This window comes from Pseudorca crassidens, chromosome 1 (genome assembly GCF_039906515.1).
Source record: "Pseudorca crassidens isolate mPseCra1 chromosome 1, mPseCra1.hap1, whole genome shotgun sequence".
NCBI lineage: Eukaryota > Metazoa > Chordata > Mammalia > Artiodactyla > Delphinidae > Pseudorca > Pseudorca crassidens.
Genome location: NC_090296.1, coordinates 76578366 through 76714376, shown reverse-complemented (window position 1 = coordinate 76714376; position 136011 = coordinate 76578366). Strand labels below are relative to the sequence as shown.

Genomic DNA, 136011 nt, shown 5'->3' with positions numbered 1-136011 from the left:
TATCATGCTCCTGCATTTTTGGCAACCTGATGAGTATGAAATAGGACAACATTGTCATGTAGGCAAAAAAAAAGATGCTATTTGCATCTTTAGATCCTTGGTTCCTAGTACAATGCCTGACACTAGTGGGTTTCTTTTTATTTTATTTTATTTATTTATTTATGGCTGTGTTGGGTCTTCGTTCCTGCGCGCAGGCTTTCTCTTGTGGCGAGCGGGGGCTACTCTTCGCAGCAGTGGGTGGGTTTCTCATTGTGGTGGCTTCTTTTGTTGCAGAGCACGGCTTCTAGGTGTGCGGGCTTCAGTAGTTGTGGCACGCGGACTCAGTACTTGTGGCTTGTGGGCTTAGTTACTCTGTGGCATGTGGGATCTTACCAGACCAGGGCTTGAACACAGTTCCCCTGCATTGGCAGGCAGATTCTTAACCATTGCATCACCAGGGAAGTCCCAGACACTCGTGGGTTTCTTTTTATTTTTTTTTTTAATCTTTTATTTATTTATTTATTTATGGCTGCGTTGGGTCTTTGTTGCTGCATGTGAGCTTTCTCTAGTTGGGGCGAGCCCCTACTCCTCTTCGTTGCGGTGCATGGGCTTCTCATTGCGGTGGCTTCTCTTGTTGCAGAGCATGGGCTCTAGGGCACACGGGCTTCAGTAGTTGTGGCACAAGAGCTCAGTAGTTCTGGCTCTCGGGCTCTAGAGTAAGGCAGTTGATGAAAGTTGACTACAGTCTGTGGATTAGATAACTGTATAGTTTCAATGCAAATTTCCTGATTTTGATAAGTATACTTATTTTAAACCCTTGTAAAAAGAATGTTCTTAGGAAATGCATAGTGAAGTATTTAGGAAAAAGGGCAACATGTCCATAACTTACTCTCACACATTCAGAAAAAAATTTATGTATCTGTACATAAATATGTGACTAATAAAGCAAATAGGAAAAATGTTAATGTTTAGAGAATATAGACAAATGATATACAGGAATTCTTTGTATCATTTTTGAAACTGTTCTGTATATCTGAAATTATTTCAAAATGAAAAGTTTAAAAATACTTTCAGGGGTTTCCTTGGTGGTGCAGTGGTTGGGAGTCCTCCTGCCAATGCAGGGGACGCGGGTTCGGGCCCCGGTCCGGGAGGATCCCACGTGCCACGGAGCAGCTGAGCCCGTGCACCACGGCTGCTGAGCCTGCGCTCTAGAGCCCATGAGCCACAACTGCTGAGCCCGCGTGCCTGGAGCCCGTGCTCCGCAGCGGGAGAGGCCACCGCGGTGAGAAATGCGCGCACCGCAACGAAGACCCAAGACAGACAATAAATAAATAAATTAAAAAAAAAAATTCAGCACGGTCATTTACTACTTGTGCAAATTACCTATCGTTGCAGACAATCAGTTGCCTCATTTACTAAGAAGATATTTTACCTACTCACGTTCATTTATAGAATCTACCAAACTCTACTGTGTCGGGCACCCTGCGAATCACCAGCCACAGAAAGATGAAAAAGACCGGATCACTGGTAGCTTTCAGCTGAGTGGGAAAAACAACCAAGAAAACTGGAATGTTTAACGAAGAGTGACTAGTGTTCGTTCTCAGGGTGGTTTCAAGACCTGAATGACCTAATATAGATTTAAACATACATATAAAAGGGGCTTAATGAAACTCCTGGTACCTCATCCAAGTAGTTCCATCCCCCCTTTGGATGATTACAAGCTTCAAGGAAAGTACTTTTAGTTCTCTAAAAAAGACATCCTCAGATAGCCCCCTTTCTAGCCAGCTCCCAACTTCCTGTCTTTCCCCCTGGGACGGTGATGGCAGCCCTGGTGTCTCTCTGTGTTCAAATTTCCTCTTCTTATAAGGACACCAGTCAGACTGCAATAGGGCCCACCTAAGGCCTCATTTTAACTTAATCACTTCTTTAAAGGCCTTAGCTTCAAATACATTCTGACTTACATCTTACATTTCTGAGAAGTTAAAGTTTGAACATATAAATTTTGGGAGAACACAATTCAGCTTATAACAGTGATTATAAAGAGAAGTTTCATAAGAGCCCCCAGGCCCTAAGCGATGGTGGGAGGCATCCCTACATTTAGGTCTTTAACTGTAGTTTGGCAACTTTTCCGAGGAGAGGATACAATAAGAATAAGAGCTGTTCCCTGCTCTTATGACAACGTTATTTGGGGCCTACCAGTGGTTGTGGGGATTTCACAGACAGCAGCTTGTAAGGAAAGGTACTGAGGAAAGAACTGATGTTTTTTTATATCTCCCATTGTCCTCGTTGACTGAAGGAATTGCGAGAGTACATGGAGGCTGGAAAAGCAGTAAGTACTGGGCGTCACACTACTGAGCTTAAGTGAAATAGCAAGGCTTGCCATAGAGGGGGCCCACACCATTCCCAAAAGCCCAAGAGAAGAAGGTGGAATGCTGGGAATGCAGAGCTACATTTCCTGTGAGAAAAAAACCAAAAAGAAAAACAGATTTTCCTCCTACTCCTAAGTGACCTGATTAGTTATAACCTTCCAGGTAGTCAACAGAACCATCTATGCCAACCCTTCTGATCTTGTTTTCTCATCCCTTTCTACCTCTAAGTCTCATCCATACTTACTTCCTGACACCGTATTTGTAATCCCTCTGTCTTACTTCTATACTCCTGTGCCTTCTTCATTGCCTGTTCTGTCCCAACCTCAAGGCTCCCACCTGCGCAGGGTCTGACTGAGAACAGATCCTGTTGGTGGTTCCAGGACTTAGAAGCATATCATAGGTCTCTCCACCAATACAGAGCTTCCTCTGCGGAAAAGAGAGGGCAGAGGGAGGAAGGTTTAGGGTTTTGAAATTAGGGGGCTTTTGTTTTTGTTTGTTGTTGCACGTGGATTTTCAATCACAATTTGTTGAAAAGCTTATCCTTTCTTCCTAGAATTGCTTTGCACTTTTGTCAAAAATCATTTGACAGTATTTGCGTGGGTATGCTCTGGGCTCTCTATGCAGCTCCGTTGATCTATGTGTCTATTCTTCCACCAATGCACACAAAAATATGTACACAGATGTTTAAAGCAGCTACCTTCATAATCACCCGGAATGGAAACAATGCAAACGTCCTTCAACAGGTGAATGGATAAATAAACCATGGAACATCCACGCACTAAAATGCTACTCAACAATAAAAAGGAACGAACCACTGATCCACACAACTTGAATAAATTTCATAGGCATTATAGTGAGTAAAAGAAGCCAGTCTTGGAAGGTTACGTACTGTGCAATCCTATTTGTATGATATTTTGAAAAGACAAAACTATAGTGACAGAGACTAGATCAGTGGTTGGCAGGTGTTGGGGTGAGGGGAGTGTATGACTATAAAGAGATAGCACAAGGGGATTTGGGGGGTGGTGGAACTGTTCTGTGTCCTGGTAGTGTGCAATTCATTTACACAAGTTAAAAATTCATAGACTTGTATACCAAAAAGATCAATTTTCCCACATGATATTTTTTAAAAAAGAAAAAAATAAAAACAGAAAAAGAAGGAAAATGTGAAGCAAGGCATAAAAGCACACACTCTGGGAGTCAGCAGGCCTGTTTTTCATCATTCCATACTTGGCTTCATGCCTCAGTTTCTCTTTTTAAAAAATATTTATTTATTTATTTTATTATTTATTTTGGTTCCACCGGGTCTTAGTTGCAGCATGCAGGCTTTTAGTTGCGGCATGTGGGGTCTAGTTCCCTGACCAGGGATCAAACCCCGGTCCCCTGCATTGGAAGCATAGACTCTTACCCACTGGACCACCAGGGAAGTCCCTCTTTGTTTTTAAGGTGAAAGTTTTAGAGCCAGATTACAAAAGACCTTCCCTGCCCTGATGTTCCTTAATTCCACAGATCTACAAACATGATCACATTCATATTAGGCGTGGGCACACACACTCATGGTCCCATGCAAACAGATTTTGTCTCTATGTTACAACAGCCCAAGCTCTCCTTATCCCAGAGCCTTTCCCTTAAATAATTGTCTGGCAGTATTTATGGGAGAGGAAGGGGGAGCTTGAGGGGGGTGGCGAAGAGAAGCTGCCGAACATGTTGGCCTGAAGCAGGGCCAGCTCCCAGCCTCTATGAGGAATGTTTCCAAGAAACTCAGGAAATTCCTGGTCCCACTCCCGCATTCTCTTGTTGTTGCCTTGATCTCGCCGCCACATGACTCTCTCCCGTCTGTGGATCTGAGCCAAGCTAAAAACCTCCATGGGCTCTCAGGTCCCAGGAAGCCTAACAACGCCTAGCAGAGGCTAGCTGCCAGCCTTGACTCTCAGAGGCTGCCTAAAGTTGCCTGAGAGGAAACTCTGCCCTAGAAGCATGTTTGAAGTCCACTGGGATGACCTAGACCTCTGAACATGGCTTTGCACTGAGAAGAGCTCTGAACCAAACCAGATCTCAATGATGTGACTCTTCTAGAGATGCCTACCCACAAAGAGCCAGAAACTGCATGCCAGGGCTCAGCACTCACTGCTAGACATGGATGTTCAGCTAGAAAGTCCTAAGCGCTTCCCTGGTGGTCCAGTGGTTAAGACTCCCCACTTCCACTGGAGGGGGCACGGGTTCAATCCCTGGTCGGGGAACTAACTGACACACACACACACACACACACACACACACACACACACACACACACACAAAAGATAGGGAGTAGAAGGCCCTAAGCGTAAGGGGACTTTGAGATAACCAAACCCAAGCTTGGGTTTTACAGATTAGACAACTGTGGCCCAGAGAGGGCTACAGAGTGCCTTAGGGGCACAGCACAGGGAGATGATAGTAGGGCAAGGACTACATTAGGTGCCCTGGCCCAATTATCCATCCAGCTGCAGACTGAGGGAAGGTGGAAAAGGAAGGAAACTGACCCTGAATACAGGCCCTGCTCAGACTTGTAGCGAGAAGAAACCAGAGGATGACATACAGTAGTGATGAACTTTAAAGTACAGTCACCACACTGGCTAGTAAAACAGGCCTACTGAGACTCTGTCCATCCAGATGAACAACTCCTTCTCTATTGTTAAGTAAGAAGACAATAAGGGAATGGGAAGGGAGATAAGCGTCGGAGGGAGGAAGCTGAGATGAAACCATCCCACCTACACTTGCTGCAAGCCACAAAGAAACCTAAAGTATATGGGAATTTACTGAATGATTTGCAGAGGTGTTTGAGATTAGTCCCCTAGAAAGTGGCTCCTGGGAGACAGTTTTGAGACGCTTCCAGGTATGCCGCGGTTTAGTCTTCAGGAGGTAACACTTTCATTCTGAAACTTCTCTGCAGGACCTCCATCATGCATCATGAATCATGCACATGGAGGGCCGCCCCACATTCGTGATCAATTTCCCAAACCAATATTGAGGCGCCTTCTGCCACGGGCAGGTAGATTCAAAGCCCTTTAGTGCTCCCACTTACTCTGTGAGGGCTGAATCAGTCTCAGGAGGCAAGAGTGGCGATTGGGAGCAGCCTTTCATTTTCCAGTTAGACAGAAAGTACAAAGTGCAAATGAGGCAGCACTTGGAAAGAAAGAACCTGACGTGATGGCCCTTTACTCTGTTCATTGAAGGTATGGGTGACCGATCTGTTTCAGGCTGGAAGACTATTGGCTGCTGGAATTGAAGGGGAATTTACCAGAGAGAGACAGGAGAAAATCAGCATGTCAGAAGAGGCAGAAGACACTCTGATTTTGTCGGTACAGGTAAAATTGCAGGAGTAAGGTGGACGCTAGGATGCATTTACCTGTCCACCGAGAATGCAGAATTCCTGAAGCTTGTTTGGTTTGAAGACTCTTCTGAAAATTAACATTATCCTTCTTAGAAGAATCACTGGATATGGTCATTTCTGTCTTTAAGCAGGTACCCATCTTCACATGTTAGCACCTCAATTTTAAGATGAATCTGCCTGGGTCAGTCTCCTAGAAGAGGTTAATACTCCTTTATTTGTGGGATAGCAATAGTCGCCCCACAGAACAGAGACCTCTGATTTGTCTCCCGACGACTGATGTTTCTCTCCTTGACTCTGCCTGATGGCTCTAGGACAAGACTTGATCTTCCCCTGCCCAGAGTCCTCCTATTCAGGGCACTCTCTGCCCCACCTCACCCCCGTTTCCCTGGTTGTGCAGGTCTGCACCCGGACCATCCGCTAGCACCTATCACTTTATTCCCCGGGTGGTCCCATGGCCAGGAAGGTGCATGGAACCAGTAGCCAGAGCTGGTGATTGTGCAGAATAGATGCAGCAAAGCTCCAAGTGAGTGTTCAAAAAAGATCTCCTAAAGTGTTCTCTTAGCACTAGCAGGAGGGAAAATGAGGAGCTTTGGGTTTGGAAACAAGAGTGAGATGAACTTAAGAAAAATTCTATCTAAAGAAAACAGAACTAGAAACTTAAAGTTTCCCTTTATTCCCTCCTCCATCCTCACTGTTTGTAAGGAGTGAGATCCCCACTACCAACAAAATAGCTGGCCACCCCTCTGACCCAAAGGCCTTCTTCCTCTTACAGAGGCCCCAGAGCTAAGCACTCACTTTACCTAAAAAACACACAACCACTTCCAACATTTATAAAGGTAGTACACAAAGACAATGACAGAACTGGTCAAACTGGTTGGCAGTAGGACCTTTCTCTAGTTCTATGACCTTGTCTAGAGCTTGATGCAGGTGTAAACAGGGGGTCATATGAAATGATTAAGTGATGACAGAAGCCATGTTTAGGCTTTTCAATGGATGTACGAAAGGGTTGCCAAGGAGTGAGCAGACTCATAGGCCAAGTGCCCCGGGAACCTGTGAGAGCCCCCAGCAAGCGGAGGCCGAGAAAGCCGTGACTCCACAGCACTCGGTGAAGGAGGGAGACTGGGGAGTTTCCTTCTTGAGGAAACTCCAATAGCAGAGAGAGCAATGACAGGGAAGCCAGGAGACCCAAGGTCTAGTCTCAGTCGGACACTAACGAGCCGTGAGCAGGTGGCTTAACCTTTCCGAGATTCAGGTTGCCCCTCTGTAAAAGGCGGGGGTTACATTAGGTCAGGGATGGCCAGTGGGTGGCACACACACCCTCACCTCTCTCGAGCCTTCGGTAGAGGCCACTGTTCCATCACTTCACCGTTTAGGTATTTTTCTACAGCATTCTAGGCAGGCACTTCCAATTAGAGTTGGTCCACAAGCTGAAATCTACTCATCCTCCCCCCACTTGACGATCGCTGAAGTCCTTCCTAGCTCCTGAATGGAGGGTTCCAACTTTGTAAGGAAGAGAGAGCCAGCTTTCTGATTTAGCAATAGCTCCCTCAAGAAAAGGAAGATGGAAATTTAGGGTCATAATTTCATACACTTCTCCTCCCCGCCTGAGGCCGAGCAGGGTCTTCCCAGGGTCACGCTGTCCTTCCTTCTGTGCCAGAGATTTTTGTATCTGAGTTTCACCCTCTGTCAGCTCGCCCAGCATGACACTGTCCCAGACCGTAGCTCCTTTTTATCTAAAAGAGCCCACACTTTAAAACTGTATTGGGCATCAAGGAACCTACAAAGAGAGGACTTATCTCAGGTCAGTGAAAATCAAAAGTCAGAAGAGGTGGCATCTGAGGATTCCATTCGCCACTCACCAAAGCTAACCAGACTCACGGTTCTCTCCCCTGTCAGGAGAGCGAGCACACAAACAGCGCCTGGATGGGGACAGCATCAGGAATTCAAGTGGTTGCAACTGTGTTTTATTGAAAGAAGCAGTGAAGTTGTCAACATAGGCCCCATCTCACAACCCACTCCTCACCCCCCAAGCCACGCAGGGGCCAGCCTCAGGCCAGGGGAGCGTGTGTGTGTGTGTGTGTGTGTGTGTGTGTGTGTGTGCGGGGGTAGATGAGAGCCCTAACTAACTTGAGTTCTTGCCTGCAGGGCAAGGAAGCGAGAGGGGGAGAGGTGATGAGGTGGGGCATCTCTGGCTTCAGGTAGATACCTACACAGAACCGTCAAAGTGGACTGGCACGTATGGGTCCCCCTCACAGGCCACGATGATGTGTTTCTCCTTCTGGCTGGTCTTGTAGGCACAGTTGGGGTACTTGGAGCTGCCCGTCTCGCGGCACTCTGTGATGTACATGGTGGAGTTGCTCTCATAGCAGTTGGTCTTCCCATTCTTGCAGTGGATGTTTTTCTGGAAGCAGACGGCCTTGACATCTTCCAGGGACTCGTGCACAAAGGTGTTCACCGGCTTGCACCGTCCCTGGGTCATTTTTCGGCGCATCATCATTTGGTTGCAGTAGTTGGAGTTGTTGCCTGGGGAGCTGCCGGAGTCCATGTGCTGCCGCTGGAACTTCATGGCCGGCGATTCCTTGCCCAGGGAAGGCTGGACCCACCCCAGCACCAGCAGCACCAGGACCAGCCATGGCAGCAGGACCAGGGACTTCCAAGCCATGGTGGTCTCACTGCCCTGGAGGAGCCTCCTCTGGAAAAGGGGGAGAGGAGGAATAACATCGCCTTAGAAAGAGAACCCCAGCTCCCACCTGTAGCCTCCCTGGCTTACGGTCTCCAGGTCAACCAGAAAGATGTCCCTCTCCCTGCGAGCTTTTCCAAGTAACAAGACAATCACATATACTCTTCTCCACAAACATTTGATTCCCACTCCCTACAGAGAGGCCGTCCTCCCCTCTGGGTGGTGACCCTAGAAATGACCTAAAATCCTAGCAGCCCTGTCTTTGAATACAGAAATATTTTTGATACGAAATACCTTTGAAACATAAAACACCTCCGTACCGAGCGCTCACACGACTCATTAGAAGATGCTTTTGAATAAACCATTAAATAAATAATCCAAATTTTGAATAAGCCAAATTGTATCCCTGAGATAACCACCGAGTATTCATCCAGGATCACGGTGGACAGAGCCCTGTTGTCCTACGACACAAGGGAAACTCGGCCCCAGTGTTTTACACTGCCACCATAAAGGGATGCCATTGTGTTCCAAAGAGAGATGCTCTCCTCCCCCAACCTGGGGGCTGCTCCTTCTCCAGCCCCATGGGCTCTCTGCAGCCTACGTTATCCATTCCTGACCCCAGCTCTGCCCCCTGCCCACATCTGCCTGGTCCGATTCTCAGGCTAGCCTCACCCACCCTGGCTCCCCACTCTCCAACCCTCAAGCAGAAACAGCTCCTGTGTGCCTCTTGGGCTGCTTACCTGAGTCTCTAGCTTGGTCTCTGAGAGAGAAAAGGCAGTTTCTGCAATCACTCTATCCCTGGGGTGTGGACTTTATACAGATTAAAAGGAGGCTTGGCTTCCAGGAAAAGACCGGTGGGAGGAGCATCTTGGTCTCAGTCCCCAGGAAAACAAGGTCATATGAGGAAGGGGTGGGGAATTGCCCAGGCCACCCTTTTTTCAGGGCTGCTGGGGAGAGCGAGCCTTTGCCTATAAGAACCTTTCTTTCTATAAGCAGCAGAGAAAGCCACTATAGCACTGTTGCTCGAACCCCAACCAAGTCCTTCTTGTCTCTTTGCAAGCCGTTTTCACCAAATAGCCCTTGGAGGTTAGCAAAAGGCACATAACATGTGATCACGGGAAGGGGAGGGAAAGGGAGGTCCTCTCTTGCCCTGGGAGCCCTGGAGCTGCTTTGGCCAGAATTCCACATCTCCCACCAGCTCCTCTGCTGGGGGAGCAGGGAGAAGTGGCCAGCTGCCCCAGCTGGAAGGCTTCCCAGATCTGGAGAAGAAGGGGGAGAGTACCTGAACACGGAGGAGTAGAAAGCAGCTTCATTCGGTGTGACCTCACCCAGTTGTGGCCACTTCAACACTCCTGGGCTGTTGAAGCAGGGTGTGTGGCCATTCTTATCTATAGTGACCTCTCATCCCATAGGCCAGAGTGGAGGAGAGGAACTAGGGATGAGCCAAAATGCAAAATCCCCTTTAGAGAAGAAATAGAGAACATCATATTTCTTAGCAGTAAAATTTCATCCTAGAAAGAGACGTGGCATTTGCTGGAAGACAATTTTATTTTTATTTATTTATTTATTTATTTTTTGCGGTATGCGGACCTCTCACTGTTGTGGCCTCTCCCGTTGCGGAGCACAGGCTCCGGACGCGCAGGCTCAGCAGCCATGGCTCATGGGCCCAGCCGCTCCGCGGCACGTGGGATCCTCCCGGACCGGGGCACGAACCCGTGTCCTCTGCATCGGCAGGCGGACTCTCAACCACTGCGCCACCAGGGAAGCCCTTTATTTATTTTTAAAGTATAGTTGATTTGCAGTATTGTGTTAGTTTTAGGTGTACAGCAAATTGATTCAGCCAGATAAAACGGAGGACAATTTTAATCCCTTTGGAGTGAGAATTATCAAAATATCTCTCCATGCTCTAGGTTTACACTACCTTAGTCCAAATTCTGGTTTAGCACCTTAAGCCCTGGGCAAGTTTCCTCATCTCTAAAATGGGGATGATAATAACATGTTCCTTTTAGATTTGCTATTAAGACAAAATAAGGTAAGATGCAGAGGGTTTAAAACAGTGCTTAAGAAGCCAATGATGGTTCATGTTGGGAGGAGGGTTAAGACCTCCCACAAGGAGTCTGTTTAAACAATACTGGGTGATCTCCGATTTGCTTTCCACAGGAGGTGGAGTCAAGTAACTGCCTGGCAAAACTTTTGTTTTGCTAAAATCCAGAGCTGAAAATAGCAGGCAGTTTCAAAGCCCTGGGGAGTAAAAGGGAAGGGGGGAGAGAGAGGAGAGGAAACTTGAGGGAAGAACAGAATTCTTTAAGGGGAGATTTTTAAATTGTTTCGCCACATGAAATCCAAGAAATTTTTGGTAAAGTCAGCATTATTTTCTAGTGTGTATAAATTTGGAAGTGGAAGTGGTGTCAAGGAGGACGTGGTGAGACATGAGCTTTTAGTCTCATGCTTTTGTAGTTTACCTACCACCCAGGTTTTCTTTGCTTCTTAGTCTTTGGATCATACTCATACCATCTTGAGTGGTGTTGGAAGGAAAACTTTTCCTCTACTCATTTATGTTCTGCTCTGGAGGCCTGTGAATTAACTGACAAAAGACAGATTAACAGAAGAATTGACCAAGTTTATTCATCTGCATATGGAGGAGCACAAAAGAAGTAGTTCCCTGAACAGCTAGGGATAAAGGTTTATACATCAACTTAATGGGGGCGGGGAGGGGAGCAAATAGGGACTCTTAAGGAAATAAATGGGTTTTTTTTTTAAAGGAAAGATAAATGAGCTTTTGGGGGAATAAATGGGACGTAAAATAATTTGTGATAATGTTTGTCTTTGCAAGTGTGAGTAGTGTGTCTCCATCCTGGCTGCAAAACTCCCCTAAGGGGATTTATAGCAGCTTTACTCTCTGAAGACTCTGCCTTTATTCAGATGAGGGAAGCTCCAAAAAAGCTTCTTTCTGCATCTGTTGGGTTTCAAATATCTTCAGTTTAAAACAACCTTCATATTAACTCTGCAGATCTGAGACGGTACCCACAATAACAAATTTAGAATTTGTTCATTTATTCATTCAACAGTGGGAATACAGAAATAAGTTACAGGGTCTGCCCTAAAGGTACCTGATAGGATAGTTTGTATTCATCAGGTGAGTCCCACCAAGGTGTTGGGCATGGCTGCACGAAAACAGTCATTCATTTGGCACCTTTCCCGTGCCAGAAGAATTTCAGGGAGTTGGTTCAACAAGAAAATTTCAGAGTCACAGTTCAAATATGAATAAGTTTTCTGTAACCCAAATAAGTTTCTTCAATAGCCTACCCCAGAGCATCCCAAACTATAAGAAGTCATTTTTATTTGCGATACGCGGGCGTCTCACTGTTGTGGCCTCTCCCGTTGTGGAGCACAGGCTCCGGACGCGCAGGCTCAGCGGCCATGGCTCACGGGCCCAGCCGCTCCGCGGCATGTGGGATCTTCCCGGACCGGAGCACCTGCATCGGCAGGTGGACTCTCAACCACTGCACCACCAGGGAAGCCCTATAAGAAGTCATTTTGCCTGTTTGTGCATGGCAATCTGGACAAACCCTTGGGGTTGTTTTTGTTTGTTTCTTTCTTTGGGCTGTGCCGTGTGGCTTGGGGGATCCCAGTTCCCCAAGCTCACACCTGGGCCCCTCCTCCCACGCTCCCCCTGCAGTGAAAGCGTCAAGTCCTAACAACTGAACTGCCAGGGAATTCCCAGCCTTGAGGTTTTAATTCAACTTCATGGAAACAATCAAAAACCCATCCTTGCTATAGCCTTACCCTTGGCCTTCTTGCCTTAGGGCAAGAGCTACAGTTGCAAAAGTTGATGCTTCTGCTAAATTAGTTCTAGGCTCCCTGTGATTCATGGTTCCTCATGCAGTGAGACATTACCACTGACTGAGAACACACAACACTTTCCAGCCAGTCCACTAACTCCTTGTAAGATTCTATTACTCTCTCCATCTCACATACTGTTCACCACAGAAGCACCCTGAATCCTTCCGTTCTCCTGCTGCTACCAGAAGAAGGGGAGCCCCATGATCATCTTACGTTGGCAGGGAACTTTCTGTATCTCACTCATTTATTATAGACTCCAGTTGACACTCCTATTCAGTGCTCTCACTGACCTAATTTTATTTGTTGATGAATCATACCTCAAAACTGAAACTGGAGGTTATCAAGTAGGATATAGTATCACTAACTAAACTCTTCAAAATAGAGCTTGTCAACTAGCCAAAGACCAGCGAGTAAACATACAGACAGCAGGTATGCTTTTGGAGTAGTATGTGATTTGGGGATGCTTTAGAAACAAGCATCAAAATGGACAAGTCGTCAAGGAAATTTTAGATGCATTCCTACTTCTTAGAGAGTGGTTATTCTAAAGATTGAGGCCCACATTAAAAGAGACGATATGGAAGGTAAAGGATTGCTCTAGCAGATCATTATGCCAAAGAAACTGCTTTAACCAAGATTATGATTTTATCTAAGCCCTCAAAGAATAAATCTCTGGAAGGATTCAACAAGGTCCTTATAAAATATCAAAATTTAGCCCCTGATTTTTGAAAAAGAAGAATGAAAAAATTCTGGTTGTACTCTTCACTTAAATAATCCCTGATGCTCTCAAGACAGCTGCTTGGTGACTTTCATAGCTAGAGAGGAGAAGTCAATACCTGGCTTCAAAGCTTCAAAGGACAGGCTGACTCTTGTTAAGAGGTTAATGCAGCTGGTGACTTTAATTTGAAGCCAGTGCTCATTCCCATTCTGAAAATCTTAGGGCCCTTAAGAATTATGCTAAATCTACTCTGCCTGTGCTCTATAAATGGAGCAACAAATCCTGCCTGTGCTCTATAAATGGAGCAACAAACAAATCAGCTTACAACATGGTTTACTAAATATTTTAAGTCCACTGTTGAGATCAACTTCTCAGAAAAGAAGATTCCTTTCAAACTATTACTGGTCTTTGACAATGTACCTGGTCACCCAAGAGCTCTGATGGAGATGTACAATGAGACTCATGTTGATTTCGTGCCTGCTAACACAACATCCATTCTGCAGCCTATGGATCAAGGAGTAATTTTTAATTTCAAGTCTCATTATTCAAGAATTACATTTTGTAAGCCTATAACTGCCATAGATAGTGATTCCTCTGATGGATCTGGGCAAAGTAAATTGAAAACCTTCTGGAAATGAGCCACCATTCTAGGTGCCATTAAGAACAGTTATAATTCATGGAAAGAGGTCAAAATATCAAATTAATAGGAGTTTGGAAGTTGATTCCAATCTTCATGGATGACTTTAAGGGAATCAAGACTTCAGTGGAGGGAGTCACTGCAGATGTGGTGGAAATAGCAAAAGAACTGAGGCAGGAGATAGATGGGCCCTGGCTAAGCAGCTGAAATATGTCCCCTGTGGTCAGATACTCCAAGATAAATATAATGGCAGGAACAAGGAGCAGCTGAGTCCTGCCCAGATAAGAGATGAAGAGACCACATATTTCTCATTCTTGAGGTCCAGGAGACCTTCCCAACTACACATGTGCAGAAAGGCTCCTCAGGGGCCAAAAAGGAAGGGGGCACCACCCCATAATAGGTGGTATCAACCTTCCCACAGTCCTCTTCGCTGGAATCCACCTTGGCTAAGAGATGCGTGCACACACAGGGGAGACTCTGAGTTATAACAAATACAGACTCAGAGTCAGGCAAAGCAAGATGATTGGCCAGAGGGAACCTGGAAGAAATGCCCCATATAAGTGATTCAAGCTACCACTGGGGCGCGACTCTCTCTCTGAGCCCGCCCCTGTGTGTCTATTCACAAGTAATTTCTTTTTCCCCTTCTAATAAACACTTTACTTGTTTCACTACTTTCTGTCTCTTTGTTGAAATTCATTTCTACAAAGCAGACAAGCCAGGGCCTTGTCACTAGCCACTGACCCTTGTCGTCTAATGGTTAGGATTCAGTGCTCTCACTGCTGTGGCCTGGCTTCCATCTCTGGTGAGGGAACTGAGATCTTGCTTCAAGCTGCTGCCGGGCTGAGGCCACCTGAGAGCAGAACCAGAATTAGAAGCAGAGCCTGAAGATGTAACTTAATTGTTGCAGTCTCATGAGAAATTTTTAACAAATGAGGAGTTACTTCTGATGGGTGAGCAAAGGAAGTGGTTTCTTGAGATGGAATCTACTCCTGGTGAGGGTACTGTGAAGATTATTGAAATGACAACAAAGGATTTAGACTATGACATCAACTTAGTTGATAAAGTAGCAGTTTGAGAGGATTGACTCCAATTTTGAAAGAAGTTCTACTGTGGGTAAAGTGCTATCAAACAGCATTGCATGCTAGAGAAATTGTTCATAAAAGGACAAGTTAACTGATGCAGCAAACTTCACTGTTGTCTTATTTTAACGAACTGCCACAGCCATCCCAGCGTTCAGCAACCACCACCCTAATCAGCTATCAACATCAAGGCAAGACCCTCCACCAGCAGGAAGATTATGACTTGCTAAAGGTTCAAATGATGGTTAGCATCTTTTAGCAATGAAGTATTTTTATTAATGTATATACATTTTTTTAGAAATAGTGCTTCACACACTTAGTAGACTACAGTATAGTGTAAACATAACTCTTACGTGCACTGGGAAACAGAAAAAATTCATAGGACTGGGTTTATTGCGATGTTCACTTTATTGCAGTAATCTGGAACCAAAGCCATAATATCTTCAAGATATGCCTGTGTACATTTTTTGTTTGTTTGCTTCATCTACTTTTAAAATGTGGTTTTAGAATAAGAGTTTGCTAAACATTTTTTCTCTTAAATATAGCCAGTTCAAAGCATCCATCATCTGGCCATCAGTGAGTAGGATCTTATATTCATCTCAAATAGCGATTCAAACCAATAAGCCTTTCCATGGCTTACCAAAGACATGAGTCATCTCAAAAAAGAGTATGCAGCCTTCACAAGATCCAGAAAGTTCACACCTAGCATTGGTCTAAGAAAGTTAAAGCCTTCATTGCTATACGCGGTGAAAATGGTGTCTCCAGTTTCCCAGGAGAGCGTGGGATGCCTCCAGTTACAGACTCGCTGATCTGTGACACCAGGTAGGTGCTACTGGAATGGAATTTTTTTTTGCGGTACGCGGGCCTCTCACTGTTGTGGCCTCTTCCGTTGTGGAGCACAGGCTCCGGACGCGCAGGCTCAGCGGCCATGGCTCATGGGCCCAGCCACTCCGCGGCACGTGGGATCTTCCCAGACCGGGGCACGAACCCGTGTCCCCTTCATCGGCAAGCGGACGCTCAACCACTGTGCCACCAGGGAAGCCCGGAATGGAATTTTTTGAACACTGAAAAAGCAACAAAAATTGAGATGACAAAGGCCCCTTAGGAACTGAGACTCCTTCTGACAAATTCCCCTGAGAGCTAGCTGGTTATTAGACTGGCCACCAAGTTGCACCTGGGTAAGTGCACCCTCTGGATAGCGGAGACCAAAGTGAATATTCTCGTTGGTTACAAAGCCAAGCTATCAGGATATAGAACAAGACAAAAGGAAAAACCTCATCTTGTCTTTACATAGGGGACCCACAGCAAAGTTTGCCCAAACAGATGCCATTCTGGTGAGAACAATTAACTCACCAGTCTGTGAGGCCAGCTTGAACAGCAGGCTTATAGGGTCTACGCCTGTGTTCTGCCCCATGGGTTTTCCTCCTTATGACAAATGACAAAGACAAAGAAATACAGTGACCATCTCTGAGAGGAAAAGGAGCAATACCAGAGTCACTAAGTCCAGGAAACTAATTCTGAAAATACTTTTTCCTTCTAATTTAAATTTAGAAAGAGAGAAAAGGGACCCTCACAACTTTCCCTTCCACTGAATCCTGCCGGCAGATATCCAGGAGGCTGATGTGGTAAGAAAGCTCACCTTCTGCTAGCCTATCAGATGTCCCAGGATCTCTCAGCTGCAGCAGCCTTGGGGGAAAGAGGGGTCCAGGCAGCCTCATGCTAACTATGCCAACTGTTAGGGATGTCAGGGATGGGGACATCCTTAACAGGAGGGGGAAAAAACAAATTTAATTCGTATATACAGAGGTCTCACAGAAGTGGGACCTAAGAAGTATCCAAGGCAGGTAGCTTTTATACTTTTTAGACAAAGAAACAATAAATTGCTGAGGAATTGACAGAGCAAAGAAACTTAGTCTTGGGTGCTTAATCGGCGAAGAATCTAAACAGAGTTTGGGGTTGGGGTAGTAAATTAGTAAAGAAATAACAAGGTTAGTCTATACAACCTTCCTGGCCCAGATTTCCCAATCTCTGGTGATAAGGGTGTCTCTTTCTACCTCCTAGTACAGAGAGGGTACCTTTCACATGGGAGATTTATTTACTGCTTTCAGGGAGACAAAGGGGGAGGATCAGAGCGTCCTTTTTGCACTGGCTGTTTCTTAAGTAAATTTAATTCAAAATAATCAATATGCCACTTCAGCCTATTTTGCACCGGCCTGCCCTGAGCCCTAACAGGGTCACCTATTATGAGTCAATGACACAATTCTGGAAAAATTGTAAAGGTGGGACATGGCCATGAACCAAAGCCTCAAGAGCCTCTTGGATACCTTTAGACACTTACCTAGCTTCCACCCTTCATGGAATTTAAATATGTTTTAGTTATTGTATATCAATTTTCAGGATGAGTTGTAGCATTTCTTTGCCAAAGAGCTACAGCCTTTACAGTCACTAGAAAGCTGCTGATTTAGTGTCTTCCACCTGGGGCATCCCAACTTTTATATCAAGTGATTGAGGCACAAGCTTTATGGTAGCCATTATAAAAGAACTCCCTATAGCGTTACTTCTTACTCAAAAACTGCAGGCAATTAGAGCAAACAAACAAATAACAGAAAAACAAACAAACAAACCCTCAGAAAAACAAAGGAAAGCTGTCCTTTCCACTCACAATCCTCTGGAAATGCTGAAAGGACTAATAGCATCCTTAAATTAAAATTAGCAATATTGTTGGATGGACCTAGAGATTGTCATACTGAGTGAAATAAGTCAGACAGCAAAAGACAAATATCATATGATATCGCTTATATGTGGAATCTAAAAAAGGGTACAGGGACTTCCCTGGTGGTCCAGTGGTTAAGAATCCACCTTCCAATGCAGGGAATGCGGGTTTGATCCATGGTCGGGGAACTAAGATCCCACATGCCACGGGGCAACTAAGCCCTAGGGCCACCCACGTGGCTCAACTAGAGAGCCTGCGTGCGTCAAACTACAGAGCCCATGCTCTCTGCAGCCTGCGTGCCTCAACTAGAGAGAAGCCCGCGCGGCGCAACGAAAGATCCCCCATGTCGCAACAAGACACGATGCAGCCAAAAAAAAAAAAAGAGAAAAACTTATTTATAAAACAGTAACAGACTTAGAAAACAAACATGGTTATCAGGGAGTAAGGTGGGTGACGGATAAATTGGAAGATTGGGATGACATATACACACTACTCTATATAAAATAGATAACTAATAAGGACCTACTGTATAACACAGGGAACCCTACTCAATATTCTGTAATGGCCTATATGGGAAAAGAATCTAAAAAAGAGTGGATATGTATAACTGATTCACTTTGCTGTACACCTGAAACTAACACAACATTGTAAATCAGCTCTACTCCAATAAAAATTTTTTTAAAATAAATAAATAAGGGGCTTCCCTGGTGGCGCAGTGGTTGGGGGTCCGCCTGCCGATGCAGGGGACACGGGTTCATGCCCCGGTCTGGGAAGATCCCACATGCCGCGGAGCGGCTGGGCCCGTGAGCCATGGCCGCTGAGTCTGCGCGTCCGGAGCCTGTGCTCCGCAACAGGAGAGGCCACAACAGTGAGAGGCCCGCGTACTGCAAAAAATAAATAAATAAATAAAAATAAATAAATAAAATCAGCAATATTGGGAATTCCCTGGCCGTCCAGGGGTTAGGATTCAGCGCTTTCACTGAGGTGGAGCTTGTTCAATCCCTGATTGGGGAACTGAGATCCCGCAAGTGGTGTGATGCAGCCAAAAAAAAAATGAGCAATATTTTCGGAAACGCTTGAGCTCTCTTGTCACAGCTGCTCCCACCCACTATCCTATGGCTCTACAGGCTACTCTCTCAGGAATACATAAGTTATCCCCCTGTGAATTGATAACTGGAAGGCATGTGCATTTGGAATTTCACCTCCAATTCTAGACTCGTCCCGACCACACACAGACAAAACAAAATACTGCGAGGGACTCATGTGCTATACCCAGCCCTATCACCAACAGGTTAAAGCCATCCCCGCACAACATCTTTCTAAACAATTTCTTCATTATTGTCAACCAGGGGATTTTAACTATTGGAAGAGACATCAGAGAAAACCTGTTCTTGAACCTCATTGGAAGGGACCTTATCAAAATACTGTTAACAACAAATACAGCAGTAAAACTCCAGGAAATCAATCATTGGGTTCATAGTTTACAACTGAAGAAGCAATTCAGAATTCTATGTAATTGGAAGGCTATTTCAATACAAGATCTCAAACTGAGGATTCTCAGAGATCCTTCAGAAACTGCTGATCTTCAGAAGCAGAGAGCTAGCCTAAGACCTGTGGAACAAGCAGATGATCACAGAGAGTGGACTGCTTCTATCCAAGATGTTGGACCAAAACTCCTATCCATTTCTTGTTTGTTTTTTTAATCTGCTTGCTTATAATTCTTCTTCTTCTTATTGTCTATAGACCTCTTGGTGTCATCCACCCATAATGAACCTTTTTCTTGTTTCTTCCCTCCTTATTACAGTTGTTAGGTCAGAACATACTCATTCTAAAAAGGTAAATATGTGACGTGATGCATGTTAATTCTATGGAAGGAATTCTTTCACAATGCCTGCATATATCAAATTGTCATGTTGTAAACTTTAAATATCTTACAATTTTATTTGTCAATTATACCTCAATGAAGTTAAAAAGAAAATATCCATTCTAACGCCATTTTTAGATTATCGCAAATCTTAGCCACTGTTCCCACTGACTGCTGGATATACCAACCATCACCAGACCCCCATGATAAAACCCTCTGGGCAATTCTGATTTCATCAAATGAGACCGCAGGCAATCACAGCCAATGGCATTTCTACCTGTACCTACATGGAAAATTGACTCCAAAGAAGTCAACCGATGATTTTGCTAGTGTCCCTCTCTCCCAGGGGAAAAAAAAAATTTATGAAAATCTATTGTTCAGACCCTAGATAATTCTAAATTTGAACTCAGCAATCTTTGTAAGGTGATGAGCCAAATTCTTAGCACCTGAAAGAGACTAGTAGAGATCCAAACACGTAAGACCTTGGTTCCAACCTCATGTCATAAACAACTCTTTTTTCATTGGATCTCTGTCTGTCTCTCCTGGATACTACTTCCTTTGTGATCAGGATACCTGGTCTTGTTTGCCTCAGACGAATACGTCAGGAACATTAGGAATAGTATTCCGAGACTTGTCTGTAATTGACCCTAATTCCATAAATCACCAAGGCTGGAATTCCAACTTAGATATGAAGTCCAGATGAGGCCATTCTGGATTATTTAGGTGCACTGCTTGGAAGAATTACTGGCTCAATTTTTATTTGACTAATCAGAGCAGTGTTCCCATCAGTGGGAATCATACAAACTGAAAAGACTTTAAGAAACCTGTTACTGGGGGGAAGGATAAATTAGGAGGTTGGCATTAACGTATACACACTACCATAAATAAAATAGATAATCAACCAGTACCTACTGCATAGCATTGGGAACTATACTCAATACTCTGTAATAACCTATATGGGAAAAGAATCTGAAAAAGAATAGATATATGCATATGCATTAATGGAATCACTTTGCTGTACACCTGAAACTAACACAGCATTGTAAACCAACTATACTTTAATATAAAATAATATAAAATAAAAATTAAAAAAAAAGAAACCTATTACTAACTCTGGCAGAAGTTGTTAATGATACCACCTCTGCCCTAGATGGAATACAGATGAGTCTCAACTCAACAGCATGAGTAGTGATGGACAATCATATTGCTTTAGATTTCTTGTTGACTAGTCACAGTTCTGCCTGTGCCAGTGCTAATGCTTCTTGTTGTACTTGTCAATGAAATAGGCAAGTTTAACAGGCTATCCATTGCCTTAAAGGAGAAGCTATTTGGATGTCTAAGGTTGAGCTTCATGGCCTATGGGATTTGTTCTCTGGGCTGGGTTGGGCAACTGCCCTTCGTGGTTGCAAAGCACCTCAGAGAGGCTATTGCTCTCGTTTTAGTGATAGTGGGCATTATGCTGGTCTGTTTCAGAGTCTTAAATGCTTCTATGCAGCCTCTCTCTCATCAGATGATCACCATGATGATACAATAGAAACGTCAAGAAGATCTTGCAATACAGTTGACTATGAAGATAACTGAACCGGTTTTGAGCAATGAAGATCTGGAATTCTAGCTTTCCTTAAGTGGGTCAACCTTTTGGAAGTGAGAGAATGAACAAGAAGAGGGACTGAGACACCAAATAGACAAATAGACAACAGCCAGACTATATATAAAGATAAACTTCTGACCCCAAATCTGCAGCAATAAATCCAGGAAGCCAACCCACTATACATAGCAAACCAGTCCAGGAAGCCAAAAAACAACCCCAATAGCAAAACAGGTTGGCTGTTTGCCCAAAACAGCTGTGACTTGATTAATAACTGAAAGCTTCCCTAATTTTTGTCCCCACTTCCCCAAATTAGGACCAACTGGAGAAAGCCAGATATGCGCCTCTAGCTGTAGATTGTCCTGCTTCTAGTTAGGCCACCTCCAGCTCCATGCCAACAGCCTCCAATTAGGGCACATCTGAAAACTGCCCTTTTTTCCACCATAAATCTTTCCCACTTCCCTGCTTTTGAGTCTTTGCCAAACACAACTGATAGTGGTTGACTTCCTTCTATAGTAAACTCTGAATAAATAGACTCTTCTTGTTCCCATTTGAGTGGTTTTGTTCATTTCCACATGATCTTTAAAAGAGCAAGGAAGGGGGTATGTAGAGGGTCCTCAGGGAAGGAGGGTCCACAGGGAAGGTTCAGAAAATCTCAAGGATGTTTTGCCATTAGTCTGGCTCCAAAAGCTCAGCACAGCCCCCCAAATACACACACACACACACACACACACACACACAAATATTCCAGAGTTCCTTGTCAAACTCAGCAAGTAACAAAGCAGAGAAAAATTAGAAGGAAAAAGTTGGAAAAGTGGAGGCAGGCAAAGAGGTGACCAGTGATTGGAAGGGGAGGGCAATGAGCAGAAAGGATGGAGGAAATACACAAAGAGACATCTGAAGCCAGTGCAGCCCTTGCACTGGCTCCGCCCTGGTTCCCTGCAACCCAGCTGCCCACAGAGGGGAAATAGGGTCACCGCCAAGATGACATCCTTCAACTCATCTTTTTCCATCCAGAAATCCCACATGTGACTCTAAACCTAAGATGTAAGATTTTTTTTTTAACATCTTTATTGTAGTATAATTGCTTACAGTGTCGTGTTAGTTTCTGGTGTATAACAAAGTAAATCAGCGATACGTATAGACATATCCCCATATCCCGTCCCTCTTGAGTCTCTCTCCCACCCTCCCTATCCCACCCCTCTAGGTGGTCACAAAGCGCTGAGCTGATCTCCCTGTGCTATGCAGCTGCTTCCCACTAGCTATCTATTTTACATTTGGTAGTGTATATATGTCCATGCCACTCTCTCACTTCGTCCCAACTTACCCTTCCCCCTCCCTGCGTCCTCAAGTCCATTCTCTAAGTCTGTGTCTTTATTCCTGTCCTGCCCCTAGTCTAAGATTCGTTTTTAATGACTGATTATATGGAAAATGGAAAGGACAGTGGTGGAGGCTGAGTTAATGACCAGCACTTCTCCCACCTCTAGCTCTTCCTGTCTTGTAGAGAGCTCCATCCTGGCTGCAGGGACCTCTTTCCCGACTCTCTGCATTTAGGTCACTCCCTGTCTAACAATGACTTACCACACGTCTTAGAGCAGAACCGGGCAAGAAACTGCAGGGAGGGAGGCAGAATCAGGGATCTCCATCTTCAGGTCCCTTCGTCTGGGGACTCTTCCTCTCCCATCCTTCCCTTTGGCTTCAGACACTGAAAGTGTTTGGACATAAACACTTAAGAGCTGATTCTCAAACAATCATGCCTGAGGAAGTATGCTGGGTCTGAGAATATTTGGGGGCACATGAGAGGCAGCGAGGCAACTTCGACAAAGCTGTGTTCTGTCTCCAGGTCTCAGCCTCCCTTTCTGAGCTTCCTCCCCTGCTCATCTCCTCCACACATCTGTGCAGAAGCTCCTTGCTTCTTCTCTTCTTTCATCTACCTCCTTAAGAATCCAAAATCATTTAGAACCCAGTTAAATTGAATATATACTTTAAGCCTTATTTCCAAACATAGAATAAAATTTTTATCTTCTTATCAAAGAACTTCATATGACGAGGGTGGATATAGACGCATTTTTTTGGAATAGGGGAATGCAGTACCTGACACCCCGAAATCTCACCCAAGAGACTGTGATAAGCCCGAGTGTGAAGGGGAATGGTGTGTGGAGAGGACATCCAGTTGCAGGCAAGTGAGAAACATGGGGATGGTGTCCTGAGCTCCGGAAGGTATGAATGCGACTGACATACCCAAGCCCTTAAGATCCTGAGCTTGTCCTCCTAGAGAAGGGACTGTGCAGTGTCAGGTTTCATAAGACTCTTTGCAACATCCCCCTGCTCTTCCTGTCCCCAAGCATGCCTGAGCTATCCAGGTCCCCAGCCTGCATTCTCGTGAGGGGTGGTGGGAGGACCAACTTGAATGTTCAAGGCAGGCTCCCAAGACTACATCGCATCGTGAAGATGCATCAGTGACTGGCTTGATCGGCGGCCGGGGTGGGGGTGGGGGGGTGTAGGGCGGGGTGGGGGGGGTAGTGAAGGGAAGTGCGTGTTTGCCCCCTTCACAGAATGCTTGGAAATTAACCTCTGAAATCCCCTTAAATTCAAAGGCAGCCCAGGAAGGTTAGAACTATACTGCACCTGCGGGCTCCAGGCCCCAGGGAGCCTCCTTATAGACTGTGTGGCAAAGCCCACACACACCTCCCGCACTCTTTTCTCAGGTGGGGCGTCTGCCCCACTCCCAGGTTATGCAGTTTTCCTGGCTCCTTTTCAGGAGTGAGGCTCTGGACTCTGTACTGTCTGGAACCAACTCCACGGAGACAGAGGTTACTGTGGATGGCAGTAATTTGGGAGTCCCTTAGGAGTCCAACAGCGTGGCCCCTCAAGCCTGTCACAAAGCTATGCATTTATCAGCCTTAATTGAGAAACCCATCGTACAGTCTTCTCCCAATTTCCACCTCCTGCCCGTGTTGCGGAAATCTCGGCTTCTCTGTGCACCGATGCCGAACAGAAATCTGCTCACGGGCAGGCGGCCCCGCAGGGCCCCTTGGCTTGATCGGAAGCTCGGGAATCCCTTTCCACGCCAGCCTCCTTCAGGAAAGCGGAGGGTCGGAGGATATCTGAGTCTAGATCGCCACCGACTCCCTGCCACAGGGCTGAGCCCGATCACACCCGGCCCGCCGACTCGGCCGCGGAACTCCGAGCCTGCGGTGGAGAACGGGGGAGAGGCTGACCTAGCAGCTGCAGAGGCTTCTTTTGCCTTGAGGACATCTCTTGACCGCGCCGGCCTGGACTTCCACTCCGAGAAAACACTAAATATTGGAGGATCAGAAAGAGGGCATACGGAAGTCGCGACGCACCCGTCAGCACGTACGGTGAGTCTCCCGGAGTGCACTCTCTGACCTTTGACCGTCCCCGTATGGGAACTTCGGTTCCAATCTGGGGATTTCCCTACAAAGGGAAAATTCTGATGTGGAATTCTCCCTGCAAAGGGAGATTCTGACGTAAGGCGCCGCTTTGGGGCAACGGTGCAGGTCGAGTGGGACTCGGAAGTCACGTTTGGGCGGGTCTCCGCCATATGTTTCTCGTTTTCCTTTTTGAGCATCCCTTTGCTGTTTCCGTTTACGGTTTATGTTTTATGTGTGACTTCCAGCTGATGAGGTGCAGGTTTATGTTTTGACTTGAGCACGCTAACATTTAACGTCTGTTACCAACTGCTCAAGCCAAAATGGGAAGCGCTTCCTCTAAGGTTCCACCCCTACCTGGGAACGCTTAGGGAAAATTTTAAAAGACTGGTCGACCTATAGCTATGATCCAAAGACAAAAAAAAAAAAAAAAAAAAAAAAGGCCTGAAATGGGTCTCCTACAAGTAGATCTTTATTGCCAAAGGATGGGGAAAATGGACGTGGTTCCCTAATGTTCAGGATTTTATGCCCCTTTTATTATAATCCAGCTCTAGGTGGCTCCATAATCAAAAGTCTAAGGAATCAGGGACTTCCCTGGTGGCGCAGTGGTTAAGAATCTGCCTGCCAATGCAGGGGACCCGGGCTGGTCCGGGAAGATCCCACATGCCACGGAGCAACTAAGCCCTTGCGCCAAAACTACTGAGCCTGCGCTCTAGAGCCCATGAGCCACAACTACTGAGCCTGTGAGCCACAACTACTGAAGCCTGCGTGCCTAGAGCCCGTGCTCCTCAACAAGATAAACCACCACAATGAGAAGTCTGTGCACCACAACAAAGAGTAGCCCCTGCTCGCCACAACTAGAGAAAGCCTGCGCGCATCAACAAAGACCCAACACAGCCAAATAAATAAATTAATTAATTAATTTAAAAAAGCCTAAGGAATCAGAAAGACAAACAAAAAGCCCCACAAAAACAAAAAACTCTCCTGACATTCTTTTTTTTTAATAAATTTATTTAACATCTTTACTGGAGTATAACTGCTTTACAACGTTGTGTTAGTTTCTGCTGTATAACAAAGTGAATCAGCTATATGTATACATATATCCCCATATCTCCTCCCTCTTGCGTCTCCCTCCCAACCTCCCTATCCCACCCCTCTAGGTGGACACAAAGCACCGAGCTGATCTCCCTGTGCTATGCAGCTACTTCCCACTAGCTATTTTACATTTGGTACTGTATATATGTCAGTGTTACTCTCTCACTTCATCCCAGCTTACCCTTCCCCCTCCCCGTGTCCTCAAGTCCATTCTCTATGTCTGCGTCTTTATTCCTGTCCTGCCCCTAGGTTCATCAGAACCATTTTTTCTTTTTTTTTTTAGGTTCCATATATATGTGTTAGTTTGTTTTTCTCTTTCTGACTTACTTCACTCTGTATGACAGACTCTAGGTCCATCCACCTCACTACAAATAACTCAGTTTCGTTTCTTTTTATGGCTGAGTGATATTCCATTGTATATATGTGCCACATCTTCTTTATCCATTCATCTGTCAATGGACACTTAGGTTGCTTCAGTGTCCTGGCTATTGTAAATAGTGCTGCAATGAACATTGTTGTACATGACTCTTTTTGAATTACATTTTTCTCAGGGTATATGCCCAGTAGTGTGACTGCTGTGTCATATGTTAGTTCTATTTTTAGTTCTTTAAGGAACCTCCATACTGTTCTCCATAGTGGCTGTATCAATTTACATTCCCACCAACAATGCAAGAGAGTTCCCTTTTCTCCACACTCTCTCCAGCATTTATTGTTTGTAGATATTTTGATGATGGCCATTCTGAGCGGTGTGAAGTGATACCTCACTGTAGGTTTGATTTGCATTTCTCTAATAATTAGTGATGTTAAGCATCATTTCATGTGTTTGTTGGCAGTCTGTATATCTTCTTTGGAGAAATGTGTATTTAGGTCTTCTGCCCATGTTTGTATTGGGTTGTTTGTTTTTTTGATATTGAGCTGCATGAGCTGCTTGTATACTTTGGAGATTAATCCTTTGTCACTTGCTTCGTTTGCAAATATTTTCTCCCATTCTGAGGGTTGACTTTTTGTCTTCTTTATGGTTTCCTTTGCTGTGCAAAAGCTTTTAAGTTTCATTAGGTCCCATTTGTTTATTTTTGTTTTCATTTCCATTTCTCCAGGAGGTGGATCAAAAAGGATCTTGCTGTGATTTACGTCAAAGAGTGTTCTTCCTATGTTTTCCTCTAAGAGTTTGATAGTGTCTGGCCTTACCTTTAGGTCTTTAATCCATTTTGAGCTTATTTTTGTGTATGGTGTTAGGAAGTGTTCTAATTTCATTCTTTTACATGTAGCTGTCCAGTTTCCCCAGCACCACTTACTGAAGAGGCTGTCTTTTCTCCATTGTATATTGTTGCCTCCTTTATCAAAAATAAGGTGACCATATGTGCATGGGTTTATCTCTGGGCTTTCTATCCTGTTCCATTGATCTATGTTTCTGTTTTTCTGCCATTACCATACTGTCTTGATTACTTTAGATTTGTAGTATAGTCTGAAGTCAGGGAGCCTGATACCTCCAGCTCTGTTTTTCTTTCTCAAGATTGCTTTGGCTATTCGGGGTCTTTTGTGTTTCCATACAAATTGTGAAATTTTTTGTTCTAGTTCTGTGAAAAATGCCATTGGTAGTTTGATAGGGATTGTATTTAATCTGTAGATTGCTTTGGGTAGTAGAGTCATTTTCACAATGTTGATTCTTCCAATCCAGGAACATGGTATATCTCTCCGTCTGTTTGTATCATCTTTAATTTCTTTCATCAGCCTCTTATAGTTTTCTTCATGCAGGTCTTTTGTCTCCTTAGGTAGATTTATTCCTAGATATTTTATTCTTTTTGTTGCAATGTAATGGGAGTGTTTCCTTAATTTCTCTTTCAGATTTTTCATCATTAGTGTATAGGAATGCAAGAGATTTCTGTGCATTAATTTTGTATCCTAAAAAAAATTGTATCCTGCTACTCTACCAAATTTATTGATTAGCTCTAGTAGTTTTCTGGTGGCATTCTTAGGATTTTCTATGTATATTCTAATGTCATCTGCAAACAGTGACAGTTTTACTTCTTTTCTTTTTTTTTCAGTACGTGGGCCTCTCACTGTTGTGGCCTCTCCTGTTGCAGAGCACAGGCTCCGGACGCACAGGCTCAGCGGCCATGGCTAATGGGCCCAGCCGCTCCGCGGCATGTGGGACCTTCCCGGACCAGGGCACGAACCCATGTCCCCTGCATCGGCAGGCGGACTCACAACCACTGCGCCACCAGGGAAGCCCTACTTCTTCTTTTCTGATTTGGATTCCTTTTATTTTTTTTCTTCTTTGATTGCTGTGGCTAAAACTTCCAGAACTATGTTGAATAATAGTGGTAAGAGTGGGCAACCTTCCCTTGTTCCTTACCTTAGAGGAAATGGTTTCAGTTTTTCACCATTGAGAACAATGTGGGCTGTGGATTTGTCATATATGGCCTTTATTATGTTGAGGTAAGTTTCCTCTATGCCTACTTTCTGGAGAGTTTTTATCATAAATCAGTGTTGAATTTTGTCAAGAGCTTTTTCTGCATCTATTGAGATTATCACATGGTTTTTATCCTTCAGTTTATTAATATGGTGTATCACATTGATTGATTTGCATATATTGAAAAAACCTTGCATTCCTGGGATAAACCCCACTTGATCACAGTGTATGATCCTTTTAATGTTCTGTTGGATTGTGTTTGCTAGTATTTTGTGGAGGATTTTGGATCTATGTTCATCAGTGATATTGGCTTGTAGTTTTCTTTTTGTGTGACATCTTTGTCTGGTTTTGGTATCAGGGTGATGGTGGCCTCATAGAATGAGTTTGGGAGTGTTCCTCCCTCTGCTATATTTTGGAAGCATTTGAGAAGGATAGGTGTTAGCTGTTCTCTAAATGTTTGATAGAATTCACCTGTGAAACCATCTGCTCCTGGGCTTTTGTTTGTTGGAAGATTTTTAATCACAGTTTCAATTTCAGTGCTTGTGATTGGTCTGTTTATATTTTCTATTTCTTCCTGGTTCAGTCTCCAAAGGTTGTGCTTTTCTAAGAATTTGTCCATTTCTTCCAGGTTGTCCATTTTATTCGCATATAGTTGCTTGTAGTAATCTCTCATGATCCTTTGTATTTCTGCAGTGTCAGTTGTTACTTCTCCTTTTTCATTTCTAATTCTGTTGATTTGAGTCTTCTCCATTTTTTGCTTGATGAGTCTGGCTAATGGTTTATCAATTTTGTTTATCTTCTCAAAGAACCAGCTTTTAGTTTTATTGATCTTTGCTATGGTTTCCATCATTTCTTTTTCATTTATTTCTGATCTGATCTTTATGATTTCTTTCCTTCTGCTAACTTTGGGTTTTGTTCTTCTTTCTCTAATTGCTTTACATGTAAGGTTAGGTTGTTTATTTGAGATGTTTCTTATTTCTTGAGGTAGGATTGTATTGTTGTAAACTTCCCTCTTAGAACTGCTTTTGCTGCTTCCCATAGGTTTTGCATTGTTGTGTTTTCATTGTCATTTGTTTACAGGTATTTTTTTATTTCCTCTTTGATTTCTTCAGTGACCTCTTGGTTATTTAGTAGTGTATTGTTTAGCCTCCATGTGCTTGTATTTTTTCCAGTTTTTTTTCCTAAAATTGATATCTAGTCTCATAATGTTCTCGTCGGAAAAGATACTTGATACGATCTCAATTTTCTTAAATTTACCAAGGCTTGATTTGTGACCCAAGATATGATCTATCCTGGAGTATGTTCCATAGGAACTTGAGAAGAAAGTGTACCTGTTGTTCTTGGATGGAAGGTCCTATAGATATCAATTAAGTCCATCTTGTCTAATGTGTCATTTAAAGCTTGTGTTTCCTTATTTATTTTCATTTTTGATGATCTGTCCATTGGTGAAAGTGGGGTGTTAAAGTCACCTACTATTACTGTGTTACTGTCAATTTCTCTTTTATGGCTGTTAGCATTGCTTTATGTATTGTGGTGCTCCTACGTTGGGTGCATAAATATTTACAATTGTTATAACTTCTTTTTGGATTGATCCCTTGATCATTATGTAGTGTCCTTCTTTGTCTCTTGTAATGGTCTTTATTTTATTTATTTATTTATTTATTTATTTATTTATATATTTTTTGTGGTACGCGGGCCTCTCACTTCTGCGGCCTCTCCCGTTGCAGAGCACAGGCTCAGGACTCGCAGGCTCAGCAGCCATGGCTCACAGGCCCAGCCACTCCGCAGCACGTGGGATCTTCCCAGACCGGGGCATGAACCCGTGTCCCCTGCATCGGCAGGCGGACCCTCAACCACTGCACCACCAGGGAAGTCCATGGTCTTTATTTTAAAGTCTATTTTGTCTGATGTGAGAATTGCTACTCCAGCTTTCTTTTGATTTCCATTTGCATGGAATGTCTTTTTCCATCCCCTCACTTCCAGTCTGTATGTGTCCCTAGGTCTGAAGTGGGTCTCTTGTAGACAGCATGTATATGGGTCTTGTTTTTGTATCCATTCAGCCAGTCTATGTCTTTTGGTTGGAGCATTTAACCCATTTACATTTAAGGTAATTATCAATATGTATGTTCCTATTACCATTTTCTTAATTGCTCTGGGTTTGTTTTTGTAGGTTTTCCTTCTCTTGTGTTTCCTGCCTAGAGAAGTTCCTTTAGCATTTGTTGTAAAGCTGGTTTGGTGGAGCTGAATTCTCTTAACTTTTGCTTGTCTGTAAAGGTTTTAATTTTTCCATCGAATCTGAATGAGATTGTTGTAGGTTTTAGGTTTTTCCCTTTCATCACTTTAAATATGTCCTGCCACTCCCTTCTGGCTTGTAGAGTTTCTGCTGAACGATCAGCTGTTAACCTTATGGGGATTCCCTTGTATGTTATTTGTTGCTTTTCCCTTGCTGCTTTTAATATGTTTTCTTTGTATTTAATTTTTGATAGTTTGATTAATATGTGTCTTGGCTTGTTTCTCCTTGGATTTATACTGTATGGGACTCTCTGCGCTTCCTGGACTTGATTGGCTATTTCCTTTCCCATGTTAGGTAAGTTTTCAACTATAATCTCTTCAAATATTTTCTCAGACCCTTTTCTTTTCTCTTCTTCTTCTGGGACACGTATAATTTGAATGTTGGTGTGTTTAATGTTGTCCCAGAGGTCTTCGAGACTGTCCTCAATTATTTTCATTTTTTTTTTTATTCTGCTATTATATCTTCCAGGTCACTTATCCATTCTTCTGCCTCAGTTATTCTGCTATTGATTCCTTCTATAGAATTTTTTTATTTCATTTATTGTGTTGTTCATCATTGTTTGTCTGCTCTTTAGTTCTTCTAGGTCCTTGTTAAACATTTTTGTATTTTCTCCATTCTATCTCCAAGATTTTGGATCATCTTTATTATCATTACTCTGAATTCTTTTTCAGGTAGACTGCCTACTTCCTCCTCACTTGTTTGGTCTGGTGGGTTTTTACATTGCTCCTTCATCTGCTGTATATCTCTCTGTCTTCTCATTTTGCTTATCTTACTGTGCTTGGGGTCTCCTTTTTGCAGGCTTCAGGTTCATAGTTCCCATTGTTTTTGGTGTCTGCCCCCAGTGGGTGAGGTTGGTTCAGTGGCTTGTGTATGCTTCCTGGTGGAGGGGACCTGGTGTCTGTGTTCTGGTGGCTGGAGCTAGATCTTGTCTTTCTGGTGGGCAGGGTCACATCCGGTGGTGTGTTTTGGGGTATCTGTGAACTTAGTATGATTTTGGGCAGCCTCTCTGCTAATGGATGGGGTTGTGTTCCTGTCTTGCTAGTTGTTTGGCATGGGGCGTCCAGCACTGGAACTTGCTGGCCTTTGGGTGGAGCTGGATCTCAGTGTTGAGATGGAGATCTCTGGGAGAGCTCTCGCAGACTGAGATTACGTGGGGCTGGGAGGTCTCTGGTGGACCAATGTCCTGAACTCCATGCTCCCACCTCAGAGGCTCAGGCCTGACACCAGGCTGGAGCACCAAGACCCTGTCAGCCACACAGAATTATCAAGATATTGGACACTGGCAAGTGAAACCACAAGAGAAGAGGCCCACGCTATGCCTGGTCCTACTGAGCAATTTTCAGACTTCAGCTCATTCTGGCAACAGGGCGACTGGGTTGGTGAACCGAGGCAGGATGGGGTCTGTGAGGTGGGCAGCGCTCAGCTGGTGTGCGGTCTGAGGGGCCTGGTCGAAGCCCTTGGGGAAGGCCGCCAGCGGCCGGACTCTCGCCTCCTGCGGCTGTGGTCTCTTTGGGGTCTCCCTCCTGGTGTCAAGTCGCTCTCACTCCTGCTTTGGCAGCCGTGCCTTTACCCTGAGCTTCTTCGTGAGGCTAGCGCTCCCTGAGGTGATGCGCGAAAAGTGTGGGCCTTGCTGAAGCACGAGAAATTGGGGCCTCTCCTGACATTCTAAATGATCCTCTTCTATCTTCTCCCAGCTTTTAGAGTTGGGGGGTGGTGGTGCTGGACCGAGCTAACCCCACCCCTGCAAGTTCCCTTACTCTTTCAGATTCTTCTGATCAAACTAAGACCCCACCTCCCCAGAGAGACAGTCCCTGCTGGGACAACATTTTGTCAGCCAGTCTGCCCCTGTTATCAGAGCCAATTTGAGCACTACCTGGTTTAAATTTTAGCTATGAAACCATGACCACAAAAAGAGAAAGATGATTTTTAACAGTATGGCCACAATATTCTTTAGACTCTGGAGAAATTTGGTTAAAATAAAACTTTTCTTAAAATTGCAAAACCAGTTCTTTTTGCATGTGCAGTTAGAAAAACCTTGCTTGTTAAAATACTTTTCTTCAAAATTCTGACCCTGAGAGAGAAAAATATGCCTAGGACAAAGCTTGAAGTTAACTCTTATCATGTCCTTGAGCTACAGACACAGTCCACTTTGCCTGAGACTTCAGCCTTGGGTTAATTAGTAGAATTTCAAGCCAAGAGAGAAAAAAAGAAAAAAGAGGAAAAGAGACATTTAAATCCCAAGTAGAGACTATGAGATGTCTGTCTGTCTGGATATATGTGTATGTCTCAGTATGTGTTTTTGTCTTTGGATAATATTGTTGAGGTTAATTTGTAAATGAACTCTATTTAATTGGCTTAAATGAAAAGTAAGCACTTACAATCAAACGATTCTAAATGCAAGAAAAATTAAATAAATTTCAGGTTCATGTGGACTGGGAAATATTCAGTACTAAATTAATACTTGGTATTAATGTTTAAGTTTGTTGATCTAATTAATATAGACATGTCTTTAGAGCCATCAACATTAAGTATAATGCTTTTATTGTGCCTAGGTTTAATATAAACGAAATAAGATCTTATTATACCTGTTACAAATTTGTCAGCAATGAAAATAACTCGATATGAAGAAATTTTAAGAAAAAAAAATTGCAAGTGAGATAAGAGTTTTGGGTGAACTTTAGGAATAATTATATTTTAGGAATATTTGCTTAAGAATGATCTCTCCAAATATTCGACAACTTGAAAAGTTAGACTGTGCTAAATTAAGTTAAAGGATGGAAGTTTATTAAATAACTAGGCCATTTCCAAATAAAATAAGGTACTGAAACATTAATTACTGAACATTGGCTTCCTTTTACAGAGAAACAAAAGGTTTAGAACTATTAAAAAATGTGTTGGTGACACACTGAGATATTTTCTATAAGAAAGCATGTTCTTCAAAAGTTATTATTTGGATGTATGTTTACCAATCTACAGAGTGCTGATATAAAGGACAGTTCATGGTTGCTTAAGGAAAGTAGGACGTGTGTTTTTAGTAAAGAAGGTATGAGGAATGGAAATGCATTTTATTAAGAGAAAAGGAAGTAAGTCTGACTTAACAGGTGGCAGTTTCTGAATGGGAAAATAAAGTGATGGATACAGAAAGTGACAAAAAAGGTTTGTGGAAAGTGGACCCTGAGAAATGAGTTTTATACATGGTACAAGTTTCCTTAAGATGTTGAACTGCCTTGGATGACAGATTTTAAGCTTCTTTACCTTTTAAGTGATCAGTTCGATATTTGCCTTTAAAATCTTTTATTGTTACTTTGGCTAAGGGAATAACTATTATTTCACAGAGACATATGATCTTATCTGACTGAGTGTTCTAAACTCTTTTGATTTTTTTGATAAAACTTCCCAAATCAAAACTGTAATGAAGTTTCTCTGACCTCTAGCTAACTTTGGGGTGCTTCAAAGGGCCCCTGAAATATCCCAAAGAGAGATATTACACTAATTAAGTTCATTTCATATGTTAAAAGTACGTGGGAAGTATTGTCAAACGTGTAACAAATCTTCTTAGGTTATATTATATGGTGATTGTTACTAATATAGATATTCTAGAAATTGTATAGAGTTTCAAAAAAATTCTATGTCCTGGTAAAATGTTATCAGTCATAATTCTAGTTATTATCTTAAGTGTCATATGTTACAACAGTAACCAAGTTACCTTGTTAATTACATTGTAATCAGATTTTAAACTTCCTTAAATCTTTTGTCGTTATAGATATGGTTTCACTCTGATGCCTTTGCAAAAATGCTTCCTCTTCAAGAAGTTTTATAAAAAGGACTTTTAGATAAATACAAGTTTTTGACTTTCAGACCATAATGCTAAACTGGATATAAAGAAGCTCTTCTCGGGACTTCCCTGGTGGCGCAGTGGTTAAGAATCTGCTCTGCCAAGGCAGGGGACATGGGTTCGAGCCCTGGTCTGGGGAGATCCCACAACTAAACCTGTGCACCACGGCTACTGAGCCTGTGCTGTAGAGCCTGTGAGCCACACTACTGAGCCCACATACTACAACTACTGAAGCCCGTGTGCTTTGAGCCTGTGCTCCGAAACAAGAGAAGCAACCACATTGAGAAGCCCGTGCACCACAATGAAGACTAGCCCCTGCTTGTTGCAACTAGAGAAAGCCTGCAAGCAACGATGAAGACCCAACACAGCCCCAACGCAGCCAATAAATAAATAAATAAATTTATTAAAAAAAGAAAAAAGCAGCTCTTCTCCTCAAGCTACTTATGGTTTACAACAATTTGGTAATTTACATCTATGGGTAAAATTAAAACATTTATCTTTTCTCTCTATCTGCTTGCTCCAGAGACTGGAAACTCTTGGGTCCCCAGAAGCTTTAACAGATAAATTAGGAAGGCTACCTCAGTAACAGGTACAGAAATCTCAAGGTATTTTCGGGAACTTGAAAAGGGAGGAATTCACCTAGATCTGGTATGTGAAATCTGTGACAAGCCCTTGGTGTGACTTTCCTGAGAGGTCTTTTAAAAGTTCAGTCTGAGGGCTTCCCTGGTGGTGCAGTGGTTGAGAGTCCGCCTGCCGATGCAGGGGACACAGGTTCGTGCCCTGGTCCGGGAAGATCCCACATGCCGCGGAGCGGCTGGGCCCGTGAGCCTTGGCCGCTGAGCCTGCGCGTCCGGAGCCTGTGCTCCGCAGCGGGAGAGGCCACAACAGTGAAAGGCCCGCGTACAGCAACAACAACAACAAAAAAAGTTCAGTCTGAGACTCCTTAAAAAAAGTTTCAGCAAGCAAAAAGCCTATATAATCAATTATAGTTATATAAATTATCAGGGCAAGTTTATTGAGACCAGATTGAAATTTGGTTCTCTCTCTCTGTTAAGAGAACAAAGTTTTCTTGGAATGCTGCTTTAATAACAGACTATGTATATTTCCTTACCTTTAAGTGATTTTCATTTGCTTTTAAAATCTTTTGTTACTTTGGTAAAGTATTATTTCACAAAGATCTATAAAGATTATTGCACACATAGATCAAGTTCATTCTGCTTCTACAAAAATTAACCCCTCATTGTCAGACTTTTGCCATCTTGATGTCCTTAAAACATAACAACAGTCTACTCCTAAATCAGGGAATTGAAAATGGGTGAACAATCGCTGTCAATCAGACAGGGTTATGGGAAATCCAAGACAGCTGCTTGGCTTTTTCCGGTTCCCTGACAAACCTCATTTTTTATTTGATGGGATAAAGCCTTCCCTGGCTGCAGGGTTAATGCCCTCACAATAAAGAAAAAAAATTATGTTTTACTGAATATTAAATTCTAGTTTTGTTAATTAAGGTCTGTGTTTACCAAGACTCACTTCCCAGATAGTTCCTTGCTATTATCTTATATTGCTAAAAAGTTTAATTGAATTATTAAAGGACGCTCTAAGTTTGTTTCTAAAGCTTATCTCAGTAATCTGTCTTTGGATGGAGATCAGATGCCCCACGACCTACAACCAGGGGATTATACGTACTGGAAAAGACATAATTTAAAGGACTATCTCCAAACTGGATGGAAGGACCCTTATCAGGTATTCTTAACTGGCTCATACACAGTAAAATTAATGAGAATTAACTCTTGGATTAATTTCCACTCACAAAGGGCCCCTGCACTGGACTGGCCTATAGAGAGGACAGCTGACCTCAAAAGCACCTTAAAACAATGCTCAAACAGAAGAGAAACTACATTCACACCAAGATGAGAAAAAGACAACATCAGAAATAGCTTACCCAAGATCCTGGACCTGACTCATATTCTCATTTAGAATGTTTTCTTGACCTCTTGGACCTTTGCATATGAATCAGATGTTTTTCTATCATAGGCACGATCCTATGCTAGTTTTAAAAATCAGTCCAGTCGTTGGGTTTGTGGCCAATTACCTATGTCTAGTACTTCTGGGTTACCTGAGTGGATTTCTCCAGTCCAAGGCTCTAATTGGTTGACTCTTAGGAAATTTATCTTAAAAGGAAAATTATAGTCATGTTCAGGCCACTATTGGTATTACTAAATGAGATCCCCTCACCTGACCGATTAATAATACCTGCTCTGACCCTGACCATAAATATGAATTTTCCTCTATTACTCAAAGTTCAATCAGAGCAACAAGCAAAATTTCAGCCAAGGAATAAAACCTCCCACAATTATGGGATGGATTTATGTAATTAACACCAGTCTATGGGAATTTAACATGAAAGGTTCCTCTATGCTGGGAACAATTAAATCATACTAATCAGTCTAGTAACACTAGGAAACTGGGCTAAGCATCTTATGGACAGTGCCAATATATAGTTTCCCTGAAGAATAGGGACTGGTACAGAACAGACTAAGTCAGATGACCTGGGATATACTGGGCTACACCTAATGGAAGATCTTGGCTTATTTCTTACTTACGATTTTATTAATACTGACAGCTATGCTATTTGTATTTTGCCTATTTCAAAAAAATGATTGTTTCTTACATTACCAAATGTGTGACTGAACCTCTGATAAAATGATGATATATAGTTCCACATGAGATCAATGATTGCAATAGTCTAACTCTAGGTGTGAGAAGCGGCAACACGAGAGAATATTGTCCTGGACCATACAAGATTAGGAAGACAGGTGGTCCAGAGACTTCTGGATACTAGTAAAGGCCTAGTCCAGCAACAGCACATGGAGTAGCTTATCAGCAAAATCTTTGCCAGACCTGGGAATGAGCATTCCTAGCTCCGTGGGACAAAATGGTCGTGAAATGCCCCAAACCATGGTTGAAATTATGACCATAAAGGGGCCCTGCTGACTGAAAACTGACACTTGCCATCTACTTCTACAAGGATTAAACCATGAGCTGCTGTAGCTATTGACTTTCAACACCCCCTACAAGGAGTTCAGGGTGGAGATCTTAAATGCCGCACTCTGTGCTCTGGGAAAAACTGACAGGACAGGCCTTCAAATAGTTAAATACTTTCAGGAGAAGATTTTATGAGCCCCAATTCTTGCATCTTCTCATACCTAGAGAAACACTAACATAATTAACAGTGACACTGTGGTGTGATTTTAGGCAAGTCTTTTTATTGCTAAGAACTTGAGTTTTCTGAGCTGTGTTAGATTTGGGATGCCACCAGCCATTCTCAAAACAATGTCTGCTGGCAGCTGGTACCTGCAACCTTACTTCTTAAAGGTCTCCTCTTGTAACTATTACACTTTTAGATGATAACATTGCTTTAGATCATATGTTAACAAAAAGAGAAAACACATATGTAGTGACCAACAGCTCCTGTTATCTATATGTTAATACCACATCAAAGGTTAAAACCTACTTTGATGAAACTAGATAACCAGCTACCTGGCTACAAGTCTCCCCAAAGCGCCAGGCCTAGACTGAGTTTCAGGCTTATTCTCCTAAAAGGAAATGAGATCTGTTTTTTCTATTAACATTTAGGTTGTCACTCCTCCAAATACTTCTAACAGAGTCTGTTACACCTACATCAATCACACTGGGCTAATAGAAGAGGACATAAAATTATATATATGACCAAATGGCTCGATTCCTTTAGACAGGGTAACCCAAGCACTGACTCTGTCTGGACCAGGATCAACTACTACCAAACGCAACATGGCTCTTAATCCTGCTTGGGCTCCCGGCTACAATAATTCTTTTTTTTCCGGTATGCGGGCCTCTCACTGTTGTGGCCTCTCCCGTTGCGGAGCACAGGCTCTGGACGCGCAGGCTCAGCGGCCATGGCTCATGGGCCCAGCCGCTCTGCGGCATGTGGGATCTTCCCGGACCGGGGCATGAACCCGTGTCCCCTGCATCGGCAGGCGGACTCTCAACCACTGCACCACCAGGGAAGCCCTACAATAATTCTTTTAATAATCTTTGGCCTCTGTTTTTTTAAACTACTTGTTAAATTCTGTCTCTACCGGATTACAATAGGTTCACATCAAGACAATGATGATGCAAAGATTCCAGCCATTTCTCAGAACGGATCCTGCCAAAACAACAGAAGTCACCCACCCTGGGGCCCTTAATAAGACAGGATGAGAGCTCCATGACCCCAACTAGGTTGGGTCTACGAGCCCCTTGCCAGCCTGAAGAAGCTATAGAGGACACACCGTCATCCCTCATCCTCCCAACAAAGACTTCTTGGGGTTCATGTCTCTTGTGGGCCGGGGTGGGTGGGATTTAAAATAGGAGATAGATGGGCCCCTGGGCCGGACAGCTGGTATTTGTCAAGTGGAGCAAAACTGAAGTTTTGTCCTTAGCCAGACAAGAACGACACCTGTTTCCCTTCCTCCCTTGATATGGAGGGAATGACTAGCAGTGGGGAATTAGTTTGCAGCAAAAATAGAAATGAAGTTTTCCCTCTCCTGAGAACAAGGAAAACAAAGGGAGCAGGCTAGAGAAGAAACATAAACTGGCCTGAAAGAGTTAATCACTCCTAGGTTTTTTTTTTGTTTTGTTTTTTAACTGTTACTAATCTGTAGTGTCTGTAACTAGATTTGTACTTCACAAAGCTAACCTATTACTCTTCAACACTATGTGAATTACATCCTGCACTCCCTTGTAGCAAATCACCCTTTGTAGCATTTGCATTTCAGAAGAAAAAGTCGCAGGCCAATAACCCAGAGACAAAAGGACCCAATTACCAGGCTGCCTGATGCCAGCTGTGACTGTTTTGAGATAATGCAGGAAGAAGAAGAATGTAAGACCTTCACTATTTTGATCCTTATCATATACCCTGCGGGTCCCACATATAAGATCCTCTCTGATTCCCGAAGGAGGGGGGGGCACTGGTCTTGAGGCGCTAGCCTGCTGTGTCTTCCCTTCTGCCTGGCAGAAGAATAAAGCCATCTCTCTCTTCCTCCAAAATCTCTGTCTCCGTATTTCTGTTCGGCATCGGTGCACAGAGAAGCCGAGATCTCGGCAACACCCACACCACAACACTTCACCTCACGTGACAAATCAACTACAAAAGGGCAAAAAGCAGTTCAAGGCTGTGCAGGTTCCTGTTGATTATCCCCATTTTATAACACTTTCCATTTCTCCTTCTGTCCATCCCACCCACATACACCCAACGGCACACACTGGGAAAGAAAGGGGCTCCAACATCTGAGCACAGGCTGACCTTTCCCAGAGGGTGGCTCTGACCTGCGTGTGAGCCCGCCACGTGCAGTCGTCTGGACTCCAGAACACACAGAGACAGGCCCCAGTCTCCCACCTCCACCTCCCAGCCTTCCCACACTATCACAGTGTTCCTCAGCCCCAAGGACAGAGCGCCTTCTCCATATGTCCTTTCCCACCCTGATTACCAGCCCTGGGTCTTCTTAAATGGAGGCCAGATATTGCCCAGGGTGTCTGAGGAAAGACAGAGACTTGGGTGTCTGGGGTTCCTGATTGGAGAAGACCTAATTACCTAATGACCCTTCAGCCTGGCTTGGTCAGTGGTCTCTTGGTTTGAACCATTTTAGGAGAGTCCCCGCACCCCCTGCTTCCCTTCTAGAGCAAGCCCCAGTGCCCTCATCCCTCACATAAGGGATAGCCCACTTGTGCCAGCTCTTCTGATGGCTTATCACTGTGGTGTTAATTGTTGACCAGGGCTCTTGTGTGAAAGAAAACAGCTGAAAAGAGAGGAGGGCAGGGCACCCGAGGGATGTGGGAACCTCAAAACCGCAGCCTCCACCAGAGCTACATACCTTTTCTTCTGAGAAGAGCTAAGCAACGAAATCAAGGACTATGTTTAAGATCCAAGTGCTGAGAATTCTCTCCAACAGAAGCAGCCTCTAGAGTTGTAACATAAACCAGACCCTGAGAAGAGCTCCAGTAGAGATGAGGGTGGAGTTATTTGGAAGCAACAAGAGGAAAGGGGTGGAGTGAGGGGGAATCAGGGAAGATTTCAGAGCAGAGATTACCTTAGGGAAGACTTTTAAGGATACAGAGTTTTGTTTTGTTTTGTTTTCCCCATTAGGGGGAGGGGAAAAGTAATTCAGACAGAAAAAAAGGCCAGAAAGTGACGTTAGACACATACGGAGGAGTACTGTGTGTTTAGAGACTAGCAAGTTTCTCCACGTGGCCGGGAGGAGGCAGGGGATGGCACAGAAATAAAATTTAGACCAGGGGAGGAGTATTTTTTTTATGATAAAATCAAAGTTTAATGTCTTTTTCTTTTTAATTTAATTTTATTTTTTTATACGGCAGGTTCTTATTAGTTATCCATTTTATACATATTAATGTATACATGTCAATCCCAATCTCCCAATTCATCCCCACCCCGCTCAGCTTTCCATCCTTGGTGTCCATACGTTTGTTCTCTACATCTGTGTCTCTATTTCTGCCCTGCAAACCGGTTCATCTGTACCATTTTTCTAGGTTCCACATATATGCGTTAGTATACGACATTTGTTTTCAGGGGAGAAGTATCTTGAATGCCATGCAGAACACTTCAATTTGTAAAAGATACAGTTCCCTTGAACTCAAGGAGAGACCAGACACAAGCAATGCAAGGGACCTTCCTCCAGGCATCCCATTATACACCCAAGGAGACTGAGGGCCCTAGTGGACCCAAGGTCAGAGATCTGCGTCTTGGCAGCAGAAGCAGAAACCAGTGTCAGGTCCCCAACTTCCAGGGCAGCGTTCTCACTAAACTGGGCTGGCTGGTGTGCCGTGGGGCAGGGAACCCGCCCTCGGGATGGACACCCAAAGGGCTGTAATTTCTCATTGTGAAATAATCCCCTTCTTCTAGCCTTGGATTTCCCCCTTCTAGCTCTTCCTGTTGCACCCTGTGGTGGGAGAAGACAGCGGTAGCTTTGCTGCTCCCCCCACCTATGGAGTTAGGGGCCTGGGGACTCATACTGGGGTACAATAAGGGGCACTTCCATTGGAGCAGCTGGAGTAAGGGGACAGGAGGCAGGGGAGCCTGTTTAGGAGGAAGAGACCCCCCCAGGAAAACAGCTACTCCAAACAGTCCCCCTCCCTTTCTTTAAGAGGCATCACAAGCTGGTTCCACCAAGGAAGCAAGGTCTTGAGAAAAGTCATTTGCTTAGAAATTTCTTGGGTCACACATCTTCCGTCTCCTGCTTTCCTCCTGGTATTAATCATCTGGACGGTTACAACCAGCACAATGGTGCTTCTTTACCCACAGGCGGGGGATGTTAAAGATTCAGACCACGTGGATCGGGAAGTTGATTCCGGAATATCAAGTGAAAAGAGTCAGCTTTATCGAGTTTAGGGGAAAAGTCTCACATCTACTTAAGTGGAGTCTTTTATGGGGTCACTAAGTTCAGCCTCTTGACCTGCTGGCTGACCTGCTTTGAGCTTTGAATTAAACAGTCCTGATGCCTTCCCTCATTGCGATCTGATCCGGCCTGAGTTCCCACTCCCTGAATATGGGTTTCATTTCTCCAGAAAGGCTAATCCTTAATCCCTCTCTGCTTTCCTGGTTCTGCCCCAAACTCAACTTTTTTATTTTTTCTTTGTAAGTCATTTTATCTCTCATAAAGAAACTAGCAAAGCAGACCTCAGCAGGGCTATGGTTATTTTCTATGAGCAGGAGAGGGTATCCCACACTCAGTACACACGTGTGTGAGGAAAAGTGTGGGTGCCAGACAGTCCATCCACCTCCACCAGCTGGGTCAGCGGACTTCTGTCACTGTACTGTGCAGTGACTGTGGCCAAGTCATGTGATCTCTCTGGGCCTTAGTATTGTTTTCTGAGAAATGAAAGAGTGAAGAAAGATGATCTCTAAGATCACCCTGAGTTAAAACATTGTTTTGTTTCTTTAAAAGTACTTTCTTCTTCTAAAGATCTTCCGCTCAATATTTTCCAGGAAGAAAGGCAATATAAGATCTCAATAGCAGATCTATTTTCTTAAGACTTTTATGTTTTTCACAGAGCCGAAGTTGCTTTTTTGGATCTATTCACCAATTGCCTTTGGTCTAACTGACGAGCAACTCATTCACACACCTTAGTCCAGAAACACAGATACACAGAAAGGGAGAAGAAAGTTCTCACCTATACCCGCCATCCTCCCCCAACTGAGTCCCTGTCAAAGACCAGCAAGAAACGGGGTTTGAATATTTTCACACAATACACAAATTCCTATATTCCTATGAAAAAATTAAATGTCTTCAGTATACTCACAGATAAGGGGAGTTCAGAGAAAGTATTGTCCTGTGTTTGTCAATTCCCAAATGTCTTCAGTTCAAAATAATCCTCATGCCATTGTAACACATTCTAGAACTCTTTAGGGCTTTATTAAATACATAATTATTTTAAGAAAAATCAGATCCAGGTTTGTCATTTAGGAGATGAGAGTTCCAAACGTGGAAGACAAGAAACTAGAAAGAACCTTGTGGTGTTGGATTGAAACTTGAGGGAACAGTGTCTAGTCGTGGTTTTCGATATTGATATAAAATGGAGATGTGGGGCTTCCCTGGTGGCGCAGTGGTTGAGAGTCCGCCTGCCAATGCAGGGGACACGGGTTCATGCCCCGGTCCGGGAAGATCCCACATGCCGCGGAGAAGCTGGGCCCGTAAGCCATGGACGCTGAGCCTGCATGTCCGGAGCCTGTGCTCCGCAACGAGAGAAGCCACAACAGTGAGAGGCCTGCGTACCGCAAAAAAAAAAAAAAAAATGGAGATGTAAATCTGTGTGTGTGAATTTACATTCATCTAGTTCCTCGATCTGTTCACTCAAAGAGCCTGAGAATAGCAACACCCCAACAGTGACAAGCACAGATAGATTTTAGCCAGAACATGGCTTTTAAATATCATGTACTACTCTTAAAAAGAACCTTGGAGAAATGGCTCCTTGAAGAACTGGCTGATCCCAGGGCTACGACGGGGAGCATAGGAGATGATACTAGAATATCTTGTGCCAGAAAGCAAGGAAGTACCCAAAGAATGATAGGGGCATGTCAAAAGGCCACAGAAGCCACTTTAAGGGTCTCCCAATGGCCAAATCTGTGACAATGTGAGCATGAAGATAAACAATGAAAATAACAGATTATATAACCTACTAAAAAATGAGAAACCATGAGGCTACACTGATACAATAAATAAATGAATAAACTGAAAGTTTGATGAGGAACAGGATATTGACACAGTTTCAAAGTACAATCTCCCCCAATATTTATTAATCACAAAGGAGAAAACAGTAACTATACCAGAGAAGCCTGGCAGACACTACCTTAATAAATGATCAAAGTGAACAACATAAGTTAAGAGGGCAATAGTCTAAATGTCACGTGCCACCTAATAAGGTACAACAAGAAGAAAACAGCACCACTTCCCTGATATTCCTATCAAAGATGCACGAAACTTGAATTTAATCATGAGGAAACACCAGGCAAACCCAAATAGAGAGGTATGCTACAAAGTAACTGTCAAAAGTCATGAAAGTCAAGAAAATGCTGAGGAATTATTCCGAGTTGAAGAAAAAGAGACATGACAACTAAAAGCGGAAGGTGGTAATCATGTACCGATATTCATTTCCTGATTTGGGTGGCCATTGATGATCATGATTAAGTAGGAGAATGTCCTTGCTTGTACGAAATACACAGTGGTGTATTTGGCAAGGGTGGGAGGGTGGCAGAAGTGATGGGCATCATGTCTTCAATTTGATTTCTGTCTCAATTGGTTCAAGAAAAAGAAAGCTCTTGTAACTACTTGCAACTTTTATGTAAATTTGAAAATTGTTTTCAAAATTTTAAAAATAATAATAAAAGAGATGTCACAGTGGGAAAGTCCAGACAGAGGACTTCTAAATCTAAGAGGACCTGAGTCAAAATTTCTAATGCAAGCATTCTGCATCTAAATGGGAAACAAACAAATATAGGGATGTTGAGTTATTGTTACCGAAAGCTTGGCCTCTCTCTACACTGGTGCCGAATCGAATCTCGGAGACAGAGTTTTGGATGAAGTAGAGAAGGATAGCTTTATCACTTTGCCAGGCAAAGGGGGACACAGTGGGCTCCTGTCCTTGAAAACTATGTGTCCCAACCCGGGAGGATTGGAGGAGAAGTTTTACAGCAACTGTTCAAGGGTGGGGTCTCTGACAAGGTCAGGGATGAGCAGGGCCTGCGTTCCCTTCATCTTGTCTCAGGTGGTCGGTCCCCTAATCTGGATGAGCTCCTCTGGTCCTTTAATCTGGCCTCAGGTGGTTTCTTGGCTGCCGTTCCCTTGATTAGCAACTGTTCGAATCTGCCCTTTGGAACTCAGGGAAGGTCCTGGAGGCTGGAGTCTTGCCTACAAGAAACAGGGGACGAAAACGGCCTCCGTGCTCAGGAGCCCCACAGGGCATCGCTTGGTTTCATTATGCTTCTGTTTACCTCATTGACCTCTCTTATGATAGATGTTCACTATAATTAACTTATTTGACAATTATTTATCAAGCATCTACTATGCACTAGTCCTTTTTTTTTTTTTTTTTTTTTGCGGTACGTGGACCTCTCACTGTTGCGGCCTCTCCCACTGCGGAGCACAGGCTCCGGACGCGCAGGCTCAGTGGCCATGGCTCACGGGTCCAGCCGCTCCGCAGCATGTGGGATCCTCCCGGACCAGGGCATGAACCCGTGTCCCCTGCATCGGCAGGCGGACTCTCAACCACTGTGCCACCAAGGAAGCCCCACTAGTTCTTATTAACATGCAGATAGATGAGACACAGTACCTGCCCTCAAGGGACTTAGAGTTCTATAGGAGCTACCAAACTATTTTAAAAAAAGTTTTAAATGTGCAAGGAACAAAAAGAAAGGAATAGGAATTGTTCCAAGGAAGGCTCCACAGAGTAGTTGACACTTAAATTGAGACTTGAAATGGGTGTAGCTGTTCACAGGTGGACAGGTCCCAATATGGTACACAGTTGAGAGAGGGTAGATGACCCGGGAAAGGCATAACCTCCAGGTCTGTGCCCCTGGCCTTTTGCATGAGTGCCACGAGCCTCAGGCTATACGATCCCTACGGCTGAAATGCACATGAACGGAAGGAGCAGATGGGTGACCTCAGGAGGCTGAAGTCGTTGCTGGAGAGGAGAGGAGCTACAGTGGGACAGGGGCAGTTTTGGGGATTGCCACAGACAGAGAAATGAGAAGGAAGCCTTGATATTAATCAGGAACATGTAGAGGTCTGCGAGATTGATGGGGTTTAACGAACCCATCCTGAGAACAAGCCGTCAGGCACTTGGGCAGCCTGTACACAACGGCCATGCACTCAGAGAGGAGGGGCTGGGTGCTTTCTGCAGGGACAAGTTGATTAGACCGCGATAAATGATACCAATAAAGGAGGAAATTAGGCCACTGAGAAAGAAGGGGGACATCAGACAGAAGTTCTTTATTCTGTCAGTGATCTTTCATCACCATGAACGCATGGGATAATTGGTTAATTTAGAGATTCATCCATCTCTTCCTCTTTTTTGGCAAAAGGAAACTATACGTAGAGAACTAATGAAGGGAGAGTCAACATTTATCCCTAGTAATCCAGTAGAGCAGCTCACAGCCCTTCCCTGCAGCTCTATAATAGTGACTCTGAATCTCTGTGTTTGCGTTTTGAATGCATTTAGTTCTTCTCTATTCTTTTTTATTGGCTGCGCCGCATGGCTTGTGAGACCTTAGCTCCCCAACCAGGAATCGACCCCGCACACCCTCGGCAATGAAAGCACAGCATCCTAACCACTGCGACTGCCAGGGAGTTCCCTCTATTCTTACTACTTATGATAAATGAACATGTGTTCAGAATTTGTCATTACTTAACACAGTTTGTTGCGTGGCTGCTGATGTCAGAACTGTTAGCATGTCTCCTCCAGGGAGAGCATCATTCAACTTCTCTTTGTCTAGTGATGAGGCTCATTACATCCCTCTTTCCTCTGCAGGAGGACCTCAGAACCTCAGAGACACCCTCCTCACTTAAAGGTTCACTGTGGAGAGAGAGTTGGTCACCTGAGATTTTGCTGCTCCTGCCCCTGCTTGGGTTGGATCTTGCATAACTCCTTGTGGTGAGCTGATCCACATTTCATTCCAGGGATGGTCTGCAGTCACTGATGTCTCTTTCTTTAAGAAATTGGGGGTTTCTCTTTATCATTTTCCTGAGGCCATACCAATTCTAGGACAGGAAATCTATTCCCTGGAGAATCCCCTGTTGACCCTGCGGCTGACTCTTCTATTATGTATGTCTTCTCTTTCTATCTCTTCATCAGCATCTCACACACACTCACTTCACCTCAGCCACACCGGGCTCTGTAGGCACCTAAAAGATGCCAAGCCTTTGCCTGCCTCTGGACTTCTGCACTTTCTGTTCTTTCTGCCTGAAATGTTCTTTTCTATGACATCAGGTTTCAGTTTAAATTTCCCTTCATCAGTGATTCTTTCCTGACCACCCTGTCTAGAGTCCTTGTCTTTGTTCCTTCAGGTTGCTACAACAAACTTCCAAAGACTTCCAAACTTACAAACAACAGAAATTCATTTCTCACCGTTCTGAAGGTTGGGAAGTCCGAGATCAAGGCACCAGCACATTTGGTGTCTGGTGAGAGCCACTTCCTGGTTCATAGATGGCTCTCTTTGTCCTCACATAGTAGAAAGGGCCAGGGAGCTCTCTGAAAGCTCTTTTATTTATTTATTTCTAATTATTAGTTAATTAGTTAATTAATATTTTGGCTGCGTTGGGTCTTTGTTGCTGCACGCAGGCTTTCTCTAGTTGCGGTGAGCAGGGGCTACTCTTCGTTGCGGTGCGCAGGCTTCTCATTGCAGTGGCTTCTCTTGTTGCAGAGCACGGGCTCTAGGCACATGGGCTTCAGTAGTTGTGGCACGCAGGCTCAGTAGTTGTGGCACATGGGCTTAGTTGCTCCGTGGCATGTGGGAATCTTCCCGGACCAGGGCTCGAACCCGTTTCCCCTGCATTGGCAGGCGGATTCTTAACCACTGTGCCATCAGGGAAGTCCCTGTAATTGGGTATTGTTAGCGGATCTTCACACATATTTGTGTTTTTGCTTAATAGACTTTCAGACTATTAGAGAATGTTAATCCAGGAGATCCTGATTTTTATTCGAGTTTCTAGACCTCTTTTTTAGAGAAATGTAGGAGCATCTGACTTCATGATCGTGCACAATTAGTGAGAGCAAAGAGATGCATCCTAAGGGTGCTCACTTTCCAAATGATTCCCAATTTTCATAGAAATATTCCATAATTTTATATAATTAGCTTACTTTCCAACTGTTAACAAAGATCTGTAGCAGAGTAACGTCTAATTTTTGTCAACAGAGTAGCTCTCAGGAGCATTGCCACTCGGTAGAAACTTCCCCATTCCCACTTCTTTGAGACTGAGGAAAACATGCTCAGTCATCATACAAACCAGCCCTTTTTCTCAGTTCACCTTCACCTGCTCCCCGTAACACACACACACACACACACACACACACACACACACACACACACACACTAAAGACCTCCTTTAATTTAGACCAGGAGAAAAAGCTGATGGTCCCAATGCATGGACCCCTCTATCTTTGCAGAAACTCTAACATTGGGATTCAAGGTGAATCTAATGTTACAACCTTCAGGATATAATAATAACTTCCTGTTCTCCCTATTCTGGTTCCTGGGGTGGGAAGAGCACAGAAATTTTCTAGTTAGAAAATTAAAGAATATACGCAAACAGGATATTTTGCTGAGACACGAATTTTTCTTTCTTTTTCTGTATGTTCCTCATTCCCCTAGTTCCAAGTAGGAGCCACACCCTTTGTATTTCCTTGGTTCAGGGATATCCGCAGAGTGGAAGGCAGGAAGTGTTTAAAGCCAAACTTAAGCTTATTGGGGTTTTTTTGCTTTTTTTTTAAGCTTGCTGTTTTTTGAGAAGCCTGACTTCAGTGAAAAGAAACAGTCTCTTAGAAAGTATGGGGACGTTGAGATTGGAGAGAGGCTTTGACATCAAAGTTGGAGGAGAGGAATGATCACATAGGGAAGGCAGCTTGGGTGAACCTAGGAAGGCTGACACCAGGCACAGGTGATCCTGACCTCCTTGAAAATCCCCATGTCCTCAAACAGAAGCAGCTCAGGTACTGTTTCTGGGTGCCCTCTGGCCAGAGGAAGGGGAGCCACAAACGGGTCCTGCTGGAAGAACAGCAACGTGGCTCAGGCCACCCCAGTGCTGGCCAGTTTTCATACTCAGGGCTAGAGAAGGAGGGATAGGCAGGAGTCTGGCATGTCCACCTCACTGAGTGCTGGCAGAGGGGGCTCTCCCCTCTGTTATTGCATTTTCTTTTTCGAGACGAGATCAAGGCCTAGTGTGCAAAACATTCTCATCCAAGATGCAAATTCAAGTGTGGTTTCTTTTCTTTTTGTTTCATGCCCATCTCCCTAACCGCAGGCTATATCTCAACTCATTTTGCTAGAGGTTCTGCTCTGCATTTCTTCCTTACTCTTTGATTTTATCTCTTTTTTTTTTTTTTAAATTCTTTATTTATTTGGCTGTGTTGGATCTTAGTTGCGGCATGTGGGTTCTCTTAGTTGTGGCCCACAGGCTCTAGAAAGCAGGCTTAGTAGTTCCAGCACACAGGTTTAGTTGACCCGAGGCATGTGGGATCTTAGTTCCCAGACCAGGGATCGAACACACGTCCCCTGCATTGGAAGGCAGATTCTTAACCACTGTGCCACCAGGGAAGTCCCAAGGAAAGAAATTTTAAACCAAGAATTTTACTTTTAATTTGGAGGCAGTTTGACTCTTTGACATTTATTAGAAGGGTAAATAAATTACGTGATCAGAGATTCTGCTTCAGAAAATAAACATACTACTTCATGGAGAACAAAACCCAGTATTTTAGAGTTATAACTCAAAACTTCCAAAGCTATTTCCATGCACTATTCCCAGGAGTTTCACATACTGTCATGTAATTACAGTTTCCAATGTCCTTCATTTCTGTGTAGGTTTCTATTTCCATTTGGTGTCATTTTTCCTCTGTCTTAAGGACTTCTTTCAGGCAATGAATTCTTTTAGCTCTGTATGTCTGAAAAAGTCTTGTTTAATACGTCTAATAAAACGACAGCTCTCATAAGTTTTATCAATTTTAAAAGGTATAAATAGAATGTCAGATAGAAATAAGATGTAAAAAGAGATGCTGTAAATATTAACAAAAGAATATGAACAACTTTGTGCCAATATATTTAAGCACTTTAGATGAAATGGATAAATTCCTAGGGGGAAAAAAAACTTGCCAAAATGATCTCAAGAAGAACTAGGGATATCACTTACATGTGGAATCCAAAAAAATAATATGAATGAATGTATATGCAAAATAGAAACAGACTCACAGATATAGAAAAAAATTTGTGGTTACTAAAGGTGAAAGGGAAGGGAGTAAGGACAAATTAGGGGTATGGGATTAACAGATACCAACTACTATGTATAAAATAGGTAAGCAATAGCACAGGGAATGATAGCCATTATCTTGTAATAACCTATAATGGAGTATAATCTGCAAAACTACTGAATCACTATGCTGTACACCTGAAAGTAATATAATATTGTAAATCGACTATACTTCAATTAAAAAAAAAGAACTAGAAAACTCAGCATCTCTATAACCATTAAAGAAATTGAAATAGAAGTTAAAAATAGTCTCAGAAAATATCAGGGCCAGACAGCCTTACAGATGAGTTCTGTAAATAATAAAAGAACATATAATTCCAATTACAGAAAATAAAGAGGGAATATTCCTCAACTCATTTATGAAGGCTAACATAGAATCTGGATACCAAAATCAAACAAGATATTTCCAAAAACAAATTTCAGACCAATTTCATTCATGAACATAAATGCAAAAAACAAAAACAAAAAAAGACAAAAAACCCCTTAAATATTAGCAAGCTAAATTCAGTGATTAAAAACAGAAAATTTAGCATAACCAAAATGAGTTTATCCCAAAGTTGGTTTAATATTCTAAAATCAATTAATGCAATTCACTGATTCAGAGAGAAATACTATATGATTTTATCATTAGATGAAGACAAATCTTCAATAAAATTCACAGTCCATTCAAGAGTGGAAACTAGGAGTAGAAGGGAAGGAAACTTTCCCAACCTGAAAGTGAAAGTCTACAGATCTCCACAGCACCAACAGGATCTACCACAATGGCCCTTTAACATTTTACTGAAAACATTTTTATAGCAAGCATTAAGTGTGGAAGGTCACAAACGACTGTAACACAACTACAGCTCCTGGCTTCAGAGGAGAAGATGAAAATAAGAGTATCAAGTTCTGTCACCATTATTCCAGGAGGGTAAAATCCCCAGTTTACTCCATGAGCACCAGCCAATCAGTCCATGGATGGCTGCCCTAGAGTCAGGTGCCCTCTTGGATTCAAAGCCCCGTCACCATTTTGATGGAGTCTCAGAAAACATGGTCATTTATGGCTGCTCCTTCTTGTGGGTAGAAAAACTTCCTTCAGAGGAGGATTGTATATATATATGTATATATATATATTATTTTTTTTTAAACACGCACACACATATATATGTATATATATATATGTATATATATAATGGATTCCAAGAAAGAAATAGGCTCTTTTTTTTCCAGTGCAGCCAAACTGCAAAGCTTATAACATAAGTAGGTGCTCTGTACAGATCTTATTTCCTCTATACCTGCGGTGCTAGAATGTAAATCTGTAGGCAAGTTAAATACTAAAGAGTACGAGAGCGTGAAAGTTATGGTAAACTCAGAAATCTGTTTTTTTGAAAGTTAGGCTGTATTTACGCTGGCTGAATTTTCTGTTTAATCACCTGTTATCCTCCATTCCCGTGTCGGTAACCAAGAAACTTCCCACCCATCTCTCCCTGTCTTGAGAGGAACCCGGAAAGCAGCTCTGGTCTCTGTTTGGCCCGGGGGGGCGCTCAGGTGGCGCAGCGGCCCCTGCGGGCCAGTTGAGGCGGCGCCGGCGAGAGACGCCGAAGGGACCGTGTGGCGTGGTAGTCGCCCGGCTCCGTGGCACCTCTCCTCCAGGTAGCGGCTCTTTCCCGTGCTGTGTCCCCCCGCATCAGGGGTCTGTTTCTATAAAGGAAGCGGGTTTCCCTCACGGGAGTCGTCCCAAATCCCCTCCGCAGGAGCCCACTGGGGAGAAGGGAGCCGAAGGTCCCGCAGGAGGACCCTGCGAGGCGGGCCACTCGGGGCTGAACAGGGCCAGCGCCATCGGGAGTTCTTATTAGAGCAGCTCGTGGGCAAATCAGCCCAGCCAGCACGGCTTGTGTAGCCGCTCCGGGGGAGCAAGGCTTTTCCAGAGGTAGATTCCCTTTGCGAGGTAGCAGGGCTTTCTCCCCAACTCCCCAGCCCCATCTTGTCCTACACCCCAAAAACCGACTCCATGGCAGGAGTGTGGGGTGGCGTGTGGAGTTAGGGTCGGGGAGAAGCTGTGAGAGAGATGCTCGTGACTGGGAACAATGAGGGATCCAGATGCAAGAGAAGAAGCGTTTCCAGGGAAGACTTCGGCAGGGCTTCAAAGATCTGGAGGTGTAGGGTGCAAGTCACTCGGCTTCCCACGTCGGGGCTGGGAGAAGACTAGCCGTCCAGGTGAACAGGGGCCCCCTCCTCACAGCCCACGCGGATGGGCCTGGTGGAGTCCTTCTTATGGCAGTGGCAGTGCGGGGGCCGGGTCCCTGCTTTGGCAAAGCAGTCAGTGACGCTGACATTGTGAGTACCGTTGTGGCAGCTTTGCAAGGAGCGGCTGCTGGTACAGGGCACAGATGGAGCTCTGCAGAAATCTGCTCTGGTGGCCAAATCCTCGTGAATGAAGGGGTTGATCTGCTTGCATCCGCCCCTCCGGATCAGCCACCGTCGCCTCATCATCACGTCACAGTATCGGTGGTGTCCTCCAGGGACTCATGACCTGGGGTTGTCTGTACGCCGTCTTGAGAAGGGCAGGCCTGGAGTGAAGACACTTGGCCCCAGGAGGAGGAGGAGAAGAAGGGTCCACATCAGATTCATGTTCCCTGTGAAAGCAGGTCGAGGAAGAATGGGGTCAGGGAGCAGGCTGTGGTCCCTTGCCCGCAAGATACCTATTGTATTTCTAAGAACTCTCGGCCCAAACACTTCTTGTCCCCACTGGCCCCTATCTACACTTCTTGTACTCACAGCAACTACTGTTCTCACATTCTCCTTCCACCTCACACCCCTTCTTTTCGGGTAAGAAGTGGGAAGAGAAGAGAAGGACTTGGGAAGAAAGGAGGTGCCTACCACCCACTCACCCCTTTACAGGCCTGACATACAAAGGTATTTTCAAACTCCGAAGTGATTTTTGCTCCTCACTTGAGTAGTTAAACGAAAAAAGTGTTTGCATCTATCAGCCACCTGATTCCACAGCCTATGAATGAAGCAGGTGTCCCTGCCAAACCTTTTCTACAGTGGGTGAGCTCACTACAAATCTATATGCCTTGCATCTTAGAAAATATTTCCACGTCCTTAAATACCTATGCCTGTTTTAAATGCTGTTAGAAAGAAAATGGAAGCATTTCAGTTCTAAGGGAGTAGACTTCATGTTTCTCCCACAGATTCCTCTGCCTCAGAATAAACATTCCTAGCTCCTCAGGGCTTCCCTGATGGCGCAGTGGTTAAGACACTGTGCTCCCAATGCAGGGGGCCCAGGTTTGATCCCTGGTCAGGGAACTAGATCCCATATGCCACAATTAAGGAACCTGCATGCTGCAGTAAGACCCAGCATCTTACTTATAAATAAATAAGTACTCTGAAAAAAATTCTTGGCTCTTCTATGTATAGGGCCTGTCGTCATGAAACTTCCCAACTAGTGCCCAGGGAGTCTGAGTAAAGACTGAGTGTATATTCTGACTCTTTTACTGAATAACTGGGAGTCCCAGGGCAGGGTTTTTGCAGAGCAGATGACATCCACAGAGATACATATGTCCCTTTCAGTGGTGGATACTCCTAGCAGAAATGGAACCTCCGTTGCCTTCCCTCCTTCCTCTAATCCTATAGGAATTACATTGTGGATATTTTCTTCCCAGACCTTAAGGGGCAGGCCATATGGAAAACTCTCAGGTCTGTCAATGATCTTAAACAGATTGCCTAGTAGGACTAATTTCATGTTTACTATTTCACACCCACAGTCTTTACCAGCATCACACAGAGTACCTATGACATCACCACACATATGAAGAAAAAAACCTGCAGTTTGGTGACTGTCAGTAGCTTGCTATTGTTGGAGGCGGGCAAATCACCTCATCCTTATACTCTAAAGTGAAGGTTATAGACTAAAGATCTTTTTCACCTCAATCATTCTCTTTCACTCCCTAACTAAGCATTACTTGTGTGTATGAGTCCATGTGTGATTTTCTGTGTGTACATATTGTTTTGGACATGTTCAGGTAAGCAGCAATATTTTGTTTGCAAGTTGGGTTTCCATCTGAGAACTGTTAATCCAATTAAATCTAATTTTTCTTTTAAAAAGTTGTTGATGAATCTAGGCAAAAAAAAAAATCAATCACTTTTATGTAAAGGTTATATTCTTTCTGTCTTCACAATTTAAATTGTGAATGTTCTTATTATGGGAGAAGCTGCCTGAGACTTGGGTCTGCATTTCAGTAAGGGAAGGGAAGAAATCAGTACATATGCCTTTCCAGAGCTCCAAAATCAGTTATGTTAGGGGCCCTGTTAATGAAGGTGGCAGCAGGGGCACATACAGTCAATCAACAAGTTGTAATAGAAGTAGATTTCATAGGTCTTATCTTGATAGGTCTCCCTGGCAGATAGGCCTCAAAAGCCTTTTGTCTGATTAGGCAACAGAGCAAAAGCTGACTGACAGCGGGCAGGAAACTAAGTTGAGATCTAATAACTAGATCTCAATATCCTTTATAATTGGCCAAGAAAAGAGGAACTGCCTTTTTTGGAACTTCACTCTGCTTAGCTCTTCTTGTTTAATTCACACAGTAGTTCTAACAAGTGTATGTGTCATTATTTATAGGTTTCACAATTTCGTGTGTTCATGGCCCTGCATAACTGGCCATTGGGCTTAAAGTATCCGACCCTTTGGCCAAGTGGTACATATAGGGTCTCACTTCTCAGAATTAGTAGAGCTCGGATTCAAATCAAGGTCCTTTATCTGACCTTAACTTTTTGAAGAGGGTATGTGGCAGGCCGCAGGACAAGCAAAGATTTAGAAATGTATTCAACATGAAAAAAACTTCTCTTTCTATTGAGGGAAAAGTTATCTTTATAGTGAGAGACTAACCTAGTCGTCTGAAAACAACCAAGAGGAAAAAGCACATTACCTAAAATTATTAGTTGTGATTAGTGGCAGTTACTGAATGATATGTAGTTTAGCCAACAAAAATTTCTATGAAGAGATTTAGTGTAAGGTAAATATGCATAGAGGAAAGCTATGTACGAACCGATCAGGAAAAGCATAGAAGGTGTGCTCCGAATACAATTTTAAAGGTGGAGCATGGTTGCAGATTGGGCGTGACATTGGGGGAGTCTCTTCTCAGGACGCTTGTGATAAGCGTGACGGGCAGTATCTGAGTGAACAGACAGGATGTGATCAGTAGGTAGGAGTAGAGTGCGTGAAAACCCCTGAACTATTGCCACCTTCAACAGAGGAGGGAACTACTCAGCTCTAGTTGATCCCTTGTGGTAATGGAGACAGTGCACCGACAACATCTCCCGATTTTTAAAGATAAGACAGGAATGCAAATTTTTATGTGAACTCTCCCAATTTGAAGTGTTAATATTCCAAAACCCAATGTTAAAAGTAAAACTATATGCTGATCAAGAACAGGTTTTTGAGCCAGATGCACTCCCTGTGACTGCAGTGTATGATTTTTAGTTCATATTATAGACACTTGAGTACAGATCCTTCTACCCAGTGTGGCTGTCGGTATCACAGAAGGGCTAAACTACACCTAATTCATTTTTACATCCTCATCTCTCTTGAAAATGCTTTCCACAAAATATACGTGAAAAAAAAAAGACAACTTACTTCATGGTAAAAGATATTAATGCCTTTTAGGCAGAACAGGATTTCAGGCAGAATCCTATTAGCACTGCACTGAGTCCTATCCAGGTCACCATTATGTCCATGTTTACATAACGACATCAGTGGTAAAATAATTGCATTTCCACATGACAGAAATATAAAAAGGTAGTTTAAAAAAATGTGGATTAATTTTCTTGGAGGGTTGTACAGTACCATTTGAGGACCTAATCCAGTTTTCTTTTTCTTAATTTTATTTATTTGTTTGTTTATTGGCTGCATCAGGTCTTCGTTGCTGTACGCGGGCTTTCTCTAGTTGCAGCGAGAGGGCGCCACTGCGCCATCAGGGAAGCCCCAGTTTTCTAACTGAGAGGTTAGACCAGGGATTTAATATCTCTTATCTGGAGGCCTTTCCTACCTTGATACACTTTCCCTGTCTGTACAATGTGCCACACCATCTTCTTAGCCTAGAATGCTCATTTATTCCCTAAAGTCCCTAAACTCTGCTTATCCTTTATGGGCCAGCTCAAATGGACATTTCTTTTGGAAGCCTTTCTTATCCCATGAGGCCAAGTAAGACCCTTCATCCTCAGCGCCCCCATAAAACCATCTTCACACAGTGTTATTACCTCTATCACATTGTAATCAAATTATAGGCCTACAGTTATTTTCCTCTGCTTCTCTGAGAACCAAGAGTATGTTTCATGCATCAAGTTACATACTATGACTTCCATAATTTCAGGAATACAGTGTCCTATCCACTGATGCTCATTTTACAAATTAAATTGTTTTTTCCTGTTAACATCAAGAAATGAAATGTAAAAAAAAAAAGAAATGAAATGTACTAGTAAGATAAATGACAACTCTAGGACAGACTGTTTTGTAGAAAATAGCGCAGATTGAAAAGAACACAGGAATTCAAGCTCTAGCTTGGAATCCCTTACATGACACCAAATGTTCATTCTCTGGCAGATTTTACAGACTTTCTTCAGGGTGTTTTTAGGTCATGCTATTTCACAGGAAGTGAAGGCAAAAACCGGGCCAGGGTAAAAACAAGAGAAAGTGAATTCAATGCATAGGAAGCAGGAAAAAAAAAAAAAAAAGACAACAGCAATTACAAAAAAAATCATAGATTCGTCACAAACTAATTACTGATAGGATTTTGAGCAGTGAGAAATTCAGAGCTCAAGTTTCCAGCACAGGGAAGTGAGGAGATAAAGAACATTTGGGTGAGAAGGAACCAGGGTGATTACTAAAATGAAAGGGGGGCCTGGGTTCCTCTGGTGCAAACAAGCCTCCTGGCTTTGTTCTATTTGTTCTGAGTACCGGGCCTGCCTTCATGTACTTCAGTCTTTCAATGTGTTGCCCCCAAGTTGAGTTATAAAATCTATAGGCCATTCTGGGACTTCCCTAATGGCGCAGTGGTTAAGAATCCGCCTGCCAACGCAGGGGACACAGGTTCGAGCCCAGGTCCGGGAAGATCCCACTTGCTGCAGAGCAACTAAGCTCATGTGCCACAACTACTGAGCCTGAGCTCTAGAGCCCGTGAGCCACAACTCTTGAGCTCTTGTGCCACAACTACTGAAGCCCACGTGCCTAGAGCACATGCTCCACAACAAAAGAAGCCACCGCAATGAGAAGCCCGTGCACCGCAACGAAGAGTAGCCCCTGCTCGCTGCAACTAGAGAAAGCCCGCACGCAGCAACAATGACCCAACGCAGCCAAATAAATAAATAAAAATTAAAAATCTATGGCCATTCTGCAGCCAGTGATATTTTTCATTTAGGAAATCCAGACCCAGTGGCAGAGCTCTGTCCTGCACAGGATGCCTGGAATTAGATTTGTTACAACAGAAGCAGCAGTGGTTCATCCCTGGGTATGCACTGATCAGCAAATGATAAAACAAAGGGCTCATTGCATAAGTGGACCATGTCCTAATCTGTGCGTTTCTTCATGTCCTAGATTCAGAACCCTCCTTGTTCTGCTAGCCCCACCCACAGGGGCTGCTCTATATCTCCAGACCCAAGAACTGGGGGGATACCAGCTGCCCCTGAGCGCCAGGCCCACCAGCTGGATCTGTTCTCACAGGAGCCACAGCAGAGATACTGGGTAAGACAATGAGCCCCAGAGCTGGAACAGGAGAGACAGCAATGAAGCAGCAACTGGGGGAGCGGTGAGCTGAAGTTAGTGCCCAGGACACATGACAGACTTTGGGGAGCGGAGGGGAAAGGAGCTAGAACCACAGTGACAGCAGGGGGCCTGCAGGGTGAGTGAGGAGGGAGTGGGTTATTTGTGGGCCGGGATACAGAAGATACCCTTCTTTTCACAGGAAACATGGTTCCAAGACAGCAGAATGCCCAGCTTCCTCTTTTTTTGCTGCTGGGGCTCTTGGGAGTGGTGATCTCACTCCACGCCCAATTAACCCCGGCTCAGAGGTTTCAGATTAAGCACCTAAATATGGCCCACCGTCGATGCGATGATGCAATGCGGGTGGTTAACCGTTACAGAAGGCCATGCAGGACTCAAAATACTTTTCTCCACACAACGTTTGCTGATGTAGCTAGTGTTTGTGACACCACAAATGTAACCTGCCACGGTAGACGACGCGAGAGGAATTGTCATAGAAGCCCACGTCCAGTGCCTGTAACCTACTGCAACCTCACAAGAAATGCACACGATTATAGGAACTGCCGTTATGGACAGACAGAGGATACGAGGATCTACATCATTGCGTGTGGAAACAGATTACCACAGGACGATGCCACGTACCCCGTGGTTCCAGTTCACTTGGATGACATCATCTAAACTCTGGGCCAAAACTTTGGGCCATGCTCATTTGCCAAGCGCCACAGTCCTGTCCCACCATCCACCCCAGAGATCAGCATCAGTCCTCATCTCACCAGCCTCCAGGTCCCTTTAAGCTTTGCTCAGCTGAAGCTCCTTGTGCACGCACAGTAAACTTTGCAGAATTACCTACAAGGCTCCATGTGTCTGTTTGTGCTCTTCTGTCATGTAGTTACATTCTCGTCCTAGAGGCTTTTCCCCTTCTTCTAATCTGAGATTTGTGGGAAATAGATGTGAGGATAAGAGGCCCCTTGTGTCATGAAGTTGTGCAGACTTTTCCTTCTCTCTGCTTTAGGCCAGGAAGCTGCGGCTTCCACTCACAGCGGCCTATTTCATTACCAGGAGGCAAAGAGCCCCCAGTAAGTAGAAACAAATGTATTTGATTCTGATTTAAGAACCATGCATTTTATGATAGAAGAGAACGATACGGTGTAAAAACAAAAAGAAAGGGGAAAATGCCGTAATTGTGATAAGACCAAAAGAAAGAAGCAAATTTTAGCCGCATAGATTTGTTTTTAAATAAGCATATCAAATCTTCAGATATTAATGGTTATCCTAGGGGTGGATCCAGAGTTTGAGTCTAATGTGGAATGAGACAAATTGTTCAGGTAGTATATGGACAGATTCCAGTACTACCTGGAGAAGAGGTGAAACTCTTTCCTGGCGATTTCTGTGTCCTGGAGAAGGGAGCAGCTGGTCATCTGGTAGCAGAAGGTAAGGAAGGAGACATGGAATTGGGATCTCTCCCGAGGATGAATCAGTGGCTTGTTCACATTCAGGTCAGGAAGGGGCACAGGTTCCAGGATTACAGAAATGTAGACAGACAGAAAAGGGGGCGGATAATGAAAGCCCCTACTCTGCCTCCATCACAAGGCTGCACTCAGGAATCAGTGAGGAACAGGAAGGGAAAGCTCTTTGTAAACTGTGGTCAGATGCAGCATTCAAGTGATTGTTCGGGGGACAGGTCGGGTCTTTTGCAGCACCTGACTCAGAACAGAAGGCAGGTAGCATGTCATTAAATCTGTACCTCTGTCCCTGAGTCTGGGATTCCTGACCTCCTATTTTTCAGCTCCTCTTCCAGGCCCAGATACATGGCAATTTCCATTCCTCCCCCCCTCCATATGGTCAGTCATTCTTGCTCTTGGTAGTACTATATACGGCGTCTGCACTTGAGCATCTTCTCTGGAGAAGCCACTGGAGGATTTGTTCTTCCAGGCAGGTCTGTTGACTCAAGCTATTGCATGGAGATACTAGGTTTGGAAAATTCCAGGGCTCAACAGAATCCACCGACTTTATTTTTTTTATTATTATTTTTTTTAAGCCAAGGGTTTTTATTTATTTATTTATTTTTAAGATGTTGGGGGTAGGAGTTTATTAATTAATTTATTTATTTTTGCTGTGTTGGGTCTTCGTTTCTGCGCGAGGGCCTTCTCCAGTTGCGGCAAGCGGGGGCCACTCTTCATCGCGGTGTGCGGGCCTCTCACTATCACGGCCTCTCTTGTTGTGGAGCACAGGCTCCAGACGCGCAGGCTCAGTAGTTGTGGCTCACGGGCCTAGTTGCTCCGCGGCATGTGGGATCTTCCCAGACCAGGGCTCGAACCCGTGTCCCCTGCATTAGCAGGCAGACTCTCAACCACTGCACCACCAGGGAAGCCCCGAATCCACTGACTTGAGATTAATACAGAGTGGCATGAAATGAGCTTACCCTTCCAACAGGCTTGGAGTAACAGAAGGAGAAGGTGGGATACCGCAAGGCTGGAGTCACATTTGCCATGATGCAGTGAACCTTCCTTGTCTCAGCAGATCACATGTCACTTCCCAGCCATGGACACAGCATCTCTAACACCGTATGGTAGAGGGATTAGCCAACTCAGCTGCCCCATCTCTCTCTGCCTTGTGTCGTCATCCCCTCTCCCACCATTCGTTCATGCATTCATTCGTCATTCATTAATGCAGTAGTTAACCCATGTGCAGATGTGCTCTAGGCAGATTTCTGAGGTCGTGAGGGTGCAGTGTAAACAAAGACACATTTCTGCCCTAGGGTGCCTATTCTACTGGGAAGAAAATGCAAAATTATTTTTCCAGGTGATAAGTGTCAGGGGGAAAACTGCACTGAGGGAAACAATGTACAGTCATCTCTCAGTAGCTTCAGGGGATTGGTTCCAGGAGACTCCGCAGATATCAAAATCCACAGATGCTCAAGTCCCTTATATAAAAGGGGCTCATACCGTTGGCCCTCCACATCCGTGGGTTTCACATCCACACAGAGGGCCATCTGTAGTGGGTCTCGATGAGTCCATAGAAGTGAATCTGAAGTGTGGTTGGTAGGGGCCCAATGAAGGAATGAATTCCGAACAATATGAGAAGCAGCTGGTCATGCAGAAACTAAGGGGATAGTCTTCCCGAGAGAGACAGAGACAGAGAGAGAACATTCAAAGGGCCCGACATGAATGTAGATCAGTCATGTTACAAAAATGAAAGTTAGTCTAGCAGGACAAGAGCATTTTAACCATGAGCATTAATGATAGAGGTTATTGAGGCTCAGAGGCTTCATACCTATGGAGATGAAAATAAAGAGTAAATTTCCTATGGGCTACAAATGGAGCATGTTAGATAATAATGTGACCTGAAGATCACTCTGGCAGCTGTGCAGGGACTGTGGGGACAGTCAGGAACTCGTGGTATCCAGGCCAAATCCCAGAGGCATGGGATAAGGTAATAGCAATAGGGCAGAAGAAAAAGTGCAGGTTTAGGATTATGTTTCCAAGTTCGAATCATCAGGCTTTAGTGAAGGATTGGAAGCGGAGGGAGAGGGGAACAGAAGAGACTTCCTCATGTCAGTAAAATGCACCTTCATCCTCTCACTCAGTAGCACCATGCTGTTCCCCCTCCCTGAGGCCATGCTTCCCCACTCTCTTCCTGCTTTTCCTCTGTTCCTCATCTTCCTCAGTCCCTGTGCTGAAGATTGGGCTGGGGTCAGAGGGAGCTGGTGGCCCTGAAGCTTAGATGTAGCTTTTCCCTCCTGGGAGGCAGGAGGATTCAAAGCAGAGCAAGGAGGATTCTGTGCTCTGTGACGACAAAGCCGTGGCTTGGCGCCCACCACCCTCTGTGATAGACACTCAAGATCTGGCTGCACTGAACCTGAGGCCAGCACTACAGTGGCCACTATTAGAGAAGTTAATTGTTCACGTCAGCATGTTCCAAGGACACGTTCCTTGGAGTCCACTTCTCTTCCCTAAGCCTCCATTTCTAACTTTGTAAAATGCTCGTAATAGTACCAAATCTCAAGGAAGTCTTGGAGGAGTGAAAGCAGTTAGTGGTTGTAACACACTTTGTAAGGTACAGCATGAAGTGAAAGGGCCGTTCACATTGTTATTGTTTCTACTTCATGTTTTAACATCAGGAGCAGATCCCTCTGTGTGGGTACGAAGCACGTTGCCTCAAGTGACCCTCAGATCAGGGAGAGAAGGCCCCAGGGTCAGGTCAGGAGGTGTGAGAGGAGAGCAATCTGATCTAAAGCTCCTGATTTCTTTTTGCCTAGGTTGAGATTTTAGGCACTGTTTCCATTTGAATCACATAAAGGAGTGAGACTGTGACCACATGGATGGACTTAGAGGGTATCATCCTTGGTGAGATAAGTCAGACAGAGAAAGACAAATGCTGTATGATTTCACTTATATGTGGAACCTACAAAACAAAACAAATGAACAAGAATAACAAAATAGAAACAGAGTCATTGGTACAGATAACAAACAGGTGCTTGCCAGAGGGAAGCAGGATAAGGGAATGAAAGAAATAGGTGAGGGAAATTAAGATGTAAAAACTTCCAGTTATGAAACAAATGAGTCACAGGTATACATGTACAGTGTGGGGGAATATAGTCAATAATTATGTAATATCTTTGGTAACAGATGACAACCAGATGTCATGGTGTTCATTTTGAAAGGTATAGAAATACTGAATCACTCTGCTATGTACCAGGAACTAACATAGTATTGTAGGTCAATTATACTTCAAAAACAAACAAACAAACAAAACAAACTCATAGAAAAAGAGATCAGATTTGTGGTTACCAGAGGTGGGGGATGAGAGGGAGGGGGAATTGGATAAAGAGAGTCAAACTTCCAGTTATAAGATAAATAAGCACTAGGGATGTGATGTACAACATTTTAAATGCAATCAACACTGCTGTATGTTATATATGAAAATTGTTAAGAGAATAAATCCTAAGAGTTCTCATCACAAGGAAAAAATTATTTCCCAATTCTTTAGTTTTGTATCTATATGAGATGATGAAGGTTCACTAAATTTATGGTGCTAATTACTTCATTATGTTTGTAAGTCAAATCGTTATGCTGTACACCTTAAACTTATACAGTGCTGTATGTCAATTATATCTCAGTAAAACTGGAAGAAAAAAAAAAGAGAGTGAGGCAATGAGTAGGGAAGGGAGCACAGAAATTCTGTTCCCATCCCCAAGTCAAATTATCTATGAAAAATAGCCTTTTTTTGAAACTAAAACTTTACTTACGTTATTAAATTTGCTTCCTAAAATGCACAGAGAAATGTGACACAGTTAACTGTTATTCATGTCTCAAGTCTGAGTTATAATAATAACATAAGAACAATGCCTAGGTAGCTCCCATCAGGAAACTTGCATAAGCCTCTTAGATAGCCTCATTCACCAGAGGGCAGACAGCAGAAGCAAGAAGAGCTACAATCCTGCAGCCTATGGAACAAAAACCACATTCACAAAAAGATAGGCAAGATGAAGAGGCAGGGGGCTATGTACCAGATGAAGGAACAAGATAAAACCCCAGAAAAACAACTAAATGAAGTGGAGATAGGCAAACTTCCAGAAAAACAATTCAGAAAAACAATAGTGAAGATGACCCAGGACCTCGGAAAAAGAATGGAGGCAGGGCTTCCCTGGTGGCGCAGTGGTTAAGAATCTGCCTGCCAATGCAAGGGACACGGGTTCAAGCCCTGGTCCGGGAAGATCCCACACGCCGCGGAGCAACTAAGCCCGTGTGCCACAGCTACTGAGCCTGCGCTCTAGAGCCTGCAAGCCACAACTACTGAGCCCATGCACCACAACTACTGAAGCCTGCGTGCCTAGAGCCTGTGCTCCCAACAAGAGAAGCCACGACAATGAGGAGCCCATGCACCGCAACGAAGAGTAGCCCCTGCTCACAACTAGAGAAAGCCCGCACACAGCAAGGAAGACCCAACGCAGACAAAAATAAAAACAAATAAATAAATAAATAAATTTATTTAAAAAAAAAAAGAATGGAGGCAAAGATCGAGACGATACAAGAAATGTTTAACAAAGACCTAGGAGAATTAAAGAACAAACAAACAGAGATGAACAATACAATAACTGAAATGAAAACTACACTAGAAGGAATCAATAGCAGAATAACTGAGGCAGAAGAATGGATAAGTGACCTGAAGACAGAATGATGGAATTCACTGCTGTGGAACAGAATAAAGAAAAAAGAATGAAAAGAAATGAAGACAGCCTAAGAGACCTCTGGGACAACAATAAACGCAAAAACATTCACATTCTAGGGGTCCCAGAAGGAGAAGAGAGAAGGACCCGAGAAAATATTTGAAGAGATTATAGTCGAAAACTTCCCTAACATGGCAAAGGAAATAGCCACCCAAGTCCAGGAAGAGCAACGAGTCCCATACAGGATAAACCCAAGGAAAAACACGCCGAGACACATAGTAATCAAACTGGCAAAAATTAAAGACAAAGAAAAATTATTGAAAACAGCAAGGGAAAAATGACAAATTACATACAAGGGAACTCCCATAAGGTTAACAGCGGATTTCTTAGCAGAAACTCTACAAGCCAGAAGGGAGTGGCATGATATACTTAAAGTGATGAAAGGGAAGAACCTACAACCAAGATTACTCTACGTGGCAAGGATCTCTTTCAGATTTACAAACAAACAAAAGCTAAGAGAATTCAGCACCACCAAACCAGCTCTATAACAAATGCTAAAGGAACTTCTCTAAGTGGGAAACAGAAGAGAAGAAAAGGACCTACGAAAACAAGCCCAAAACAATTAAGAAAATGGTCATAGGAACATACATATTGATAATTACCTTAAACGTGAATGGATTAAATGCTCCAACCAAAAGACACAGGCTTGCTGAATGGATACAAAAACAAGACCCATATATATGCTGTCTACAAGAGACCCACATCAGACCTAGGGACACATACAGACTGAAAGTGAGGGGATGGAAAGAGATATTCCATGCAAATGGAAATCAAAAGAAAGCTGGAGTAGCAATACTCATATCAGATAAAATAGACTTTAAGATAAAGAATGTTACAAGAGACAAGGAAGGACACTACATAATGATCAAGGGATCAACCCGAGAAGAATATATAACAATTATAAATATATATGCACCCAACATAGGAGAACCTCAATACATAAGGCAACTGCTAACAGCTATAAAAGAGGAAATCGACAGTAACACAATAATAGTGGAGGACTTTAACACCTCACTTACACCGATGGACAGATCATCCAAAATGAAAATAAATAAGGAAAAACAAGCTTTAAATGACACAATAGACCAGATAGATTTCATTGATATTTATAGGACATTCCATCCAAAAACAACAGATTACACTTTCTTCTCAAGTACACATGGAACATTCTCCAGGATAGATCACATCTTGGGTCACAAATCAAGCTTCAGTAAATTTAAGAAAATTGAAATCATGTCAAGCATCTTTTCTGACCATAACACTATGAGATTAGAAATGAATTACAGGGAAAAAACGTTAAAAAAACCACAGACGCATGGAGGCTAAACAATATGTTACTAAATAACCAAGAGATCACTGAAGAAATCAAAGAGGAAATAAAAAAATACCTAGAGACAAATGAATGAAAACACGACGATCCAAAACCTGTGGGATGCAGCAAAAGCAGTTCTAAGAGGGAAGTTTATAGCTATACAAGCCTACCTCAAGTATCAAGAAAAATCTCAAATAAACAACCTAACCTTACACGTAAAGGAACTAGAGAAAGAAGAACAAACAAAACCCAAAGTTAGCAGAAGGAAGGAAATCATAAAGATCAGAGAAGAAATAAAGGAAATAGAAATAAAGGAAACAATAGCAAAGATCAATAAAACTAAAAGCTGGTTCCTTGAGAAGATAAACAAAAATGATAAACCATTAGCCAGACTCATCAAGAAAAAGAGGGAGAGGACTCAAATCAATAAAATTAGAAATGAAAAAGGAGAAGTTACAACAGACACCACAGAAATACAAACCATCCTAAGAGACTACTACAAGCAACTCTAGGCCAATAAAATGGACAACTTGAAAGAAATGGACAAATTCTTAGAAAGGTATAACCTTCCAAGACTGAACCAGGAAGAAATAGAAAATATGAACAGACCAATCACAAGTAATGAAACTGAAACTGTGAATAAAAATCTTCCAACAAACAAATTCCAGGACCAGATGGCTTCACAGGTGAATTCTATCAGATGGCTTCACAGGTGAATTCTTCTCAAACATTTAGAGAAGAGCTAACACCCATTCTTCTGAAGCTCTTCCAAAAAATTGCGGAGGAAGGAACACTCCCAAACTCATTCTATGAGGCCACCATCACCCTGATACCAAAAGCAGACAAAGATACTACAAAAAAAGAAAATTACAGACCAATATCACTGATGAATATAGATGCAAAAATTCTCAAGAAAATACTAGCAAACAGAATCCAACAACACATTAAAAGGATCATACACCATGATCAAGTGGGATTTATCCCAGGGATGCAAGAATTCTTCAATATACGCAAACCAGTCAATGTGATGCACCATGTTAACAAATTGAAGAATAAAAACCATATGATCATCTCAATAGGCGCAGAAAACTTTTGACAAAATTCAACACACTTTTATGATAAAAACTCTCCAGAAAGTGAGCATAGAGGGAACCTACCTCAACATAATAAAGGCCATATATGACAAACCCACAGCAAACATCATTCTCAACACTGAAAAACTGAAAGCATTTCCTCTAAGATCAGGAAGAAGACAAGGTTGTCCACTCTCACCACTATTATTCAACATAGTTTTGGAATTCCTAGCCACTGCAATCAGAGAAGAAAAAGAAATAAAAGGAATACAAATTGGAAAAGAAGAAGTAAAACTGTCACTGTTTGCAGATGACATGATATTATACATAGAGAATCCTAAATATGCCACCAGAAAACTACTAGAGCGATTCAATGAATTTGGTAAAGTTGCAGGATACAAAATTAATGCACAGAAATCTCTTGAATTCCTATACACTAATGATGAAAAATCTGAAAGAGAAATTAAGGAAACATTCCCATTTACCACTGCAACAAAAAGAATAAAATACCTAGGAATAAACCTACCTATGGAGACAAAAGACCTGCATGCAGAAAACTATAAGACACTGATGAAAGAAATTAAAGATGATACCAACAGATGGAGAGATATACCGTGTTCTTGGATTGGAAGAATCAACGTTGTGAAGATGACTATACTACCCAAAGCAAACTACAGATTGAATGCAATCCCTATCAAACTACCGATGGCATTTTTTATGGACCTAGAACAAAAAAATCTTAAAATTTGTATGGAGACACAAAAGACCCCGAATAGCCAAAGCAGTCTTGAGGGAGAAAAACGGAGCTGGAGGAAGCAGACTCCCTGACTTCAGACTATACTATAAAGCTACAGTAATCAAGAGAATATGGTACTGGCACAAAAACAGAAACATAGATCAATGGAACAGGATAGAAAGCCCAGAGATAAACACACGCACCTATGGTCAACTAATCTATGACAAAAGAGGCAAGGATATACAATGGAGAAAAGACAGTCTCTTCAATAAGTGGTGCTGGGAAAACTGGACAGCTACATGTAAAAGAATGAAATTAGAACACTCCCTAACACCATACACAAAAATAAACTCAAAATGGATTAGAGACCTAAATGTAAGACCAGACACTATAAAACCCTTAGAGGAAAACACAGGAAGAACACTCTTTGACATAAATCACAGCAAGATCTTTTTTGATCCACCTCCTAGAGTAATGGCAATAAAGACAAAAATAAACAAATGGGACCTAATGAAACGTCAAAGCTTTTGCACAGCAGAGGAAACCATAAACAAGATGAAAAGACAACCCTCAGAATGGGAGAAAATATTTGCAAACGAAGCAAGTGACAAAGGATTAATCTCCAAAATATATAAACAGCTCATGCAGCTCAATATTAAAAAAACAAACAACCCAATCCTAAAATGGGCAGAAGACCTAAATAGACATTTCTCCAAAGAAGACATACAGATGGCCAAGAAGCACATGAAAAGATCCTCCACATCACTAATTATTAGAGAAATGCAAATCAAAACTACAATGAGGTATCACCTCACACCAGTAAGCATGGGCATCATCAGAAAATCTACAAACAACAATTGCTGGAGAGGGTGTGGTGAAAAGGGAACCCTCTTGCACTGTTGGTGGGAATGTAAATTGATACGGCAACTATGGAGAACAGTATGGAGGTTCCTTAAAAAACTAAACATAGAATTACCATATGATCCAGCAATCCCACTACTGGGCATATACCTAGAGGAAACCATATTTCAAAAAGACACATGCACCCCAATGTTCATTGCAGCACTATTTACAATAGCCAGGTCATGGAGGCAGCCTAAATGCCCAATGACAGACGAATGGATAAAGAAGATGTGCATATATACAATGGAATATTACTCAGCCGTAAAAAGGAACGAAATTGGGTCATTTGTTGAGACGTGGATGGATCTAGAGACTGTCATACAGAATGAAGTAAGTCAGAAAGAGAAAAACATTGTATATTAACGCATATATGTGGAATCTAGCAAAATGGTACAGATGAACCAGCTTGCAGGGCAGGAAATAGAGACACAGATGTAGAGAACAAATGTATGGACACCAAGCGGGGAAAGCGGCGGGGGGGTGGGGGTGGGGGTGGGATGAATTGGGCGATTGGGATTGGCATGTATACACTGAAGTGTATAAAATTGATGACTAATAAGAACCTGCTGTATAAAAAAGATAAATAAAATAAAATTTAAAAATTAAAAAAAAAGAACAATGCCTACTTCAAAATTCTCAGTATTTCAAAGGTATATTGGATTCAGAATTGGTGACATGAGAGACATTAGTGAATGGGTGTAGCAGGGTGATTTCAATGGACAACAGGAACACCGAGTAGATCAAATCGTTCACACATTCTCACTGAGTTAGAAAATACGACCCATGGCGCACCATCTGGACATTACCAAATCTGGCAAAAGACATCAGGACCCACCTATATCAGGCCAGTGCACTTCTGAACTTACCAGAAATTCAGTCTCACCTGTGAGGTGAAATTTGTCTGGAGGGGAGTCAAGAACCTAGGACACAGCTAATAATGAGAAACAACAAATTCTTCATTTGCTCTCTTACAAAATGCGAGAGCCATTTGCCACAATCCTTTCATCATGAGCAGTTATCTAAAAAACAAAGAGATTCAAAACCAAGTGGAGGATTAAATTAATTCATTTATTCATCTATTTGAATATCCTCTACACTTTCCCGTGGATTTTGACCGGCTTGTGACCCACAGGGTCTTCCACAGCTCTGATAGTTTCAGGAGCTCCTCCAGCCACAACGGTGTGCCGAATCCCCTTCCTTCCACAAGTACTTGGCCTTGCTGATGATGTCCTAACAATCTGCAAGAACAGTTAAACTGTCCTGAGAAATAACGGGCTGTTATGGCTTAATGTGCAGCTTATCAGAACTCAGATGATGAAAAGAGAACCAAAGTTTCTCTCTCTTTCTCCATTTCCATCTCTCCTAGATCTTGGTGCACATTTCAGGCAAATTTCTCTCACATTTTTGTAAGGTAACTGCAACAACTCCAAACCATATACCCTCTCAGGAATAAGTTCAGCAGAGGATGGCCCTGTCTTCATACGCCAACATTCCCATCAAACATATCTGATTGTGTTAAGGGTTGATCTCAGAATCAACAACTGTGACCTAAGAAATGAGAGATGCATGCACTGATCAGGTCAAGTATGGTTCGAGGAACCTGGTGCTCCCACAAACCCTTTCACAGTATCTATTAGGTTCTTACCTTTCAAACCACATATCTATGTGAGGCCAGGTTCTCTTTACATAGTTTAGCAAAACAACATAGCACAATGGATGAATGCAAAAGCAGATGTGAGAATCCAGCTGTCAATATAGAGTCAGCCATTAAAGAAAATGTGAAACAACGGCATTCTTCTTATTACTGTTTTTTGTTTTAGAAAATAAGTTTTTTGAAAAATATATAATATATATCAACATTTAATGATTCAATATTGTTATTAGGTGATTTTTGAATTAATTACTAAGCATTCTAAAATTTCTTGGTTCAAATTTCTAACACGGTAAATATAAATAGGTATAATCAACATAAACAAAAGTTCTTTGCTGTTCTCAACTTTTAGAGTGTAAAGTGATACTGAGAGCAAAAACTCTTAGTCTTGCTGCTACGGAATATTGGGCAGAGGTCGGGGTGTGTGGTCGAGGTGAGGTTGTCCCATACTGAAACCTGGGTTCATACCCACCCTGCTGCTCTCCTTTGACATTTTGTGAGGCCAGAAATCCAATCATGCTTTTTCTGGTATCAAGCTATTATTCTAGGCAGTGGATATTGGTCATAGCCAACCAATATATACAACGTTGTATTTGGTCACTCATCATGACCTCCGCAGAGTCTCAGAATGGGGATTGTTTTACTGAGAGGTCAGATGAGGTTGAATTCAGTGGGCACTTTCCATGGTCTTTATTAAGACTCCTGAGAAGAAACTAAGGCACTGTGGTGATCACCAATACCTAATCTTTGTGTTCCACTCAGTCACAAAGTGAATCTTGCCTATGCCCTTGTTCATTTAGAAAACTGCAGAGTTTGGGAGCTCAGGAGTCAGCACTTCCAAATCTTTCTTCAGGTGTTTCTGTTGTAACCTGTCCCCAGCCTGGCATTTGGGACTCACTTGAACTGATCCTGACTTCAGAAGCCTATGATGGAAATTGATAGTGTCTCGATATTGGGGCTATTCCAAGGTGAGAGGAAGTGGAGGTACCATTTGCCTTGGGAGCCCAAGACAACTCCAGCTACAAATACTTCTAATCATGCACCTATATCCTAGGATAAACCTGTGTTAACTTGACCCAGTCATCACCTGAGTGCACACAACTGACCTACCTGTCATTGTGACATTTTCCCGTTGAATAAAGGGAGAAATGATCAAAGGTTTTGGCTGAGACCCATTACATGGAATAAAAGGCCTCAGTACATTGCTACATCCCTTGTGCCTAGAATAGTACCTGGTACCGATCAGATGTTAAGTAAAGTGTTTGAATGAATGAAGACACATAGATCATATCAACTTTTCATTTTTGCATAATAAATTAATGAAAAGTTAGCAGCTTAAAAACAACATATAATTATTAGCTCACGGTTTTTGTGGATCAGGAATCCAGGCACAGTTTTTCTGGGTCCTCCACTCAGGGTCTCACAGGCTGCCATCAAAGCGTTGGCCACGCCGCATTCTCAACTAAAGGGTTGATTAACAGAGAATCTATTCCCAAATTCATTCCGATTGTTGGAAGCCATCAGGGTCCTTAGACCACACTTTGACAACTGCTTTACTAGAGTGCAAGTATTATACTATATGTTATTGCAAATATCCAAAAAGAAACACACGTTTACCTATATTAAGGAGGAATAGCAGAGGCTAATGAAACAACTGAACAGAAAGTATCTATGCCATGGTAAAACCATTTAACTCAGGTACTCAAAAGTATCACATAATAATTATACATATAATATATATATTTATATATTATTATATATATAATAATTATACATATAATATATATAATATATATAGTATATATTATATTATATATATAATATGTGATCAATTAAAATGGCAAAAAATAATTTTATTACTTGTGTTTATAAATATAGCTTCTGCATGAAGGGAAAATAACAAGGGTCCTTGGGGGTATAAAAGGTGAGAGAACCATTAGAATGGAGATTCACATTCTATAAATACATTTTATTAAGGAAACATTATTACCTAGGAAACAAAACCCTGACATACCTGATGAAGCAGGTATTTCAGCCTGGATGATATGCCCATCTTAGACAAGAGACTCAAAGTCCACCTGAATGGATGAAACTTACCTTAAACCTACTATGCATCCTGCCTCCTTCTAAGAAGCAGCCAACAATGTAGGAGAACATCACGCTTTGAAGGAGTCACTTGTGGCTCTGCTTCTACCTGCTATTACGTTCACTCTTTGGGCCTCAGTATAACCTCTAAAATGGGGATAATTGTACCTGCCTTCTGGGCTATTATGAGGGTCAGTTTAAATACAGAAATTGTTTTACAAATGAGAACTTTCAATTTGCTCTAGAATATGTTCAGTGTGAATATAAAAGTAAGTTAGTTATCTATCTTGGCATCTTCGTTTGTCCTCCATATATAAACATGGTTATTATTTTAACCCTCTCCAGTATTAAAAGACCAAAGTTTGATCCAATTGATACTGACTCCTCAGAGTCCTGTTACAAGAAAAAATAACTGAGTTGTGCTGAAAATGTTCACTTTCCCTAGGCTTCATTAGATCCAGTGACACCATGTGCATCTGGAAGGCTTTTCTGTTGTCAGGCCACAGCATTCCCCACCCTCCACCCATGCAGGAGCTTCAGCACATAAGGCCCTAGGAAGCCCGTGACAAGTATATGGGGTGACTTGCCAATAGCACATGCACTATAAGTAAACACATGGTGCTTAATGTTGCTGCTTTGTTCCACTATAATCATTCCAACTTGTTTATACTAGTAAAAGTTTGGAAACAAAGAGAATATCCTGAATATGGGACTGTATAAAATACAATGGTATATCCTTACAAAAGAATACTATACAGCCACTAAATAGAATAATGTACACTCTTGCACGGGCATGGAATATGTCCAAAAGATATTGTCGCTGGGAAAGAGGTAATGGTGTAGAACACTGAATATAAAATGTTACTATTTGTGGCGGGAAAAAAAGAGGAAACACTCGCATCTATACTCATGTCAACAAACTTAGAAATGTGTTTAACATGTGTAGATTATATGAAGACTGTAAAAGTATACCAAAAAAAAAACCTGAAAAATAATTGCGTCTGGAAAATAAATTTGGGGCCTATTAGACAAGGACCAGAGGAAGACACCCTTTTTACTAGATTTGCTCTCAACGTTTGCATTTACGTCTGCCATTTGCAGGTACAACGCATCTGTATTTTGAACGGAAAAAGTCAAATAGGCTACCTCACTGTAGCCCTTTCTCAGTCGAGTAAGGAAGGGTCCCTGGTCATAGAAAGTTCAAACAATGAAGTGATGAAATAAAACGTAAATTGCCTTGGTGATGCAGCATAGTGCTGACCTCGAAACTCCCACGTCTCCCGGCGAGGCGGAGAAGCAGAGCGCCACAGATATCCCTCCTTCCTCGCCCGGCCCTCCTTCCGCAGATCAGCCACCTTCGTGATGGAGAGTTCGTGGTACACAGTAGGCGCTCATTATCTGAAGCCTACTTACTTATTATTCTGCGGTTTTCCTCAGTGATTGAAGGAGGCTTTTGAAAGTTCGAAGCCATCACTAAGAACCAGGAGGTAAAAGTTCTGGTCCCGCTCGGCCCGCGGGGTTCAGGCGGCGCAGCGCCCCCTGCCGGCCAAGGTGGCGGCCGTGGGAGCCCGCCTGCTAGAGCAAAGGCGAGGGGAGAGGTGGGGTCGCCCCTACTCCGCGCCCTCTCCTCTCCTGCCAGCGCCTTGTCCTCGGGCTGTGCTCGCAAGTCTGAGGTTATTTTCTATGAAGGAAGCAGAGACCCTCTGCTTTGATCCAATCTGGGTAGAGCCTCCAGACCCCTCTCGGGAGCCCGTGATCTGCCCCCGCGGTGGCAGGGGCTTTGGGGGTGAAGAGACTCGAAGGAAAACGCTGTGGGCCCGGTCACTCGGGGCTCAGGGTCAGCACCATCGGAGTTGTATTAGAGCGGCCGTGCGCAGATCGGTCAGTGAGCCCGGAGAGCATCATCCCACGGTGGGAGCATGGCTTTCCGAGTAGCTGCATCACCACAGTCGCGCGTACGCAAGAGCTTGCTGACTCTCCGGGCCCGGTTTTCTTCAATCCCGCCCAGGAAGAGGGCGCGAGGAGTTTGGGGAAGAGGGGAGAACTCGCCAAGAAAACCGGCAAGGCTGGAGCAAGGCGCGAGCCCAGCACAGAATTTCGCAGCAGCACCTGCCCTCTGTTGGCGGGAAGGCGCATTTACACATGGCTCCGCTTTGCGGTCAAAGGCCCTCAGCCACGGGAGAGGCTGTGAGAGAGGCAGCCGGCTGGGGTCAGCGAGGGGTGCGGATTCCGGAGCGGAAGCGTTAGAAGGAAACACTGAGGTTCACCAAACAAAAGGGGATTGGATCACCAGCACTTGTCCTACTAGGAAAGGAGGTGTCTACACCTGACCCCTATTAGACCTCGTGGGTGATCAGCGTGGAGCTTCAGTTGCACAAGCAGCTAGCTGCTAAGGGCTGGCATGGAGCCTAAATCAGTCAGGGACCTTGACATCTCACGAATATTGTGTCGTGACAATTGATCTGAGGAGGCTTAGTCAGCAAACATCTCTTGAGTACCTATGTGTGAGACACCGTTAGAGGTATGTGGGAGTCATTAGAGAATACAGCAGACAAAAAAGAGACAATAAACATAATAAATATGTAAGTTATATAGACAGGGTGATGAGCTCTAGGGGGGAAATACAGCAGGAAGAAGAATAGAGGGGTGGGGAAACTACGGGGAGCATTTTATTTATTTATTTGCAAGGGCAGCTTGTGGGATTTTAGTTCCCCTACCAGGGATTGAACCCAGCTGTCCTCGGCAGCCAGAGCACAGAGTTCTACCCACTGGACCACCAGGGAATTCTCCACCTGTAGCATTTTAAATTAGGGCTCATGAAAGAGCCAGGAGACAGTGGTGTCCCAGACCCAACATGCAGATTGACACAACTATCTGTCTTGAAGTCATTGGGACTGATCTCACAATGCTTTTCACCCTTGTTTGTGTCACAAGAAGCCCCATTGCCAGGTCAGCCTCATCAAGGACAATGGAGTGATCAACCATGCCTGATGCTGCTGAGCCTGGAGAATCAACCCTACTGGGGTGGGGAGGTCTTATTCCAATGCAAGGAGTGCCCCCTAACCCTTACTAATGATGCTGAGGAGTCAATTGAGGAAATTTACAAAGTTCTTGGCCTAGAAGAAAACTGTCTTGTCCAGGAGTGCGTAGGAAGAGGATACGCATCTGAGTCATGTTCTCTGTCCTAGAAGAGGGAATGGACGGATAGAGAGTAGGGCATCTCTGTCTCACTTCCCCTAGTTACCAGTCCCTGCTCCTCCAGATTCCAGGCCCTCAGGACTCTCCCTTTCTCCTCTTCCTCACTCGTCTAAGTACTCATCTGAGAAGCTCACTTTGTCATATTTTCCTTCCTCTTGTGTATCGAGTTCCAGCTCCTCCCTCCTTCCTTCCCTCTGTCCCACTACCTTGACTCTGCACGTTCTCCTGGAGATCTCTACAGGTTGTACATAGACCCACCTTGTTTTTTAAATAGCCGTGTAGTACTTATGGAATCCTTGTTTCAAGGAGCCATGTGTTTCCTTCCCAGTTCTATCTCTACTTTTCTGTGTCAGCTAGATAAATCACTCTACCATTCTGGTCCTCAGATGTTAAATGAAGGACTTGGAACAAATGTCTAAGTTCCTTCCAACTGAGACTCTTGTAATTCTCTGAATTCCTGATAAAGGAGTAGGGTGTGTGTGTGTGAGTGTGTGTGTGTGTGTGTGATGGAATGTCTACAGAAAATGCAATCCTCGTTTCCGAAATTTTCTACTATGTAAATCTTATTTTTTTTTAAAGATTATACCTAAATCCAGAAGGAATAGCTCGATTACCTGAAATAAAATATATGTATGTATATGTGATGGTTAACTTTGTGTCATCTTGACTGGGCCATGGGGTGCCCAGATGTTCAATCAAATACTATCTTGGGTATTTCTGTGAGGGTGGTTTTAGATGACATTCATATTTAAATTGGTAGACTGAGTAAAACAGATTGTCTCCCTAATGTGGGTGGGCCTCATGCAGTCAGTTGAAGGCCTGAATAGAACAAAAAGGCTGACCCTTCCCCCAAATAAGACAGAATTCTCCTGCCTGACGGCCTTCAAACTGGGACATCGGCTTTTTCCTGCCTTTTGACTCAAACTGAAACATCAACTCTTCATGGGTCTACAGCCTGCCTGCCTGCCTTTGCGTTAGAACTACACCCACAGCTCTCCTGGGTCTCTAGCTTGCTGACTCACCCTGGAGATCTTAGAACTTGCCAGCCTCCATAATTGTATGAATCAATTCTTTACTACAAATCTCTTTATATATATTTAATAACATTGGTTCTGTTTCTCTGGAGAAACCTGACTAATGGAGCATGTATATTTATTACTGTTACTGTTGCTTTACTATTATCGAGAAAATCATTTAACTATTATATTGCAGGCAGCATGCAAATCCCTACCCCTCAGAACTGTTGTTTAATTGAGCGAGATAAAAGATCATCACAGAAGACTACAGGCTGATCTTAGGCCTCTGAAGCTGTCTAGATGTGAAGACTGGCTAATGCACTTGGGGATACCTGTCAGTCAGCAAACATTAATGGAGTGGTTCCGCTCTTGGCACTCTCCAGTGAGGTTCACCATCCTCTGGTCTAATAGGAAAACAGAAGGCCTAAAACTTATTAAACCTAAGAGAAAGCTTTGATGGGTGCTATACAGCCTAAAATATCTCAGCATCATTCATGATATTTATACCTTATGGAGTGTTGAAAATAAATGCAAAAAGGGTTGAAAATAACAAGAAAGCCACCACCTCTTTGATGCACCTATTTCATACCAGGCAATTGGGATTAAGCCTCACAATAATGCTGTCCAGCTGGTAACACTCCCTACACTTTCTAGTGTTTTCACCTGTGCTCAACATCCAGCATGACCCACCATCAGAATTAGCATGTCTGTGTATCCGGAAAGAATTTTACTGTTTCCCTGGTAGAAAAGGGAAGGCAAACTCCTTGAGTGAGGTCACATGGTTGGTGAAGAGCAGAGCTGTGAGTCAAACTCTGATCTGTCTTTTTTTTAAAGCCCGTGCGCTTTAACAGACAAACAAGCTTGTTCCTCTCACGTGAGACTGAGGTGAAGTAGGAGCTAACATTCCACACAGGAAAATATTCTGGCTTTGGAGAAACAACATACCTTAACAGTTAAGAGGCCCAAAATTAGCCTGAATGGCATCAAAAGGAAAGCCTTAACTACTAAAAATTATCAGCAGTAATGACTATTGTTGAGAAACAAGTGGAATAGCTCAAACTGAGAAACAAGACAATTAGGGCATAGACCCAGGCAAGCCTGACTGTTTATCTCAGGGTTTCCGAGACATCAGATATCCTGCACCATAGCTCCATTCCATCTGTATTATTAATATTTCCTTTTTATCAACTCAGTTTTTGACACAGTTTTGTTCTAAGCGGTAATACATATGAAACCACAGAGTTGACACACTGATTATTCATCACATTGAAATAAACCCATAACAATTAACACCTTAAATATTTCTCTGTGTACTCTGTAACATCAGTCAGCTCACTTCTCAGCAGTTGTACACTCTTCATACTTTATACTTCTATAAACCGCTTTCATATCTCGAGGTTTAAGATACTTTTATAAACAGCTGTATACTTTTCATACTTTTATAAACAGCTGTATCTCGAGGTTTAAGTTGAAAAATTCTACCTGGAAAAATGCTTTCACAGAAGAATAAAAAACCCAAGGACAGTAGAAAAAATGAAGCCCCAAATCAAAGATTTGGTCATATTTAATCAACTCTGTTCAAAAGAGAGGCTAAACCAAGCAGTGTTTATAATTATAAAATGTTATTACCACTGCATTCGGAAAGCCGTGTGCAGAAAGGTATTGTCAGTTGGCATCTCCCTTTCATCAGGTTAAGGGCACACATCGCAAGAGTACCCTGGGGGTGAAGAAATTGCAAGTGCTAGACATCAGATGACTCTGTGAAACCCTGTGGCCGATATCCTCAACAGTTGCTTTTACCACAATGCAGAAGACTTTTTCCCAAGACTATATCTTACAACGTCCCTGGATTACAAATAATGGCATAATGACATTGGCTGATAATTCAGTGGCTGTTGATGTGGTGATTAAACTAATGAAATAACAGAACAAGCTCACATTTAGCAGTGTTTTGATACTAAAGACAAAATCATGCTGAGAATCCAGTACACTTTCAATATGGGTTTGTATTAATTTCTTTTCAAATAAACAGATCCTCGGCCCAAGATCTTTCCTGTCAACTAGGTCATTTGGATTTAATTTGAAGGCAATGGAGGGCAATTAAAAATGTGCAGAGGGAATCTATAGAAAAAACTATCAGAAAATGTGTTTGGGGATGTTCTCTGAATACAATCTAAAGGAGAATGGTCAAGGATAGGGTAGAGTATCATCTAGACTTCTCTCAGGACACTTAGCAAGTCTGATGGCTCATAAACACAAATGTCTACAGGAGCCAGATAGGTATCATCACTGAGTGAACAGAGAGGATGGGAGTCAGGAGGGAGGAGTGGAATCAGGGAAGAGTTCTTGAGCTTTTTAGTTGGCAGTTGCTACTCTGCTCTAGCTGATGGTTACATGGCCACATTTTGGCGGGCTATTTTAAGGCAACCCAGGGATCCACATTTTCTGTGTGAAAATCCCTGTTTGGAAAGGTTATCATCAACTCCAAAAATTATTTTTAAAATTGTTAATAACAACAACGAAACCCACTGACTAGGCCAATCAGATCAGCTGTTGAGCCAGGTAGACTGCTATGACTGGAGTATATGGGTTTTGCCTCATATTAGAAACACTTGAGTACAGCCTTGCTGCCCACCCAGACACTAAAGCATCACAGAAGGGGTACAATATACCTAATTCACTTTTATACCCTCATCACCTATAAAAAGGCTTAACACACAATATATATGAAAAAACGTGCTTAATAGTCAAAGGAATTAAGGAATTCCACAAAACAAGATGACAAAACAGAGTTCTCCTAGCTTTGCCTTCAGTCCTGTCTAGGTCAACATTTGTGTCCATATTTATAGAAGGACAACAATGGTAACAGGATCACATTTTCAGACGAGAATATAGAAAGGTAGTAAAAATTATGTGGATTAATTTTGTTGAAAGATTATAGTATGCCAGTTCAAGAGTCTAATTCCAATTTTTCTCACCTAGAAGCTGGGCCAGTGATTTAACTTCTGTCTCTTAGCACTCAGTCCTTCTCCACCTTTGTGCATTGTTCCACACCAATTCCTTCACCTAGAATGCCCAGCCTTTCCCTAATGCCGAGCAAACCCCTGCTTATTCTCATGGCCCTGCTCTGATGGAGTCTCCTCCTGGAAGCCTTCCTGGACCTATCAGGGAAAGTAACTTCCTCCACCCCTTGACTCTCACTAAGTCATGTTTATACAAGTGATATTACTTCTATCACAAAATCGGTTTCTCTACTTTCCACAGGCCACTTGGGGATCTAGACTACCATTTCACGTATCGTGGTATACCTTGTCGGTAACACAGTTTCAGGAATAGAGTACACTGTCCATAAATGGGTGGTTTACAAAAAAAGATAAAATTCCCCATTTACATAGTGAAATACAAGCACTAAGAATGTACATGACAATTGTGTAGAAAACAGCACATATGTGAATACATGCAAGATTCTAGAAACCTAGATTTATACAACACCAGATATTCATTCTTTTACAGATTTTACAGAAAGACTTTTGTGTATTTTCAGGTTGTTAGTTGACATAGAGTAGAAGCAATGATCAGGTCCAGACTGAAAATTAGAGAAAGTAAATCCAATGCAAGTGAAACAGAGGAAGAAAACTCAAGAAGTACTTAACAAACTGTTCTAACACTTTGCAAAACCGAACAGCAAAAAAATCAAAGACTCAAGTTTCCGGCATCAGGAGGTGATGAGATACAGAATGTTTATGTGAAGAGAAAACAAGGGGCATTACCAAAAACAAAAAGGAACCTGGGTTTCTCCTTTGCCAACAGCCTCCCCTGGCTCTATTTGTTCCATCAGGACTCTTTTTTTGTTGGCTGCACCGTGGGGCTTGCAGGATCTTAGTTCCCCAACCAGGGATTGAATCCGGGGCCTCGGCAGTGAAAATGCGTAGTCCTAACCACTGGACCACCAGGGGATTCTGGGCCTCTTTTTACATAACATGGCTCTTTAGTGGGCTGGAGTAGGATTAAAGCGCTGAAGGGGGTTGGGGGAAGACTGAACTGGCCTGTAGAATCTTAGGAGGTTTTATTGATATCTGATGCCATAGTACTTTCAGAGCTTGAATAAAGGCACCTTACTGAGTTCAAAATGGACATTTGGGGGCTTCCCTGGTGGAGCAATGGTTAAGAATCCACCTGCCAATGCAGGGCACAGGGGTTCGAGCCCTGGTCTAGGCAGATCCCACATGCCGCGGAGCAACTAACTACTGAACCTGCACTCTAGAGCCCGTGAGCCACAACTACTGAGCCCGTGAGCCACAACTACTGAAGCCTGCGTGCCTAGAGCCCGTGCTCCACAACAAGAGAAGCCACCGCAATGAGAAGCCCGCGCACCACAACGAAGAGTAGCCCCCGCTCACTGCAACTAGAGACGGCCTGCACACAGCAACGAAGACCCAATGCGGCCAATAAGTAAATAAATAAATGTCCCTTTTAAAAAAATAAAAATGTAAATTTGGAACAAGGTTTGTACAAGAAAAAGAAGATAGCACCTCCCATAACACATTCCACTCCTCTCCTGGTTTTAGCCCTTAACACAAGACTTGGCACATCTAATGCAGTCAGTAAAGGATTCCACTAATTCAGAAATGAAAAATAATTTCCATATCACAAATAAATATATTTTCTCATTATGTACCTTTCTCTCCTCTCTCTTTTCTCTCTCTTTTTCCATCCCTTTCTTCTCACATTTCTTCTTCATTTTCTAGACAACCTCCTGGGCTGAGTAGCTAGGTTGCCCATGTTGGTTCCTAGTGATTCTCAAAAACACTGACAGATCCTTCCAGAATTCTCTCTTGAATTAGTTCCTGTTGCAGGGCAGTATATTAGAAATGGTATTTCTAGAAGGCATGGAGAAGTTAATGATGAACCCAAGTTTCCTGGGGATTCCTCTCTGGAGGCTGGACTAGAAACTGCTAAATAAGTAAGTTGTTGAACAATGGAGGCCCCTGGCCCAGATGACTACGTGTGGGATCATTTTAAGATTTCCTTCAGAGAGTCATGAACCGAGAGCAGGAAGACTTCTACAGCCTCTCACTGCCATGGCCACTCTGGGGCCCATGTCGAAGTCCCAGGTCCTTAAGAGAGATATGGGAGATTCCCAGTGGGTGTCCAATCCTTTGTACCTCTAGAGAAGCTCCTATATGAGCAAGAGTCATGTTCTGAGGATGTCAGGGATCCATTCATGCCATCCCATGCAGAGATGAGCACTGCTGTGACACTATGTGGACTGGAGTTCTCCTTCTCCCTTGTCCTCTATCTGTAGGGAGCCCTGGCAGGGTCTACCCAACCAGGTTTTTAAAAATGTATGAGCCCTCTGGAACCAGCTTGCTCTCTTCAACATAGGTTTTTGCCAAAGGAGATAACCCCAGCTGCCTGGGGTTACGGTGCACCCCAGCTGCCTCTTCAGAGGCAGCCTGGAATAAATGGGAACACTTGGCTTTTGAGGGAGACACTCCTGGTTCTGCCGCTATTGTCTGTTAACTGTGTGTACCTCTGTTTGATCACCTTTAAAATGAGACTGATGGGGACTTCCCTGGTGGCGCAGTGGTTAAGAATCCGCCTGCCAGTGCAGGGGACACGGGTTTGAGCCCTGGTCCGGGAAGATCCCACATGCCGCGGAGCAACTAAGCCCGTGCGCCACAACTACTGATCCTGCGCTCTAGAGCCTGCGAGCCACAACTACTAAGCCCAAGTGCCACAACTACTGAAGCCCGTGAGCCGAGAGCCTGTGCTCTGCAGCAAGAGAAGCCACCCAATGAGAAGCCTGCGAACCGAAATGAAGAGTAGCCTCCGCTCGCCACAACTAGAGAAAGCCCGCACACAGCAACAAAGACCCAAGGCAGCCAGAAATAAAAATAAATCAATTAAAAGAAAATGAGACTAATGGTAGCTACCTCATGGGTCGTCATGAGGGTTAAATGAGTCAATTTATGTAAAGTGCTTACCCCACAGAAGTTGCTTGAAAATGAGAGCTTGCAATTTGCTCTCAAATTCTCTCTATATGAAACTAAATTAGCGGTTCTTACTTGTATCTAATTTATCTAACACATATAAATAGGTATTTGCTTTCTCTAGTATTAAAAGACCAGAACTTTGAAACTCTAATGCTGACTTCCATGTGCAGATATGTCACCGGGCTCTCATAACAAGGAAACATCCCCTGGTCATGTTGTTATGTTCCGAAAAATAATGGTCTCCCAGGCTTCCTTGGGGTCAACGATACTGGGTGCATCTGGAAGACTTGGTGCTGACAACTCACAACTCCCCCCCACCCCACAGCTTGCAGGAGCTTCAGTGCTGGGGTCTTGGGAACGTTAATCATGTATGGGAGTGAGCTTGTCAACAGCTGAATACAAAGGGTTTGATGTTGCTATTTTGTTCCAGGATATACATTCTATCTTGTTTCTAGCAGTAAAAGACTGGAACAAACTGTATGATTGTATCCATGATTAAATAGCCATAGACGAGAATACCATGCAGCCATTAACTAGAGTGAGGTACATCCTTCGCCAAAACATAGTAGTTAAAAAATAAGGTGTGGAACACTGTATATGATCCTACTATGTGTGGGGTAAATGGAAGAGATACAAACACACACAAACCTCTATACATACCAATAAAGGTATATAGGTGTATAGGCATATATATTATGTATAGACTGTGAAAAGATACAAAGAAACTAAATATTTGTTGCTTTTAGAAAAGAAACTGGGGCCTAAAAGACAAATATTAAAGGAAGATATTCTTTTCACTGGATACACTCGCTAATGTTTTTGAGGTTATATTTTTACCATATGCCCGTACTATCAGAGATAGAGATACAAATGATAGTAGTGAGAGAGAGAGGCAGAGGGACAGAGAGAGGGAGAGAGAGAGAGACACGCTCACAGAGAACGCTTGCTCTTGGAGCAGAAAAGAGAAGCGCTCTGCTGATACTCTCTCCCTCCTCCCCTGGTCCTCCTCCATCTTCACTCTACTGTTGGCGGCTCATGGTACACAAGGGATGCTCAGTGGACATGTCTGCTTCTGCTCTTCTCTCTTTGAAAAAGTGTGACTATCCCATGACAGCAGGTAGAATAAGGCAGGGGGCCAGTTCGCCGCGGAAGGGTAAAAATCTTGTACTTTGGAAGCTGATCTGTTTTCAGATATTTAAATCCTATGTGTCTATTTCTCTGTTGTTCCTCTCAAGACCTAGAGTCTTTCATACAGAGTGAAGTAAGTCAGAAAGGGACAGACAAATACCCTGTGGTATTTGTGGTATTTCTTATATGGAATATAAGAAAAAAAATGTCATAAGAACCTAGGGGTAAGACAGGAATAAAGACACGGACCTACTAGAGAACGGACTTGAGGAGATGGGGAGGGGGAAGGGTGAGCTGTGACAAAGCGAGAGAGTGGCATGGACACATATACACTACCAAACGTGAGGTAGATAGCTAGTGGGAAGCAGCCGCACAGCACAGGGAGATCAGCTCGGTGCTTTGTGACCGCCTGGAGCGGTGGGATAGGGAGGGTGGGAGGGAGGGAAACGCAAGAGATATGGGAACACATGTATATGTATAGCTGATTCACTTTGTTATAAAGCAGAAACTAACACACCATTGTAAAGCAATTATACCCCAATAAAGATGTTTTTTAAAAAAAGGCTTTTAAAATATAAAGCCGGTCTCAGCCTTGCTAAGCAGAGCCAAGAGGGAAATTTCGACCTGTTGCTCTCGGCTCGTGGGGAGCAAGCAGCATAGCGCCTCCTGCCCGCCGGTGCGGTGCGCGGCGCCTCCGCCAGAGAAGAGGGTAGAGCCGCCAGAGAAAACGCTGCCAGCCAGGATCAGTTTTATGAGAACAGCTCGTGAACAAATTGCCTCCATGACTCAGAGAGCGTAACCCTAGAGCGGGATCAAGGCTTCCCGAAGTAGATGCTGCCCTGCTCCCACCCTACGCACTGCGAACCCTGCCAAGATTCCCCAGGCGAAAGGGGGACCAGGGAAAAGCCGAACAAGTGGCAAGTCTCAGCCTAGGATGTCACGGGGGCCCTGCACTCATCTGGCAGGAAGGGCAATCAAGCGCGGAGGAGACAGCATAGCCATTCTCCCGTCGTACACCCATGTCTCCTCACCCCACTCCCTGTCACTTGAGGCGCCCTGAGAGAGATGGTGGGCTGGGGTCAGTGAGCTGTGCAGATTCGGGGAAGAAGTCTAACGAGGGGGAGCACGACAAAAGGCGGTCCAATTAAGGCGCTGGGGCGCTGAGATCCTCAGAGGGCCCACGGAGGACCCGGGGACCCGGGAGTCCAGCCCTCCAGATGAACCTGCTGGTTCGGCACACAGGCCACTCGGATGTGCCAGGACCAGATCCTAAGACCTGTAAGGACAGTCAGAGCGCTAGGACCCCAGAGATACCACTTGGTGGTGAGTTTTCAGAGGCGGAAAACTCATTCATTCCGGCACCTGGTAGGTATGGCGCTGCACATCATTTATCCTTTGCAAGCTCTGGTGAAGGAAGGTGTTGAGGGACTTGCAGACCCTAGAGACCACTTCCCTGTGCTGCACCATCACGTGGCAGTACTGACTGGACCCACGCAGGGTCCTGGACCTGGGGTGGTCATGATGACGCTGTGGGAGTCCTGGGCCTGGGAGAAAAACAGTCTGATCTAGCAGCAGAAACTGGAGGAGGGTCCACGTCATAACTGTGTTTTCTGTGAAAGGCACGCAGTGAGAATGTCTCTTCCCCGAGACACAGTATCTTCCATCCTCCTATTCAGGAAATGTAGTACTGCAAGTTCTCGCCACTCTCTGTTGGAATTTTCTGACACTCCCTCTTCTGTACCAGTTCAGACACTCACTTGGCCACACCCTCTTCTACTTGACCCATCGCCTTCTTTTTCTTCTCTAGGGCTTCCCCTTCCTTTATTCCCATCCCTCTGCACTGGCCCAGCACATTCCTAATCACAGTGTTGGGGTCTAGATTTCTTCAAGGAACTGAGGTAGAGGGAGCTGTCACACAAGAAGAGGGCCACATCCCACCTCTTTCTAAACGTGACGCAGAGATCCCATCGTATCCCAAAGCATCTATGATCCTCACCTAATCGCTCCTCAGTAATTGCCATAACTTACATTTGTGAAGTGGTTTAGCGATTACAGAGCTTTTTTTTTTTCTTTTTTTTCCCATCTGATCCTCACCACAACCTTATGAGTTAAGGCAAGCATTTTTACAATCCCATTTTATTTTTATTATTATTATTATTTTTGCTGTACGCTTGCCTCTCACTGTTGTGGCCTCTTCCGTTGCGGAGCACAGGCTCCGGACGCGCAGGCTCAGCGGCCATGGCTCACGGGCCCAGCCGCTCCGCGGCATGTGGGATCTTCCCGGACCGGGGCACGAACTCGCGCCCCCTGCATCGGCAGGCGGACTCTCAACCACTGCGCCACCAGGGAAGCCCTACAATTTTATAAAGGGATAACTGACTCTCAGAAAGTTTCAGCGACCTGCCCGAAGTCAGACAGCTAAAAAGTGAGAGGCAGGCTAGAATAATGGAGAGCCCTTCAAATTCAATAAAAATAAAGTTCTCCACCATTAGAAACCTGCCTCATGCTGCAAACTAAGAAAGTCTCCCCAGCCTCCTCTTCCTCTCATGCTCACTTTGCCTTATTTATAACTACCTCACTCAGCCCCTTACCCACTCTTCTCCCCAGGACCACAGAAGGGTCACCACAGCTATTGCTACCCCTCCAGTGAGAAATCTCACTTCCACAATCTTGATCTCATGTGTGCAGCCCCCTTTACTAGGCCCTGGGGCTGAGGATCTCGCAGAGTTAGAGTTGAGGATTCTGTGGCTGGAGAAGTGTTGAGGGTCTTTCCTCCCAAGGTGTATTGTTATATTGCCCAGGGAGGGAGGGACTGGATGTGGTGGGGCTGAGTAAGGAGTACTGTCCCATTATCTTCCAGGGATGAAAGTTGAGACTTTTCAGTCCTGACACTCAAATAGGACCTCAAGCAATACGTGACAGAGACTGCATAGCAGGATCCCAGTTGTCCTTGGGGGAAATCAGACCCAGGCATGGCCTGGAGGGTGAAAAGAAGCAAAGAGAAGGCAGCCCCAACTCCCGGACTCCCCAGATAATTGTCTCCTCTCCTTGAGCCTCTTTTTTGCCACAGGTTATAAGGGGAAGGCATCCAATTGTTCCATTTCATCTGGAAGAGCAGTGGTAAGGAGGAAGAGTCTAACTAGAAAGCATAAATCCTTTCAGCAAATGCAACCCAGTCTGAGCAACACGCCAGCCTCCACCCTGACTGTCCTCTCCCCTAAGTAGCCCTGGGGCTCTGTCATTTGAAGCCAGGAAATCCAAGGGCCTGGGGAAAAGAATATTCATAGATTCCCAGTGAAGAAGAGTCCCTCAGAGTCAGTTGGAAGGAAGGCAAGAGGGCCTGAGGATGGAAGGCAGCAAGAGCAGGAACTGAGATCTGAGGAAAAGAATTGGTGCTGACTGCATAAGTAACGCTGCTCCCTCTAATGCCCTCCCAGCTTCCATAAAGAAAAATCCTAACCCCCTAGTCCTCTTCTCCTTCCATCACGAGAGCCAGAACTTCGGTCTCAAGACGTTTTTGGTCACAGTCCGCACTTGGGGACAGCTCTCTAAATGCCTCATCAACCTCGTGCACTGCAGGCTGGGTCACCCTCGTGCTCAGCCAAGTCTTTGCTTTTCCATTAGTTGGTTCTTTCAGCCTGACCACTCAGCCCTGATGGGCCTTCTTCCTCCCGGATTCAGGGCTCCCCCTGTGACTCAGACCCTGTTCTGATCTGCCACAGGCCCTTAGACAAGAATCATTATCCCTCATCTGGAAAATTGAAGTAAAAGATAGATACACTTTCACTTATGATGCATGGTCCATAGCACTTGCTAAGCAGATCTTTACCGAATGAAAGGCGAAAGGAGAGTGCCTGAGTCCCTAAGCCCGGGCACCTCAGCCATCTAGCCATTCACAGCACGGTGGGGTGATAACAGGGCTTCTCCTATTCATAGAGCTCTCCAGGGTCTCCCAGGTTCCCTATGCTGGCATCTACATGACCACTGCTAGAGAGTGCTTTCTCATATGTCTAAATGCCTTTGGGACCAATGTACTGCAGTTGTGACCCCATTCAGCTTGTTCTTGTTTTGGAGGAGATGGAATATAAAAACAAACTACATGTTGACTCTTCTTAGTGTTGCAAAACTTTTTCTTCCCCAGGCACTCTCCTTTAACTTTTCCTTTAGGTTATAATTCTCAGGCTTTCAATCTTCCCATCTCACTCTTGGCAATGCTGGTGAGCAGGATTAAGTCCATTCTTCTCTGGAGACAGTTAGTGTGTATTCCCATCACTTTCTCCTATACTGTGGCCTGACTCTCTGCTCTGCCAAGGCACCAGGGGCCCCATGCCAGATGGAGCTGCCATGGGAAAGGGAAAGGGTCAGTAGGTCTGGCCTGTCTTGTGCCCTGTGGCTCCAGCTGCCAGTCTCTCCTACCCAAGAAGTCATCTCTGCTTCTTATTAGGGGCTCAGGGAACACTGAAGTCCTGCATTGTGTTAAAGAGACCCAGGGAATGCAGCTCATGCTTGCCAGCTGCTACTACAGGGGAGTTTGTAGCCAAGGTGGCATGATTTGCCTATGTCTATCCCAGGGAAGTGAAGGGATGAATATGTACCTCTAGGCAGAAAATAAAAACCAGAGTCAAGGGAAAGACACTAAACGTGTAAAAAGTTTTTCTAATGTCAGCCTTGAGAATGGTTGAATAACTTTCTGAAATCACTTCCAGGCCTATCCTCTAGCCAAGCTGAACCATGGACAGCCACCTCCAGGTCTTATTCTGGCTCTGCCTGGAACATCCTTCCCCACGTGGTTTTCTAGGGTAATTATTTATCCTCCCAGATTCAGTGTGGTGTCATCTGCTGCAGGAAACCTTCCCTGTCCCCGGTCACACACTCACCAGACCTGCAGTTAGGCCCCCATTTTCCCCGTTCATCTTTGTATTATTATTATCTGATTATTGGTATGTTTTCCCCCAGCCGACCGTCAGTTCCTGAAGGGCACAGTATGCAACACCAATCTCTGATGTCTCTGCCTAGAATGTTGTCATTTGGAAGGGACTCTATAAATGTTTACAGAATAACAAAATTGGGATCAATGGATCAAAGAACACAAACAATTCTTTTGGCTCTTGATATATTGCAAACTGCCTTCCAAAACGTTAACACCTATTTATAATGCCATCTGCTGTGGAATATAAGTTCCACTGCAACCTTGCTTTTTTAATAGGAGAAACTGTGCCCTAATGCTTTCTTTGGGGGCGGGGGTATTTTGGGCCGTGCCATGCGGCATGCGGGGATCTTAGTTCCCTGACCAGGGATCAGACCCGTGCCCTCTGCAGTGGAAGTGCGGAGTCTTAACCACTGGCCCATCAGGGAAGTCCCCATCCTAATGTTTTAACATGCATTTCTTTACTAGTGAGATTAAATAGTTTCCCCAATGTTTATTTCACTACTCATAATCCTCTATTTTGAACTGTCTCTTTATATCTTAGCAATCATTTTCTGACAGCTTGCCAAGGCTACAGCCAAATTTCTTTCTCCCCTTAAGCAAGGAGCCACAGGCCCAACCTTGCAGTTGAATGAAGGACTTGTTTCCTAAGCTCTGAGGATCCATATCAACATGGCCCAGAAGGGCAGCTTACAACCTAAGTTTGCTACAAGGCCCGAGACAGGTAAGATTCTCCACGTTACAGATTTTATTTTCTTGGTAGGAGCTACAGATAAGAATTACAGTCTGACAGTTTTCAGCAGATGCCTAAAATTTATGGAAATGCGCAAGTCTGTAAAAAAAAGATCCATCCCATCTATCCCTTGAAATTTGCCAAGTCTGTTCTCTAGAACTTCTTCCCTTAAACCTCTAGATAGAGAGGGAAAGCAGGAGTAGGCAGCAGGTGGTTTTGCCAGAGCACGGGTCAAGGACATGCCCACACTGAAAACTTCTTAGCCAGCTTTGCAGTCAGCGGGTTAAGTTGTTGCGATATAAATTTGAAAGGCAAAGTCTTTTTCTCCAAAAAATGTGGCCTGACATCCTATTCTATCCCTATACCTCTCTGGCATGAGGGAGGCCTCTCCCATTTCCTCTGAAACATAGTTATGTAAAGCACGTTGTCACCATGGTGACAATGACTTTTCACGGTACATGCTAACTAGAGAGCATTAGGGCAAATTTCTGGGGACTGTCTCAAGCCACACAATGTGCTTCGCACACTCTCAGCCACCATTCAGGCTGTGAAGCCTGCTGCAGTTCATTTCAAGGTTCACATGTACGGCTAGTCCCCATTTTAGGCCAGAGCTCTTTATCCCTTGATCTCTGAAGAAACAGGCTTCTTTCAATCAGAACTCTGGGTCCAGCCTTCATGGCTCAAGTAGAAACTACCCTCCTTAGGTGCATACAAAGTCAACTTGAGAGCTCATCTGTATTCTGTTTAGAAAACATTTCTAAACTAGTCTCTTCCTGGCTGACAATTCTAACCTTTTCCTGCCCTAAAAACATTCTCTTCTTTTTTAAAAGTTCACCAACCATAGAGCATCCAGAGAGCCAGCAACACATCTCTTTCAGGAACTCATCCAATTCACTCAAAAAATTTTTTGATCAGATGCTTATTAGGAATCTGCTATGACTATATGCCTGGCTTTGCCTAAGTGCTGAAGATATAGCCAGAACTACCCTTAGGCCCAAGAAAGGAGAGCCCCTTCCCTGGGCCTCACATTTGAGGAAGCCCCACAAGTAACTAATGTAGACATATAAATAATGAATTTACTAAACAACAGATGTGCCTCTGTTACTTGGGATCCAGTGCAACCTATCATCCTAAACTTCTGCTTTCGGGACTGACATGGCTCTAATCCAGGCGAAACACTTTTCCACATCTCTTACCCAGATCCTTAAAGGTGACTATGTCGAGTGACAAGACTCCTTATAGATTGTGCCTCTTCCAGGATAGGAGACAGGCACTGCTTCCAAATACAGGAAGTACTAGGCAGCAGAAGCATATAGGAAAAAAAAAAAAAAGACAAATTTGTCAAATTCTTCCTCTCAGAGAGCATGACTGCAGTGCATTTTTATACTATGATGTAACATGGTACAAAGCACCTACTTCTTTTTTCCCTTCATGTTCCAATGCACAGTTCTGAAGGTACTCAAAAATTAGCACGATATCCCCAATAGTTGTACATGGCAGCTGAGGCACAGTTTGCAATAGCCAACAATGTCTTTACTCTTAAATTTGTATATGTAGGTTTGGACAATATGTGTGAACTTGATATGAATTCTTTATCTATGTATCTAGATAATGCTTTAAGAAATGGTAAAAATCACAGTGTAAGTTATAGTACTTTATATAATAAAATAGTCCTTAATATTTAATGTGATCATGTTAATTTAACATATGCAAGCCCATTACAGTGTGAGAACACGGTATATAAAACTACCAATTCATTTCCAAATCTAAGTATTGCTTTAAGGACGGTATTAACAATACCAGTTGCTACGGACTTAACAGAGCAAAATATTTTCAAATTACATTAATTTTTAAAAACTAATAACTACAATGATTCAAGAACGACTGGCTCATTTGACATCAATTGCTGTCCAAAGAACATAAATTATGTAGAAATCTGGACTGTAACAACACAGTGATTTTGCTGAAATGAGGGCAAAAAAAATTTTTCAGCTGTGCCTTTAGAAGGTCGATCTGTCTGCCCTGCTTCCTTTAAACAGAAGACGTCCCACACACCATCGATTCTCTGCTGCTTTCAACTCCAGTGATCTTGCCCAGACGTTGGAAGGAGAAATTGGAAGGCACATGATTATATGGAAGTTAGAGAGCTATTTCTGGTACAGAGGGTTTGTATGACTATAGAGAGGAGGCTTGAGGAGAAGCACATTAGATTCCGAGGCTCTTCACATGTTTCTGGGTCACTGATGCTATCAGCATTTGAGGTCAGTGCGCAGAGGCTGGAGATTTCAAGCACGGGTGCGTCATGCATTTTTTGCCCCCTCCCATCCCAGGGGCCTGTAGATTCCCCTATAGCCTCCTCTGCTTTCAGCCATACTTTCAATGACCATTTCCTTTTCTTTTCCCAAGATCCTTACCAAACAGGACTGGAACCACCTTTAGCTTGAACCATATTGTATCGAGAGCTAGAACAGAGCTAGAGAATGCTTCATAGACAGAACATCAGGATCAGAAAAAGGAAAAATCTTGATCATTTTCGAAAGCTCTGAATCCCCAGCAAGGAGCCAGAGAGGGCTCTAAGGAAAGAGAAGATGAACAGAAGTGATTTCTGAATGAGCTGGAAATGAGGAAGAATGGAATAAGAACCATAGGACAGGAGGGAGAGCTGAGTTAGTTGGGGCGTGGTAACTAGAAACCAAATTCAGGATTGACTCAGGAAGGGACCTGGGAGCTGGGGAAAGTTAGGAAGAACCATGCCAACCACAGGGGGGCACTGAATCCCCATGGGCTAACCTGGAGTGTGCAGGACCAGCAAAGTAGAGAGGTCAGTCAAGGACAGCAAAGCCCTTCTCCCTTGCTCCCAGCAGACAGCATCTCTCCCTCTACCTAACTCTTGGGTTTCTTATAGATGCAGAGGCATCTGTAGGAGAGAGACACACACAGTCACCACCCATTTCCCACACATCCTCCATGACAGATACACACACACACACACGCTCTCTCCTATGTACACACAACTGTAATTTACTCCCTCTTCCGAAGATTACCCTGCTAACAGTGTTATCTTTTTAGGCAAATGTACCGAGAGGACCTGCCTTCCCTTCCATAACGAGCAACAGCAGCTATTGCCGGTCAAGGCTGTGAGTTCTTTGCCTTTTCCTCATGTTTATCTAGGAGCTGTTTGGTCCACTGAGTCCAATGATGCTGTTTCTTTTCTTTAGTGTGGTATTTAAGCACTGCTTGCTGCCTGCCCTGTGTGTGGTTAGCCTCCCCGTTCCTGGCCATCATAGAGCCACCTGCTGTTGATCAAAGAAGTTTATGATTTCTGGAAATTACTGGTAATCATGAGACAAACTCTCCTTTTTGTTATAAAAGCAACTTGCCCCTTCTACTCAGGGAGCTAGCACTTTTTTTCCCCATCTTCTCCCTTGTGCACAAGCTATCTCTTTTTTTTTATATATAAATTTATTTATTTATTTAATTTATTTTAGGCTGTGTGGGGTCTTTGTTGCTGCACTCGGGCTTTCTCTTGTTGTGGTGAGCGGAGGCTACTGCCGTGGCTTCTCTTGTTGCAGAGCACGGGCTCTAGGCACGCTGGCTTTGGTAGTTGCGGCACGCGGGCTCAGTAGTTGTGGCTCACCAGCTCTGAAGTGCAGGCTCACTAGTTGTGGTGCACGGGCTTAGTTGTTCTGCAGCATGTGGGATCTTCCCGGACCAGGGCTCGAGCCTGTGTCCCCTGCGTTGGCAGGTGGATTCTTAACCACTGCGCCACCAGGGAAGCCCCTGACATTTCTGAGTGTCTTTGATGTGACAAGCGCTATTCTAAGTGCTGTGCGTATAGTGAGCAAACAGACAGGTGCCTGCATTTTAGAAATTTTGTCCCCATGATGCCAAAACTCAACGTCTCTGTACGCCAGTGCCGAATCAAATCTTGGAGACAGAGTATTGGGTGAAGTAGAGAAGGATAGCTTTATCACTTTGCCAGGCAAAGGGGGACACAGTGGGCTCCTGTCCTTGAAAACTATGTGTCCCAACCCGGGAGGATTGGAGGAGAAGTTTTATAGCAACGGTTCAAGGGTGGGGTCTCTGACAAGGTCAGGGGTGAGCAGGGCCTGCGTTCCCTTCATCTTGTCTCAGGTGGTCGGTCCCCTAATCTGGATGAGCTCCTCTGGTCCTTTAATCTGGCCTCAGGTGGTTTCTTCTTGGCTGCCGTTCCCTTGATTAGCAACTGTTTGAATCTGCCCTTTGGAACTCAGGGAAGGTCCTGGAGGCTGGAGTCTTGCCTACAAGAAACAGGGCACGAAAACGGCCTCCGTGCTCAGGAGCCCCACAGTGCATCGCTTGGTTTCACCCACATACCTTGGATATTTCTCAAAGTAGTTCAGTGGGGTATATTTGAACTAAGAAGAGAAAATCCTTCTGTTGCAGCAATTAAATACCCGCAGTGAGAGCCCACTTTCATTACCATCATAACCATGGACACTGCAAGGGGAAGAATGACCCTGCCTTTGGCATCAAGACTATTGCTTGGGTCCTGCTATGTGGCCTGCATCAGTGAATCAGGTGAGGATAAATTATTTATCCAATCTGAAAAAGACAGAAGTCAAATATCATAAGACGAAAAGGTAGTGCAGTCATCACCAGGCGGCTCTGCTGGCTTGATAAGTAAAATCAAAGATACAGAGGGCTATAACCAAGGAGAATTAGCTAAACTACCATATTCTATTTAATCACAGTTCATAAGAGCTCCCCTAACTTCTGCTGAAGTTACTTCAACAATATCACTTACCTCTAGAGGAATGTAAGGGACTAATGGGAAGAGTTCATTGGTATTTACTTCAAAACAAAAGAGAAAGTGAAGGTCACTCCAGGTCCAAAAAAGATAGATAGATAGATAGATAGATAAGAAAAAAGGAGGAAAGGAGGGAGGAAGGGAAGAAGGGAGAGGAAGAAAAGGGGAAGGAAGGGAAAGGAAGGGGAGGAGACGGGAGGGTAACAGGCTGGCTTTCTAAAGGCAACAGCTGAAGCAACAGTTTGGAGGCAACATTCTGAAAGGATGGGGTATGGTCCTTCAGGATGCAGTGTATTTATTGAACCAGAAACCTCTAAATGACACTGTGTCCCCAAAAGGAAGAATACACAGGTCTGGTAATCAAGAAGTAGAAGCAGGAATGGCTTCACTTACCATCACTCCCACTGACCCACAGAAATTTCATGCTTTCATCTCTGTAACTCTGGGCTCTGCAGTGTCAAAGGTCCAGGTCCCCAAAGAGGATGCACCCTTGCCAGGGGATATATCAAGGGTCTCACTGAACTACAAGCTACAGCTGCTGCCACGACACTTCGGATTTCTTGGGTCTAGGGAGCAGCAGATGAGAAGAGGAGTTACCATACTATCAGGGCTAAGTAACCCTAGTTAGCAGGAAGAGGTAGGGCTGTTTTTACACAACGGGAGTAGAGAAGAATTCAGATGGAACCCAAGTGTTCTACTTGGGTGCTTCCCAGCATTCCCATGCTCCATTGTAGCTGTGAGTGTGTATGTGCAGCAACGTCAGCCAGAGAAAGATATGACTATCAAGAGTTTGGACCACTCAGGAACAAGGGTTTGGGTCATAACACCAGACAAGCCACTAAGACATAATAGTTGGGGGCGAGGGGAAATGAGAATGGATAGTAAAGGAGGGAGAGGATGGGTGCCAGTTGCAGCCCCGAGATCAACTGCAGTAACAGTGACTATAATTTTCCCCACTAACCTCCATCTTCTAAGTTTCTCTTCAAAAACAGAGTCCCATACAAAGCTTGAAGGAATTGTCTCTTGAACCTGTCTGGAGAAGTCGATCTGTGTGGCTCTAGGGCAGCTGTGGAAATGAACTACTCAGATCTCCCGCTGTGGGGATCATAATTAACTGATGGCCCCAACTGCCACCCTCTGAATCTGCTACGCTTCCCATGGGCTGTCTCAGACAATGAGTGTAGCAGGGATACTAAGTCAGATCCATTTCTCAGGATGCAAGACTCCTCTGATGGCCACCTTAACCTCCATTAACCCGGCTGAAACTTTTAGACCTGTGCCTATCCAACCTGTTTTCCTTCCCTCCCTATTTCACAGAGGTCAGACCTGCATCACAGTCTGACAGCTCATCCTGCCTCTTCTGGCTTCCTCTCTCTTTCCCCCTCACAGGCATTCTCCCAATAAATCTCATATAAATCTAATTCCATCTTAATGTCTGCTTCCTTAAGAACATAAACCAACATAGACCTGTACAGATTAAAACTGTAATCCATGATTTCAAAACAAGCTAAGAAAATAATACAAGACATGAAAGAACATGTATCAAAATTAATAAAAAATTCAGAAAAAAGGGTGACATATTCAGGAAAGTTAAAAATAAAAGTGAAAATTGTTTAAAAGATAAAGACTAATCTAGAAGACACACAAATGCAAATAAACACAACAAATAATGCCTTAAGAGAAGATTTTAAAAAGGAAAACAACAAGAAGAAAGCGACAAAAAGGGCACTACTTGGGATCTTTGATGGTAGAATTTCTTTATTCCCAAGATATTATTCCAGTTGCTTCACATCTTCATTACCGAGACTTTCTCTAGATCTAATTATTAGCTCTTTCCATTGCTCATTATCCATCTCTAACCAACTTATCCAAACCTTCCTCAAAGAATCTTTCTTATTTTCCTTTACTTAATTGGGGGGGTATTTCTCTTTAATATTGTCTAGTTTCTCCATACTTTTATCTGTTTTTTAAATGTAGAGCCACTAATTGGAAATATGACCCAGGTCAAAGTATGATCAGTGTTAAGTTGGTAGAATTCATGGATTAGGTATGAAATGGGCTCATCTATGCTTTATGGGATTGTGACCTGGTTAAATGACTAGACTCAGCTCCTCAACCTAGTCTATCCTGCTGAGATTTTCCAAGCATGGAAACAAATATATCACTTTATTAACATCATCAACAAATATTGATTAAGCATCATCAATGCACAAAAAATTATGTGCACTGTTTTCGATCAAGGACATCCTTGATCCCTGAGGAGGCTGACGTGGAGGTTTTTGTTTTATTTTGTTTTTATGAACAACACTTTGGCTTAAGAACAAAGACACATAAATTCAGAACTATGTCAGCTTTTGAGATGTTGTATTATTGAAGGAAGGGAACAATCCTAATTAGGCCAGTGTCAAAATAAATGAAGCCACATCTATGTTGGTAGTTCTAAAGGAAAAGCAGGAGGGACATTCAGAGGCACCACCAAGCTCTCCTGCTCATTACTTCTCAGTCTCCAGTGCCTTGTCTTGCTTGGTCCCAAATATCCCCATTTTCAAGTTTGTCTTGGAAATAAGACATGAATTCATAATAAAAATTAAAATGTGATCATGTCCCTTTAAGTTCCCCAAATACATATGATAATAATAATAGCATAAACACATTGAGCATTTACTTTGGGCCAGACATTATCTTATTAAATCCTCACTCCAATAACCCTGTGAGATAGCAACTATTATTGTCTTGCTGCTCTAGAATTCAAATTCAGACTGCCAGACTCCAGATGCCAAGCACTTTATCCCTATGTTCTGCTACCTCCCTATGTCAAAAAATAATATAGCCAATCTTATGCTATAGCTAACCTACAGTGATATAGTTTATCTTGCTAACACTTGAGCCAGCAATATAAAGTAAAACAAAGTGTCACAAGAAATGAGACTAAGTGTGGCAGCATGAATCAAAGCGGTGGGGTGGTGGGGAGAGAAGGTGAACCTGAAAGGGAGGAGAGCAGTGAGTGGGGCATTTACAACAGCGGTCTTAAGTGCCCCTTAAGTCTCCTTCCAGAGCACTCAGATTATGGAAAGGCCTCCTTTACTAGAAGCAAAGTTTAATAACCCAAATGCAAACCAGACATTTAACTCTCCAACTGATATAGTTCCCCATACTTTATCACATAATTTTCATATTTGGACGCTTGCAGTTACACCAAAGACAATACTGCTACCCATCCAGCCACCAGATTTCTATCCCAAAAGGTTAAAATACACCATAGTTAACTAATGTGTTTGCTATAGGAATCAAGAGGTTAGACTGGGTAAGTTCTTTTTAATGCTACATGTTAATTTAATACTTCAGAACATTTAGCTTATTGTTCTTAGTTAACTTGTGTGGACTGAAAAAAAAGCACAATGTGAGCGTTGTGAATTAAGTTTTATTTGGGGGCAAAATGAGGAGTATAGCCCGGGAGACAGCATTTCAGATAGCTCTGTTCCAAAGAGGCAGGGGGTTAGGTCAGTATATATGTGATTTTGGTGAGGGGTGCGGGGGATACCTGCAATCAAGCACACGTTTTAAATTATTTATTTATTTATTTGGCCAAGCCACACGGTATGTGGGATCTTAGTTCCCCAACCAGGGATCGAACCCGTGTCACCTGCAGTGGAAGCACAGAGTCTTAACCACTGGACCGCCAGGAGGTCCCAAGCACACATTTTTGCAGAAGGTTGCTGCTACTCTCGTGAAGGTCACTGCTAGTCATGAGAAGCAGACTTCACCAAGAAATATTTTAGTGCTTTTCTAGATATGCGGAGATGCAAGAATTGGGCTCATAAAAATCATCTCCTGAAAGTATCTAACTCTCTGAAGGTCTTCTCTGCCAGTTCTTTCCAGAGCACAGAGTGCCTCATTCTTGATCTCCACCCTGAACTCCTTTCAGAGTGTTAAAGTTCAGCAGCTGCAGCAGCTCATGATTTAATCCCTGTAGAGGTAGATGGCAAGTGCCAATCTGTAGTTGGCACTTGGTAACTTGCATTCTAAGTACCAACATTATGCAGTAGAGCATATATTTAAAGGTAACGATCAGACTTAGACTGCCGAGGTTTAAATCTTGTTTTCACCTAACAAGCTCTGTGATCTTGGGCGTAAGAGCCACCTGAACACTCACTTTCACTGGGTGCAAAATGGGGTTAAAGTAATCTACCCTATAGAATTGTGGGGACTAAATGAGGTAGTACCATATAAAAGTGCTTGCCACACTACCTGGAACATAATGTTCTCATGGTGGCTATTTATCTAAGAGTACTGGTTTAATATTAAGAGAATCTAACATGCAAAAAACATTATATCTAGTATTACCTATTATCCTGTTAAATTCGGACGCCTAAATCTGGCTTTCCTTATTTCACCTTTCCGATACTGCATTCTCTCCGTTTCACACAGAAGGTAAAAATCCCAAGACTTCAGCGTTCCCCAGAAGAGAAAAAAAAACACCACAGGTAGTTAATACAAACACAAACTCCGCGGGTCTCGGACGCGTTTCTAGAGACCGCAGCAAAGGGCCCGCCCCTTCCCCCTCCCGCCCTCTAGATTCCTGGAGGAGGAGACAAATCCCAACACAGAGTCGAGGCCACCTCGCTTCCGGCTCGCTACGTCCGAACTGAGGCGCACGTACGCTCTTCAAGGAGCTTTACATATCGATTGCTTATTGGCTACTAGCAAGCACTCGTTCTCCTCATTGGCTGATTCTGTCCCTCGCCGACGTTCCGCGGAGGATGTTCGCCGCGGCGAGAGAGAGGGTCACTGCACCTAAATTTCCGGTTCCGGTTCACCTCTGGCTCCATGGCGAGCGCTAGAGGACCGGCGTATCTGCTGACATTAGGCAGATGGCGCCGCGGCCTCGGACTAGCTACCCAGTCCCGAGTGAGTGCTTACTTTCCCTGCTGTCGAAGAGGCTGTGGGTCTCAGAAACAGCTCCGCTCCGAGGAGGACCGCTCTCGGCCGCCCCTCCCTTAGCCAGCGTCCGCAGCCATGCTTTCTGCCCCCCCAATCAGCTTTTCTTTCCCGGCCTGCAGGCGCTCGCTGCCCTCGTGCCCGGCGTATCCCAGGTGGATAACAAGTCTGATTTCCTGGGGAAGAGGTCCCATCGGCGACACCCCGGCATCCTGCAGCTGTCGCGCGTGCGGCTGCCGCAAGTATTGGTTGACGCCGCGCAGTTACTGCTGCTGGGTGAGTAACGGGGGGAAATGGAGGCTCGAGAAGAAGCGGAAAGTGGGCCTGCGTGCAAGTGATTCCACTTTTCATCTTTGGTCCTTAGAGAGCTCGATGCCCAATATGGAGAAGCAGGTGCAAGCACTGACCAATTATCTCTGGAGTCGGCATTTACCTGTAGAGCCAGAGGAGTTGCAAAGACGGGCTGTCCATCTTGAGAAAAAATTCCTGGAAAACGCAGGTAGGGCTTAAGAATAAAGAGTAGGCCAAATTGAAAAAGCAGAGGGAAATGAAGAGCAAGAAATAATTTTGCAGCCTCTTAAATAGATACTGCAATTTCTTATGTGACTTTCTGGCGAGAGCAGTTATTACAATGATGCCTTACTAAGAGAAGACATTATTTCAGAGATTGCGCGTGGGGCTTGAGTAAAAGTCAGTGAGTGCTTCAGTATCCTGTCGCAACTTAGATCTTTGGCTTTGTCCTCCCAGTCCACTGGATTAAGACCATCTAAGTTTTTGTTCAAGTAAAATAAAGTTCATGTCCAGTACTAAAACCCACTGCAGGGAAAGGAGAATAATTTATCAGGTTATTTTTATGGTTATGAGTTGTCTCTTATTAAGAGACCTGCCTTTTATTCATCTTGTATTCTCCGAACTTCTCATAGGATCTGGTTCATAGTAGGTGTTCGGTAGATAAGATAGTACTGAACAAAACACAATCATGAGATTTTAGTTTTTCAAGCCCCTTTCCTCCCTATAGGAGGATTGGAGACGTCACAATATTAAGTTTTGGGGAGGTGAAGAAATCCACAAAATACTGTGTTTATCCTATCCTTTAAATTTTTGTTATACCTCCTTTTAATATAGAACAAACCTGTGGGATAGAGTTGGTTGAGTTGAATAAACTGCTGTTAGAGGAAATATACTATCTGATACACTTTGGTGGTGGTGGTGGTCATTGTTATTCTTACCTGAAACTTTTCTCTAGGTTTGATTTCTCTCTTAAGCTTTGAGGCTTTTCCCAGGTGGGAATTGGGGATGAATGGGCAGGCAGTCTATTCAAATATTGGATCTGAGCCCTGTTCTTCCTAGGTCCTCACTTCCAGTCCTTGTTCTCACCCCAGACTCATGTCAGATGGAAAAACTTTGTGGAGAAGTGCTGCATGCTCTGCGTAGAACTACCTATCATTGGCAAGAGTTGAGGTAAGGGAGACTAGAAGGGCTGCAGAAGAAGGAGACTTGGGGAAGTACAGTTACACAATTTTGTGGTTGAAAAAAGTGACCTGGCTTGTAAGCTTCCCTAGGACTCTTCTGTGTTGAGAAGTGAAAGTGTTGAGCTGGAAGAGCCCTTTCCAAAGATTTCATTTCCTAAAAGTCAGAGGGTAGCTACGGGATAGAGGTTGTTTCCCAGTGGTGTGACTCTGGTTTTTCTGGCAGCTACAGTGAGGGACTGAGCCTGGTGTATATGGCAGCAAGACTGGATGGTGGCTTTGCAGCAGTCTCCAGGGCATTCCATGAGGTGAAATTCGCTCAATTTCCTACCGTCAGTTCTTTTATTCATAAAGTAGTCTTCTGGGGTAGGATACTTGGGACGTTGCATGTGCATTTTTTTTTTTTTTAGGTTCTCTATCCTCTGAAAGGAATTTTTGACCCAAGAAAGGTTTAGAAGCACTGTTTTAAGAGCTTTCTATTCTATAAAGCATTTACATTGAATCTTAAAAGGCATTCATATCTCATTTTCTCTGTTGTGGCCCCCTAATTCATGTTTACCAAGCGTCTACTGTGGGGTGTTGTATATTTCTTTAGATCCAAGCTCGACTTCCAGAGTTCCAGCCGCAAACCTTGATGGACTTTGGCTCAGGTACTGGCTCTGTCACCTGGTGAGTCTCTTTCTCTTTCTCTGTCACTTCTAGTTCTAGAGAGCCATGCTTATACGACGTCAATATCAAGAGACTGGAGAACCAGAGGGAGAATAGGGAAGTTGGGGACTGGAATGTTTCTTCCCTCAGATGAGACAAGGCATGAGAAGGTATATGGATTAGGGTCAGAACATAAAGAAATGTCAAGTGAAAACAAGATCCATGATTAGAAGGATAAAAAAGGAAAGGAATTTAGTCTAGGGTGGAGGTTTTACATATCATCAAGATTTTTTTGTGCACAAATAATTTTTGAGTCTGCCTTTTTTTAAGGAGTTGTAAATGAAATAAGAAAATAACACTGTTAGTTTTTCCAACTATTTTAACATAGCACTGTGTTTCTCCAGGGGTGGGTTGGGAACAGAGGGGTCTCTCGCAAGGGTGATTCTGTCATGAGGGCTGGCGATTTATTTTTTGCCATTTTAGGGCTGCTCATAGTACTTGGGGCCAGAGCCTACGGGAATATATGTGCGTGGACAGCTCAGCAGCCATGTTGGAATTGGCAGAAAAGCTACTGAAAGGTGAGGACAAAGTATAAGGAAGGGCTTTTCCAGAGTTGAAGGAATTTAAAAAGCAAAGGAGTACAAGAGAGGGTCTTTTATTGGGGAGTAGTGGAGAGGGCTAAAAGTTAAAAATGAGTCTGATCTTCCAATGCGATAGTCCAGCAGAAGGTGCTGGAGGCCTTTGTTGGACTGTGAATGGGTAGGACAAGAATAACAGGACAGGTGACCCAGTATTCTCCCAGCCCTTTTTTATAGTTGCTTACTCTATTGCATCTCACCCTCAGCTAGCGTTTTTCTTTGTTCTCGAGGCCATGTTTCTTATCGGAATGTCACTTCAGTTTACACCTGTACACTCATAGTTGCCACATCTCTACTTCTACAGGTGGTTCAGGATCTGGGATGCCTTATGTGCCAGGTGTCTTTTTCAGACAGTTTCTACCTGTATCACCCAAGGCAAGTGGCGATGTTTAAAGTATGCTAAATGTGGAGTATGCACATGGAAAACTGTGGCCTTGGCTTTGCAACCTAGCATTAAGTGTTAGAAAATAAAAGAAAGCAGAAGAAATTTAGTGGGATAGACCTTTGTTGTACTCTTAGAAGAGGGAGATGTCAGGTCTGTCATGTCCCTTGTCCTGTGCACCAGGTACAATTTGATGTGGTGGTATCAGCCTTTTCTCTCAGTGAACTGCCCAGCAAGGCCAACCGCACTGACGTAGTCCAAACCTTGTGGCGCAAGACAGGTCATTTTCTGGTGAGTAGAAACCCCTTTTTCCCTTCAAGTTTTAAAACAGCTTCATGGGTTTCATGGCTTTCCTTCTCCCCATTGGAGCTTGTCTTCATTCTTGACCATTTTTCTCTTATATAGATCCCTTTGTCCCTCTTGTAGGGTCCCCATCCACATCTTGTATATAATGCCCATTTCTTTAGGATCCCTATTCCATCTGGGAATGTGCTTACAGAGCTACTGACATTTATGTTTTCATGTAATTTGGGGCTTCTTATTTTCCGCTTTTGTAATTAGATATTGGTGGAGAATGGAACAAAAGCTGGGCACTCCCTTCTCATGGACGCCAGGGACCTGGTCCTTAACGTAAGGTTCTTTCTTCTTTTTTCACCTTACCCTCCATACCCTACCTATTCTCACCAGTTACTGGCACGCCTGTGAAAACTGAAGGGACTCTGTCATACAATGGTGAGGATAATTCTCAAGATAGTAGGCATATGAAGTCATTATGATATAGGGTAGTGGTTGGCAAAATTGGGCCTGTGGGTCAGATCCAGCCCGCCACCTGTTTTTATATGAGCCGTGTTTGTTTGTATGTCTGTGGCTGTATGCCTGTTGTCTATGGCTGTTTTCACAGTACAAACAGCAGTTGAATAGTTAGAAAAGAAACAGATTTTGCCTACTCTCCGGGCCTTTTAAAAAAAAACATGTTTGCCGACTCCTGATCCAGGGCATTTCTGAGCCGAGAACCTTATCTCTTTGGGACAGTATGAGCCAGTGTATAATCATAAATTTAATTGTTTTATTTAGAGTGGGATCCTTTTGAGAGTGGAGGTTGCTGACAAGGGAGAGCACCATACTATGTGCCAAGTTTCTGCCTTTCTCCTGCTGCAAAGAGAAAGTTCTTTGTCTGGAGTATTAAAGAAGCAGCCAGCTTAATTCAAAGAACATAGTTAATAATTACCAGAATTGAATGTTAGAGGAGTCCTCAATTTACTGAGTGCAGAGATTGAGTTATGAGAACAGACCCCTCAGGCCCAACCTAATTTTTTTGATTTCAGGGAAAAGAGAAGTCACCTTTGGACCCTCGACCTGGTTTTGTCTTTGCCCCGGTGAGTATTACTTCTCCCTTTCCCAGCATGCAAAGATCTGAACTCAGCTGTGGCCAGGAAAAGTAAGAGAGTAAAGCTAAGCCACCTCCACTACTTTGTGTCCCTGTCCAGTTTCTTTCTTAGTGATTCCTCTGGCTTTCCTACCCTCTGCTCCTGTGCTCCCTTATCCCTAGCCCTTCTTGACTCTCACTCTTAGTTTTTCGGTTTTATGATCTGTTCTTTTGTCTTACGTCATGTCTTTTGTTTGTGTTCACAGTGTCCCCATGAACTTCCCTGTCCCCAGTTGACAGCCTCTAAGCCCCTGGCCTGTAGCTTTTCCCAGGCCTACCATCCCATCCCCTTCAGCTGGGTATGTACTCTGGGAATACTGTGGTAGGGAGAAAGTAGCCTGGGAGGGCACAATGAAAAAGACTCAGAGGTGGGAGGATTTGGAAAATTCAGAGAATAGCTTGGAGATTTTAGGCCCTGAATGTGCATGACTTATAGAATATGAAAAGCGCTGTATGAGTGCGGTTCAAAAATTTTTTTTCCCTTGTCTTTTACCTCTAAGCCATCTCTATATCCTTATCTTAGAACAAGAAGCCAAAGGAGGAAAAGTTCTCGATGGTAATCCTTGCTCGAGGGTCTCCGGAGGAGGCTAATCGCTGGCCCCGAATCACTCAGCCTGTTCTTAAACGGCCACGCCATGTGCATTGTCACCTGTGCTGTCCAGATGGGCATATGCAGCATGCTGTGATCACAGCCCGCAGACATGGCAGGTATAGAGGGTGTGACCAAAATTAGTGGAAGGTAGCAAGAACCTGCAGCCCACATTGACCCTCTGTTTTATATAGGGATTTGTATCGCTGTGCCCGTGTCAGCTCCTGGGGAGATCGTTTACCTGTGATCACGCCATCTGAGCTTCCTCCATCACCTGCTCAAGATCCCCCTGAGAGTTGACAAGGATGTGTAACATGTGTTTTCTTCTATCATGACTGCCAAGGCTGAAGCTACCTGGTATCCAGGATGGGAGTGCTGGTACTTTTACAGCAAAAAACTAGTTAAAATAGCCTCCATTATAGTAGGCCTTATTCTTTTAGCTCACTCGGCCATCCTTTCACAGATGCTTTTCTTTCTTGTTTAATTGCACTTTGCAAATGATTGCCTTCTAGCTAGAATTGTACTATGCACCTGGTGTTTACTCCTCCAAGGAAACACTCCCTAACACTCCCTTCCCTTGTGAGCATTGTTCATTCCAGAAAGAAGGTCACCGTGCGATAATCTCAAGGACCACCAGAACCAGTCTGGAGAGGAGAGCACCTAACACGAGCTTTGAAATTTTCCAGAAGTGAAGAATGCAAGCTTGCATCTACCCTTATCCTTATCTGTGGCCCTATTTTCCTCTTCCAAACTATAAGACCCCTTGCTGTTCTCTCTTAAGGGAGGGCACGGTCTTTAGGGCATTAGCCTGCTGTGGCCTCCTTTGCCTGGCAAAGCAATAAAAGCTACTCTTTTATACTTCACCGAAAACTCTGTCTCTGTGTCTCTGTTCAGCACTGGTGAACAGAGGCTGAGTTTCAGCAACAGTACCCCTATATAGCTGTGTTTGCTTAGGTTTTAATAATAATTAAAAGTTTTCAAAGAATGGAAGTGGATCTTGTGATTCTTAAAAGGTGTAGAAGTCTGTTGTCATGGCCTATCCTATAATGAAGAGAATCCTCAGATTTTCAGTGTTTCCCACACACATCTCCAGCTCACCCTGTCCTGGAAGAATCCTGCTGCTGCCACCAGATTCCAGGACTTCCCACGGAGTCCTGGAGATAATCTGGAGTAGTGGGGGAAGCCATCCCCAGCTCCCTGAGAACTGGCTCAACAGGTCTCAGGGTTGTTAGGGAGGCCACCTGAATAGGGGAATCAGCAGCTGCTTGGCTTCTGTTTTTTTCTCCTTTCCTTTCAACTTTCTCAGCTCCCTCAGAGTTCACTTCATAAATTTCTCTCAAGAGTTGATTCCCCTCAGGCCTGAATCTATCTCCACCTTCATATATCCAGGCAGGAGCCTTCAGTTTTCCCTTAGGCCTTGCTGTTTCAGAGCTAGAGCAACTTTCTTTGTCCTAAAACTCTCAGTCCCTCTCCTATAATTTATATCAGGAAACAGGCATAGTCAAAAGTTATAACAGTATTGATGTTGTAATACTAGAAATCTTCCTTCTAGACATTTCCATGCCTGGAGCTATTTTTCTGGGGTTACGGGAGAGGGGAGTCCCCCTCCTCTGCTAGTTCCCACAGAGTGCTGGCAGCTCCACTTCCCAGGCCCTCCTCACCCCAAGTGGCCCCAAATCCCCTCTGAAAGGGTGCAGTTCAGGTATCAGCATAGCAACCTATAAGACTTGAGGTGGGGTAGAGAGGGTATGGAAGACTTAGATCAAATGTCCTGAGTGAGGCAGGACCAGATTGTCCCCAACACAAAACAGCCGGGGAGAGCTACCATAGACTCCCTTTTTGGATTAGAACAGCCCCAGATGAGAACTAAGACTCCACAGCCCTTGGGTTAGTCAGAGCATTCAAAAGGAGGAGAAGACACAGCACCAGGCTGTGCCTGGCAGGGAGTCCGGAGTTTCTGATTTCTAAATTCAGGAAGGCGTCAGCCAGGGGAGGGGCCTCCATGTAGGGGAAGGGCGGGAAGCTGGGGCTGAGCAAGTTTTCTATGCAAGTCTGCGCAAGAAGAGGCCACACAGACCAGAAGACCCAATAGCCTTCTGAAACGGAGAAGAGTGGAGGCTCTGGCTTTGACCACCTGAGACCCCACTCCTGCTGCGAAGATTGTCACTCCATTTGTTATCCTGAGGCCTCTACTTACCCTGTACCATAAGGATGGAGCCACTACTAGGAGTAAAAGTTGGCTGCCTGTTTTCCCTGCTGGTTCTCACTCTGGTCTGTGGCCTTTTCCCCATCTGCTTCAAATGGTTCCAGACTGCCACAGGTACAGCCCGACCATGTCTTTGTCCCCATAACCTAAGTCTGACTCAGCCTTGTCACCCTGTCCTGATATCTTGCTCTGATTCTCTCATCATCCCCAAGCTTGGGACATGGGGTGCTGCCTGTGGCTCTTTAGTCATTGTTGTCTGTCTCCTCTTTGCCAGCTGGATTGTAACTCCTGCTGTTTACTAGGTCGTCACCACCGGGTCCTCAGCCTCCTGAGCTGCACTTCTGCTGGCGTTTTCCTGGGAGCGGGGTTCATGCACATGACTGCTGAAGCCTTGGAGGGAATTGAATCAGAGATCCAGAAGTTGGTGATACAGGTGAGCAGCAGAGTTGCTGAGCTGCAGGGCTGTGAGGCCAGAATGATGAACAGAACCAGGGAGAGTAATGAAGAAAGGGGGAAAGTAATGAAGCCAAGGACACGGGAGGAACAACAGGGAAGATGACAGCTCTTGCGCGGAATGATGGAAACAGGTCAGATTGGCCTTTAAGGAAAGTGATGGAGCCGAAGGCACAGGACAGGAAGCTGAGCTGCTCTTTCCCTCGTCTAATTTGTGCTTTTTTTTCTCCCTAGAACAGCACAAACAGTGAGGGGAATTCTGATGATGCTGATTCAGCTTATGTAAGTATCTCCCACCAGCCCCTACCTGGAGAGTAAGGAGAACCAGAGATGCCTTTAATGCCCAGACCTTTTTGAGAGGATTTATGTGTGGAATTCCAGGAATTCCTTCTGCTCCTCAGCTGCGGCATTGTGGGGGAGAAGAGGAGCCACCCAATCCTTTTGGGCTTATGAAACCCCAGAAAGAACTCTTGTTTAGTCTTCCATTCTTTCTCTGGACCCTTTGACATGCTTCATATCATTTTCCCATATTTTTAAACCTACTGATATTGTTTCCCTTAGTCCCTGTGGTATTCTTGTTGTCGAATGTCCGTGTCTACTCCTGGCTTCATTTCCCTTTTTTTCGTTCTATTACCACACTTCCCATTCTCTTCAGTCTCCCAATCCCATGTCCATCCAATGCAATTTCTTCCCTTTCTTTCCCATCTCACAACCCCTCTTTCTGTTCCTAGATGGAGTATCCCTATGGAGAGCTCATCATCTCCCTGGGCTTCTTCTTTGTCTTCCTTTTGGAGTCACTGGCATTGCAGTGCTGTCCTGGGGCTGCTGGAAGATCAAAAGTGCAGGAGCAAGAATGGGGTATGGCTAATGTCCTTGAACCCCATAGCCACGGACCTCTACCCTCACCATCACGAGGTCCCCTGCGAGCCCTCGTCCTCTTGCTCTCACTCTCCTTTCACTCCGTGTTTGAAGGTCTAGCTGTGGGACTGCAGCCAACAGTCGCAGCTACCGTCCAGCTCTGTCTTGCCATCCTGGCTCACAAGGGGCTCGTAGTGTTTGGTGTAGGACTGCGGCTGGTGCAGGTAGGCACTGGATCACGTTGGGCCATGCTCTCCATACTGTCGTTAGCTCTCATGTCCCCCCTGGGCCTAGCCCTAGGGCTGGCTGTGCCTCAGGGAGTCTCTGAAGGGGGGCAAGGCTTGGCCCAGGCTGTGTTAGAAGGCATGGCAGCTGGCACCTTCCTATATGTCACCTTCCTGGAAATTCTGCCCCGGGAGCTCGCAGGTCCTGAAGCCCCTCTGGCCAAGTGGGGCTGTGTAGCTGCCGGTTTTGCTTTCATGGCCTTTATTGCCTTGTGGGCCTGAGAGATTCCTGACTTTTCTGATGGATCTAAGATGACCTCCCTACCCCCAAGAGATGCCTCCCAAATGACCTTAGCCCTCTGACATTTCTTCACTGAGACAAAGTGACATTCACGAGGCATCATTCCGTAACCTGGACCCCAGCTTTTCGCTACGCGAGATGCCATTTCTCATGCAGGACTGAGAAAAGGATGTTTCAGTTGAGTGCCTGTAAATTGGAGGACTGATATAAAGACCATTACTCCAGATTTGACTCTTGTCCCGTTTATCCTACTGTATGTAATAAAATGTCCATTTTATCCTTCCCCTTCAGCCATGCTATACTTCATTTCTCCGGGTTGCCTAGGAGATACCTGGTACAGGAGGTGGTGGAGTGGAGAGCAGGAAGGGTGAGTGTGGGATGCAGTCTTCTTTTCTGGAATTGGGCCCCCAGCCATTCTGTCAGTTGCAGGTCATGCCTCTCAAGACATGGGAGCGTTGCTGAAATTCCAACAACCTACTACCACCTTATGTACAGGTGTTGAGAAACTGAGCCAGAGTTCCCAGCATTTAGAGAGAAGAGGTTAAAAAACAGAAACCACAGGAATCTAGATTTTTTTCCTATGCTAACCACACCCACCCCACTCCCAGTCTCCCACAAAGTGTCCAACAGACTCTTGAGATAAGGCTAAATGGAGCCTATTTCCATCTGGTTCCTACGTTTCACGCTGAGCCCTGTGTGGCTTCAGGGCCACTCTTGCTCTCCCTCCAGCTGCCTTGTGCTGAGGGATTAAGAAGCAGTGTGCTTGGAGAGGGAGAAAGGCAGCAGAGAAATGCCTGGGGTGATCGCTTGGCTCTGCCACGACTTAGCGCTTTTCCTTCTGCATGCCTGACCTGCCGCTAGGGCTCCAGCCCCTCCCTGCTGGACAGTTTGCCTTTCAGTTGAGTAACTCCCACAATGTGTTGCTTCTCTTAAAAGCTGCTAAGGACATATACATATGTGCAACTGAGGAGGAGCAGGGTGGCTGTTGCCCAGCCCCTGACCCACGAGATGGAGGAATATATCAGACTTAGTGGAGAAATTGGGAAAGAGAAGGTGTGCCCTGTGAGCTCAACAGCTTACCACTTTGCCCCTTCTCATATTTTCGGTGTGGAAGCCCAAGTGGCCTTAACATGGACAAGGTCTCCTGAGTTTCATTCTTGTCTCAGTCTGTCCTCTGTCCATCCCACTCCCCTCCCCATAAATTAAGATACACAAACCTCCTCACCAGCCCAGCGTACACACATAGGGATCAGTGAGAAGGCAAGCTTCAGGCAAAGCTAAATAAAAATGTCTGACATGGGAAATAATTTCCCGGAAGCACCATCCTATTCCATTTTCCCTTCAGTATTAAATGCTCTCACATGGAATACACTCACAGGTAGTAATAATAGAATTTCTGCATTGAGCACCTGGCACTGCGCTATTGCTTTCACATACATTATCTCCCCTTCCCAACCCTGCCAGGTAGATCTTATCCCTGTTAAGTCTAGGGAAGTGCATTTAGAAAAGTGAAATGACTTGATAGCTAGCTGGGGTTCAAACCCGTGTTTCTGTGATTCTAAGAAAAGCTCAAGATGTAGATTCCCTTCTTCCTTACCTTTCCCTCCCCATCTTCTTCGTTAGGGTCTCATAAGAAAGCAGAGAACACATTGGATAAGTGAGGCAAGTTTAATAAAGGGAGTATATAGAAAGGTGCGGGCAGGGCTTAGAGCAACAAGGGATGGTGTAATTCCCTGGGGCTGCATAATAATGCTGTTACCTAGGCTGAACAGAGGGAGCAGTTACCAGAAACTAGAGGGCCATCCAGTAAGAGGTGTGGCCTTGGTGCAGGGATGCAAGCAACCTGCAGGGACTTGACCAGGAGGAAGCCAGAGGAATACCCTCACTCTCCTTCTACTCTCTGACCTACCGCCAACGTCTCCTGTCGGCCATACCCAAACCAAGAATGAAAGAAGCCAAACCAAAGAAGCCAAGGACGAAAATGTCTGTTGGTGCACTGCAGACAGGTTAGCCTTGTGAGGTGCAGATCCTAAAGAAGTCTGGGGAGGCAAACAGAAGACGTCCCACACACCATCGATTCTCTGCTGCTTTCAACTCCAGTGATCTTGCCCAGACTTTGGAAGGAGAAATTGGGAAGGACATGATTATATGGAAGTTAGAGAGCTATTTCTGGTACAGAGGGTTTGTATGACTATAGAAAGGAGGCTTGAGGAGAAGCACATTAGATTCCGAGGCTCGGGCTTCCCTGGTGGCGCAGTGGTTGAGAGTCCGCCTGCCGATGCAGGGGACACGGGTTCGTGCCCCGGTCCGGGAAGATCCCACATGCCGCGGAGCGGCTGGGCCCGTGAGCCATGGCCGCTGAGCCTGCGCGTCCGGAGCCTGTGCTCCGCAACGGGAGAGGCTACAAGAGTGAGAGGCTCGCGTAACGCAAAAAAAAAAAAAAAACCAGATTCCGAGGCTCTTCACATGTTTCTGGGTCACTGATGCTATCAGCATTTGAGGTCAGTGAGCAGAGGCTGGAGATTTCAAGCATGGGTGGGTCATGCATTTTTTGCCCCCTCCCATCCCAGGGGCCTGTAGATTCCCCTGTAGCCTCTGCTTTCAGCCATCCTTCCAATGACCATTTCCTTTTCCTTTCCCAAGATCCTTACCAACCAGGACTGGAACCATCTTTAGTTTGAACTATATTGTATCGAGAGCTAGACTAGAGCTAGGGAATGCTGCAGAGAGAGAACATCAGGATCAGAAAAAGGAACAATCTTGATCATTTTCGAAAGCTCTGAATCCCCAGCAAGGAGCCAGAGAGGGCTCTAAGGGAGCGGAAGATGAACGTGATTTCTGAATGAGCTGGAAATGAGGAAGAATGGAATAAGAACAGGCATGAGAACCATAGGACAGGAGGGACAGCTGAGTCAGCTGGGGCATGGTGACTAGAAGCCAGATTCAGGAGTGAACCTTGATTGTCTCAGCCTTGAGAGATAGGTTGTAACTGAAGGAAATTAGAATCATGAGAGTTGAAAGATAAAAATAGGAGCGAAGATATACAGGTTAGAAAAGCAGATAAGAGGGGAAGCTAGTTGGAATAGTCACAAGAGAGTTTATGTGAATCAGTTTTCAAGTCTTCTCAACTCCTGTGTCTGTTCCCCACCCCTCGTTCTCCACCCCATCTATTTTTTTTATATTTAAACAGAAACAAAAACAAAAGAATGAGACCTCCAATTGCCCTCCCGCTTTGAGCCAGCTTTCCATTTCTGCACCAATAAATGATTTTCTGAAGCAACCGCCTGGAGCTTTCCACCTTTCCTTTGCTTACAAGTTGAGGATTGGGTTTGGATATTGCAGTTGTAAGATAAGAATTTGTGAAGAAGGGGAGACGGGGAACAGCATCAAAGGGAAACCAGAGTTTTGTGAATACCCCAGAGCCAGGCAGGAGTCCAGTTAGAGAACACACGTCAACAAGATACACCCAGGAACAAAAACCAAAGAGCTCCAGACTAATTCTTAGGAGACAATTCATGCCACTTCGCCCTCCCCTGAACGACAGCTTTCCAGTGTCTTGTCTCCCTCACCAGAGGAAACGGTCCCTGGCTCTGGGTGACAGGGTACAAGAAACAGCTGCCAGATTTGGAGTGGGCTGGTACGTGTGAGTGTGCCGACCGGCCAGATACCCTCACATTCCCCCCGCTGACCTGAGGAGGAGCCCATGGTTACTAGCAAAGGTGAAGCCAAAGGGGTGCAGACAGGGGTTATGCCCACCCCCAGTCTGTGGGGATGCTTAAGGACTAAATCTAAAGACGCCAGTTGTCAATGCTTTCCTTTTTATTTCAGTTTTATTCTGAGTCACTGTCTTTAGACTCACTGAATGTCAAAAACAGAAAGCATTCTACTTTTACTGTATATTTATCCAACTGGCCGAAAATTCTGATGTTGGTGAGGAGAAAGTGTGCAAACGACTACATTGTTCTGGGCATGGTTTACCCTGACCACACCCCTGGCCTCTGGTCAGAATAGACTCTCACTTTCCAGTTAGTCCTAAAATCTCTCTAGAAAGGTCATGTCTCCCACTTTGGCTTTTCCCTATTAGAGGAGTACTCATTAAAGCTTAACATCTATCCCTCCTGCTGTAGTTTCACTGCTTTGTGTGTTCCTTTAGAGAATCACCCTTTAATATCTCTTTATGAGTTCCAGAATTTTCAAGCTGACAACCCAAGGCTCTCATGACCGTGTTCTTCTAGTTTTAATCTCCTTCCCATAGCACCGTTGCTTAGCTATCTTGGGCTTCTGTTCCTAAAGTCAGGGAAACATTCCTTGAAAATGAGAGGAAGGGAGAAACAGAGTCCTAAGCCTGAAGCCGAGACAAAAGGGCGGTAGTTTGCGGTTCAACGTCTGTGAAGTCGCCCCACCTCTCCTCTGAGCCTCTGAGCTCCGATCTTGAGAATGGGCAGGAGCCACAGACCACTGCTGACCATGGTATCAGGCCCTCCCGCCATAGCTACTGCTAGAATCACAAAGAACAGTGGGGGACTCAGGAAGGGACCTGGGAGCTGGGGAAAGTTAGGAAGAACCATGCCAACCACAGGGGGGCACTGAATTCCCATGGGCTAGCCTGGAGTGTGCAGGACCAACAAAGTAGAGAGGTCAGTCAAGGACAGCAAAGCCCTTCTCCCTTGCTCCCAGCAGACAGCATCTCTCCCTCTACCTAACTCTTGGGTTTCTTATAGATGCAGAGGCATCTGTAGGAGAGAGAGACACACAGTCACCACCCATTTCACACACATCCTCCATGACAGATACATACACACGCTCTCTCCTATGTACGCACAACTGTAATTTACTCCCTCTTGCAGAGCTTACCTTAACAGGGCTTCCCTGGTGCCGCAGTGGTTGAGAGTCCGCCTATCGATGCAGGGTATGCGGGTTCGTGCCCGGTCCGGGAGGGTCCCACATGCCGCGGAACTGCTGGGCCCGTGAGCCATGGCCGCTGAGCCTGTGCATCTGGAGCCTGTGCTCCGCAACGGGAGAGGCCACAACGGTGAGAGGCCCGTGTACCTCAAAAAACAAAAAAAATTGAAAAAAAAAAAAGATTACCCTAAGAGTGTTATCTTTTTAGGCAAATGTACCGAGAGGACCTGCCTTCCCTTCCATAACGAGCAACAGCAGCTATTGCCGGTCAAGGCTGTGAGTTCTTTGCCTTTTCCTCATGTTTATCTAGGAGCTGTTTGGTCCACTGAGTCCAATGATGCTGTTTCTTTTCTTTAGTGTGGCATTTAAGCACTGCTTGCTGTCTGCCCTGTGTGTGGTTAGCCAACACCCTCACCATCAATAACTAGCTCTATAACTTGTATAACTCTGCTGGTCACCTAATACTGCCCCCTTCTGCTCCTGGCCTACTGTATTTAAAATAGACTTGGTCCTGGGAGAGAGAGTGAGGAAAAGATCAAGGTTCAAGAACATATTCCATGCTCCACTTTTATGCCAGTGTGTTGGCACCAGACACCAAGCTGCATTAGTCCTCAGCTCAGTTCCACTGACGAAACTGCCTGTGGGGTTTCTATAAGGCAGTCTGGCAAATGACCTTGTAACAGTCTACCCACAATCCTCTTGCCAATAATGCTATATGGTTCCGTCTCATTTTTACTTCATTATTATTTTTTTAAGTGTTGGGTGTTCGTTGCTGTGCACGGGCTTTCTCTAGTTGCAGTGAGCGGGGGCTACTCTTCATTGTGGTGCGCAGGCTTCTCATTGCAGTGGCTTCTCTTGTTGCGGAGCACAGGCCCTAGGCATGTAAGCTTCAGTAGTTGTGGCACGTGGACTCAGTAGTCGTGGTTCACGGGCTCTAGAGCGCAGTCTCAGTAGTTGTGGCACACAGGCTTAGTTGCTCCGCGGCACGTGGGATCTTCTCAGACCAAGGCTCGAACCCGTGTCCCCTGCATTGGCAGGCGGATTCTTAGCCACTGCTCCACAAGGGAAGCCCTCATTTATACTTCTTGTGCCCCAAGAGCCCAAGAATCAGCCTGCATCAGCCACAAAATATCTGAAGTCCTCTTGATGATTGTTCATACTTGAAAAGCTTCTCAGAGAATCACAAACATAGTCTAATTAACTCCCTGATTCAAAGGAGAGATTTCTGAGAGGAAGTCTTTTTTTTTGGCTGTGACTCTCCTGAAGGAGTCTTCCTATTGGGATCAACTGTGAGCAACCCAACGCCTCTAGCAACTGCATGAGGCCTGGTCTAACTGATTGTATCGAACCGTCTAAAATGGAATCTGGTGACCCTAGGGAGGATCCTGCCGGAAAATGAGTCACGAGATGTCCTTGAACACTTAGTCAGCTTTCTACACTTCCTTCTTTAAGATCACGATGTTGGTGACGTCTCTGAAATCCTGTGGCATTTCTCAATGGTCCATTCCACAGATATGAAGTATCCTAAGATCTGAGTAGCTCCTCCCACCCCAAACTTGAAAATACTATCAATATCGAGGACAATACCATCCTATTGGAATAGGGACCAGTAACTATGAGGTCACATTTTGTGGTGTGTCTATGCTATATATGCCCTCTCCCATGGTTTTTGTCACTTTGAGAAGAGAATGTGAGAGCTGGGCAGGGAGAGGGCAGGAAAGGGGCATGAGGCAGGCATACTCAGACAAAGAAGAAGAATGGAACTCGGATTCCTCTACAGTTTATTGTTACAGCAGAAGTTGTGGGAGACAGGAGGGCGCCCCCCACACATAATGCACTGTGGTCAGAGCCCCAAGGCAGCCCTTCCCACCGCGATGCCAAACCCCAAGCAGCCCTGCCCAGCTTGGCTCCCTCCCCGCCTCCCACTCTAGACACACACTGTCTAGATAGCTACCAAAGTTAGAGCAGCCAATGGCCCCAGCCCCCTTCCTATTGCCCAGCTCCAATCCTTCTGTCACACTTGTTCACTGCCCACCACTTCCCATTCCAGCTTCCATTTCCACACTGAATGTTTCTGTCACATCCTGAGGACCACGAACCCATAAGCAGTTTTCCCGACACACATTCATTTAGGCCCATGCCCTTCAGCAGTCTGAAGGGTTCATGAGAAGCCATATCAGCTTTGGTGAGTGGTACCCCGGCCGCGAGCCCCCGACTCTTGCAATATGGCAAAAGGAGGCAGAGTCTGGAGGAGACGCCACGGACAACTACAACAACCTCTCATCCCTTAGCTACAGACACCCAGAGTGGGGAGAGGGAATACGTGCCTTCTCTGCCTTAACACCATGATGGAGGGGGGTCATTTAGGGGTCTGGGTCCCTAAGAGATATTAGGACATCTCTCCCAGGAGCTGAGGGGAATCACAGGTTAGAGGTCAAAGTTAGGGTAGCAATCAAAGATCAAGTTCCTCTCCACACACGATCTGCCCCGCTTCCCTTGCTCACTCTGGCCCAGTGCCCTACGCACCTCCCAGGTTAGTGCTGGGGGAGATGAGGGCTGGGTCCTACACCCAGGGCAACAAGGGTCATTCAACAGGAGACCTCCATGGTGTGCCCTGGGGGCCCTGAAGGGAGAGGCCCAGACTCGCTGCTCTGGGACAGGGTGCGAGAACGGGATCGGTTGCCATCCAGGGATGCGGCACTGGTCAGGGAGGCTGTGCGAGACCGGGACAGGCGAGTCATGCATGACGAGGCCACTGTGGAGACAGGAGGAGAAGCAGGCAGTCAGAGAGGAGAGGGGAAGAGAGGCTGGGAACTCAGAGTGGGGTGCCTGGCTGGAGATGAGAGTTATAGACGGGGCCGGGGGTCAATGAGCTTGATTTTGCAGATGGTTGTAAATCCAGGAATAAGCCTAAATGGGTTGCTCCCCTCAGCGCCCCTCCCTCCTCCTGTGCCAACACCCCTTGTCCTCATGACAGCCTCTGACCCACATACTCACTATAGCCCATGCCTTGCAGGAAGTACTTGAAGGCCTCGGTCAGCTTGCCTGGCTGTAAAAGTAAAACGAGGAGAGGGAGACAGCGAGGGGAGGTTAGAAGCTGAGCTAGAGCTCACGGCCGTGGCACGTTAGAGATGGGGTGTGTGGCAAAGGCTATCGTTCAGGGCCACTAATATCCCACCCCACAGATGGCAGGGGTACTCACCTGAGTCAGCTGGGGCTGACCTCCGGAGTCAGCCATCTGTTCAGGAGACAGCCATCCAGAAAAAGTGATACACACATAAATAAAAAGCCACGCCGAGAGGTAGAAGAGGGTCTCTCTTCCCCAGGTTCCCCACTCCAGGCCTTTAGGGTGTTTTTTATTTTTTTTTACTCCACCCACCCACTTGCTCCCATGTAGGACCCTGGAAGCCTAGCAGCTGGATGTAGAGAGGATCTATGGCTCTGGACAGGGGGCCAGGAGTCAGGCTGGGCGTGGAGTACGGTTACTGACCTTGAGGAAAGAAGTCTGGGTGGGGTCCAGTTTTGAGTTACATTCCACCTGAAGTAAGGAAGAGGCTGAATGAATGAGGCCACACTCCCTGTGGCCCCTCTCAAACAAGGAACCCAGGGACCCAGACCCAGTTTCTTTCTTATCAGCCCCCTACCCATCTCCTTCTTACCAGGAATCAAACTCTTATGCCCCAAAGTTGCTCTCCCTGTCCCAAACAGAGCTTGCCTCTTGGCAAGACAGCCCTCTGACTGCCACCCTCCCTCACCCACCCCAAGATTCCCTACTGACCACTGCATCTTCATGGGGTGCTTGGTCTCCTACCACCAGCATCACAGGGCACCTAGAGGCATAGTGTCGAGGAGTCGGCGGTGAGCCCCTGGCACTCCCTCCCCCGTCTTCTCCCAGAAGAGCAGCTGGAAGATGTTGGCTCCAAAGAGGAAACAGCCTTTTGAACCTCACTGACCCCACTAACAGGGTTCAAAGTGGTAAGACCTAGAGGGTCGTGATTTGCTAAATAGGATGGAGCGGGGGGGCAGGTGACAAGAAAATTCCCTGGCAAAAGACTCTCCTTCTAAAGGATGGAAGCACCTAGGGAAGATCCAGGGAGAGAGGCAAAGCTTTATCCCTTAAAGTCTTACTTGAGGGTGATATCGCTTCCACGCTCAAAGTTCAGGTCTCGGCGACTAAAGAGGGTGCAAAAGAAGAGTAGGAATTTTAGGCAAGTAGTGCTATCCATCCAGACAGAAGCCAGGTCCCCCGTGAGGAAGTTATCTTCCTCCCCAAAATTAGAGTCAAATATTGGTGATTACAGGTGGGAACTGAAGGAGAAGGTGGCAGACAGGCCTCAAGCATGAGCCCTATGGTCATTTGTGCCCAAGGTCCCTGGTCAGAGGGCAGTGAAGGGGATGAAGGGCACAAAGACACGAGATCATCTAACTTCTGCGAATCCAAAAATCTAAGGAAGTAACAGGAGCAAGGGGACCGGCTCCTCATAATTCTCCCCCCTGGGTCTGTCCTGCAGCTGCCCCAGCTCCCCACCGAATCCTGCCCGCCTTGCACGGCCTACTTCCCAGCCTCCCCTCCCCTTCTCTGTGCCTCCCATGACCCCCGTTACTGCTTCTACATTTCTCTTACATGCCCACTCACTTGTTGTAGCTGTTCCAGTACAGTTCAATGTTCTCCAGGTTGGGGGCATGTGTAATGATATTTCTATACTTCTGTATCAACTCAGAATTTCCAGACAGCTCTTCCTGAAGGAAAGAAGAGGGAGAATAATTAGGGCTGGGAAGGGAAGTCAACAGTTACTGGATGCGAAGAGGCAAGCCCTCTTCCCTCCCCAGATCCTATCCCAAGTAAGGAAGTCACCCCAAGCATTCCAGTCCCTGCTGGTCCCCTCTACTTCTTCCATCTTCCACAACCACTTACCTGGCTGAAAAGATGTCCAAGGATCATCTCCGGAATGGAAGAGGTGAGGCCTGTTAGCTACGTGGAAAGGGCAGGTAAGAAAGCTCAGGACGTTAGGTGGAGAAAAGACCTAGGCAAAGTGACATGGCTTCTTTCCTGCTCCATCCTCCCTCCTTGAAGCTTACAGGCCAATCAGTTATGTTGTTAGAGCCTGAATGGACCCATACGGGGGAAGCCCGCCCTAGATCTCAGCGCACAGGCCCCTCCAAACCTTGTGGGCTGCCCAGTCCATCCAGCCCTTGGCATTGGGATCGATGTTGATGAGGACAAGACCCTCGACAGTATCCGGGTGGGTAAGCTGAGGGGCAGTAGAAGGAATGGAAATCAGAGGCATACATGGCCTTACCCCTCCCCGGTGAGCTCCATCCACCCCAGGCTGCACGGGGCCTGTCTCCCCACCCTCTTACGCACGTCCTCCCCCTAAACACGCACTAGTAAACAATACTCTGCCTGGGCCTTGGACCTGCCTTTCCCTCGTCTGGGGTTTTTTATTTCTTACAGCATATCGCGACAGGACGTAGGCCCCAGCTCCAACACCGACTCCAATTATTGTGAAGAAACTGTGAAAGGGAAATGTAGGTCTAATGGGTCCTGGTGTCCAAAACTTTGACTCTCCAAACTCCTCACCCTCCTTCCCAAGGCCACGGGCACAAAGGACAGAACGGGACCTTCCTTTGGGGGATGCTGTAAAAGAAGGTGCCAAGGAGCTAAAAATGGACACTGGTGGTCAGCGTCAGTCCCTGAATCTTCCCCCAGCTCCCTCTGGGAGAGTGAGTGTCTTGAAAAGAAACACCTGTTCGCCAACCAACCAGACACTGTTTCTTATGTAGCTGTTTGTCCAACCTCAACTTTCAGGAGCTAGTTCAACTTGTTCTGTTTTAGTTCCTGGTTCCTCTAGAGGAACTGGGAAGAAGGGAACTTGAAGCAAGATGTTAAATAAAAGATACAACTTTAGTGAACAACAGGAAGAATGGGGAGAAAGAGAGCCAAAGGGTGAACCAGAGCTGCCCAGGGCCCTGGTGCCCAGGAAAAGCCAAGCCAAGGACAGAGCCCAGCATCATCAGCACTACATGCGCAGCAAGGAGGCCTTGCCTGGTTTCTTTCTTTTCCTTCTCCCACTCCCCTCACACACAGGGTGCCGAGGGCACCAGGTGTGTGTCTGGAGGAGGCAGAGGGGGTGGGAGGGAAAGACAGGTCTGTCTGGTTCCTCGGGGGTTGTGCCACCCCCTCCTCTTTCTTCTCTAGCTTCCAGATCAGAGAAGCCCCTCCTCAGCCTGAGGCAGGGCCAGGCACACAGCTTCCTTTTCTTCTCCTCTATCCCTTATGGCTACTCTGCTGACTCAAGTCAGTTTTCCACACCCACCCACTTCCTCTCAACAATCAGATTGGAGCGTGGAGAAGGGAGGGTACTTCTAGTCCACACAGAACTCGCCCAGGAGCCATGGTGGGCACAGGAGCTCTAAGGGCCACCTTGTGCTGGAAAGAGAACTCTGGCTTGGAGGGGTCCCCAGGCCTCTCACTTTAAGTACTGCAGGATGCAAGGGATCATGTCCGCAAGCTGGTCCAGAGATGGGTACTGATATCTGGGGAAGAAAGGAATGTTGAGGAAAATAGCAACCTGCCCTTACGGCCCCCACCTCAAGTATCCTACTCTTCCTCTCCCAGAATTACCACTCGCCCTCCCTTCCTTCTTCCCCGGTCCAATCTTCTCCATGCCTGCCATGTGCCTCACAGTCTGATGAGGAGGGAAGGAGCTAATTCTCACCCCAAAGGGAACACGGGAGCCCCCTCTTCCATTCCAGGGGCATCCACGTGAACCCGCACGAAGTTCTGAATGATTTCCTGCATATCCGCAAATTGAAACAGCGGCTGGAAGCAGGATTTATCTAAAGAGAATCCCCATCGCCCCAACAGTAGAATTAGACAGGGAAAATGTCCCCAAGTCAGAACCCACCCTCTTTCTTTCATGCCACAGTCAGGCTAGGAGAGAACTTTTCCTTGACGTGCCACATGGCTCCCTTCCCATACTGACCCTTCCCCTCACACCGACCAGGGTTTTACCCTTCCCCGCAGCCTCTTCCCAGAAAGAAATGGGAGGGGAAGTGAAGGTCCTTACAGTTGAGCCCCACATCGTGGTAGGTGAGTATCGCTGGGCGTTTGGGTTTGGGGGTGCCATAGACAGTAAAAGTGATGGGGCCATAAGGTGTCTCCACAGAGTGAGTCTGCAGGAAAACAGGTCACACCATCAGGTAGGAGTTAGGCTAAGAGGAAAAGAGGCAGGGGAGGAACCTCCACAAAAGTCAGGGAGTTGAGGGGAGGCGGGGAAAGAGAGGAGACGGGAACCAAAAAATAGAAACAGGATCGGCAAGAATTCAGTTTAGGTAAAAATGACACTGGAAGATGATTTTGAGGGTGGAAAAGAATAATGAAAGATCGCAGAGCATCAGGGAACTCTGAGAAGGGAGGAGAAGGAACGAAAGGGAGAGATGGGGACAGGAAAGGACTGGAATAGAAGGAGAGGAAGCAGAGAGGTGAGAGAGCCAGGTAGCGGCCCTTTCCTTCCTGGGGAGAGGACAGCCCCTCCTCCCACCTGCGGCTGCCCCAAGCTGTTACCTGTCCCTGGTCCAGGAGGATTCGGGCAGCTAACTCAGCCTCCTGGAGAAAGACACACACGGACAGATACACACAGAAACACACAGCCACGCAGAGTCAGATGGAGAGACAGATACAGATAAAGAAAGGTAGGTAAAGAGAACAACAGAGACCAAAGACAGAAAGAGATTGACAAAAAGAGACACGGAGAGGATGAAGGTTAGCGTAGTTACAGGACAGAAGCCTGGACTCTCAATTGTGGTGTATGGGGAGAGAAACGCGGGTAGACGTGGAGAAAGCAGGGGTGTGGTTAGACGGAGATCATGAATTTGGGAAGGTAAGGAGTGAGGGGGATGCCTGAAGGTCTGGAATTCGGGCCTGGGAGTCAGAGGGTCTCTGATAACCTTGGCCACCTCAGGTGTCTGCCCCGGCAACAGCGGCTTCTCCTCCGTGATCTGCACCTCCTGCAGCTCCGCCATGGTGGCCTGGCAGGGTGAGGAAACACGGAGACTGGGGAAGCTGGCTCCATACCCCCGCACCTCCTCGAACAGCTGGCTTCCTCTCTCAGCCCTGGACAATAGGGCTCAGAGGGCCCCAGGAGCTGAGGACTACTCCGGGACACAGAGAGAGCCTTTCCTGCCCCCAACTCCAGATCCAGGCATCTGGGGAGGAGGGCTTGTGCAGGAGGGCTCAGGACACCACTTCCTTTTAGCCTGGCCATCCCCAACCCCCCTCAACACCCACACCTCCGGACCCCTCTCCCCTGTCCTGGATGGAAATACCTGAGTGGGGCAGCAGTGCAGCTCGGGTGTCCCAGGCTATATTTAGGGGCCACCCCACACTCCTAGTTAGTTAGGTAGGGGGTGAAACTCGTGGCTCAGTGACTGGGTACTCTAAAGATACTAAGGATGGGTAATGAGAGTTCACCATGGACTGTGACCTTCAACTAAAGCCCCAAAGTCAGCAGCGCAAAGGGAAAGGGGCTAAAAATGACCTGAGTAACATGACCAAGAGGGGGAGGGGGAAACAAGAAAAGAAGGACAAGGGACATCTGTGTCCAACTGACTCAGTGCCTCCCTTCCTCTCAAGACTCTTCTTCCTGACTGTGAATAAATTAGCATATATTCAATCTTTGGGACCAGGGCGAGGAGCAGAGCACCTGTGCAGACCAGCACAGTAAAGGGCCAGCAGCCTGGGGGTGGGGTCACTTACTGGGCTCCTATTGGCTGTATGCAGTGGGATTAAGGGTCAGGGTTCTCACTCCTCCTGGCTCTGGGGTCTGAGAAAACAAGGCAATGAGGTGAATGACATGGGAGACAGACCCTGGGTCTTTTAGGGACAGAAAGCCTAAGCCAAGACCTGGACTACCTGAGTCACCAACCCTTGCCAGGTCACTAACCCTCCCCAGTTTGTACCCCCAAGTCCAGTGAACAAGTCTTCCCTAGGCTTCAGCTAGAATCAGTACAGGCTGGAGGGGTCTTCGGGGCAACACAGAGAGCAGGTATCAGTCCAGGCGGGGAGCGGGGGGCGGCTGGGAGAGGAGAGAAGGAAGTGCTGATGTGCAGGAAAGAGCATGGCTTGTGTCAGAACCTCTGGATTCTAGTCCGAGGTTCTGCTGCTACCAGTGTGACCCTGGCTCAGCCTGTCACTACTCTTGCCCTCAATTTCTCATTTGCAAACTACAAGTGGGGGCTAGGGGATCCCCTTGATTTTTGACAGCTCTCGAGTGAGATGGGGTAGCAGAGCACGGCTGTTTCTCTCCACTATTTAAAAAAAATTTTTTTTTAAGCCTCGTGCCTTCGCTTCTCTCCTCCACGCAGTCTCGGTGTGGGTCCGCGAGTGGAGAAGGGGTGAGGCAGCGGGGAGTGAGGGGCGGTCCCACAATCTCTTCCCAGCCTGCCCCGACGACCTGCAAAGGCCGAGCGCCGACTGGGAAGGGATGAGTAGGACAGAAGGGACTGACTGGGCCCAGACCCCGGGACCTGTCCCTACGAGTCTCTCCGCTGCGCGTCCGCGTGGGGACTGACACGCTCGCGCGGCTGGCGCGGAGCGCCCTGGACCCCGGACACAACCTCGCGCACGCCCCAAACACGCCCTGCAGCCCGCGGAGCCTCCGCCTTTGTGCGCGGCGGCCCAGCGGCCCTCCCAGCGGGCCCCTTCCCGCGAGCCGTCATCTCCGAGGGGTCGGGATCAAACCGCCCTCCACCCGCCACCGGCCCCTTCGGCGCCAGCCAGGCCCCGCCGCCCCTCGCCCGCCCTTCCCCCTACCTGCTGCCGCCGCGGCCGCTTCCACCTTCACTTGCCTTTGACTCCCCGGCCCGCCCCGGCTCGGGCTCCCCACAGACCCGCCCCCGGCCCGCCCTCGCCCGCCCACGGGCCGCCGGATCCCAGCAGATCCGCCCCAGACCCCTTGTAAACACGCCCCCCTTCCCCCCGCCCCAGGCTGCCTGCCGCTCTGGGAGGGCCTGTGCTGGGGGCCCGAAGGGAGCTCTAAGGAAAGCAAACTGCTGGGTGCTTCCAGGCTCCGGTCCCGGCTATCCGCAACGGGGCGGCTGTGGGGTACGCGGGGATCCCTTAATCCCGCGGGGGATCCCCACGCCCGCCCGCAGCACTGCCCCCGCCCGTGACCTGGCTCTGCCTGTCGCACTCAGGCTCCTTACTTCGCCCCCAGACTCCGAGGTGGGGACGGGTAAAAGGGAGGCGAATCCAGGGCGCTGGCATCCCACGAATTTGACTCCACCCGCCCGGAAACAGAGTACTAGGTTAAGGGAGGATCGCTGCTGAGGAGGCGGGGGTCTCGCCCGCTGGGAGGGGAAGGTGTGCCTGCGCGGACTGGGCGGTGGGGGCTGGAAGTGGGAGCGTCGAGGGCGCAGGAGTTCCAGCTCGGGGGCTCCCAGGGCCCTTGGTACCTCCTCTCTCTCCGCAGTGTCCCGACGCCTTCTCTCCGGCCGCTCCCTGAGGAGTTGGAAAACAAGGCGGGGAGGGGGGGACGGGGAGTGCGGGGGGCTGCTATAAATAGAGGGAGATCGCGGGAGCGGGGGGAGGCGGGGAGAGGATGGCCAACGGGGACTCCCGGGTCAAGGCCCCAAGGGGGGGCCGGAGGAGGGGCCAGGGACCCCCAGGGGTTCTGACTCTTGGGTAAACAGGCGCAGGGGTGGAGTTAACTCTGTGGAGGTGGAGTGGGGGCTTGGGGAGGACGCAGTGTCCTGGGCTGGGACCCAAGAGACCCTGTGGCTTCCGAGCTAACCCCTTCTAGTCTGGCCCAGAGGACGGTGAGGCCAGCTCGGCCCGGCGGAATCGCATCGCCCAGGCGCTGGTTTCTCAGGCACTGCTGCGTCTCTCAGGGCCTGGGTGGGTTTGACGTCCTGGACCCCTCACTCGCCCTGCCCTCCCCCCACTTATATGCACCCTCCCTGTGCCCCTAAGAGGAAATCCACCCAGAAGGGGATCGTTATGTGGCTAAAGGGATTCAAAGTTGTCTTAGACAAAAGGACACCAGACTGAATTTCTCCCCACCTGCACCCTTTCCAGGCCCCCTCCCCCCCTGAGGTCCCCACCCTATCCTCCTTCAGCCTGGCTCCCGAGTTGCCATTTCGGGGGCTGGGCCCCAGGCCAGTTGGGAACAATGGGCAATGGAACTGGAGCTGCCAACTGCAACACCAGCTCAGACTGCCCCCACCAAGACCCCCAAATTGCCTGCCCCCTCCTGCCTGGGAACTGCCCACCACCACCACCCTCACCACTCACGACCCAATCCCATCCAAGGAACATCAATGCCCCTTTCATCCCCACTTGGCAGGGTCTATTGGAAAGGAGGGCCCAAGAGGGAGGAGGTGACCCAGAGTAGAACCGGTCAGGATCAAGCCCAGCTTTCAGCAGCCCCACATCTAAAGGATCTCCCCTAGATCCCCCAATTTGGAGCACCCAAGTTTTCCTCCATTCCTTTCCCCCACTCCCTTCATAACTATTTACCCAGAAACTGGCACAGAAGCTGGGTACCCTGGCTCCTCTCCTAGTCCCCTCTCCCCTCTGGATGTGATATTAACACTCTCCCGGACAAGGAAAAGCCTGCTGGAATTGGGACTGTAGATAAAGATGCATAAGACAGAAGAGAGATTTCTCCAGCCCGACTGCAACTGGGGGAGAAAGAGAGCCTAGGGTGAGAGCTTCTGCCGGCAGCCTCCTCTGATGTGTCTAAAGTAGTGTTACTTGGAGTGGGGGAGGGAAGGACCTGGAGGTTCCAGCATCTAAATTCGTCTCTGGGTCAGGATGACTCAGGGGGAACCTGATAAGGGGCCAACGCAGGGGCAGACAGGAGTTGGGAAATTTCCACTGGGATCTGTTTGCGTCCTACGCTTGGGGTCTCAGCCTGCCACAGGCAGTAATGAGGCTGCTTCTGATCTAAGATGGGGTTCCTCCTTGTCAGGGCAGGTCTCAGCCTGGCCCAGTGTCAGTGGCCCAACAAGAATACTTCTGTCTCTAATTTCCTTCTCTTGGGCCAGAAGCAGCTTCAAACTATACCTTCCAGTAAGCCACAGTTTTAAGTACCTGCTCCATACAAGCCACTGTATAGATGGAATTCAAAGAAGTGTGATGTCTAGTCATACCCTCTCTAGAGCATAGGATCCAGTAGTTGAGTGAAGGTATAAAGATAGAAAAAATTAAGTGATGTAAATATAAATTAATTGTTTAGACAATAAGTCCTATAGCAATAGTTTCCCACCCTTTTCAAGTGGGAGATCAGAGATTTCCATTTCCAAATGAAGGTTTTAGAATCCCCTGATGGGGACAAACCGTGAATTCAGCAATACTTTCAAATAAATTTGTTCAGTCTTCTGATAATCGCAACATCTATGCATCTGTGCACCTACATGTGCAAAGCTTATTATTTACTCAACAACCAGTCTTCTGTGTACATACAGATTGCAGAGGTCCTTGCAATAACTCAGAAACCCTTGCCTCAGGAGGCTGCAGCCCACAGGCTAGGAACCATTATCTTAGTATAATTCAGAGGAGGAAAAGGGTTGTTTTCTTTTAAAGCAACCAGTGCTCAAGCTGTTTCATTTTGGACTTTTTAAATGAATTTATTTTTTACTTATTTACTTTTGGCTGCGTTGGGTCTTTGTTGCTGCGCACGGGCTTTCTCTAGTTGTGGCGAGTGGGGGCTGCTCTTTGTTGCGGTGCACGGGCTTCTCATTGTGGTGGCTTCTCTTGTTGCGGAGCACGGGCTCTAGGCGCGCGGGCTTCAGTAGTTGTGGCTCGCGAGCTCAGTAGTTGTGGCTCACGGGCACCAGAGCGCAGTCTCGGTAGTTGTGGCGCAAGGGCTTAGCTGCTCTGTGGCATGTGGGATTTTCCCAGACCAGGGTTCGAACCTGTGTCCCCTACAATGGCAAGTGGATTCTTAACCACTGTGCCACCAGGGAAGTCCCAGGAAAAGGGTTTTGTTCCTAGGGTAAACCCTATGAAGAGTACAACAATGGAGTACTTGAGTGGTAAGGAGGGGCATTCTATCCAGGCAGAGAGAGATCATGAAGGAAAGTTTTGGGACAGAAATACACAAGTTACTAGGATGAATTGAATAGTAGCTACTATGTGCAAGGTAATTCCCATATATTATCCCCTAATACTATATAAAGTAAGTACTATTGTCCTCACTATACAGATGAAGAAATTAAAGCTGAGAGATGTTTAGTGACTTGCCCAAGGCCACTCAGCTAGTAGATGACTTACCTAAGACTGAAATCCCCAGATTCATTCCACTCCAAGGTTATTCCCTCTCCACTAGGCTTCAGGTAGCTTCTGAAGCATATAATGATTAGGCCATTATGGCCCCAGATGAAGAGTAATGTTGATGAAAGGTGGGTGATGTTTGGTAAGGTAGAGTGGAGCCAAGTGTGAAGGTCCTTGAATGACAGGTAAAAAGGTTTGGCATTTCAGAAAGGTTTGAAGATCCATAGAGTGTTCTTGAGTAGGAGCAATGGATAAATAATTGTTCTGTGAAAATTAATCTGATGGGGGGTTTAAAAGAGATGGATTATGGGGTGGATAGGGGTGAAGCATTTGACTTAGGAAAGAGGTCATTTAGAAGCCAGGATAATCAACTAGATATGAGATGACAGGGACTTGAATAAAGTGTGGGAGGAATAGCAATGGAAAGAAAGGAGTGGATTTGTAAGACAAGGGAGATTATAGGAATCGGTGACTGATTAGATGGGAAGGAGAGGAAAGTCACCAACCTAGTTCCTCTCTTTTAGGGGCCCTGAAGTTCGTTCATCTGTATGGTTTCCAGCCAGAGAAAAGGCCAAAGAGAAACCCCTTCTGAAAGAAGAAACAACACATTTAGAAAAAACTGAATAAAATTATAGCATTACTTTAAAAGAAAAGTCGGGGGGTGGAATTCCCTGGCGGTCCAGTGGTTACTCAGTGCCTTCACTGCCGGGGCCAGGTTCAATTCCTGGTCGGGGAACTAAGTTCCCACAAGCCATGCAACGCAGCCCAAAACAAACAAACAAAAAAGGAACATCCTTGACCTGCACAGAAAATTATCTAGAGTCTGAGGCTCAACCTCACCCTGACCCACCCAGATGTGTGACCCTCCAAGGCCCGTGCTCTTTCCACGTGGGGCCCAACTTTGGAAGCCACTTAAGCTCCTATTACACCTGGTCTGCCAAACCCAGCGGGATTCTCCATGTTGGTCACGAACCTGGGCCTGGAGACTAGAAAACAGGACAATGTTGGACTGATGTCAACCTGTTTCCATTAACTCCTTCCCTGAGCTCTCCTCAGCTTTTGTTGAGGGACAGAGCATAAGGCAATTTGATCAAGACCCAGAGGACTGGGTCAAGCGGGGCTGAAACCATGAGGGAAGCTTGATCACCTGCAGAGATCAGGAGGTTGGCAACATGCTCAATGCAGCATGCAAGGTAGGAACCTAAGAACCCCACCCCCAAAGATTAGGGCTGTAGCAAGGGCTGAAAATTATGTCACAGAAACACTGCTGAGGTCATAGAACTTCCCTCTTCTCCCCAGTCTTCCCACTGCCACATAGTCTCCCCAGCCAGCCGGCTCTCACAGATCTGCACACACTTACTTACAAAGGCTGGGAAGGGTCAGACACCATCTGGGTACTCTCAGGTACACAGAAGTGATGGGGCAGTGGGTGGTGGTGGTGATTATTCAGTATGTAGGATCCACACTAGTATCGCTTGTACTGGGAACAGTAGGTCAGATGGGAATCAGAGGGAAGGGGGGAGGGAGGGAGAGGGAAAAGGGGGTTTGTTCCTGTTGCTGATTCTGATTTTACTTTTTTGTTTTTATAGGATTTACTCTTTTTTTTTTCTTAATTAATTAATTAATTTAGGGCTGTGTTGGGTCTTCGTTTCTGTGAGAGGGCTTTCTCTAGTTGTGGCAAGCGGGGTCCACTCTTCATCGCAGCGTGCGGGCCTCTCACTGTCGCGGCCTCTCTTGTTGCGGAGCACAGGCTCCAGATGCGCAGGCTCAGTAGTTGAGGCTCACGGGCCTAGTTGCTCCGTGGCATGTGGGATCTTCCCAGACCAGGGCTTGAACCCGTGTCCCCTGCATTAGCAGGCAGATTCTCAACCACTGCGCCACCAGGGAAGCCCCTGATTTTACTTGAACCTTCATCATTATTACTCCTTAATCCTCCCTTCCCCTCCTCCCTCACCCCCGAGTTTCCCCCCATACTGTTCTCCCCCACCTCCAGTTGACCATGGCATCAGAAGCAGAAAGAACATTCCAGCGGTTTGCTGTCTTTGGAGGATCGTCAAGCAGTGGCACTGAAATGAACAACAAGAACTTCTCCAAGCTGTGCAAAGACTGTGGCATCATGGATGACAAGAAGGTCACCTCCACTGACGTGGACATCGTGTTCAGCAAAGTCAAGTAAGGGACCAGAGACGGGAGCGGGGGGTGGTGAGTAGAACTAACGAGGTGGTGGGATGCGGGAGGGCTTCTGGCACTGTGCTAGCCCCTGTCCTCAAGGCACTCAGTGTGTAGAGGCCCTGTCTGAGTAAGGGGAGGGTTGGACCTTGGAAGGTGATGAGTTCATGTTCCTGAGTTCCTGAATTTCTGTCTGACTGATCAGGGCCAAGAATGCCCGAACCATCACTTTCCAACAGTTCCAGGAAGCAATGAAAGAACTGGGCCAGAAGCAGTTCAAGGGGAAAAGCCCGGATGAAGCCCTGGAGAACATTTATAAACTCATGGAGGGCAAGGAGCCAGCTACCACCGGTGTTACTGTGAGTGAGTCTTCATTCCTGACCCCTGACCCTACTTCCCTGAGTCCCTGCTGCTCCTGTGTCCCTTCCTCCATGCCGATGTCCCTAACCCCTGCCAACAGCAGCACTGCAGGGAGATAGGGCAGAAGGCCTCTGGGCACTGTTGGTATTGAAACAGGCTTTAGAGATCATCGAGTCATTTCAGAGGTGAGGAAACTGTGAGAGGAAATGACTTACCCAACGTCCACAGCTATTTTAATAGTAAAACTTAGACTCATTCCCAAGCGTCCAGGATCTGGGCCAGGCAACTAGGGCCTGGCGGCTTTGGGGGGACACTGAGTGCAGACGACTTGGTACCTGATCCCCACTCCTCTTCTCGCTCTTATGTAAGGTGAAATATCTGACTTCCTCCATGTCACCCGCCCTCTGCTCCCTACTTGTCCCCTCTCTACTAAAAGCTCTTCCTATTCTAGGTTTCAAATAGGGCCTTCCCAACAGGACAGACTTTGTGTTTTAGGTCTGGAGTTGAAGTCCTCTGGCTGCAGCCTAGTCAAACTAGCTCCTCTGGAAGCAGAAAAATCCACACACACACACACACCTCCCCCCACTTATTCCCATAAACCAGATTTCTTCCTCGCAAGTGGATGGTTCTTATTATAGTTCCTGCCTCCAGCTGCACCTGGGCCCTAAGCAAACAGCACCACGCCAAGGGTTGAACAAGAGCTCTGAGAACTAGTTGAACTGCTAGAAGTTCATCTCTAGAGAAGGGGCGTGACAGTGGAGGGGAAGGGAGAGGGCTCAGACGCCTCATCCTCTGGCTTGCAGAAAGCAGTGACGGTGGGAGGGGTGAGCCACCTGACGGACACCAGCAAGTACACGGGCACCCACAAGGAGCGCTTTGACCAGAGCGGCAAGGGCAAAGGCATCGCGGGACGGGAGGACGTGACTGACAACTCAGGCTACGTGAGTGGCTACAAGGGTGCTGGCACCTATGATAAGAAGGGCAGCAACTAGGGAGTAGCGTCATCTTAGCCTGCCGGCCCTCGACCCTGCATCTTTAACACCGGGAAGCTTGGGGGACAATAAACATCTGTGTGTGCAGCAGCTCATGGGCTCTGTTTTCCACCAGGGTGAGGGAAGAGGGGCCCCTTGGTGCAGAGACAGAGAGAGGAGCTGAGAAACCCAAGGATGGGTGTTCTCAGCACCACCCCCTTTACTCTACTTGGCCTCCCCGCCATTAGGTAGCATCCCCTTCAACAGCAGCTTCTAAGAACACGGCTGAGGAATATATTTGGAGATAAGAGAGAAGCTAGATGTGGAGGCAAAAGTATTTGCTACTTGTGTTCACATAATACTGATATCCATCCCCTTCGACCTGCCAAAGGGGAGTAGAAATTCCTGATTGGAGCTAGTAGGACCCAGGTATTAGCAACTAGACCCTTCCCGGTCCCTCCACCTTCCTAATCTGTTGCAATCCATGTTTTGTTTGGGGAGAAATAGAAACCAGAGAGGGTGGGCCAAAGATCTACTTAGCCTAACTCCTGTTATGAGTTTATTCTAGAGCTGATGGGGAGGGAGAATCCATTTTCAACACCCAGCCTGGAAGTGAGTTTTACCCCACCCCACCTCCATCATGGTAGACATGGAATGGAAGATCCTACTGACTGCCAAGGGTAGCCCAGGAAGATGGCCAGAGGTGGGTGGCCTCCAGGACTCTGAGAGTAGGAGTTCTGGTGCACTGAGGAAAAAGGAATGAAATCAGAACTAATTCAGATGTGTTTTTTTATCTTTTTATTTTGCAGTGATTCACAGGCAGATGCAAAAAGTACAGACAGGTCCCATGTACCCTTCACCCAGTTTCATCCAATGGTTATATCTTACATAATTCAGATATGGTTTTAAATCCTTCTGTGACTACAGCTGGGCCCACTTCACCCCTGCCTTGTCAGAGGCAGATTCTGGAGTTTGGGGGATGTTAGGAGGAGGTTGGGAAATAAAAGGATGCAGGAATCTGGGGGGAATAGGTCAGAGAAGATAATTTGGAAATCCAGTGAACCAAGCTGAGACGGATGGAAGGAAAAGAGGTCAGAGAAGAATAAAGGGTGACTAAAGAGGTTGGGTGTGTAGGGAAGAGACTGCAATGGGCTCCGTGGTGGAAGGAGGACAGAAAGGACAGGTTACATAAAGAGGAAATCAGTGATTCCATAGAGAGGAACAGACTGAGAGCTCGGGGGAGGGAGCGTGGCCTGGAGAAATGAAGCTAATATGACTCTAAGACGCTCAGGGAGGTTCCTATAGCTGGAGATACCTACCATGTGGGTGAGGGAGTAGAGGGAATCATAAGGGAAATGGGGAAGACTGAGAAGGGAAGGGTGGCAGGGAAGGGGATTTGAGACTCGGAACTGGTACCATGGTGTGAGCTGAGGCTCTGGGCCTCCAGCCACGATACAGGATCTGGCCCAGTAGATGGACTGTCACTGCCAACTGGACACAGTCAGCTTCTTGGGTGGGTGAAACTGTCTGTGAGAGAGGGAGGGTGGTGGCAGGAGTGATGGGGGGAGATAAACAAGTTAGAAAGAGCCTAGAAGACAGTACAAATTTGCATGGTGACCAAAGCTCTGGACATATTTCCTATCTCCCTGGTCTCTTGGGAGGGGATCCTGCCTACATCTGAAGCCAGGAAGGAAGCCTTGTACCAGGGATCAGAGCTTCAGGAGTGGGGACAGGCTGGTCTGTAGCGGCAGTAGGGGGGGCTAGTTCAGACTTAACACGTCCCATCCCTAGTAGAGGCCCATGATATCTATCGGTTCAGCATCATACTTTTGGGAGCAGAGCAGATAGAGCCTTTGGTCGGTTAGGGTGCTGGTGTAGTGGCAGCTGGTGGGTGGCTGCTTGGAGCTCAGGGAGCAGATTGTGAGGGGGAAGGAGTCCTGGGCGACTGTACAATATTCATTGTAATTCTCACAGAAGCTCTCGCTGTACTTGCAGAACTTCTTGATGGCTGTCCACGGGGCATGTAAGACATAATGGATCTTCGGGCAATACCAGCTTTGTTGTCTGCCCCGTACATAGGACATCAGACCACTACAGTAGCCCCGGAAACGCTTTGCGTAGTTAACCTTGAGATAGTCGATATGTAAGGTACGGAAGTTCTTGATAGCGAGCTGTAGCTGGATGTTTTCGACCAAAGCTGGCTCTAGAACAAGCCGGAGGAACAGGAGCTGGACCACACGGGGTGCCATTCTTCCTGCTGGCAGAGTTAAGGTGGTTGGAAGCAGAGGTGGGTCTCGAGTGGCTCTCCGCCCCTTCCCAGAGCTTCCAGTGTGCCCCCAGTCTCCCCCATGTGCCTTCCCCTATGCCCTCAAAGCCGGACTGTCCTTCAGAGATCATCCGGCCCAAGTCTTCATGCCTCAGAGAAAGGAGACATTTGCCCAAGGTCACCCATCTGGTCAGCCACCTCTAGCTTGGTCTACTTTAGGGTCTCAGCCTCACCCAGTCCGGGAGCTGTAACACTTACGAAATACGAGGTCCAACTGGTCCTTGGGTGAGAGACGCTTCCCGTTTATCCCTGGCCCAGTTAATCCTTCTGGTAAAAATGCAGCAATTCCAGAAGGGACAGGCTCAGCTACACTTCTCTGACTGAAGTGGAAGGACAGGAGCTGGAGGACAGCAGGGCAGGGGTGGGATTCTTCCTTCCTGAGGCCAAGTACAGCCCAAAGGTAAGAAGAGGCTAGAAAGGTTTCTGGATGAAGACCAGTCTGAGATGAAGAAGTGTCCCCTGGGTTTGAGGAGCCCCTGTGCTGACGGGGGTGGATGGGGGGGAGGAAAGAGACATTGCTTTCTGGTCTCCTCCTCTCTGGTGTCATCAGAACACTTAGTTCAAGCCTCCTTGCAAGAAGTCCCGAAGTTCTTGGGTTTCCTTTGATGTCTTCTCTGGTTCACAGGCCATGATCCTGTGGAAAGGCGACAAGGAAAGCACCGTCATGTTCCTGAGGAACAAAGTGCTGCTTATTCCTGACCCTCAGAGAACAGAGGGTCTTCCACTCTCTCATCCCACTCACTAGATCCCCGGAGGCCAGGTACGCAAGGGCCTCCCGCCTGAGTGCTGGGCTGAGAATCAAAGACCTCGGTGTGGACCCCCCCACACCATCAACTTCGCTCCAATCGTGATCACACTGACACTCTCACCTATAACCTCAGGCCCTCTCAGAGTCACAGCACTCCTGGAAACCTATGCATGCCGACCCCAAAGCCTCAAACTTGTCAGGTGGGATTAGACAACACAGCCTGGACTTGAGGGGGTGTGGACCGCCTGTGTCCAGCAGATCTTGCTGTAGTTTGTCATGTTGGAAAAAAGGGCCAGCCTCCTAACTCTTTTTCATCAACACCTGCCCCTTCATCAGAACCAAAGAGCTGGCTCCCCAGAGCCTGCCAGCCACAGTCCTTGATGCCCACAGGCGTCTCAGCCTTGCCTCCACGCACCTGTTGTCCAGGTTGTGGGCTTAGGACAGCTTACCACTCTCTCCCTGAAGAGCGGGAGAAGAGAGTCAAAACAGAGAACACTGAGTGTCCCAAGGTCAGTGTGTAGTTCAGGAAGGGTGGGGGGCGCGTGAGAGAGTCGCGTGGGTGTTCCTCGTTCACAGCCCCCTTAAACTTGCTCTTTCTGACATCACAAAGCAGAGTCCAAAACTGAACCCATCCTTCCCCAACTCGCTTTCCCTCCTGCCTTGTCCCTTTCCTCAGTTACTTAGGCAAGAAATCTGAGAGTGGTCCTCGACCCCGCCCTCTCCTTAATCCCACCTGTTTGGAGGCGGTACCGCATGGTGGCTCAGAGCAAAGCTTCTGAGTAAAACAGACCAGGAATTGCATCCTGGCTCTACTGCTTCCAGGCTGTACACCATCAGTCTAAGTTCACTAAACCGGTATAAGCTTCAGTTTCTTCATCAGTTAATGCAGATAATATTCTGTACCTCGTGGCAGTCTTAGGATTCGTTAAGATGCATATCAAGAGCTCTTAGCCCAGGGCCTGGCACACGGTGAGTACTCAATCCGAGCATGAGTCCATCAGTCACGCAGCTCTGACGATCTTTTTATTTTTTAAATTAATTCTTTAAAAATATTTATTTATTTGTTTAGCTGCTCCAGCTCTTAGTTGCGGCGTAGGCGATCTTCGTTGTGGCATGCGGCTCTTAGTTGTGGCTTGCGGGATCTAGTTCCCTGACCAGGGATTGAACCCAGGCCCGCTGCATTGGGAGCACGGAGTCTTAACCACTGGACCACCAGCGAAGTCCCAGCCCTGACAATCTTAACTAAAACTTTTCCCGAACCAGTCTCTTCCATTCCTATTTCTTCCCCTGCTCAGGCTTTCCCCTCTCCTGGACACCACACACTCTCCAACTCCAGGAGGACTCTACACCTCATAGGACAGAAGACCTCCATGACCTGGCCGCCACCATGTCTCCAATTGCATCTCCATCTCTGCCTGCTTCCCCCAGCGGTGCCCACCCCACCTCCCGCTCACGTTATCTCCTCTACCCAGCATGCTGCTCTCTCCTCCCGCTCTCACCCCCGTCAGTTCCGCTGGGCCAGCTCATGCCGGACGTCCTGTTTAAGAAGCGTCTGCTCGGAGCACCTCCCCAGGGAAGTGTGCACAGCCAAGTAAGGGAGGATAAAGCCCACACAGGCCGGTGGCTCATCTGTGTCCTTCAGGCTGGTGTATCAGCCAACACCCAGTGGGAATCCATGCAGGGTGTTGCCAGAGCCCGGCTGACTCAAGTCTTTGGTGTGAGGAAGCTGCTAGCACTTTGTGGCCCCAGGCTCAGAGTGTGCCACCTCTTCCTTATTTGCTCAAGGCTGCAGCTTCCCTTGGAAGAGAAACGGGCTTTTCATCCCTCTTGGTCTTCTTCTTTCTTCATTCCTACCCACCCACCACCGCTCACCTCTGCACACAGTTACTACAGACATAGTAGAGGAAAGAGTTTAGGACTTGATCTCAGATAACCTACTGAGCTTCCGTTTCCTCTTCTATAAAATGGAAGCCTTCCTTACCTCATGAGGCTGCAAGAATAAAATGAGATGGTCAATATGGAGGTGACTTTTAGCCGTTAAACAATATATAAATGGAAAACTGGATATGGTCTCCTAGGTCTTATAACAACTCACTTTTTTCTCCAACTCACTTAACATCTGCAAATGCCTTCTTTTTTTATTTATTTATTTATTTTTGGCTGCGTTGGGTCTTTGTTGCTGTGCACAGGCTTTCTCTAGTTGTGGCGAGTGTGGACTACCCTTCCTTGCAGTGTGCAGGCTTCTCATTGCAGTGGCTTCTCTTATTGCAGAGCACGAGCTCTAGGCATGCGGGCTTCAGTAGTTGTGGCACGTGGGCTCAGTAGTTGTGGCTCATGTGCTCTAGAGCACAGGCTCAGTAGTTGTGGTTCACGGGCTTAGTTGCTCCACGGCATGTGGGATCTTCCCAGACCAGGGCTCAAACCCATGTCCCCTGCATTGGCAAGCGGATTCTTAACCACTGTGCCACGAGGGAAGCCCTGTAAAGTCTTATATTCCCCAAATGAGCCAAGTGACCTCCCCACATCCCCACTCTGCCAATCTAGAGCCCTCTTTAACACCTGACTTAAATTCATCTTCACCAAGCTTTCTATTAGTCATGCCCCACGTTGATTACTTTTAAATACTTTAAATTGTTGAATACTATCTGAAAACACTATGACAAATGTTGGGGAAAATAGAAGGGTAAATAAGACAGTTCCAGTACAGATTAAATTTACAATTCAGTAGGAACAACACACGTATGAACGTATGTTACAAAGGCATGAGCACGGGACCAGGAAAAGTGCTGAGTGTGCGATGGCCTTCAGGTTCCCACCTACAGTCCTACTGGTCTGGTCTTTAAAATCCTATCCCAGAGGAGCTGATCCATAGGATTGCTTCATCCATTCTGACAAAGGCTGAGATTTGTGGAATTGTTACCCCATTATACTGGACTTTACATATGCAAGAATCATCCTAGAGATGAAGAAACTAAGTTTTAGAGAGGGATGGTAGCTTGCTTGAGGTCATATGTCTAATTCAGTGGTTCTCAACGGGGAGCAATTGGATCACGTCTGGAGACGTTTTTTTTGGTTGTCACAACTGGGAGGTGCTACTGGCATCTAGTGGGTAGAGGCCAGAGATGCTGCTAAACATCCTACATTGCACAAGACGGCTCCCACAGCAAAGAAGTATCCAGACAAAAATGTCGATTGTGCTGAGGTTGAGAAATTCTGGTCTAATAAGAGAATCAGATTTCCTAGCAAAAGCAGACTTATTTATACTTTATATATTGAAAAGGATTGGTAAATATCCAAGACTTAGAAATATTTTTGTTAGACTTTGCTTGTGATGGTGCTGGTTCTTCTACCAGCAAAAGGATTATTGATAGTTCATCACTGAGACAACTTTTTGTTATTTTTCCCGTAGAAGTGACTTTCTGCGTATAGCCATCTACACACTCTTTCCCTCCTCCCCTCCCCAATGGTAGGATTTCTAGAACCACTGGCTAGAGTGACAAGTGCAGGGATGATTCCCTATGATTGAGGGGGTACCCCAAGATTTTGCCCCAAGTGAGCTCACTACAATCTCAGTGGCATCACTTTTGCCCTGTCCAACTCATATTGTTCAAATAGCAAACTGTGTCCTGGGTTGTCCTTGAACCCAAAGGATTGCTTCAGCCATTTCAACCTTCTTGTCATAGGTTCACCTCCACCCCAGGGTTAAATTTCAGGAGGTGCCTTGTTAGTTCCTCAACTGGGACTGGGATCATTCGAGGGCAGAATGAATGCCTTCTAACGTAGAATTTGAATCATTTAGGGTCCCTTATATGCAAGGCACTATGCTACATCCTGTGGGAGGTACAGAAGTAGTATAACAGATGGTCCTTGTCTTCTGGGAATTGACAGTCTAAACGGGAGGAAAGCAATACATATATATGAAGAAATAACCAATGATTCAAGGCAGAAAATTATACATCTTGAAGACAGTAAATGTTGTAGGAATTTAGAGGTGAGAGAGATCCCTCTGAATTAGGAGGGTCAGAGAAAGTTTTCTGGGGAGAGAGGGAGTCACCTGGGACCTCGGGATACATCTCAAGGAACAGTTGAGTTAAGTGGAGATAAAGAGAATTATGAAAGGTATGTTTGAGGAAAGAGAGAAAACCAGCCTGGCTGGGGTTGAGGCAATCAGTGGGAGAAAAGTCAGAGATAAAGTTAGAAAGATGGGTT

General features: G+C 45.5%; 7 protein-coding genes and 3 long non-coding RNA genes across 25 annotated transcripts; 5 read left to right on the top strand and 5 right to left on the bottom strand.

The window, feature by feature from the left end:
• Positions 1–7657: 7657 nt before the first annotated feature.
• RNASE1 (ribonuclease A family member 1, pancreatic) lies at positions 7658–9286 on the bottom strand. Of its 2 annotated transcripts, none has more exons than XM_067741602.1 (2): positions 9136–9286; positions 7658–8407 (listed from the first exon to the last, which is right to left on the bottom strand). In XM_067741602.1, exon 2 carries the CDS (start codon positions 8375–8377, stop codon positions 7922–7924), a length of 456 nt encoding a protein of 151 aa, XP_067597703.1. In that variant the 5' UTR covers positions 8378–8407; positions 9136–9286; the 3' UTR covers positions 7658–7921. The 2 variants fall into 2 exon arrangements, with proteins under 2 accessions (XP_067597703.1, XP_067597713.1); XM_067741612.1 differs by lacking the exon at positions 9136–9286 and adding an exon at positions 8690–8710.
• A 5686-nt stretch (positions 9287–14972) lies between these two features.
• Positions 14973–24195, bottom strand: LOC137226543 (uncharacterized). Its single transcript, XR_010944397.1, has 3 exons — positions 24056–24195; positions 22416–22539; positions 14973–15733 (listed from the first exon to the last, which is right to left on the bottom strand). It is a non-coding gene; the product is annotated as an uncharacterized lncRNA (long non-coding RNA).
• On the top strand, positions 23652–34566 carry LOC137226540 (uncharacterized). Its single transcript, XR_010944396.1, has 4 exons — positions 23652–24196; positions 27367–27760; positions 29462–30321; positions 33791–34566. It is a non-coding gene; the product is annotated as an uncharacterized lncRNA (long non-coding RNA).
• Positions 34567–50708: 16142 nt separating this feature from the next.
• Positions 50709–57982, top strand: RNASE2 (ribonuclease A family member 2). Of its 2 annotated transcripts, XM_067747588.1 has the most exons (3): positions 50709–51039; positions 56978–57124; positions 57345–57982. In XM_067747588.1, the coding sequence occupies exon 3, from the start codon at positions 57350–57352 to the stop codon at positions 57818–57820; it is 471 nt and encodes a 156-aa protein (XP_067603689.1). In that variant the 5' UTR covers positions 50709–51039; positions 56978–57124; positions 57345–57349; the 3' UTR covers positions 57821–57982. The 2 variants fall into 2 exon arrangements, with proteins under 2 accessions (XP_067603689.1, XP_067603737.1); XM_067747636.1 differs by lacking the exon at positions 50709–51039 and having other exon boundaries at positions 56955–57124.
• A 10506-nt stretch (positions 57983–68488) lies between these two features.
• On the bottom strand, positions 68489–97473 carry LOC137229472 (uncharacterized). The gene is made up of 5 exons (XR_010945699.1): positions 97263–97473; positions 93312–93484; positions 89326–89424; positions 70411–70508; positions 68489–68633 (listed from the first exon to the last, which is right to left on the bottom strand). It is a non-coding gene; the product is annotated as an uncharacterized lncRNA (long non-coding RNA).
• Positions 97474–97672: 199 nt separating this feature from the next.
• On the top strand, positions 97673–103998 carry METTL17 (methyltransferase like 17). 2 transcript variants are annotated; one of them, XM_067741406.1, is made up of 14 exons: positions 97673–97826; positions 97979–98132; positions 98221–98355; positions 99239–99317; positions 99552–99633; positions 99921–99994; positions 100457–100551; positions 100916–100986; positions 101177–101284; positions 101555–101623; positions 102319–102369; positions 102626–102718; positions 102943–103127; positions 103203–103998. In XM_067741406.1, the coding sequence occupies exons 1-14, from the start codon at positions 97746–97748 to the stop codon at positions 103306–103308; spliced, it is 1383 nt and encodes a 460-aa protein (XP_067597507.1). In that variant the 5' UTR covers positions 97673–97745; the 3' UTR covers positions 103309–103998. The 2 variants fall into 2 exon arrangements, with proteins under 2 accessions (XP_067597507.1, XP_067597512.1); XM_067741411.1 differs by lacking the exons at positions 99239–99317; positions 99552–99633 and having other exon boundaries at positions 99921–99975.
• Positions 103999–104151: 153 nt separating this feature from the next.
• SLC39A2 (solute carrier family 39 member 2) lies at positions 104152–113578 on the top strand. 2 transcript variants are annotated; one of them, XM_067741473.1, is made up of 4 exons: positions 104152–105328; positions 105517–105647; positions 105902–105949; positions 106399–113578. In XM_067741473.1, exons 1-4 carry the CDS (start codon positions 105220–105222, stop codon positions 107029–107031), a joined length of 921 nt encoding a protein of 306 aa, XP_067597574.1. In that variant the 5' UTR covers positions 104152–105219; the 3' UTR covers positions 107032–113578. The 2 variants fall into 2 exon arrangements, with proteins under 2 accessions (XP_067597574.1, XP_067597584.1); XM_067741483.1 differs by having other exon boundaries at positions 105907–105949; positions 106399–106538.
• Positions 113579–113716: 138 nt separating this feature from the next.
• On the bottom strand, positions 113717–122538 carry NDRG2 (NDRG family member 2). 6 transcript variants are annotated; one of them, XM_067741426.1, is made up of 17 exons: positions 122408–122538; positions 120711–120777; positions 119903–119983; positions 119520–119561; positions 119023–119128; positions 118672–118792; positions 118427–118489; positions 117406–117466; positions 117118–117204; positions 116868–116924; positions 116589–116692; positions 116081–116125; positions 115731–115782; positions 115443–115490; positions 115155–115190; positions 114950–115001; positions 113717–114707 (listed from the first exon to the last, which is right to left on the bottom strand). In XM_067741426.1, the coding sequence occupies exons 3-17, from the start codon at positions 119975–119977 to the stop codon at positions 114541–114543; spliced, it is 1116 nt and encodes a 371-aa protein (XP_067597527.1). In that variant the 5' UTR covers positions 119978–119983; positions 120711–120777; positions 122408–122538; the 3' UTR covers positions 113717–114540. The 6 variants fall into 6 exon arrangements, with proteins under 6 accessions (XP_067597527.1, XP_067597542.1, XP_067597537.1 ...); XM_067741441.1 differs by lacking the exon at positions 122408–122538 and adding an exon at positions 122159–122241; XM_067741436.1 differs by lacking the exon at positions 122408–122538 and adding an exon at positions 121767–121847.
• Positions 120843–129519, top strand: TPPP2 (tubulin polymerization promoting protein family member 2). 7 transcript variants are annotated; one of them, XM_067741507.1, is made up of 5 exons: positions 122594–122849; positions 125753–126421; positions 127222–127400; positions 127603–127756; positions 128561–129519. In XM_067741507.1, exons 2-5 carry the CDS (start codon positions 126401–126403, stop codon positions 128747–128749), a joined length of 543 nt encoding a protein of 180 aa, XP_067597608.1. In that variant the 5' UTR covers positions 122594–122849; positions 125753–126400; the 3' UTR covers positions 128750–129519. The 7 variants fall into 7 exon arrangements, with proteins under 7 accessions (XP_067597623.1, XP_067597646.1, XP_067597614.1 ...); XM_067741496.1 differs by lacking the exon at positions 122594–122849 and adding an exon at positions 123082–123657; XM_067741522.1 differs by lacking the exons at positions 122594–122849; positions 125753–126421 and adding an exon at positions 120843–120999.
• On the bottom strand, positions 129510–130977 carry RNASE13 (ribonuclease A family member 13 (inactive)). Its single transcript, XM_067741569.1, has one exon. It carries the CDS (start codon positions 130975–130977, stop codon positions 130516–130518), a length of 462 nt encoding a protein of 153 aa, XP_067597670.1. The 3' UTR covers positions 129510–130515.
• Positions 130978–136011: the final 5034 nt, after the last annotated feature.

What these genes read in the sequence shown, in the direction of transcription:
- RNASE13 (XM_067741569.1), bottom strand. Translation starts at nt 130,977, where the DNA reads ATGGCACCCCGTGTGGTCCAGCTCCTGTTCCTCCGGCTTGTTCTAGAG.
- TPPP2 (XM_067741507.1), top strand. Translation starts at nt 126,401, where the DNA reads ATGCTCAATGCAGCATGCAAG. An exon ending in TGCTCAATGCAGCATGCAAG is followed by an intron (nt 126,422 to 127,221) that starts GTAGGAACCTAA and finishes CCCCACCTCCAG; the next exon opens with TTGACCATGGCATCAGAAGC. An exon ending in CAGCTACCACCGGTGTTACT is followed by an intron (nt 127,757 to 128,560) that starts GTGAGTGAGTCT and finishes TCTGGCTTGCAG; the next exon opens with AAAGCAGTGACGGTGGGAGG.
- RNASE2 (XM_067747588.1), top strand. Translation starts at nt 57,350, where the DNA reads ATGGTTCCAAGACAGCAGAATGCCCAGCTTCCTCTTTTTTTGCTGCTG.
- METTL17 (XM_067741406.1), top strand. Translation starts at nt 97,746, where the DNA reads ATGGCGAGCGCTAGAGGACCGGCGTATCTGCTGACATTAGGCAGATGG. An exon ending in GACTAGCTACCCAGTCCCGA is followed by an intron (nt 97,827 to 97,978) that starts GTGAGTGCTTAC and finishes CCCGGCCTGCAG; the next exon opens with GCGCTCGCTGCCCTCGTGCC. An exon ending in GGTACTGGCTCTGTCACCTG is followed by an intron (nt 99,995 to 100,456) that starts GTGAGTCTCTTT and finishes TTGCCATTTTAG; the next exon opens with GGCTGCTCATAGTACTTGGG.
- RNASE1 (XM_067741602.1), bottom strand. Translation starts at nt 8,377, where the DNA reads ATGGCTTGGAAGTCCCTGGTCCTGCTGCCATGGCTGGTCCTGGTGCTG.
- NDRG2 (XM_067741426.1), bottom strand. Translation starts at nt 119,977, where the DNA reads ATGGCGGAGCTGCAGGAGGTGCAGATCACGGAGGAGAAGCCGCTGTTG. An exon ending in TCCTCCTGGACCAGGGACAG is followed by an intron (nt 119,129 to 119,519) that starts GTAACAGCTTGG and finishes GTTTTCCTGCAG; the next exon opens with ACTCACTCTGTGGAGACACC. An exon ending in TTGGACATCTTTTCAGCCAG is followed by an intron (nt 116,693 to 116,867) that starts GTAAGTGGTTGT and finishes TCTTTCCTTCAG; the next exon opens with GAAGAGCTGTCTGGAAATTC.
- SLC39A2 (XM_067741473.1), top strand. Translation starts at nt 105,220, where the DNA reads ATGGAGCCACTACTAGGAGTAAAAGTTGGCTGCCTGTTTTCCCTGCTG. An exon ending in TCCAGAAGTTGGTGATACAG is followed by an intron (nt 105,648 to 105,901) that starts GTGAGCAGCAGA and finishes TTTTCTCCCTAG; the next exon opens with AACAGCACAAACAGTGAGGG. An exon ending in ATGATGCTGATTCAGCTTAT is followed by an intron (nt 105,950 to 106,398) that starts GTAAGTATCTCC and finishes TTCTGTTCCTAG; the next exon opens with ATGGAGTATCCCTATGGAGA.